Source organism: Mustela nivalis, assembly GCF_964662115.1.
Source record: "Mustela nivalis genome assembly, chromosome: 17".
Lineage (NCBI taxonomy): Eukaryota > Metazoa > Chordata > Mammalia > Carnivora > Mustelidae > Mustela > Mustela nivalis.
In genome coordinates, this window is record NC_139036.1 from 57858305 (window position 1) to 57998628 (window position 140324).

The 140324-nt window shown below is 54.7% G+C and overlaps 1 protein-coding gene across 3 annotated transcripts; it reads left to right on the forward strand.

Moving 5' to 3' along the window:
- Positions 1 to 35982: 35982 nt before the first annotated feature.
- Positions 35983 to 101062, forward strand: MGAT5B (alpha-1,6-mannosylglycoprotein 6-beta-N-acetylglucosaminyltransferase B). 3 transcript variants are annotated; one of them, XM_082705315.1, is made up of 17 exons: positions 36258 to 36426; positions 40107 to 40219; positions 48424 to 48565; positions 60663 to 60778; positions 61259 to 61332; positions 62247 to 62417; positions 63183 to 63347; positions 64066 to 64235; positions 78540 to 78671; positions 80040 to 80173; positions 83496 to 83626; positions 91067 to 91222; positions 92243 to 92389; positions 92536 to 92652; positions 97635 to 97709; positions 98903 to 99159; positions 99598 to 101062. In XM_082705315.1, exons 1-17 carry the CDS (start codon positions 36359 to 36361, stop codon positions 99794 to 99796), a joined length of 2367 nt encoding a protein of 788 aa, XP_082561441.1. In that variant the 5' UTR covers positions 36258 to 36358; the 3' UTR covers positions 99797 to 101062. The 3 variants fall into 3 exon arrangements, with proteins under 3 accessions (XP_082561442.1, XP_082561441.1, XP_082561443.1); XM_082705316.1 differs by lacking the exon at positions 40107 to 40219 and having other exon boundaries at positions 35983 to 36426; XM_082705317.1 differs by lacking the exons at positions 62247 to 62417; positions 63183 to 63347.
- Positions 101063 to 140324: the final 39262 nt, after the last annotated feature.

Consider the following 140324-nt stretch of genomic DNA (forward strand, 5'->3'; position numbering starts at 1 on the left):
ATATGAACAAACTGAATCTGAATAAAACAAACATATAAGGAAGATTATACACCACCACCCAGTGGAACTTATCTCAGGAATGCGAGATTAGTTTAGTATCAAAAAAATCAATGTAATTGTGTCATTTTCCAAACGCTAATAATTTTCCAGCAGCAACTGGATGTCGTACAAGTCAATTCAGTTCCGACCCTAAGTACCCAGAGTTAGCACAGACCCCATAAGTTGAAGCCTCAGTCCCAGACAGTCCCCACTTCAGGTCCCAGCCACAAGTCCCCAAGGCTGCCACACTTCTGCCTCCCTAAGCACAAATTCAGGGGTTCCTACAACCTTTCCCTCAGATTTGATAATTCACAAGAGCTACTCATAAAGTCAGGAAAATGCTATACTTAATATTGCAATGGTCTTATAAGGGACCCATCTCAGGAAGAGGCACATGGAAGAGACCCACCAGGGCGAGGTGGGACAGAAGGCATGGACCTTCCATGCCCTGTCTGGGCATGCTACCCTCCTGGGGTATCCTGTGAGTTCACCGGCCTGGAAGTTCCCGGAACTTTGTTCAAGAGTTTTTAATCAAGATTTTATTATGTTAGCATGACTGATTAAGTCACTGCTGTTGGTGGTTAATGCAACTTCCAGCTGGTCTCCCCTTGTTGGAGGTGGAGGAGATAGGACTGAAATTCCATTGTCTAATCACGTGGTTGGTTCTTCTGGCAACCAGCCCCAATCTCGAAGCTATACAAGGGCCCGCCCAGAGTCACCTCATTAGCTAAACTCAGGTACGATCTGAAGAGGCCCATTGTGGTGGTGATAGACACTCTTAGCGCTCAGGAAATTTCAACGGTTTTAGGAGCTCTGTGCCAGGAATGAGGGACAAAGACTATATACGTGTGTGTGTGTGTGTGTGTGTGTGTGTGTGTGTGTATACATATTATTTTGGTAAGATTTTATTTACTTATTTGAGAGAATGAGCAAGACAGAGAGCATGAACAGGGGCAGAGGGAGAGGGAAAAGCAGAGTTCCCACTGAGCAGGGAGCCCAATGTGGGGCTCCAACCCAAGACCCTGGGATCATGGCCTGAGCTGAAGGCAGACGCTTAACCAACTGAGCCGGTGTATGTATGTATGCATATATATTTTTTAAAAGATTTTATTTTATTTTTTTTTTATTTTTATTTTTTATTTATTTATTTTTTTTAAAAATTTTATTTATTTATTTGACAGAGAGAAATCACAAGTAGATGGAGACGGAGGCAGAGAGAGAGAGAGGGAAGCAGGCTCCCTGCTGAGCAGAGAGCCCAATGTGGGACTCGATCCCAGGACCCTGAGATCATGACCCGAGCCGAAGGCAGCGGCTTAACCCACTGAGCCACCCAGGCGCCCAAAAGATTTTATTTTTTAATAAGCTGTCGCACCTGTTGTGCGACTTGAACTCACAACCCCAAGGTCAAGGGTCGCATGCTCCACCAAAAGAGCCAGCCAGGTGCCCCCCGCCATGTATTTTTTATTATACCTCAGTAATACACCATATAAATAAAATAAAGGACAAAAACTTCATGGTCATTCACATTGCAGAAAAGGCACTTGACAAAATCCAATATCATGCTTAAACAAAAACTAAGCACCTTTCATTAAAGTAGGAATAGAGAGTTTCTTCAACCAAATAGAGTCATCAATGGAAAAATCCACAGCTAACATCCTGCTTAATGCTGAAAAATTGAATGCTCTTTTCCTAAGATTGGGTTCACAGCAAAACGTACATTTTTGCCATTTCTGCAATAAGACAAAAAAAAAAAAAAAAAAAAAAGACATCCAGTTTGTCAAAGAAAACTGTCAATCACAGATAACATAATCTTATATGTTAATAATCCCAAGGATGCACACATAGACGAATAAACCTCCTAAAACTAATGTATTTAGTAAGATTGGGATACAAAATCATTATACAGAAACCAATTGTATTTTATATACTAATATTGGACTATTTGCTGATGAAACTTTTATAATTTGATTCACAATAGTATCAAAAAGAATAAAATAGTAATAAATTCCACAAAAACGTAATTTTTATTTACTGAAAACTACTAAGCATTTCTTAAAGGAATTAAAAATATAAATAAATGGAGAAAATCTCCATGTTCATGGGTTGGGAAATTTAGTCTCATTGAAGAATTGCCACGTTGATGTATAAAGAAATTCAATGCAGTCACTCTCAAAAATCCCAGCTGGACCTTTGTAATAGAAATCAACACGCTGACTTTAAGACTTGTAAGGAAATACAAAGACCCTGGAATTGGCAAAGCAATTTTGAAAAAGAACAAAGTAGGAGGTATTTTCGCTTTTTTATTGCAGACTTACTCGTGAAGAAAGTGTTATCAAGACAGTACGGTGTTGGTGTTAAGGATGGAGTCATATAAAATAAATAACTGAGAGTCCAAAAATCCTTACATTTCTGGTCAACTGACAAAGATATCAATACAATTCACGTCGGGGAAAGATAGTCTTTTTCACAAGTGGCGCTGGGACAGTGGGACAGCCAGGAGCAAAAGAGATGAACTCAGATACTGACAGACTCTGTCTTCCAAGGTAGAATGTTCATGGGAAACGGAATTCAGGACACCAGGAGAAGATCTGTTCCCTGGAGCACAGTGGGGAGCAAATGAATACGGAATTTATTGATGGAATTCACGCCGGGCCATTAAGTATTTATCTATGAATAAGGATGGGACTTGTTTTCAAGGTAGTAAAAGCCTCTCCAGCCTTTGTCCTAGCCTCAGGTTTCTTTTTTTCTGTGGCTGGTTTGAACCCGGACCTGTAAACATGCATCACTTCCTGATCCCAACCAAGAGTAACCTGGGGAAAATATGGGTGTCCACTGACTCACGTAGATATTAGTAATGAAGGGACCCTAAGGCTTTCCTGCATTCGCAGTGTAAGCACCACACACCCACAGGGTAGTGTAGCAGAACTTGGGTTTTGACTGTGTTCGATGTAAGGGACATTCCTGCTAACGACATTCAGCTTTATCTTTGCTCAAACACACGTGCTTTGGCCCAACTGCAAGTGATGGAGGAAAGGCATTAGGGTTCAAAGCCTTTGGCCATGAAAAACTCTTGAGACGTCTTTGGTGCAAAAAGGTGGTTTTATTAAAGCACGGGGACAGGCGCCTTGGGCAGAAAGAGCTGCCCTGGGGTCCTGAGCAGTGGCCCATGATATACTTTCAAGTTGGGAAGGGTTAGGGATCGACTATGCCTTCCAGGTATTTTGACAAGGTTTCCAGGATCCTGAGGGGGCTAGCTATTGTTTTTTGTTTTAATATTTTTTTATTTATTTGAAGGAGAGAGAGACATAGTGAGAGAGGGAACACAAGCAGGGGGGGGGGTGGGAGAGGAAGAGGGAGAAGCAGGCTTTCAGCTGAGCAGAGAGCCCTATGTGGGGCTTGATCCCATGACCCTGAGATCCACCTGAGCCGAAAGCAGAGGCTTAACACCGGAGCCACCCGGGCTAGCTGTTGCTAGGAGAAGATCCTAGAACTCAAGTCATGAGACTCTTGAGATGTCTATCAGTGGGTCATCTTCTTTGGGGATGATCAGTAACACATATCTTGGGGGTAGAGATAAAGGAAGTTTCCAAAGGAATTTTTATATGTTAAAGTAGACTTACAGGCTCCTGGAGGGTCAGGCTAAGATTGCCTTTTGCCCTTAGCAAAGTATTAACTTTGAGGCAGCTGCGTTCCTAGAGGAAGGTCTCTCGGCCTGTTTCAAGGACTTATAAAGGAGCTGTAAGGAGTAAGCAAATTTAACCATTTCTCTTCTGCCTTTGTTTCCCTCATCACCAGGAGCAAAGGTTATTCCTTTATCATGTTACTCCTCTGTCATGTGAAAATGCAAAGCAGTGAGGGTAAGTTGTATACCAGGTCAAGAGCAAGTCACAGCATTGCGTTCACAACTCGCCAGCTCCACCGTCAAGTTCAGGTTTGGGCTGTATTTTCTCCCAAGAATTCTGTGTGGGTCAGGCCCAAGGCCCTTTCTGTTGCCTGTGCGCCTGTGCCTTATCCGTGGAATAAGGCTTCCCATCTACACACCCTGACTTTGCAGAATGCTTTCAAGTACATTCTGACGTGAGCCTCCCAAGAACTTAGCACAGGAGTTCAGAGAGAGGGCTGGGTATTCCTATAGCAGGGCTCAGAACTGGGCGCAGAGAGATAGGGGCTGGCCTAGGAGGGCAGGTAGGTGGCCTCCACTAGGCTTGGCCCGGCTGCCTCTCGACACAGCCTTTGCCTGGGTGCCCACTCCATTGTTGGGCTAACTGGAATTCTAGAAGCTGAATCTCGAGGCTACGGCACCTGTTTTCTTCAATCCAACCCAAGAGGATTTAGTTATTTGGCATCTCAGAGAAGCCTGCGGAAACATTGCCTTATCAGGATGTGGGGAGCACAGCCGCACACACCCCCCTCCCATGAAGCCTGGTTTTTTGGAAGGTCCCGTGGAGTCTGGGATTCATGTTAACCATCAGATGAGGGGAGTGGGCTAGGGGGATTTCAGATGCCTCGGGGAAGGAGTACGTTGTTTCAAGTTCCCAGGTGCCTCTGAAAGTAAGCGTAGGGCTGAGGCGTGAGCAGGGGCAGAGGGCCCTCGGGTCCCGCATTTGCTGACTCAGTCTTGCTCAGCTTCAGCTCCCAAATTATGCTCTCCTGTGCAGATTTTTTACCACTTGTCTCTCTGCATTATTGGAAACTGCAAGCTATCCCCGGTAAACAGTAAAGCCAATTTAAACCCAGTCAAGCCTGCAAGTATTAAAACTCAGGCTTGGAAATGGGGGGGGGGGTGGATATGACAGAGGCTCCTGAAGGAAGATCTCACTACCTCTTTGCCAATGTCCCCAGGGGGAAGGGGGCGGTGAGGATGACAAATGACCCCCCTGGGGCTCCAGGGAGGGAGCTGGGGCTGCCTGCAGAGGCAGAGTGGATTTCATTTCATGCCAAGAAGAATGAGATTACAAATATCTTCAAGGGTCTTCTGCACGGGCAGGGGACATAGCGGTCCCAGGAGTGGGGAGGGAAATGAGAAGGCAGAGCAGGGTCTGTGCTGTGTGGCGTTCAGTGCCCAGGATGCTGGTGAGGTGGGAGTCACAGAGAGACGCCATGTGCCTTTCGGGTAGGGGAGTGCTGGGCGCCGGGTCTAGGCTATGCCTGACCCTGCATCTTCAGTCTGCTGGCAGATCTGAGGGCGCATCTCTTCCAGAGAGAGCCGTGGCATGCCTCTTGCCCTCTCGTGGCCGAGAGCTTGGCCCCAAGCAGGGTTTCTCAGCCCTGGCCCCTTTGACACCTGGGCTGTATCATTCTGTGTTCTGGAACCGTCCAACCCGTGTAATGCAGGACGGAGAGCCTCCCTGGGCTCTTCCTGCTGGGTCCCAGTAGCATCGCCAACCACCCCACCCCAGCCAAGCTGTGACAACCAAAAATATCTCCAGACATCACCAAATGTCCCTATGGGGCAAAATGGTCCCTGTTCTAGGAGGTGGCAAAAATGAGCCAAGCTGAAGGCTTGTGAGGCATTTTGGCATTGAGAGGGGCTGCCTTGCTGAGAATGGGTCAAACTCATCTCTTTGAGTAAAATCACCTCCACATAATTGGTCACTTAACAGGTTGGTGGGTGTGGTGCGCACTCGTCCGCGGCCCTAATGCCCAGAGCTTGGGAACGCGTCACTTTGTCCAGCAAAAGGGATTCCGTAGCTGTGGTGAAGTTCAGGATCTTGAGATGGGAAGATCGTCCCAGGTGATCCAGGGGGAGCCTCTGTAATCACACGGTCCTTGGAAGAGGGAGGCAGGAGGCTCAGAGACAGGGAAGGAGAGGGTGTTTGAAGCAGCGGCCGGAGAGGAAGGGGCGGTTCCTCACTGCCCATCCTGAAGATGCAGGAATGGACCACGGGCCAAGAAATGCCTCTAGAAGCTGGAAAAGGCAAGGGAACACACCCTCTCCTCCACGCCTCCAGGAGGAACGCAGCGTGGCCGACACCTTGATGGGGGCCCAGGGAGACCCAGTGCAGACCGCTGACCACCAGAGCTCTGAGAGAATAAACGTGTGTTGTTAGAAGCTGCTGAGTTTGCCAGCGAAGCCACTGAATTTGTCGCAGCCGCCCTCGAAATGAACCTAGTGGGTAGTCCTTGCTCTTTCTCAGCTGGGCTGTGGCTTCTTTTTCTTTTCTTTTCTTTTTTTAAAAAAAATATTTTATTTATTTATTTTTCAGAGAGAGAAGAGAGAGCGCACAAGCAGGGGGAGCAGGAGGCAAGGGGGGAAGCAGACTTCCCGCCAAGCAGGGACCCTGTGATCACGACCCGAGCCGAAGGCAGACACCTAATGCCTGAGCCACCCAGGCATCCCATGGGCTGTGGGCTCTGAGGGTGGGAGCGCGCCCTGGTTTTCTGTACCCTTCGCATTTGTTTGTTTGCAAGGGTACTTACGTCCTGAGGAGCCAGAGTCTTCCATAAACTCTTTCCTCTGAGGGGCTCATGCAAAGCTGATGGCCTGGGTTTTGATGGAACCTCTAATCCGTTGGCTGATAGGATTGTGGTACCAGAAGTCAGGCTGCAGAGTAATGCAAGCCTTGCGTGGCCCTACGGGTCTGCCTTGGACCCGCATCCTCTCCCTGATGCCTTGGCCACAAGTGTCCATCAGCTAGCATCTTTCTTGGAGCTTCTTGGGCTTCTCCGTCCCGGAATTGGCACTACAGGGCTCTACCTAATGCAGGCTGGACAGCACACATTGGGGGTCCTTCTCCCAGCTACCATAGGAACCAGGCTGTGCAAAAATTCACTGATTTCATAAATTCCTTAAGTTTTACTTTAAAATGAGAAAAATGTTTTAATGGATGTAATTATTTAGAGCAGTTTGAGGTTGACAGAAAAATTGAGCGGGAAGTACAGAGTTCTTAGATATCCCTTGCCCTGCCCTCGCCCCGCACCACCTGTCCCACTATCACCATCCCCACCAGGGGTGCATTTGCTGCGATCAAAGAACGAGCACTGACTGGTCATCGCCGCCGCGAGCCCACAGCTAACATGAGGGTTCACTGGGTGCTGCAGGATTTGCGGGTCTGGACAAATCACGCTGGCACGTGTCCATCACTAGGGCATGGTACAGTTCCTCTGCAACGCGGACTGCAGAATGGACATGCTGCCCGGTGGATATCCGGTGTCATTCCCATATAGCCCCACACGACACCTGTAACTCTGGACAGTTGCCTGCTAAGTGTATGTTGTTTGTTATAAGGGGGGATCAGGTGAGGGAGTGCAACCAGGTCAGCGGAAGATCCTCTCAGCTTTATGAATATATGCTTGAGGCGAGCTCACTTATTGCGATGAATTCAGCAAGTACCAATCGGCCACCATAGGTTAGGGAGCAAAGGTGACAGGGAAGGATCTGCCCTCCCGGAACTTCAGGGAGCTTGGCAAATGTTGGATACAAACAAGGTCTGCTCAGCGGGAATAAGAGGGCATCTGCCTAAAAGCCCAGCAGGATGTAGGAGAGGACAGAGTTGGGATGCCGGTGCTACGGAGCAGGTCCTCCATCACCCAAGGCCAGGCAAAGCTCCGATGCTGGAGTACCCACCAGGGACTCTCTTCCCAAGTCATTCTTTCCTCCTGGGGTTTTTGCTGACTCTTCCAGGCAGATGAAGAACCAGGATTCTGGTCCCTGCCGGGGGGCTGGAAGCAGCTCATGGACTCCGTGAAGCCGAATTTCTTCATCTGAAAATAGGGTGTGAATGAACACAATGGCGTGGAGGATTTCTGTGAGCCGGGAACCCCTCTGATAGGTATGCAGGTGGAGGCCCCCATGGGACCGGGTCCGCCTCTGGTCACCAAACCCCACCAGCCCTTAACTAGTAGCTCCGGATTAGATCCCAATGCATAGGCAGAAGTTTCAGCAGAGGCCCCCCAGCCCTCAAATCCTGCAGTCCTTGCAGAATTAACAAGAGCTGGGTGGAGGGTGGACCGCGTCCCTTGCCAGACAGGGGGTGTGGAGGGATTACTGTGCCAGCTGGCGATACTGCAGGAAAGAAATGTGCAGGTGCAGCAGTGGGGCTCCTGTCCTTTGGTGCCCTGGGTTGGATGGTCCTCTCTTGCCTTTGGCTGGCGTGCTTCTGGAGGCAGGTGTCCCCTTTGGTGTGGCGAATGCCGAGGGCCGGGAAAGAAGAGGAATAAGCTGGTGTGGGAGATGCAAACACACTTCGAGTTTCCACTCGGCCCTCACAGGAAGCTTCTGCTTCACAGGAAGCTTCTGGCCTGCTCTGCACGATCTCCTCTGGGTTGGTAGGAGGCATCCCTCACTAGCCTGTGGCTTCCGGCTGTTTTCTGCTGTTCCTGTTTAAGTCCCCAAGTTCACAGATTGTCCATATCTTTCATTCCCTCCTTGGAAGGCTCTGGTAACTCAATTTGTGGAAAATTGAAACCCTTTCCAGATATTACTCTTTCGAAAGTGGTTTTGCCTAAGAACATAACAACGTACAAGCTCCAGCAGGGGTGATTCATTTAGCTCTTGTTGCCCTTGACCTGAGAAGAAAACATAAACGGGAGGGCTGGAAAGTAACAGTTGAAACCAATGTATGAGCTCATTTTAAACAAAGCGTCTGTGTTTTTCCTCCAGCTCCACAGTTCCTAGAAAGTACTAGAGAACAGGAATGTGTGTATTTTGCCCCTGAATGTTTCATACTGCTGCACGTCGCCACGAGGGGGCTGCAGGGCTAAATGCAGGCTCACGGGAGGGGTTCTGATCCACGGTCACTGCCCTTATCCTTACGGCGGAGGAGGAATTCAGTGGCTTTTCCTGGCCCTCAGTGTTCTCCGAGGGCCCCTGGGCTTTCTTTCCATGAGCACAGCACGGGAACCCACAGTCTGACTTCGGGGTCCTTCGTCCCTCCCCACATCTGCCGCGACGGCATCCTTCAACACTTGGCCACGGGAGGACTTAGCCGCCAACCAGCTTGAGCTGCCCTTATTGGGACTTAAGTGAATTTCCCTGTTGTTTTTGGGATGAGCCAGTGATTCTTCTGTAGTGGGTTGAATAGTACTTCCACCCTCCCCAAGATATTCCACATCCAAGCCCCTGGAAGCTGTGAATGTGACCTTATCTGGAAATAGGGTCTTGGCCGATGAACTTGAGGATCTCAGGGTGAGGTCACTGGGGATTTAGGGCTCTGTGTCTGATGGTTGGTTTCTTCTATGAGAAAGGAGGGAAACAGCGGGAAAGGTGTGTGAAAACAGAGGCAGGGACAGGAGTGATGTAGCTACAAGCCACAGAATGCCAAGGATTGCCAGTTCATTCTAGGAACCAGGCGAGAGGCCTGGAACAGATTCTCTCTCACAGCTTTCAAAGGAACCAAGTCCTGGCGACACTTCGATCTCAGACTTCTGGCTTCCAGAACTGTGTGAGAACACATTTCTGTTGTTTTAAATTCCCTGGTTTGTGACATTTTGTTGTGGTAGACCTGGAAAAATGAATACAGCTCTCCCTGAGCCCTACAGTGGGTCACTCCGCCCGGCTTTGCCCTGGTGACTGTCCCTGGGGCCCACTGTGCACCTTTCTTCCTGCCTTCACTGCGGTGGGCTGTTTACGCCCAGATGGCTGATGGCGTATGTCATTAGCTGCAAAGTCTCAGAGGGTCTGTGTTGTTTTCTACCGCTTTGTCCTCAGTTCTCTGTTGATTTCCTGAGAATAGACTCTATCTTTTGATAACTTCTCATCTTGGCATAATTGCATAACTGCTTGGTTCCAGACTGTTCAGGAGAGAGGCTGGGAGATCCTAGTTCCTCCTGTGGGAGAGGGTGACTACTGCAGCTTTATCCCAGAGGGTGCTGGCTTCTGGCGGGGGTCCTCTGGCACAGATGAGCTCCACTCTGAAGGAGAGACTTCCGTGCTTCTGTTCTGACCCGGGGCTGAGCTCTGAGCTAACAGGGATCCCTTCTGCTCTGAGTTGCCTCCTCTGGGTGGAAAATGCCAGGTCTGAATGGAGGGGATTGAAAAGCCCGAGGCAGGGGTCTTGGGAGGCTCACAGCCCCCCTTGTCTCCCAAGCTTCTTCTGGGAGCTCCACATGGGAAAGATGAAGGTGCCCCAAAGTCTCTCTCTTCCTCTTTTTTTAAAAAATTAATTTATTTATTTGACAGAGCAAGAGAGCACAAGCAGGGGAACAGCAGAGGGAGAGGGAGAAGCAGGCTCCCTGCTGAGCAGGGAACCCAATGTGGGGCTCGATCCCTGGATCCTGGGATCATGACCCAACCTGAAGGCAGATGCTTAACCGACTGAGCCACCCAGGCGCCCCTCTCTTCCTCTCTTTGCAGTGAGAGAAAACCACTTACTTCCTGAACAAAATCCAGTGTCTGCCCTTAGGTGGGTGAGTGGGTATGACAGGGCACTGACCCTGCAGTGGACTCTTCTTACCCAAGGTTGTAAGATTAACTCTCCCCTTGGATACGGTCTCTCTCTAATCTCTCACCTGGTAGGACTGGGATTGGTTTCATTAAGGTGGAGGGCAGGCTCCTGCTACCTGGGTAGCCGTGGGGTGCCGGGAAGGATATGAGATATGAGCCCAGAACGCAAACAGCAGTAAGCTGAGCGGGTCGGCTTGCTCACCTCCGTCTGCAATCACTCCAGGCCTGCTTCTCCAGCAGAAACCATTCTGCCTTTAGTCCTGGGTGCACCAGCGGACCACCTTTCCTGGGGCATCTGCTGCTGGGAGCAGCTGTGTGGAGGGCCCCTCCTTCAGGAATAGGGCAGGAACATACGTGCTGTGGCCTATTGAGGCTGCTGAAGGGATGATCCTTACCCGTGCCCCTATAGCAGGGCGCACATGCAGAAGCACCTGGCTCCGGGGGTCCCGAACAGACCAGGCTCGGCCTCTCGGCGCTCACAAAATCCAGAGGCAGAGAGATGAGTGGTGGGGAACGAGAAGGGAATTTATTTCAGTAAGGCCAGGGGAAGACAGCTTCTCAAAGACTGTCTCCAAAGTGCTGGAAACTCTTCAAGGTTTATATGAGGACAGTGTGGGACAAGGGTGGGTGGGTATGGGCAGTGGGCAGTGAAGGTCAAGTTGACCGTTGTCTTGGGGTCAGTTATGCAGGGTTTTGCTGGCTCAGGGCTGTCCCTCTGGCTAGAGTTTTGGTTCCCACCACTGGATACTTTGCTGGTAGGGTCTTTTGCCTGATTTAGGAGATAAGCTAGAAAGGAGAACTTAAAAAAAAAAATACAGGATCCTGGAATTGAGTCCCATCGGGGTCCCTTCAGCGGGACGTCTGCCCCTCCACTGGCTTGTGCTCCTATGCTTTCTCTCTCTCAAATAAATAAATAAATAAATAAAATCTTTTTTAAAAAGTACGGACTGGGAGTGCCTGGGTAGCTCAGTGGGTTGAAGCCCCTGCCTTCCGCTTGGGTCATGATCCCAGGGTCCTGGGATCTCTGGGTCCTGGCTCTATGCTCAGCGGGGAGCTGCTTCCTCCTCTCTCTGCCTGCTTCTCTGCCTACTTGTGATCTCTGTCTGTCAAGTAAATAAATAAAAACTTAAAAAAAAAAGTACAGGCTGAAGTCAGAATGGAGGTTGACTTCCACTTGGCTGAAGAGACTCAGGGACAAGCAAACCTGTCTTCAAATTATATTCTGGTGCTTCCTAAATGATATCCTGGGCAAATGGTTTAACTTTTGGGGGACTCAGTTTTATCTGTAACTCAATGGAACAAGGATAATGGGTTTTCCAGAGAGGAAGAGGGAAGGATCAGGGCACCGTGCTGTCTGCATTCTGGGACTGAGCTTCTGAGGGCTCCAGGCGCTGCTGGTCAGAGTGATTTCAGGGTCTAATACTCTGCCCTTGAGGCTCCTTGCATACATTGTATTTTTAAATGAGTTCGTAGTAATTTCACGATGGAAAAAAACCCTCTATTAAAATTTTTTTATTTTATTTTATTTTATTTAAAAATAATTTATTTTATTTTATTTAAACAGTCAAATGATTGCACAGCATTGTAAATGTAATAAATGCTACTGGATGGAACATTGTTAATGCCGTGTGAATCTCGTATCAACAGGAACACTTTTTTTAAACATGGGGGTGTTATTACAGACTAAAGAAAATGAAAGAGTCATCAAATGAAATTCATAAACCCGAAACAGACGCCAGTTTGAAAATAGGTAGTTAGTCATTCTCAGGGAATTTTAAACAGTCGGCTATGGACTAGATATTAGATGATTAGGTAGATCATTGGACAATCACGAAATTATTGTTAACTCTCTAATGCATGATTCCAATTTTTTGATTATATACAAAGTTGCCTTTAGAATTGGTTACACATATATGAAATTGTTCTATTTTGAAGACTTAAGCTGTTCTATTTAGGGGTGAAAGGTCATAATGTTTCCCGAGACTGAAATTTTACAGCAAAAATGTATGAAAAAAGTAAAGTACGTATGGCAAAGTGCCAGAAAGAAAAAGGTCTAATCATTCCTTCGGTAACTTTCCCCTAATAGGTTTGATATTCTGTACCCCGCCCTCCCTGGGTATGCACGCACGCACGCGGATGCGCGCACGTACGTAGCCGCATGGACGCACGCGTGCACGCACGCACGCATGCGCACATCTTCCTGTCTCCGGTGTTCTTAGAAGATCAAGCATGGCTGCCGCCGCTCCTGAAATAGAGCTGATTTGCTGCAGCCCTTTCTACGTCTTACCCAGCTTCCCTGGCTTTCCATTGCACCGTCTCACCATGGGTTCCTGTCGGTTCCCTGCAGCATTGCCTCCAGCCTCCTGACACCCCCTCCAAGGGGTCCCCCCCGTCTTGTGTCCCGAGCTCAGCACCAGCCTGCCGTGCCTTCGTGGGCTCCTCTCTCTCGGTGCTGGCCAGTGGAGGCGGGCCCCTTCTCCGGCCATTGATGGCCCTCGGTCCAGCAGTTCCTGGCCTCTCGCGTGCCTGAGCCTGGGCGACGCACTGGTGTCCTCGAAGTACTCCAGACTGCGTGGCCTGAAGAACAGCAGTTTGTTTTCTCAGCGTTCTGGAAGGCAGCCCTCAAAGTCGGCATGCCCGTGAGCCGCGCTCCACCCGAAGCCTTCAGTGGGGCATCTTTCCTGCCTCTTCCAGCCCCCGGGGGCTCCAGGCGGTCCTCGGACTGCGGCTGAGTCCCTCCAGTCTCTGCCTCCATCTTCACGTGGCTTCTTCCTCCCAAATCACCCTGGGCCTTGCTCTTCTAAGGACACCTGTCATTGGATCTAAGCCCAACGGGGTAATTTAGGATTATCTTGAGTCCCTGACTTAATGACATCTGCAAAGACTCTTTCCAGGTAAGGACGGACGCACGGGTTCCAGGAAGTGAACAAATTAGTGGGAGGTCACCTTTCCGGACGCGAGTGTGCTCCGTGAGCAACCGCTGATGTTTCTGGGCTGCCCTTCCCTCTGTTGATCTGAAACCCTCCAGGGAGCTTGCTGGGTATAATCAGATTGTCCCAGAGGCAGAGGGCAGGGAGAGCCTGAAGAAGGAGACAAGCCACTCCTGCTTGGTAGGTGGCAGTTTCAGTAAGCAAAGAGAACTTCCTAAGAGGCTTGTCTTAAGCAGCAGCAAGATGAATGGGTCCCTGGACCCACCTGCCATACGTACCTGGGTTCAGTCATATATAGTGTGCAGGTGTTCTCAACACCACATCACGATCGCAAGACTGTGTCCTTGGAGCAGCCTCTGGGAACAAGAAAGGCAAGCAGAACCCACATTTTAAGGACAGGAGTAGGGATAAGGAGCTTTTGAGTGCCTGAGTTCACTTCAAACGTGCCTGGCAGTCATGTTTTTTTTGATGACCTTGCCCAGCGCTTTCCCAGTGATATAGGGAAGAGATGTTAGGGTTCAAAGCCAATGGCCAAGAAAGAATTCTTGAGATGCCTTTGGTACGAAAGGGTGTTTTTATTAAAGCACAGGGACAGGGCCTGTAGGCAGAAAGAGCTGCCCTGGGGTCATGAGGAGTGGCCCATTATATACTTTCAAGTTGGGCAGTGGTTAGGGATAGCCTAAGTCTCTAAGGAATTTTGGAAGCAAGGTTGCAGGACCATGAGGATGTAGTTGTTATTGGGAAAATGTCATTTATTACCATCTAACAACACTTTAGTTACGGGACTTTTCAGATGTATATCAGTGGGTCATATGGTTGGGGGACGATTGCCAACATGTATCTCGGTTGGGGGGGTGGGGAGAGATAAAGTTTCCGAAGGAATTTTTATTTTTTATTTTATTTTATTTTTTTGTTTTAAAGATTTTATTTATTTATTCGACAGACAGAGATCACAAGTAGGCAGAGAAACAGGCAGAGGGAGAGGAGGAAGGAGGCTCCCCGCTGAGCAGAGAACCCGATGCGGGCGGGGCTCGATCCCAGGACCCTGGGATCATGACCCAAGCCGAAGGCAGAGGCTTTAACCCACTGAGCCACCCAGGCGCCCCCCGAAGGAATTTTTAACTGTTCAAGTAGATTTACAGGATCTTGGGGGTTGGAGTAAGAATCCGTTTTTCCCCTTAACAAAGTATCAACATCAAGGCAGCTGAATCCCTAGAGAAAGTTCACTCTGCCTGTTTCAAGGACTTGTCAGTGAGCTGTAGGTAGTAAGGAAATACAGTTATTTCTCTTCTGCCTTTGTTTCTCCTATCACCAGGACTCCCTAAAAGGTGGCCTGTCTGAGGGCCTGGCATCCTTTCTCACATCTGCGATCATAAACAGACCTGGTGGGTCTCAGCTCTGCTCCTCGCCAGCTGCCTAACGACGCCGAGTGAGGCATGTCTTCTCTGGGCCTTGGCAGGCTCAGCTGCACCACGATCACAGACTGGGGGCGTGGAATGGGACGATGGACCGGCAGGGGCACTGTGTGTCTCTTCCGCAGGCGGGGTGTCCTCCAACGGAAGGTGAGCAGGACTTTCCTTCTCTCCCCACTCTGCTCTGGGGGTGAGACAGTGGCGGGGGGCCGGGGCAGGGCAGAAACGAGGCCCAGTGTTTCTGAAGCCCCCACATCTGCTCAGGGCAGCCTCATCCTTCCAGTGCATTCGAGGGTTTCTTCCTGTGAAGTCTCTATTTGCAGCCCTGGCATCAGGCACTGGGTAATGAGGCGCGGCACCTGCTGTTTCCTGGCCGGGGTGGATGTGCGTGTCTGCTGATGGAATTCTGTGTGGATTAATTAAAATGGGAGAAAGCATTTCTCCTGAATTATTTACCAGCTTCCAGGGGAGCAAACAATCATTGCGGCATCTTATTATTGATGTGCCGGAGCCTCTCTTTTGGGGGTGCTGCTCCAAGCCTGGGGTTTGGGGTCGGGCAGAGGCGGGAGCTGGTCCTTTCTGTGGCTTTGAACAACTTCATTTCAGGAAGCTCAGGGCCGCTCAGGAGCATGGTCACAGGCGTGCTTCATTCTTAACGCCGGAAGGGAAATGCCCTTTATGGGGACAGACTGTGGGGGAGCTCTGTAGAAAGTCCCTCCCACGGAGCCTCATCTTGCTTTCTTTTTTATTCTGAGAGGGCCCTCCTGCCCAGGCCCAGCTGTCACCCCAGCCATGCTCTGGGGCAGTGACTTACCTGGGCCTGGCTCAGGTCTGGGTACGAGTGCGGGCCACACGGGCTTCTGTATAGTGTGTGGGCGCTCGGGGGTATTTGTGGACTGTTCCGTTGTCTGGCTGGGGAGGGTTGGCGTGAGTTTACGCAACTGTTGCCTAAGTGCACGTTCCCAGAGTGCTGCTCTGCTGTGTAGGCCCCTCCCCAACAATGTTGTCTACCTTCAAGGGCCAGGGGCACCATTCTGAGTCTCTGGGATGGCCCTTAAGTACCAAAACTAGTCCCGATTCTCGAGATGAGCTGGGCTGCCCTCCCCTATGTGGGTGGCTCCTGACCAGGCCCCTCCATTCACCCCTTTGGCTTCTCCCAGGGTTTGCAGACCCTTAGGCCTGCCGAGACCAGTTTCTCTTTTGAGGCTGCCTGTCTTCCCTTCAGCGGTCTCCTGTTTTCTTGCTCGCTTTCCCATCCCCTTGGGCCCATTTCCAGGCTGCATCTGAGATCCACACTTAGCCAAGATGAGCCCAGGTACATATGTGTGAACAAGCACCCCTCTGGGCTTTTTCCTTGGATGGTGGAGCTCTTTTTAAGACAGACTGTAGTTATGTTAATGCTCTTCGCGCGCTCTCTCTCTCTCTAAGATTTAATTAATTTATTTGACAGGGAGACAGTGAGAGCGGAAGCACAAGCAGGGGGAGCGGCAGGCAGAGGGAGAAGCAGGCTCCCCACAGAGCAAGGGGAGCCCAATGTGGGACTCGATTCCAGAACCCCAGGATCATGACCTGAGCTGAAGGCAGTCGCCTAACGAACTGAGCCCCCCAGGCCTCCAGTGCTCTTCTTTTCTTTAAAAGAAAAATTATTGCTTTCAGGATGATGAAAACTCACACGTAACAGCAGAAGTAAGGAGTTAACCCTAAAGCTGGTGGGACCTGATGCAGGGTGATCGCTCCGGGTCCGGGCACAACAGGTGAGGCCAGCCCTCCCCACCCCACGTTGACGCCTGCAACTGCCAAGCCAAGGGGAGACCAGTGTTGTCCAGGGTCATTGGGCTTGGATCTGAGTTAATGAGGTATTGAGGACTGTGTTTTGTGGGCTGATTCTTCTCATGCATTTAAGATAGTCAAATTCAGATTATCCTTAAAAGCTGAAATTAGAAATAGAAATAGCATGTCCTACAGTAAAGCAGGGTAGAGACCTCTTCGGCTGCCACTTAAAGTTCTCTCAGAGGGGCTGCATTTTAGGGAGGCGAGGGAGAGTCTTCGGAGGTGAGTCGGACAAGCCAAGCTTCCTGGTTTCAGAAATCTGCAAGAGTGAAGGCTGTCTGCCTTAAATTCTTCCTTTCCTCTTGCCTCAGGCCAAGTGATTCCTCTGACTTTGGATGAATTTGGAAAGTTTTAACATTAACAGCAACAGCTAACCCTGCAGATTTGCTGTAGACATCTGTACTCAGACGTGGGTGTTTTGGGATGTATGTCTTGCTTGTCACTCCGTACTTACCCCTGAATCACGTGCATGTGCGTGGATCTGTGTCTTAGCTGTTGCTGTGTAACAGACTACTCCAAAACGTAGAGGTCTACAGCGACAAGTGGTGTCTTGTAGTTTCCGTGGGTCAGAAATCTGGGCACAGCTTTTAGCTCCCAAAGCCTGCAGTCAGGGTGCTGGCTGGGGCTGGGTTCTCGGCAGACAGCTAGACCCGGGGGAGGATCCACTTCCAGCCTCACTCACAAGGTTGTCTGCAAGTTCCACTCCTTACTGGTCTGAAGTTGCCCTCAGTTTTCTGACATGAGGGCCTCTTCAGAGAGCGGGTCTCCACACGGCAGCTGGCTTCCCTCAGAGAGCAAGAAAGGATCAAGCAAGACAGAAGCCACAGATTTCTTGTAACCCACCATATCTGTAAATTCGAGATGTTAGAAGCAGGTCACCAGGTCCAACCTATACTGAGCAGAAGGGATTCCACAAACACACAGAGGTGAAGATTGCTGGGCCACCTTGGAGGCCTCCTATAGTCTGCACTGCCTATGGGAATCAGCGTGTGTTGGGAGAGCTAGTAACAGCCCCACATTTGTAGATCGGGAACACTCTCTGGCTGTCTGGAAGGGATAGGCCCCCACTGCCGTCTATTAATTTATTTGAGTTTATCAAGTTTTGCCCTTTGCCAACAACTTGCTTCTGTCCACGATAGAGCACCCAGTTAAAATCCACAGAGCACAGCCGTATGTTACAGTGGGTCGCTGTGTGTATGAAAATGCCAGCTATCATGTGTCAGCAAGGAAAGGTGTTTTGCCAAGGGTTGTAGTTTCAAGACGGGGCCTCTGGCCGAGAGGTAAGCTGCGTGAGACCACCTCCGTGGCGGCAGGGCCAGACCAGCATGAGTGCATCCTCATGATCATGCTTACCCGACAGGGATCAAGGTCCTTGGACATAGCGTGCCCTCCACCAAGGGGAAGATGACGTGGCAAGCCCTGGTCAGCTCTGGTTAAAGGGGGCACCCTCACTGAGCAGAGCACGCCAGTCCCTTAGGCCACTGAGTCAGGGTGAGCAGGAATCGGGCCACTCTCTTCTCTTTCCTAAGTACCCATTGTAAAGCAACTCAGAATCCAGGGGACTTCACAGGGCATGCTACATCCCAGTTAGCTGAAGCGGACCTCCCAAGCATGACCAAGCATGCTGCATTGATGGAACCCCTTTCCCAGGGACAGCACTCATCCGTTTCTCTGCAGTGAGTTTTAGGGCAGAGCAGCCCCCTGGTCTCTCGTGGGGGGATAGCAGAGAAGGAGCCTTACAGAGTGAAATGGACTGTTTGTGTTCCCCAAATTCTCAGGGAAGCGCTAATCCCCAGTGCGGTAGCATTTGGAGATGGGGTTTTGGGAGGTAATAGGTTAGATGAAGTCATGATGATGGAGCCCTCTGTGATGGGGTTAATGTCCTTGTAATGGAGATCCTGGAGTGCTTGCTTTCTCTCTGTATGGGGCGGGGGGGTAGACAGGGAGAAGCCAGGACGACGACTTTCATCAACCTGACCATGCTGGTGCCCTGACCCCAGACTTCCGCCTCTAGAGCTATGAGACCACACATTTCTGTTTCAGCCACGCAGTGTGCGGTATTTTGTTGATAGCTGAGCAGACTGCCTTCCTCTCTGTCCCTCTGGAAGCTTCTGCCTTGCACAGGGGGAGCTACCATTCATTGTAGTTATAGGACGTCCCTTTATGCTGGAGGCTGGGGCCCAGAACCCTTGGATGGAAGAGAAACACCCTTCTTTTTGTTGTTGTTTTTTAAAAATTTTAAAGATCATATTTGACAGAGAGTGCGTGAGAGAGCGCACAAGTGGGGGAGGGGCGGGCAGAGGGAGAAGCAGGCTCCCTGCTGAGCAGAGCCCAATGCGGGGATCCATCCGAGGACCCTGACCCGAAGGCAGACCTGACCGACTCAGCCACCCAGGTGCCCTGAGAAGCACCCTCCTTAAGAGGAAGTTGTGTGTCGTTCAGCAGAGGTTGGAGGTGGTGGTCAGTAACTGATTGGTATTTGGTGGCCTCTTATGATCAAGAGCAAGGCACGGGGTCCATTCTGAGTTAGGGCAAGTCTGAGTGTCTTTGGGCAGTGATTGGATTCTGCTCCTCCAATAGCCAGTTGCAAATTCTGTTCCTGCAGAGACCCTGAGAGACCTCTTGGAGTCTTAGGGAGGAGGAGAGTCACCCATCCTTGGCCAGAAAAGGGGTCTTTTCTAGTCTGGAGGGGGCACCCACCAATCCCGGCAGCTTCAGCAAGGACATCCCCACCCCACCCCCAGAGTGGGTGGATTCCCCTTGGTTGCCTTCAGGTCCACCCCTCCCCCCCCCAAATCTGGCCCCTGTCATCCCATGGCCTCTGTGGACTCGGGGGCCAGATGGCCCCCCAGCATGCTGGTCCCTGGGGGGAGTTGTTCCCCACCCCCAGGTGTCTGAGTGTCTCCCGAAAAGGTGTTCTCTTTGTTGTTCAACTTTTGTCTTGTCTTTGCTGAATTATGCTTATTTTTTTCCCTCACTGGCCTCTGAACAGAGACAGGGAGGGGGACAAAGAAAGGGAAGAGGATTCTTTCTCACTGTGTCCGCGGAGTGCGCATTTTCTCTGTGTGTGTGAGATGTCTGGGAGTCGGAGCTTTGAAAGCTTGGCTTACGTGGTCTGATTGCGCCATCTCAGTCCTGGCTTGGTGCCTCGCATTTGGGTTTTGTGGATTTGAAGGGGGAGGGGTAGTAGCGGGGGTTGGGGCAGCTGCCTAACTGATGGATATTTTTAGCAAATCAAAGTTTGCTTTTCTGGGTTTATTCTGTCCTCTCTCATCAGTCTCCCGACTTGTTGTCTCTCATCTCTTCTCTTCCCAGTATCTCTGGGACCTGGTTAAAGGCCATCCCTGTGCTCCTCACAGTGTCCCTGGGGGGCCCCAACCCAGCGCACCCACCCACCCGCCCGATTCACAGCTCCCGTCGCGCCGGACCCTGGGTTTCAGAGCGAGCACATGCACTAGTGCTTCTCAGCTGGGGGCCCCACGTGGGGGCCCCACGAGGATCCAGGAGTTCTTCCCACGCTTCTCTCGAAACTGGCCAAATGCAGAGACACCAGAATCCAGCTGGATTCGATGAAGCCTCTCACTAATGTAGCACAATACCTTTCTTTTCCCTAAAATTGTGTGGTTTTAGAAACTAGAGTTTCCCCCCTAAAAAAATGAGACTTATGGTAACGTGCGATAGTTTTTTGCATTGCGTTTAATATTGTGAAGTGAGCTGAACAAAAATGTACAATTTCTGCATTTTATTTTCTAATACAGTTAATACATACAAACTGTAAAAAAAATGGAAAAGGAAAAAATTGATCCTATTTATAAGTCTGTCATTTGGAATACTTCCTTTGTCCCCAAACTTAATTTACATTGTTTCGATCATTATGGTGGGTGGAGGATTGAACCCAGAGCTGGGTCACAGCGACAGGCTGAGGTTGTGTCTCCTGGTGGCGGCGGAGGGCGGTTCCTTGTGAGGAAGGGGCGTGCCTCCCCCTGTCTCCAGAGTGTCCAGGAACAGGACCCGCTGACTGTGTTACAGGCAGAGCTCTGTCCCTCCAAGATTCATATGCGGAAGCCCCAGTGCCCAGGGCCTCAGACTGTGGCTGGAGACGGGGTCTTGAGGAGGTGACCCCGCTAAAACAAAGCCCTTGGGGAGGGTTGGGGGCGGTTCCTGCCTTCTGACTGGGGTCCCTGCAGGAGGGGAGTCTGGGAGACACCAGGGGTGCATATGCTCACAGGAAAGCCCCAGAGAACACGGTGACAAGGTGTCACTGGGACACCAGGGACAGAGGCCTCCGGAGAGAGCCACCCTGCCCTCGCCAGGACCTTGGACTTGGGGCTTCCAGGAGTGTGAGAGAATAAATGTCTGGTTGGGCCCTGGGTCCACCGTACCTTGTGCGGCAGCCCCAGCAAACGGACACCCTGGGTCTGATCCCCTCTGTGGGAACAGGGGTCTGAGTGGGGCGGGACCCTGGGCTGACCTGGGCTGTTCTCCTGTGGGGGATCTGTGGGGTGGTGGCTATGACGTCACAAGACGCAGCAGGGGCAGGCCTTAGACCCCCTGCCAGTGCCTGCTCCTGGGCTCTGCTCCACCTGCTTGGGGCTGGGGCCGCTGCCTTAGCCCTGAGCTCAAGGTGCCAGGAAGGAGCTCAGCCTTCCAGGCATGGGGCCTGGGAGCGGGTCCTCCCCAGCGAGAAAGCTCTGACCCTGTGGAAATGGCCCTGCTGGCCCAGACCCCTGAGAGCACCAGTGAAGAGTTCAGCTGGCCTTGGCAGTGGGCCAGCGCCAGTAAGACCTGGATCTGGAATCCGTGGAGAGCAGTGTGGCTCTCACTCTGTCCAGGCAGCCGGCTGGGGCAGGGAGGGACAGGGTACCCCCTCCCCTTGCTGACTCAAGGACGCTGGGGGAAAAGGCGCAGGCAGGCCGCCCGCTAAGTGGCTGCTGGGCATTGTCCCTGGCTCCTGGTCCTGCCTCCTTAATGACCACATTGACCTGAGTGTCCTTCCTGCCTTCTGGTTATTGCTTTGAGCTACTGCCTGTTTCTTCCCTCTTACGGTCTACACTTCGTGCCTCCCGTTCCCTCAACCCGCTCCTGTGGGCTTCAGCCTTCAGCCGCTGGTCCTCACAGTGCCGTCTCACGCTTGGACTCTAGAGCACCACGTTTTCTGGGTTTCCTTGCTGGCCACACCCTCCTTCTGTGGTCCCCAGTGCTGGCTGCCCCAGACTCTTGGCCCCTGGCTGTCCCCTCTGCCCCCCAGCACTACCCCATAGAACTTTCTATGATGGGGCTCGGGGGGAGATGTCTTCCCTTTCCACTGTGTATGTGGGAGCCACGAGCCATGTGTAGGCTCGCGAGCGGCCGCAACTGAGGTTTCCTTCCCAGGTCATTTGCGCTGACGTCATGTAACCAGCCGCAGTGGCTGTGGCTCCCCTCGGTATGGACAGCGCTACCCCAGGGGTCTTGTACCGTCTGCTGCCGTCTTCCAGATCTCGACTCCCTGCACTGACGCCTGCCCTGGGCTCCAGAACCATCTCAGGCTGCCTGGCAGGCACACTGGGTTTACCGTGCCAGAACCCTTGACCTCACCGCCCCCTTCTCAGATAAGCCGCCCCGAGCCCCACACTGCTTACCCCCACGCTCAGGAGGCCTATTCGCCTCCTTCTTTCTCTTGCTCTTAACATCTCAGCCCTGAGATGGGCTCTTCCCTCCAGACATATCCCCGACCAACACTTCTGCACACCCAGTTGGCCTCCCTGTGTCCCCGCCTCCGCTGGGTCCCTCTCTGCCCAGCAGCCCGAGCCATCCGTCTAGGGCAGGAACCCTAGCACCCGGCTCCCACAACTACAAAGGCCCCAGAAAAGTCCACACCTTCGGACCATGGCTTACAAGCCCCCCGGAGTCTGGCCTGCCTGCTTCTCAACCCACCCCCACCTCCTTTTACTACCCCTGTGGGTGCTGTGCCCTTTCTTTGTGCCGGGACTCCTGCTGCTCAGGACCCTCTCCCCACCCGTGTGCGGTCTCCCCCCGAAGGTCGTCTGAGGTCCCGTGCTCAGGGAGGTCTTCTCTCCCAAAGGCATTCTGCGGCCTCCTTTAGAGAGCACACAGGCTCCGAGCTGGGACAAGCGCCTGGCTGCCCTCGGGGAAACAGCCTGCTCTGTCTGGCTCATCTTTGGGCTCCCAGTAAGCATACTTGTGCGGCCCTGGGTCCAGTTCCCACTCTGTCCCCCTCTCTGCCCCCCTGCTGGCTGGGCCCCCGCTCTCACTGCCCTGGCACCCTGCCCCCATTTCTCCCTGGTTTCCCTCCTTCGGGCAGGGGGTGGAAGGAAGCAGGGAGACTGAGATTCCTGAGTGAGAGAAGTCCGTATCACGTCATCGGTCCCAAGCTGAAGTTGGGACTTGCTGGCCATGCTGGCTCCTGCAAGGGGGTCCCCCTCAGCTCCATTACTTAGCCCCACCCCTGCTGGGCTCGTGACTGGGAGGATTTCCTCTTAGATCCAGTGGGTCCAGGGTGCCTGGATCAGTCCTTGGTCTCTCTGGGTTTCAGACACCCCTGTAGCTCGGGGAGCAAATCCAGCTGTTCTTGGGGGGCAGGGCTGACTTGCCCTCGCCAGGCTGGGGCTGGCAGCCAGATCTCCTCTGTTAGACAGCCGAGCGGGTGTGGCCGTGTGGCCTGGTCAGAGGTCATCCAGGCCTTCAACCCAGGTCTGTCCTGAGCCAGATCTGAGCACTTTGGGAGGAGTCTGCCTACTTCCACGGCCCCTCCCCTCATTGTGGAGCCCCTCAGCGGCGAACCCAAACTTCGCTGCGAGCACGGCCCCACCCTAATTATAAGGCAGGAGAGCGCTGCTCTTGTCAGCTCTGACTTTAATTTTCTCTAATTATAGCTGAGCCTCTGAGCACGATTACCCCTCTAATCTGCTTAATGCAGGCACACACTCCCCTCTCCCCCGCCCCCATCCTGGGCTTCTAACGTCAGCCCCTTTGCAGCTGGGGGGCAGTTTCCCGAGGGGGCACCTGCCGAGGGCTGAAGGGTGCCCCCGTCCCTGGACTCACACATCGAAGCCCTGACCCGCAGCATCTCGCGGTGTGACTATGTTCGGAGATGCGTTATTAAAGAGGAGGTTAAGTGAAGATGAGGTAGTCAGGATGGGCCTTAATGCGATATGACTGATATCCTAGTAAGCAGAGAAACTGGGACAAAGACGGACGTGGACCCTGTGAAGATCCCACAGACTTGAGGACTGAGGCCTCAGGAGAAACCACCCACACCTTGATTTCAGACTTCTGGCCTCCAGAACTGTGAGAAAATAGACTTCTGTTTTTTAAGCCGCCCCGTCTGCTGTCCTTTTTACGGCAGCCCCGGGGGACCTATTCGGCAACCGAGCCCACTGCCTGAGAAGCTTCCTCCTCCTGGGAGAGGTCGCCCAGGACGGGCCGGGCTTCAGGACCCACCTGTGGCCAGTTGGTCAGAGGGAGCCGGGCCTTCTCCTCTGGCCTGGCCTCGAAGTGCCATTTGGGGGGGAGATTCAGCTAGGGGTGAAAGCACCGGACAAGCTTAGCCTTAAACGACCACATTCCCCGCTACCACACCACAGACCACGCAGGGTGCCCCTGCTTGCTTCCTTAAAAACAAATAAACACCTTTATTGAATTATAACTTTCAAAATGGAAATGCTCAGGGGCTCCTGGGTGGCTCACTGGGTGGCTCTGCCTTCGGCTAAGGTCATGATCTCAGGTTCCTGGGATCGAGCCCCACATCCGGCTCTCTGCTCAGTGGGGAGCCTGCTTCCTCCCTCTCTGCCTGCTGCTCTGTCTACTTGTGATCTCTCTCTCTCTGTCAAATTTTTAAAAAATCTTAAAAAAGAAAAGAAAAGAAAAGAAAATGCTCAGACTTGGGGCCTCCAGGAGTACGAGAGAATAAAAGTCTGGTTAGGCCCCCAGTCCCCCGTACCTTGTGTGGCAGCCCCAGCAAACGAACACCCTGGGTCTGATCCCCTTTGTGGGAACAGGGGTGTGAGTGTGGTGGGCCCTGGGCTGACCTGAGGCGTGTCAACCAATGTATTCACCTTGTCACCAGCAGCATAATTGAGATAGATTTTTTTTCCAGCCTCATTGAGGTAAAATTGGCAAATAAAATTATATTTTTTAAGTGTGTGGTATAGTGATTTGATGTACTTGTACATCGTGAAAGACTTCCCAGTCTGTTAATTCACAAATTCATCCCCTCGCATGTTTACCATTTTTTTAAAGATTTTATTCAGAAATTAAATAACAGCAAATTTAACAAAATTGGTTGTGTTTTATTCTAGGCATGTAAAAATAATAAAATCACAAACTCTCTTAGAGCTGTTCAGGTTAAAAAAGAACAACTCTCGGGTGCCTGGGTGGCTCCGTAGCTTAAGCCTCTGCCTTCGGTTCAGGTCATGATCCCAGGGTCCTGGGATTGAGCCCTGCATGGGCTCTCTGCTCAGTGGGGAGCCTGCTTCCCCCTTCTCTCTCTGCCTGCCTCTCTGCCTACTTGTGATCTCTCTCTCTCTCTCTGTCAAATAAATAAATAAAATATTAAAAAAAAAACAAAACTCTAGCCATCTTAATGGTCCCAGAAAAAAACACCCAGTAGAAATCACAGTCTCTCTCTCTCTCTCTTTTTTTTTTTTTTTTAAAGATTTTATTTAAAGAGACACAGCGAGAGAGGGAACACAAGCAGGAAGAGTGGGAGAGGGAGAAGCAGGCCCCGGGATCATGGCCTGAGCCGAAGGCAGACACTTAATGACTGAGCCGCCCCGGCGCCCCACGTGCTTCCCATTTCTGCGTAAGAACATGTAAGTTCTTACACTGTCATAGCCAATTTCAACTACAGGAGACGACATCGTCGACTGGCATCGCCATGGTATCCTCAGACCTTACGACTTACTCACCTGCTAACTGCAGGTTTGTACCTTTGGCCAACTTCTCCTGATCTCCCCCAGTCCCAGGCTCCGGTACCCACCGGTCTGCTCTACGTGTCTGTGCATTCGACTTCTTCCGTCTTCTCTTCCAGACGCTACATGTAAATGAGCCCATGCAGTGCGTGTCTTTCTCTGTTTATGTCACGTCGCGTCGCGTCCTGCAGGTGCCTCGGTATCATTGCGAATGGCTGGCTTTCCTACTTTTTTAAAGCCCGGACAGTACTCCACTGTATGTGTGTTTGTAGATACGCCATTATCTTCCCATTCGTCCCTTGGCCTAACTTGGCTGTTGTGATTAGCGCCGCAGCGAGCATGGGAGTTTAGCTCCAGGGAGCCGTTCCCGTGGATATACACCCGGAAGTGGAATTGCGGGATCGCAGGACAAATGTTTAATTTCTTGGGGACTTCCCGTACCGTTCTCCACCATCTGCATTCCCGCCAGCAGGGCACGAGGGATCCCTTTCTCCACAGTCCAGCCAGGGTTGGTGGTCTCTTGTCTCCTTGATGATGGCCATCCTGATAGGCCTGAGGTGATGTCTCCTTGCGGTTTTGATCGTCATTTCCCTGACGGTGAGGGATGCGAAGCCCCTTCTCATGTGTCTGTTGGCCATTTGTGTCTTCTTTGGAAAAATGTCTGTTTGGGGCCTTGGCCCCTTTTAGAATTGTGTTATTTTAAAATTGGATGGAAAGATTTTCTCCTTTGCTGTCGAGGTGTAGGAGTCCCTCGTGTATCTTGGATATGAACCCCTTATCGGATATGTGGTTTGCAAACACTCTCTTCCATTTTGTAGGTTGCGTTTCCCCAGGGCTGGCAGTTTCCTTGGCCGAGCAGAAGCTGTTTCGATTGCTCTGGTCACCCCTGCTTATTTTTGCTTCTGCTGCCTTCGCTCTCACAGCACGCCTTTCAGCAAGGATGTCAGAAAATCAATCGGTGTCTGGTCAGGCAGGAGCAGCCGAGCTTGGCTGGTGTTCCCTGCGTTTCCTTGAATGTGACTGTCCCAGACCATCTGTCCTGTGATGAGAAAATGAGGAGCAGAGATTGCGTGGAGCTGGGGGACGAGTCCCAGCACTGGGGCGACCAGGTGCCCTCTGGGACTTGGAGTCATATTGTTGTCACCATTCCCCACAGTTACAGTCATGCCTGCTGGGTACTGTCTTTCTTGGAGACCTTCTGGAGGTCACTGCCAAACTGTGATGCTCCTGTGTGCATTGTGGTTCAAGAGGAGAGGGAGGGAGTCTCGCCCTTGACAGTGGACTCCCTGGCGCAGTCGCCCTCAAGAGGAATCACAGGCAACGGAGTGTGTGACAGAGGAGGGAGGGGGTGTGGACGCGTGGACAGTTCACCAGGAAGACCCGGAAGAGGGTCTGGAGGAGGGTGATGGTGTGAACAGGGAAGGGCTACAGAGAATGGGTGTGTCCAGGCCCCACGGGATTACCATGCATGAGGAGTACGATTTTTGCCCCAGTGCCCCGATTCCTGTCCTGACAATGGAGATTGGTTGGGTGGCCCCCAAAGAGTGGGCTGTCTACCCCCTGACCAACTGGTCACTGGCGTGTTGAGCAGTTCTGCAAGGGCTTGGTTCCCTACTAGGCCTCCCTGAGGTGCTCTTCTGCCTTCTGTCCCTGCAGCCCTCACCTGGACAGCCCCTTCTAGTCTCCCATGACTGTTCTGCTAAAGGGGGTCTTAAGTTTTCAGACCACTGGCAGCCAAGTCAGCCCATAACTACAGCACAGACCGATTCCTGGTTTGAATCTGGACAATTTGTATTGGATTCCCATTTAGTCTCTTCCTTTCTCCTGGGCTCCTCTGGGGTTGGGGTCCCTGAGACCACCCTCACATTTGGCATCTCCCTGGAAGGACTTGGCCTGTAGTTGTACCCATGGCTAAGGTTTATTAGCCGATGCAGAAGCATCGGCAGAGGGAAAAACGGCCCAGGCAGAGCCCGAAGAGACGTGAGCCCAGGCTTCTGATGCTCCCGTGCTCCTGAGAGAGGGCGCAGGGCAGCAAAAGACCCAAGAATGGATGTGACAGGTCTGCCCAGGGATTCCCACTGGGGACTCAGCTCCCGGGATTTTGAGTGGGGGCTGGTCATGTAGGCATCTCTGCTCAGCAGCTGCCCCAATTCCTGACTCCTTTAAACCAAGCAGGTGTTTATGCTAACCACGTTGTTCGTACAGTGTAGGCGCCGTAAGCCGTCCTTACCGGTCAGGGAAGGGCAGGAAAGGTTCCAGGGCTCAGTGCCCAGACACCGGCTCTACACCAGCTTTGCCAGCAGCGTCTTCTACAGACAGCAGCCGGGACCAGGTCAGGTCTCTCCGGCGGCGGATCCCCTGACCAGTCTTCTTTCCCTAACAGCAGCCGACCGAGCCTCAGCTCCCTCTCTTCCTCCTCCAGCCGTGCCCCCGGCTGCCCCGCTCTCTGCCGGGAGACTTCATCGTTCTGTAGACACAGCTGTCGAGTGGGGATGGCAGACTCTGCCTCAGAAAGTTCCCTTCTCCTAGTCATTCTTGGGTCTTCACTGCCGGCTGTTGATTTACAGTGGTTTTTTTTTTTTTTTTAAAGATTTTATTTATTTATTTGACAGAGAGAAATCACAAGTAGATGGAGAGGCAGGCAGAGAGAGAGAGGGAAGCAGGCTCCCTGCTGAGCAGAGAGCCCGATGCGGGACTCGATCCCAGGACCCTGAGATCATGACCTGAGCCGAAGGCAGCGGCTTAACCCACTGAGCCACCCAGGCGCCCCTACAGTGGTTTTCATACCATTTCTACCACACTGGACACATGTTCCTAACTAGTACCTCCGTAACAGGGTCTTTGCTTTGGAGGCTTGGAGTCTTTCTTTCTTTCTTTCTTTCTTTTTTTTTTTAAGATTTTATTTATTCATTAGAGAGAGAGAGTGAGCGAGTGCTCATAAGCAGGGGGAGGGGCAGGCAGAGGGAGAAGCAGACTCCCCGCTGAGCAAGGGACCTGATGTGGGACTTGATCCCAGGACCCTGAGATCATGATCTGAGCCAAAAGGAGATGCTTAACTGACTGAGCCACGCAGGTGCCCCATTGGAGTCTTTCTTGAGGGAGGTTCTAGCCTGTGAGAGAATGACTCCTTTCTGGCTGGGTACCTTTTCCAGACGCCTTCCTCAAGCCTTCAGGTGACGCGGTTGTAGGTGCCTGTAGCACTTCTCTGTTGCTGTGTGTTACAAACAGTGCGCAGGAGGAGACACAAGAAACTAGGGCTGCACGTTGTCTCCACGGAAGGTACAGGATGGCTGGGGGGCAGGGGTGGAAAGAAGACAATGTACTGTACACCCTTTGAGATCCTTCTAAATTTTATGCCATATGCAAATGCACTTTTCCAAACACAAAAGAGGACCAGGAGGAGGGAAAAGCAAAGAATGAGTGGGAGAGGGAGACGGGGAAGCGGAAGAGGGAGAAGAGGTGGAGGTGGAGGGGAAGGAGAAGAGGAAGATGAGGAAGGAGGAGGAGGAGGAGGAGGGGCGGAGATGGGACCCTTGGCCGCCTCGGTCAGGCAAGTGTGTCTGCCTTTGGCTCAGGTCATAATCCAAAGGTCACGGGATCGAGTCCAGCGTGGGACTCCCTGCTCAGCGAGGAGCCCGCTTCTCCCTCTGCCTGCCACTCTCCTTGCTTGTGCGCTTTCTGACAAATAAATAAATAAATAAATAAATTAAAAAAAGAGGAGGAGGAGGAACCACACTGTTCCCACGCATGCGTCAGCAAAGGAGGGACAAGCGAGCGTGGTCCATCCGCACAATGTACAATGGAATCTTATCTGGCCATCAAAAGGAATGGAATTTTGACACATGTTACAATATGGATGAACCTTGAAAACCTGCTAAGTGTAAGACTGCAGTCACAAAAGGCCATATCTTGTAGGATTCTGCACATATAAAATATCCAGAAGAGGCAAATCCACGGAGACAGAAAGCAGGCGAGGGGGTCCCAAGGGCTGGGGGAGGAGAGCATGGAAAGTGACTGCTGGGTGGATACGGGCTGTCCTCTTGGGGTGATGCAGTGTTTAGGAGCAAGACAGAGGTGGTGTCTATACCACAAAGTACATGTACCAAATGCCACTGGGTTGTATATTGGATACAGCTATAAGTGGCTCATTTAATATTATGTTATTGTGACTTTGATTTCAAAGAGAAGAGAACATAAGCCAGAAAGACCCAGCTCAGCAGGAAGGGCTCTGTCCATATACCGTGGATTCCGGAGGGACAGGAGCCCTAGGTGCCCTGGCCAAGCAGACACTCGTCTGGTGTTTCTGCTCCTTGCCCCTTGGGCATCTGGCTCTCTTGGGTTCCATAGGCAAAGTGGGTTATGTCCACAGGACGCCTCTACAGAGCGAGTTAAATGTAGTGGTTACACCACAGTCAACCAAAGTAGCTCTGAGGGGGAAACTCTAAACAATGCCCTACAAATAACTATTTCCCCAAATGGACAAGGAAATGACAAGGTCATTAACGTCAGGCTTGCAACATCTTCAGGCTGGGTGGCTTGCAGATGCATGGTGTGTGTTGGGAGGATGCCAGCATTGCTCAGGGAGCCCACTGCAAGTCTGAGCCTACCTCAGGTCCCTCAGCAACGTGCCTGCTTTCTCTAAGAGACAAGAGGAAAGAGTATATTCGTCTCCATTGGTGAGGTTTGAGGATGACATTGAACCTGGTTGACAAACTCAGGAGAACAGGGCATCAGGGCCAGGTGGACAGACCCTGCTGGCCGCAGGCGGGCTTCCTACCATCCAGGGTTAGGTTCTAGCTGTTCAAGGGAGAGCCCTGGGTCCCACAATTGTGTTGACTCCTCCCTTGGTCAAGGACAGCAGTACCCTGAGGACACCCTGGGACAGGGCAGCCTCTTCTGTGAAGGCTCTAGGGGGAGTCCATTTCCTTTTTTTCAGCTTCAAGAAGCCGTCCTTGGCTCATGGTCCCTCCTCCAGCTTCAAAACCAGCCATGGCCGGTGCAGTGTTTATCTTGTCTCACCCCTCTGACACTGACTCTGACTTCCATGTTTAGGGACCCTTTTGGTCACATTAGGTCCATGCAGATGATCCAGAAGGATCTCCCTATTTTATGGTCTGTTGATTAGCAATCTTTTTTTTTTTTTAAAGATTTTATTTATTTGAGAGAGAGAACACTTAAACAGGGGGAGCCACAGGCAAAAGGAGAAACGGGCTCCTTGCTCCCTGCTGAGCAACGAGCCCCTGCTGATCGCTGGGAGACTCGATCCCAGGACCCTGGGATCGTGACCTGAGCCAGAGGCAGACGCTTAACCGACAGAGCTACCCAGGCGCCCTTAACAACCTCAGTCCTGTGTGCAACTTGAATCCCCTTTTGCCATGCTGTATGACATAACACAGATTCCAGGGATCAGGACGGGACTGTGTTTGGAAGACCCTGATTCTGTTAACCCCGCTTGTCGGCTCCGCTGCTCTGTGGAGCCAGAACAACTATCCAGAGAGAAAGGGGCCATTTTTTTTCAAGCTGCCCTTGGAACAAATTTAAGTAAAATAGTGACATAAACATGGTAACGTATTTAAAATCCCCAAGTCATTTCAGGCACCCAGTAGGTGTTCAGTACATGAGATCTCATGATTATGTTCAGTGAAGGGCTCGCCTCTGTCCCCAGTGCTGGGATGGGGCTGATGGGGGAGGGTCCCTTCTCATCCGTCCCCAGCTTCTCGCCTCCCAGCCCCCATGGGCACGCACACATGTACGCGCGCGCACGCACACACAGACACACACACATACAGAAACACAGACGTGGACACAGACGTAGCAACTAACTTCCCTGCAGAACAAGGAAAGTCCTCTAGCTCTGCTTCCAGCTCCCACAAGCTGTGTGGCAGAATGGCCTTCTGGCATAAATAAAAATAAACCCCAGACGCTGCTTTTCAATCAGAGGATTAGCCTAAATGTTGTGAAACAGAAAGCATGAAATATGCATTGGAGAAACCGCTCTCCCCACTCCTCGGCCTCCTTGCGTGGCTCCAGGCGGCTGGCGTCTGCGTGGGGCTGCTTGTTCCCACCCGGTGAGGCCGTGGATGATTTGTGCACAGTGTCAGTAAATGCTGTTATGACATTATTAATGTTCCGCACTCTGGCGAAGGACAATGGCCTGTTGCCTCTTAATGTGCTGTCTGCGGCTGCGGTCACAGAGCATTAAGTGAGGATTTTAAACACCGTCAACTGTTGGTTTCCTTCTTTCTTCTTCCCGCCCAGGCCCTGTCTGTGAGCTTCAGAAGCAACCTTGAAGCCTGGAGAAGGTGGCGGTGGCAATCTAGGCTCTGATCCCCAAGAGGCTTCCGGGGAATAATCGGGCGGGGGCTTGCGGGGGCCTGCGGGGAACCCTTGAGTGCACCCAGGAGTGTTGACCTCTTTTCGGGGACAGTGGGGTGTTTGCTGTGGGGGCTGGTCCCAGAGAAGCTAGGCCTGCTGGGCGGGCAGGGCTGGTGGGCTCCCTGCTTTGCCCTCGGCTGACACCCCAGAGGACCCGGATGCCAGACCTCTAGTGAATTTTATTGGTCTTGCATAATGTTCTAAAAATATTGAGTCCACATTTTACAATTATGCGACTGCACGTGGGAAGTCCAGATTTCTGACTCTTGAAATAACTGGGCCCACACAAAACAACAGTGCATGTCCCCTTTGGGGACCTCTGGTCCTTGGCACTGCCTAACCGCCGTGGCCACTTCCCACTAGGTCCCTGCAGTAGGCTGAACAGTGTGCCCCCCCAAATTCAGGTTCATCTGGAACCTTGGAACATAATCTTGTTTGGAAAGAGGATCTGTGCAGAATATAATTTATTAAGATGAGGTCAGACTGGAGTAGGGTGGGCCCCAATCCAATGACTGGTGTCCTAAGAAGAGGAGGGGACATGGAGAGACACAGACAGAGAGAAGCCCTTGTGGTGCTGGGGGAGAGACTGGGGAATGCACTTGGCAGCCAAGGAGTGCTGGGGGTCGCAGGCCCCCACCGATGCCAGCAGAGAGGCCTGGGTCAGACTCTCCCTCAGGGCCTCCACAAGGGACCACCTCGGCCAAACCCTTGATTTAGGACTTCTGGCTGCCAGAACTGTGGGAGAATCACTTGCTCTTGTTTCAAGCCCCCCGACATACTAGTTTGTTATCAAGGGCCTAGGAGACAACTTCGAGCACCTTCCCTTCTTTGCCTGGCTCACCCCCAGGGGTCTTGAGTATGGTAGTCCTGGACAGTATACATCACCTGCTTCCTCCAAATCCCTTCCCCAGAGTCCTGCTTCCCTTCTCTGGACAGAGGCCTTCCAGCCTGCCCAGGGCCTCCTGCTGCTTTGGGGTGCATGGGGAGGGCAGTGGGGGAGAGCCAGGAAGTACCATAGTTGAGCTGCCCAGGCTGTAGCAGTCTATGCCCTGATGCCCACGATGGGCTAGCCTGTGGTTCTGTTTGTAGCCTCAAGAGAGAAAGAGTGAAAAGGGGATGTTTTTGGAATCTGGTGTGACCTGCTGTGTCAGTCCTTGGATGTGCCCCCAATTCCTGCTCCACTAATCTCTTCTAGCTTGCTTAGGGTGGCTCTGGTTCCTTCTCAGAAGGCCATGGCTATTTAATTAGAACCATGGTTCCCCATCTTGGCCAGTTATGTCAGCATAATCCATGGCATTAAAAAAACCAATGTGCCCAGGTCCCAACTTTGGTCCGGAATCGAGGTAGGGAGCTTCTGTTCCGTTAGGTTCCACAGGGGACTGCTGGATCTGGGCTGGGAACTCTGGCCTAGAGGGTAGGGGCTTGGCTTGGGTTCCCTGGAAGTAGGTTCTCAGACAAGGATGCTAGTGCCCGTAGTTTATTTCGGAGGTGACCCCGGGAGCATGAGGCAAGGAGGAGAAGAAAGCGAGCTCGGGGTGTCATTGGAGCCGCCGCCGCCACGGGCAGCTAGAGCGCGCTCTCTCTGCGGGAACTCTGAGATGGGAGCCAGTGTGCAATGTGCTGGAGCATCCCGCCTGAGGAAGGGTATCTGTCTATTCCTCGATGGCTGCTTCCAGGGCGTCAGTGCCCTGGAGCTGCTGTCCTGCCCTTGCACGTTCGAGCACATTCCCACAGCCAGAAATAAAGCCTCAGGCAGTGTGTCGCATGTGTCATCAGTAGTCTGCCCTTTGGCCTGTGGAGGCGGACGCCAGGGGAAAGGGTAGGGGCACCGACAGCGTCCATGCAGGTAGACAGGAGCGGGAAAAATCATAACGGCCACACTGCGAGGGCTCATAGGCACTAGCTGCCACATTTTCATGTCCCCCTGGGAGGCAGACTCTAAAGAGCTCAATCAACGGCCAGGGAAACTGAGGCACCAAGAGAGTGTCCACAAGGTTGCATCACTAAGGGTGCACAGACTTCCTCCTGATGTGTACAGCAGACAGCAGGCAGGACCATTTACACTGATCTTTACCATAGACTGGGGGGGGGGGGTTTGCGGCAAGAGGGGAACAGTCTGAAAAGAGGCGGCTGGGTGGTCTGGCTCGGACCGTGTCTGCCCCATGCCTCCCTCCCTGGCTGCAGGAAAGCACCTTCCCTGCCTACCTCAGAGGCCACGTGCTAGAGGGCAAGGCCCAGAGGGGATGGGGAAGACCCACTCCCACCTTCTGAGCCAAACCAGACACGGCTGTGCCTTTCTTCCCCTTTGGCCTGAAGTGCCAAAAGCATGAACGCCCCCCTCCCACCACGCCCCCCACCCTGAGCTTACGCAAGACAATTGGAAGGTCCATTTCATTCCTAAGTGTAGATGTGGAGTTCACCTTGACATCCGGGGTGTAAATCGGTGCCTGGGCGTGTGGCAGGTGTGGGCCGGGCAGAGACCCCTTCCCTTAGCTAGCGCTTGGGCCGGCCTGCCGTGAGGCCCGCTTCCCGCTGCTGTTTGTCGCTCCCCTGCACAGAGGCACGGTCAGCATGTCCTTGTTCAATGCAAATTTGCTACCTAGCTGGAGTAACACGTTAATCCGCCAACACCAATTCATCATCAGTTTTCACATTAGCAGAGAGCAAGGCGAGATAATGGAATGCGGGACAGGTGAATTTTGATGAAGAAGGAGCAGGAAAAGCTGGAGCATGAGTCATCGCTGGTGAGAAACGGCTCAGAAGTGGGGCTGGGAGGGGGGCTAGCAGAGGGGATGGAGGCGAGGGCCCCTGCTGGATGGGCCCCAGGCTGGGGAGATGGAAGTGAAGGTTTTCTCCTCTTCAAAGCCAGGCTTTAGAATCACCGCTGGGATGGCAAGACCCTCAGGGTCATCCACGTCCTGTAACACGTGGTCTGAGGCCTTGGGCTCTTCTTAGCAAGGTGCCTCCCTGTCTGTGCTTGGTCGAGGTCTGGTCGGGCAAAGTGCAGTTTCTGCCTGAGTGCTTTCTCAAATGTGAATGCGGGTCTGGCTTTGGCAGCTGCCCTGCGGGTCTGGCTTTGGCAGCTGCCCCGCTTGCTTGCGCTCGGAGAAGCCGCCGACCCCCCTCCGTTGTGGCAGACGCATCTCCAAAGTCAAGAGGTGGAGGAGGTTGGGGGAGAGGGCACGCACATGCTTCCTAGAGCTGGAAAGAGCCTTAGCTGACTTCGGTCACTCTCATTTCATCGTGGAGAAACCGAGGCTTTGGAGTCTCTCTGACTTGCAGGCATCAGCCACTGGGTAGTGGAGGATCTGAGACCAGAACCCAGGTCCGCCCCGTGCTCTGGCTGCTGGGCTCCGTGGAAGAACCCTACCAGTGCAAGAGGCAGAGTTTGAACCCAGCGCAGTGAGTAAAGGGGAGCCAAGGGCAGTGTCTTCCAGAGAGGGCCAGAGAATGGGTGAGGGCTGCGAAGTGACCTCACAGCTGCTGGGACCAGGGCAGAAGCCCCGGGGTAGGGTGTAGGGGTGGGGGTGGGAGTGAGTGGTGTGGAGGGGGGTACAGAAGCAGCAGGAGGGGGGGCTTCTCTCAGCACCAACCTTTTCAAAGCGGCCCTCGACCCTTGGGGCTGCTGGCATGCGGGTTGCTCTCGAAAGCGGGGCTGAGGACGGTTCACAGCTGGAGGGTGGTGTAGGCACCCCCCGCCCCCCTCCCCCGTACCGGGCCCGGGAGGGCGCGCTGCCGGACGGCGGCCACGAGGTGGCGCCGGCGCGCCGAGGAAGCGCGGCGGCCGCTTCTGGGCCGCCCCAGCAGCGGCTCCGCCGGCTCCTCGGAGGAAACAATGCGGCGCCTCCCCGCGTAGCGCGGCGCGGGGCCGGACGCCGGACACCCGACACCCGAGCGCGGGCCACCGAGCGAGCGGGCGGCAGAGCGGGCGTGGGGCGCTCTCGTTGAGAGCCATGGGCGCGGCGCGGTGCCGGGCGGGGGTGCGGCGCGGCCCGGAGGCGCGGGGGCCCGGAGCGCGGGGCCGGGGCCGCCTCTAGCCGGCACCGAGGGCGCGGGCCCGGGCATGAGGGCGCCCGCGGCGGGGAGCCCGTCTGCGCGCCGCGGCGCCGTCCCGCCCAGCGAGCGAGCCCGAGCAGGCAGACGCGCGGCCGGCGGTCGGGGGGCGCGCCGCCTCCCGGCCCCAAAAATGTGAAGCGGGGAGGGCGGAGACGCAGAGACGGCCGGGCTGGGCGCCCTCGCCGCCCTCCGGCAGCCGCGCCGTTCCGCTTCCCCGCCCGCCGAGGCCGCGCCGACTCCGCCGGCCGCCACCGGAGCAGCGAAGCCGCCGAGCTCCTGCGCCCCCACCCCCCCGACCCCCGCCTCCCTCGGACCCGGCTTCGGCCCGCAGCGGGTTCGCGGCCCGGACGCGGCGGGAGCAGGGCCCGGGACGGTGCGTCCGGCCTCGCCCGCGGCTCCTCGCCCAGACAAGTTTGAACAATGATCACAGTCAACCCCGATGGGAAGATAATGGTCAGAAGATGCCTGGTCACCCTGAGACCCTTTCGGTAAAGTTCTCTCCCGGATGGAGCGGGGAGGTCTTTTTCTCCGAGGGGGCGCTGGGTAGGGGTGGGCGAGGTCGTTCCCCGAGAGGGTGCCTGTCCCAGTGGCAGAGGGGGCTGTTCGTGTTTCTACCCTTGTGATGGCCAGGGGGGCTGTGACAGGGATGGAGCCGAGGTTCGGGTTCGGGTGGGGAGGGGTGGGCAATCTGAGACGTGTCTCGAGTTGGTCTAGGTTGGAGAGGACTCGGGATGCGAGGGTGGGCATGAGGGCAGAAAGCACCCAGGTTGTGGTCCTGGGCCTCGGCCCCCGGTGCCTCTTTCCTGCTCCTTGGGGTCCTTCCCACTTTGCAGATGGCCCCACCCGGCGGCGAAGTTAGTGCGCTGTGCAGGGCGGCACCCCCCCCCCCCCACCGCCCGCCTGCGCTTGGAGCCCTGGGTTGAGTCCTCCACCTGTGCCACTCCTCTGCCCCGGCCTTCTGCTCACACTCCCCTTCTCACGGCGGGGTGTGGGTCTGTCTCCAACGGGAAGGTTCCCGAGATTGGAGCAAGGACCTCTCCCGACCGGCTGTTCAGCTGGGAATTCGACCCTGGATCGGCAGCAGCCGAGAGTTGGTGTCAGGGGAGGCGCTGCAGAGCCCCAGGGCAGGACCTCCGAAGGCAGGAGAAGGGGAAGACCAATGCCCCCACCCCAATCTTCCACGGCCAAGGCTAGGCAGGGCTGGGGCCACGTGGGGCTGGCTGGTCCCTGTTGAACCCATCCCAGGGGCCTCCAGAGCCTGTCAGGGAAGGGGCAGCTCCTTCCTCTCTCTGGAGCCTGTGGAGCCTGCCTGCTGCCCAGGTCTGGGAGGAGATGCTAAGTGATGGGTGCCCAGCGGGATGGGAGAACTACCTTGCTCAGGGGAGGCTGGGCAGCAGAGGGCGCCAAGGGAGGGGTGGGGGTCGAACTCCAGAGGCCACAGGTGGGGTGTGGGTACCATCCACCCTGCAGGGGCAGGAACTGGGCAGGTGGATTTGGGTCGTGGGGGGGGGGTTGAATCCCCGCCCCTGCCAGGGCCCCGGTTGGTCTCCTTCTCAGCCCCTGACAGGAAGATCATGGCTGAGGTGTCTGTGGCCTCCCCAGCTCCTCCTGGGTGGGCCGGCCCTGTTTTGTGGAGCTGAGGAGACTGCTTTGGGGATGGCAAGGATCATGATGGACCACCCCTGTCTGGAGGATACAGGAGGGGAGGATCGTAGAGCTGGTGATGCTGAGGGTATGGTCTTGGGCAGCAGACAGGGAGGCAGCTGGAGCTCTGACAGAAGGTTCCCATGAGAAGCAGGGCGAAGCAGGGCGGGAAGCGGCTGTCTCTGGAAAGGGCCTTACTCCTCCAGGGAAATCCTCAAATCCCTGGCTGACGCTGACTGTTTAGAGGGTCCTCTTCCCAAGTCTGCCGCCCCATGTCGACCCCGCCCTACAAGTCATGGGAGGGCCAGCCAACTGGGGTGTCAAGCTCTGGCTGGGTAATTTCTGGTGCAATTGGAGGCGGCTGCAGGAGCCAGCACCACGGACAGCGCCCACTCCCGGGAGCTGCTTCCTTCTGGGGTCTTGGCTCTTTCCGGTTCTTATCTAATGGCAGGATTCAGAGGTGGGATTGCATAGGTTCTCATCCCTTCAAGTTGTGTGTCTTCGCCTAGGGTCTGTCTAGACTGCCCAGAGACCACAGCCACCCATGGAGTCTTTGTGTCCCCTTCAGATGGAGGGTGGCTGCCTCCCACCACGTCACTCCTACTTGTTTTTAAGGACAGACTGGAGGCCCTGTCTCCTCTGTCTCCTTCTGTAGTTGCTCCTGGCATGTTGCTTGAATAGATACATGAGTGGACGGAACCATTTGAACTTGAGTCTACTGTGAATGGCCCTAGGATTGAGGTCTGGCAGAGAGAGAGGCAGATGAGGTGTGCTGGGGACTTCAGATTCTGGGCGAAAAGTTGAGACTCCTTTTTCACAGCAGGACCTGCAGCCCAGGTCCCTAGCTCTAAATACAGTCCCACAGCTGTGGAGGGGGTTTGGGGAGGGAAGGGCCCATAAACTCGAGGAGCCTGTCCTGGTCCTCAGGCTGGGAGGACGAACAGCTGATTCCCTCGGGATCTTCCTGGGTGTGCAACCACCGACCTCCTCCACTCTTTCTCTGGCTGCTGTCTTGAGAGCAGCCTGGCTTCATCTTGGGTTCGCAGAGCCCCATCCCCAAGCGTGGTGGAATTCAGTGAGGGGGGCCCTCAGAGGTGAGGGGCAGTGTCCATTATGCTGTCTGCTTGTCCTTGTCCTCTTCCAGGTGAAGCCCTCAACGCTTTCTCTGCCGTGGGGGTTCTGCACCCTCTCTGGTTTAACCTCTAACAGCTTCATTTAAATATGGGGTGGGAATTTTGTTGCGCTTTTATTTTCTTCTGCAATTGTGTGTTTTCTTTAATGGGCTAAGTTTTAATTAAATACCGCTCTGCCAGCTTCGAATAATGAAGATTAAAATGCATAAACCAAGTCTTGCATGGAGATACAAACGAACGTGGGGTTGAGGCTGGCTGGTGGAGGGGAGAGGGCTGGAGGCCTCTAGCATGACTTGCGGGGCCTCCCCGGCATGAGCCTGGCTTCACATGAGATGGGCTTCTTCATCCTGACTGGGGGGGGGGCTCCCCTTTCATCTCTATCAGCGTTACAAGTCCCTCTGATCCATTCAAGGTCCCAGAACACCTCCATCTCTGGCCTCCCCAGTGCTGGTTAGTTCAGTTCTCCCGTTTGGGACCCAGCACCTGGTGTGGAAGCAGCAGGAGACAGGTGTTCCCTGCTTTCCCCCTGGCCCCCCCCCCCCAGTGCCCCACACCTGAGAAACAATCAGATATGTGTTGAAGGAATGAACAATTGTCCTGTTTTGGGTGGCTCTCCTGACCTGCGCCCTTTGAATTTGTGCACAGGTGTCTACTCGCTCTGACCGGTCCAGTGCACACAACTACCATGTGCCTGCCTGTTAAAGATGTGGGTTAGGGAGAATCTGGGCCCTGCCCTTGTAGATCTTCCCCTCTGGTAGGGATGGGGGCACACGCCATCCCCCTTGAATGCGATAAGGAGATGTTCAAGCCAGCTCATGACTGATGGCTGTGGCAAGACCCATGTACATAGTGCAGAGCCGGGCCCGGGTGACTGATGGGATCCAGGTGGGTTTCATCTGGACCGATAACTTGCCCTCTGGCTGGCATCAGCACCTGCTGTTTGCATCTGTACCAGCGGTTCTCAAACTTGAGCAAGGATCAGGACTGCCCAGAGAGCTTGTTCAAACACGTTGCTTGCATCACCCCCAGAGTGTGATTTGGTAAGCCCAGGAGTGGAGCCCCAGATTTTGCATTTCTAACAATCCCAAGGTGATGCCGGTGCTGCTGGTCTGGGGGTCACGCACCGAGGCCACGCTAATGAGCCAGGCTCTATCTGGAGGCTGGAACTTGCCCGAACTCTGCCTGTATCATTGTCCCTTGGGGTTTCATGCGAGGTTCTCGGCCATCTCCCTGTCGTGGAGCGCTCTTCATTCTGAGCTCAGCCCTGGATCTTCTGTTCCCCATCCATCGTTCCATCCTCGCTCCCTCACCCACTCATTCGTGCAGAGCCCTTGCTGGGTGGGGGTGCTTCCCACTGGCCTGTTTCCGACCTGTCCTCTTGCTCTCTGCAGGCTCTTTGTCCTGGGCATCGGCTTCTTCTCACTCTGCTTCCTGATGACGTCTCTGGGAGGCCAGCTCTCGGCCCGGCGCCCGGGGGACTCCCCCTTCACCATCCGCACAGAAGGTATCTTGGTGGCGAAAGGGGAGTCAGCAGTGGGTGCCGGTGTTTGTGGGTGGAGGGGAAGGAGGCCTTTGAACCAAGCAACTCAAGGGACTCTCTGGGGCTCCGTCCCAGGGATCCAGGCCACCTCCTCTAGGGACGTGGGAATGGATCGGGACCTTGGCCTAGGCTCTCTGACCCCGCACACGGCTTTGGCTTTGGTCCTGGCTGTGATCATCGGGCTTCTTCTGACCCAGACTCTCCGGCCAGGGAAGGGCCTTTGAGTCACGGCTTCCCAGGCATCAGAAGACGCTGCTGGAGTTGCTTCCTTAGTGTGTGTGTGGAGGGGCGTGTTCTGAATATGATCCCTGTCCCTTTGAGACGCATACACTCTGTGCTTTTGACCCAGGCTGTGGCCACAGCTGAGGGGGCCGGGGCTGGGATGGGGGTGGGGGTGGGGAGAGGCGGAGGGCAGGCCAGGCCCTGAGCTCAGGTGTCTTATCTCTGAGATGTGCCACATTGTCCAGACCTTTGTGGCTCCTTGCCCATGTGACACTTGTGAGGCAGCGGAGCAGAGGTTCAGAGCACGGGCTTTGGGGATCCGATGCACCTGGTATGTACCCTGGCGCGTTATTTCCCAGCTGTGTGCCATTGGCCAAGTCACTTAACTCGCCTGTGGGATTGAATGAGCCCATGGCATGGGGGTGTGATGGGCTCCAGACCTGGGAGACCTCCTGAAGACGGGCCCTCCCCCTTTCTCGTTCTACTCAGTGAAGAATGGCGAACAGTGCAGAGTCCAGCTTCATGGGTCCCAGGGGCTCTTCTGGTCACTGCAGGAGGGAAGAGCACAGGTGTTGGGGCAGCCGGGGCAAGTAGGTTTTCTGGAACTCTTCAGCGGGTTGGCTCAGTGGGCTCTGGGCTTGTCTCTGTCTGCAGCCCGCTTTCGCAAAGCCCCAGGGCCCACCTGTGTGGCTGCCCTATTCCCAACGGCAAGTATCTCCAGGAGCGTGGCTGTTGTCTCGGGGGGCGCTCTGAGGGGCACTTGGTATGCCATCTGGTGTCTCATCATTAGATTTGTTCCTTTGGTATAACACGTACTTCTTTAAACTTGCACAGCTCCTGGCAGGAGTTCCACCTTTATTAGTCATTCAAGCCTGAATGTAAATGAGTGTATCAGAGTTGCGCCAGTCTCTTCTGAGCCCCCGTTTTCTCCTCCGATAAATGGGGACGAGCCCTGTGTGCCCAGGGTTGACGTGAGTCGTGCTGAGATAGCACGTGGCAAGGGGCTCGAGCAGCATCTGGCAAATAGTCCAAGCGCCGTCAGTACTTATTGTGTTCGGTCCGAGACGGGGACACTGCAGAAAAGGTTGTTGAGGGGAACGGGTAGGGGTGAGGGGATGCTGGGGTTTCCGCCCAGGAGACGGGTGTGAAGGAGATTGAGGCTGGAAAAGGGGGCAGGGGCTGGTTGTGAAGGCGCACTTGAGGGGCGGCTTGGAGAGAGGTACTGGAGGTCTCGGGTCGATCGTGGGGGCCGTGGAGTGTGAGGAGACAGTGTCTAGGGAGAGGTGCTCAAGCCACTCCTGGAGAGGGTCACGCCTGCCTGGGGGGCTGCTACGGGGGCTTGAGGAAGCGGGACCGCCAGGAAGGTGAGGGTCCAGGAGTGGGGATCAGGGGCTGGGGGAGGAGGGGCGTGTGGCTGGGCTCCAGTCCTTCTGCTCGTTTCTCTGGCAGGGGATGGAACCAGTGGCCCAGAGTACAGAGAGGGCCTGTGGGAGCCCTGCCGAGCCGTGTACTGTGCAGCTTTGCCTGGTAGGGGAGGTGAGAGGCCAACCCCGCCCAGGTCTGTGTCTGAGGGGCGGGCAGAGCCCTGGAGGGGAGAGCACTTGCCCAAGGTCACCCAGTTAGATGAGAGGCATGTGTGTGTGTATGTGCACACGCGTGTGCCCGCGTACATGCTCAGGCTTTCCATCGGAGCGTAATACCCACAAGATGGACGCATCGCGCAGCCAGCAGCCGGCAACCACGACCAGGAAACGGCGCGTGAGCAGCCCCCGGGGTGCCCTCCCAGCTCCGCGCACCCAGTGCTTCCCTATGGGTGTCAGGACTCCGACGTCTCACAGCACAGGGCTTCGCCTGTTCTTCAGACGCCGTGAGGAAGGAATCGCATGGTGGCTGTTCTTTCGTGTGTGCTGTTTGCTCTCCGTACTGCACCTGAGAGGGCCGTCCCCGCTGTGTGGCCGTGGACGTCTGTCCCCGCTGCTGTCGTGTGAACTCCGTTGTGTGAAGGGCCCGCATGGTGTTTACCCACTCGACTGGCAGTGGACGTTGCTCCCAGTTTGGGGCATGTGGCTGGTGATGCTAGGAACATCCTGGTCCCTGTCTTCCGGGGCACACACACATTTCTCTTGCGTACGCAGAAGGCTGAAGTTGCCGGGTCTCCTCTCTCGTGACATCAGTTCTCAGAGCAGGTTCAGCCGACTCAAAGGCTTTTCACATTTCCTGGGTCCCTGGGCTGGAGGCTAAGTGCCTAGAATGTGGAACTAAAGGTGGGGAGGGGGAGACAGATGGGGAGGGAGGCCTCACCCTTCTGGAGACCTGACCCTGGCTCGGTCCCTTTCCCGATTATCTTTGTCCCCCTGGTTTCTTTCATGCCATGGGATGAAGTGGATTTTTTTGGAGAGACCCAAAAGCAGGGACTTGGAAGAGCCCCAAGTTTACATTGTGGGTTTAAAATCCTGATCATGCAAAACACACCTCCTCTAAGGACACCCTCACGCTGTGCCTGGAGCGGCCCTGCAGGAACCCCGCCTGGGAGGTGTGAGCTTTTCTGCCGAGGAGCCACACGAGCGGAGGCCTGGGGCTGGAGGGTGGTCAGGTGGAAGGGGAGACTGGAGGTCAAGGGTGGCGGTTGGGTTGTGGTATTGCATTGGTTCCCCTGTCTGTGCAGCCCCAGGACAGAATTGGGAGAGGGAACCTCTGGAAGGCACTGCTGTTTAGGGGGGGAGAAATCCTTGCACAAATCAGCAAACCGTCTGAGCACAAATGGGGGAAACAATCTGTCGTGTCCTGGCCCGTCAAGCCTGGCAGGGAAGTGGGCCCCCAGGACGAGGCTGGGGAGCGCTGGGAGAAGCAGGGTGTTCTCTAAAAGGAGGGGGGCCTGCCATAGCCTCCGTGGACGGTGGTCTCCCAGCGGAGGCTCCGGATTCCCTTCTAAGCCGGGTTGTGTTTTGTGATAAAGTTCTCTAGTTTGGGGATAAAAATGTAAGAGGCATCTTCTATATTCTGCATCCTCGTCTTAAGATTCAGGAGGGGGAGGGAGGCTAGCAGGAAGCGTGACTCCAAGTCTGACCTGATTCCCTCTTGCTGTAGGTGGGCCTGCCTCGGGCCCTGGGGGCTTTCTCTCCCAGAGAAGGAGGGGGTTTTGCCTGTGCAAAACAGACCCCGGTGCCTTCTCCCTGCCTCCTGGCTGCACTTCCCCTCTCTTGTCCTGAGGAGGAACTTGCTCTCCTCTCAGGGGCAGGCGGTGGGATGTGAGCTTGTGTCTCAGGCCTCTCTCCTGATGTTGCCGCGGATTCCCCGAGCATGTGTGGCTGGCTCTTCCCGGTCTCTGTCTTGTCTGGAAGAGGTAGTGGCTAGAGGCCGTCGCTGGGGAGAGGCCTGCAGGCGGGTGGGGGTGGGGGGGAGCTTGGCTCAGCTGTATGTGGCTGCCCTGAGGTTCCCCGGGGGCATGGCCCTGCCAGACCTTCCTACCCCCAGCTGGGATTCGAATCTGGGGAATAGCAGAAAAATATTTCCTTGCTCTGCAGCTGTCTCTGGCCTTGGACCTTGTTGTTAGGGAGCGCATCCCCTCAGAGGCTGGTGATGGGCGGGTGGGCCAGGGCGCAGGGCCTGCCCTTGTCTCCTGTGCTGCCCAGAGCCCCAAGCCTCAGTGACCTCAGCTGGCATCCGTGGTGGCTGTGTGCTGAGGGACACATGTGCTCATTTCTCCAGCTGGGCAAACACTTAAGTCGCAGCCCCTATCTCAAGGGCCAGGGAGGTCTCTCTCATCTGGTGAGTGGGGGCTCCTTCAGTTTCTAGGAACCAGCAAGAAAGGGTTGGGGTAAGGACAAAAAAGGAGGACAAGGCAGGGGACAAGGGAGGTTTGGAGGGACAGAGGAGCTTGTCTGTGTCTGGAGGGGTGGGGAGGGGCTGGGCCTGGATGGGTCATAAAACACCTCAGTCTGTAACCAGAAGGAGCCGTCTGTATCTCTCGGTGCCGGCTTTCCTTATTTATATGGAAATATGGAGGGAGTGCGTGTGAGTCCCGAGATGTGTTCCTAGGGCTTCACATTAAATACATTTCAATTTAGCTGACACCGGGAGCGGTAAGGTGACTCAGGGCCAGCCGGGGCTCAGGCCCCACTGACAGTTGGGGATGGGCGGTGGCCTCCAGGGAGCCAGCCAGGGAACAGATCCCACAGGAAGCTCCCCGGAAGCGGTGGGCAGCTTCCAGTCTGCGCCATCCAAGCCCCAGCGGTGGGGGAGGGTCTCGTGGTCTTGGTCCAGTCTGATGGAGGTGTCCTTACAGACCCATCTGAGAGCTGCAGTGTGTCTCCTTAGAGGCGTCCCTAAGCCCTTGGGTCTTCTGGGGTCATTCTTTCTGTTGACGTGTTTAAAGAATTGGCTTAATCTCTCCTATTTGGGGCCATACAGAGCCCCACAGATCTCCAAGGACTCCCCGGGGGGACTTATGTGTCCCTGCTCACCTCCTCTCTGAGCTTCTGCTGCTGTGAGTTATCCTGCTCACTTTGTCCCCTCCTGTGTCGTCTGTGTCCCTGACATTGACCTACTGGGAAGGGCATCTTTCCCCCCTATTCCTGGCACAGAGTAGGGATGATGGCTTGGGGGCTGGGACCACTGGGACGCACAGCAAGCCGATGACAGGTCCCTCCTGCGTCCCCGCAGCTGGAACCCCCCACCCGACCCCACATTGCCCTCTGGCCACCCTGCCTCCCCCGCCTCTGAGCCCCTGTGCCTTTTCTTGCTCCTCTTCACCCAGGCTGAACCAGAAATCTCCAGTCTTCTGACTCGATATGCCATCATTTCGCTTTCTCTCTGTCTCACTGCTCTGGACATTTAGACTCCTAGACTCTGCTCTGGCCCACCCAGGGGTTAGTAAAACAAAACTGAGTTTTCTCCCTAAGGGGATTCTGCTGGCTTTTATAGGAACAGTCTTTCCTTTTCTGTTACCCTAATCTCGAGAGGGGCAGATAAGGCAAGAGCCAAAACAGGAGTCCCGGCCCATAGAAACTCAGGGTTCTGTAGTCCAGTACCTCATTTATAGGAGGAGAAACTGAGGCCCAGAGAAGGAAAGTGGCATGTCCATCCATCCTGCACCCATGTGGCGGGTGACAGAGCAGGTGGCGTGCAGGCATTGTCACTCCCACCCCAGCCTGTCCCCCGCCGTGGTGCTGCCCCGGCTCTGCTTGGCTTCTGGGGAAGCTCTGGGCCAGATGAGGCCGCTCTTCTGCTGCCTGTGCTGTGGGGCTGGGTGCATGTGGGGGGGAGGGGGGCAGTGTCACTGAGGTTCCAGGGAGGAGCTCAGTCAGTGAGGAGGAGCCAGGGTAGCTAGGAGATGAGCTAGGACAGAGGGACAGCAGTGTGACAGGGCAGAGTGCCATGCCTGAGACATTCTGGGGAGCTTAGCACTGCTCCAGAAGCAGTGATGTGGGCTCGGCATTGTCAAGGGGCCGTACCTGCAGGAGCGAGCTGCTGCCCAGGCTCTGTGGTCCCGCTGGGCCTGTGTGCTCTGACCAGGTCATGGTCGGGGGGCCTTGGTTAACAAGCTCTGACTTAGGGTGTCCCCAGCTGCAGTCTTGCTCTTGTTTTCTCATGCCATACCTTTGAGGAAAGGACCACCCCAGCCTGTGCTGTAGCATTGGCTCATCAGGGCTGCCCAGGGAGGGTGGGCAGGCTGTGCACTGCATAGCTCCAGGAGTGGTACCAAGCAGTGGCCCGGTCAGATCATCTGATGTTCCCTATTTTTCTAGCTGAGACGATAGGAACCCCCACCCCCACCTTGTTTTACTCTGTGCTCCAAGCACCAGTTGAAAGCCACATACTACGTTTGGATGGATGATGGACTTGGGTGGGGGTCCCAGGGGTGAGAATGGTTTGAAAGACTAACCATCACCCCTAGCTCTGTGGAGTTGAAAGAGAGGGGGAGCTATTTATATCTTCTTGGACTGTGACTAACTGGCTGAGGACTGAGCGAGTGTGCTGGGACGGAGGGGTGGAGAAGCTTGCTTCACTTAGCACAGTGGTGACATTGCCCAATCCCGACCGGTTCGTTAAAAATCCACCCAGGTTTCTGAGAAGTGAAAGTGGGAAGATTGCTAGTTATTTCAGCTGCCGGTGCAGAGATGGGCTGGAGACTGTGTTTCTTTCCTTTCTTCCTCTAGATATGCATTTTTTTTTTATCAACACCCGAACTCACCCATTTTCATTCTTGGGCAGTTGTGTGTGTGTGTGTGTGTGTGTGTGTGTGTGTGTGTGTGTGTGGTGCTGGAGTCAGGGACCCTAGCTTTCGTAAGGAAACCAGCTCCCTGATGCTCCAGATTGCATGGCATGCGAGTGATGGCTCCCCGGCTGCTGGTGGCCTTCTTTCTGAACTCAGGTGGACCCAGTCCTCTGGGGAACACAGGAGGTGACTTAGTCAAGAGAGAAAGCCGCGAACACCACTAGACCCGGCCGGCCCCATAGCCAGGGGGTATGGGGGACAAGCAAAGTGGAAATGTCACAGGTAGCCTTGGTAGCTGAAGCGTGCCTTAGCCCCCTGCTCTCAGTTCAGTCCTAAACTTGGAGCAGGGCAGACCAGCCCCTCTGGCCTCTTCTCTTTTCCCCACCTCTGCCCCCGGGTCCCTGTGGCCTGCCATGCTCTCTCCTGCCCCCTCCTGGCACTGTGACAGCAGACAGCAGATAGGACTTGGTAGTACTGACTTGAGTTGGGGCCCCAGAGGCTGATAATATTACTATGAATGTCCCTTGGCCACAGAGCCCCACTGTGTGGGGGCAGGGGGTGTGTGATGGCAGAGACAGGCGAGAGCCTCTCTGAGCTCACCAGGCCTGGCCCCTTCTTTCTGGAGCAGCGTATGCTGCGGGTGCCCCAGCCCTTGGCTCCTGCTGTCTCCGAGCGCTCAGGCTGACTCATGGCTGCTGGTGACGGCCAGTCTTTGCCCAGGGCTTCTTGTAGCCACTGCTGCTGGCTGGCTACCCTCCAGCAGGTTGGGAGTAGCAGGAGTTGGCTGTCTCTGCAAGCCACCCTCAAGCAGTGAACGGCAGGAGACGGGCTGCACATGGCCCAGGTCCCTCACCGCTGGGCAGAGGACTCTGGGGCAGACTTGGCATCTGCTGGTCTCCCCAGGCTGGTGACTCGCCCTCTCTGGGCTGTCTCCCCTTCCCTGTGTGACCTCTTCACTCCCTCACTGGGGTTTCCTTTGCTTCCCAAATGCATGACTTGTCCTTACATCCTTGTCTCAGGGTTTGCTTTTGGGGTACCCAACCGCAGGCCCTCCCAACCCCCCCGGAAGCCCCTGGAAGCACTCAGGTCACCATGACTTGGCTCATCTGGAGTGGGAGGTTCAGAGCTGGCTCTTGGGCTTTGCAGGGAGCCAAACTGGGGATTGTGGTGCCTGGACCTGAGCATCCATGGACCGTTAGGAGGGGGTTAAAACCTTCACATGAGGGTGCCTGGGTGGCTCAGTCAGTTAAGCATCTGCCTTAGGCTCAGGTCATGATCCCAGGGTCCTGAGATGGAGCCCTACGTGGGCCTCCCTGCTCAGTGGAGAGTCTGCTTCTCCCCCAGCCCCCTGCCTCGTGCTCTCTCTCTCTCGCAAAAATAAATAAATAAAATCTTGAAGAGAAAACAAAAAACCTTCACATGATTTGACTGCGAGTAGGTGTACCACTCCGTTCTGCAGGTGCTGAAACAGAAGCCCAGAGACGTTAAGATGATCTCAGTGCCACCCAGCTGGTAGAGAGCAGGGTTGGCCTGGGGCTCTGTTCCCCAACACAACGCAGTGGGGGAGCCCCTGTCCTGCAGGGGTGAGGGGTGGGGTGGACTCACTCTCCTGAAGCCTCCTTAGCCTGCAAAAGCGGGAGTGGGGTTGGAGTCATAGAGCCACCAGGTGGCTTCAGGTGGCCCGCAGGCCGCAGCCGAGCCTGACCGTGTGCCCGCGCTCTGTCCGCAGTGCTGGGAGGGCCGGAGTCGCGCGGCGTCCTGCGCAAGATGAGCGAGCTGCTGGAGCTCATGGCGAAGCGCATGGACGCGCTGGCCCGGCTGGAGAACGGCAGCCAGCCGCACCGGGCTGCCGGGCGCTTGGCCGTGGACAGGTAAGGGGGACGCGGACGGGGAGGGGCCGTCAGGGTGGAGGAGGGGTCACCCCGGGTGCTGGTGGGCACCGTATCAAAATGTGCTCCCAGAGCAGGGGTGGGGGGGCCCTGTCGGGCAGCCGCCTTTCGGCTAGCCGTGTGGAAACGGTTAAGAACGCAGAAGCAACCGGTGTTACAACCCCGAGCACACGCCCGCCGCCATACTTAACAGCTGTTACCCTTTTGTCATGTTAGTGGCCTGACGTCCTTTTTTCCTTTTTCCTAAAAATCGCAGACAAAAGCTCGAGGGCCCTTTGGGGGGGGGTGGGGGGGGACAAGGGACTTCCTGAGTTAGGCGTCCGTTCTTCGAGTCCGCGGTAACCATTGGCATATGCCTCCTTTATACGCACACGCCACACACACACACACACACACACACACACACACCACAAACACGGGGTGTGGGGTGTTTGCTGGCCCCATGTGAGTGGATCCCACAGCACGTTTCCTGCACCTGTGTTTTCAACATGATAGCCTGGGGCTCTGTCCACGTTGACGGTCACGTGTGGGATGGGCGTATGAGTAACGTGGCCCCGCGGTTGTCCTCTACCAATGGGCCTGGGCCATTTTTGCCAGAAAGAATTTCTTGCTTTTTTCATTCTAAATATTCCCCTACTGAGTCTGGAACATCCAGAGGTCTCTGAGAGTTGGTGCTGTGATCCCTGTGCCTCAGCAGTGGCCCCAGAGCCCCTGTGTGAAACCAAATCATGTGTCTTGGGTGTGTGAGTGATCTGGGACGCCCGAGAAGGAGGACGTGTGAGGTCAGGGCCATCCTGATGGGGCGCCTTGGCCCTCAGGCTCGGCTGTGGAGGGCGGGGCTTGCCGCCCACACCGCAGGGAGATGACCTGCACTTGACCTCTTTTCAACACTGGGGTTCCTCGTGGGGTGGATTTGCTCCATGTGTTCTAAATGCTAAAAAGTAAGTTTGAAACCCACACTTTACACGATTTAGCAAAAGCTGTACTTTGGCCAGTGTGACTTGCTAAAATTGTTCTACTGCTGAAAAATATCGTTGAAATCCACACTTCCAGACAATTTGTAGGAAAGCTGTGGCCCAGCCAGTATGTGTGATGGAAAAGCCAAGGCTCCAGGCATTTCCTGTTTGGAGTTTGGCTCAGTCTGTTAAAGTGTCGATGGGCCAGTCCTGGTCATGGCAGGACCCTGGCTGGCCTGAGGCAGGGGGTGTGGGTGGCGGACCCCTCCTGTGGACTGGGGTTCCTCTGCCCCGTAGTCTGCCTAGGTTGGGCTCTTGGCCATGACACCATCTCACAAAGGCCCTGCCGATGGAATGTTCTGGAGGCCCATTTGGGTCACTGGATGTCGGCGTGACTGCTTTCATATGAGGTGGCATTTACAAGAAGCTCACCCAGGGCCTGGCGTCACCCTTACTGTGTCGTACCTCAGCCATTGGTCCCAGGTCCGCTTTACGGGTGCTTCCTTTTCTGCCACAGCGAGGGGGGAACTGAGGTCCAGAGAAGGTCAGGATCTCGCCCAGAGCTGCACAGCTGCTAAGGGGCTGACCTGGCTCTGGGCCTGGGCCAGCAACCCCAGACCCTGTGTTTCCCCCACTGAGCTCTTGATAGCCATTCACGAAACATGCGGCTGTGTGGGGTTAGTTTTTATTCCTTTGCAAGACGTTTCAGATCAAAGAATTCACAGCCCAGGGACAAGATACCCTTTGTTAGCTCTTTGCCTTAATTTGTTTTGGTTTGGAAAACGTAGGCACTGCAATGACAGTCCGGGGGCCACGTGGTGATAGCGTTGGGTGCCTCTCCCAGGGCGTGCGTGGCTCCTGAGCGGGCTGCGTGACCGGTGCCGGGCGGGTGCGCTCTCAGCATCCTGGACGAGGACCTGACAGCAAACTGAACTGATCGGCTCATGAAGTATGTCTTGGACCTACTAAGTGCCAGGCTTGGACAGCGGTGTTGGGGCCCAGAGATGAGCCTTGTCCTTACTTCTGTGGAGAAGACTGGCAGGAACCAAGAAACAGAAATAAGGAAGACAAGTTTAGTCACTGTGCCTGCTCTGAAGGGTTAGGGACAGAAGGCACTAGTCACACGGGGAGGTCTGGGAAGCCCTTTCCGAGCTGGTGGTACTTAAGCTTGATTCTGTGAGAATCAAGCAGCCAGCTGTGGGAAGGAGCCAGCTATGGGAGGAGCTGGGAGAATTTGAAGTAGAGTGGGCAACAGGTACAAAGGCCCTGGGGTAGGCACAAGCTTGGTATGTTGGAGGAAAAGAGCCAACGTGAAAGCCAATATGGCAGAGCCGCATGCGGGACAGGAGAGGCCCACAGGGCATGGGGCAGTGGCTTTGTCAGCTGTGGTGAGACCCTGGGACACTATTCTGAGAGGTGTGGGAATTTGCCAGAGGGCTTACCACCAGGAAGTGCTGGGACCTGACTTCTTTTTAAAAAAGAGCTCCAACCAGTGTGAAGAAGGGAAGCCCGGGAGCTGGTGGCAGAAATGGGGAGGAGGCGAAAGGATTGGGCTCCCCTGGAGCTCCTTCTGGGGCACGAGATCATTTTCTCCTCTGTGCAGAGAGGCCACTTTCCTCTCGCTGCCTGTGCCGCTCTAATCCAGCCCCTCACCCGCATGGCATCTTTTGCCCTCTCCTGCCTGCCCCCAGCTGGGCTGCCACCTCTCTGGGCTGCTGGCTCAGCCTCTGCCCACAGGGCTGCTCACCAGGCTGAGGGCAGAACACCAGGCCGCTCTGCCTCCACGAGCATCCTGCTGTGGGGGGCAGAGACCAGGGTCAGGCGGCCTGTCTTTTTGGGCGGGGGACCTACTGTCAGCTGGTTCAGCGCCGTCTCTGGTTTCTTCCAGTCCCGGCCTCTGCCTCCCTCCTCCCGCCCCTGCCCTGCCCTTCATCCCCTTCAGAGCGGAGCCCGCGCCACCTCCTAGCTCCGTCCCGGAAAATAGCAACCATCCATCAAGACCAGCGGAGCCCATCAAACCCCACAGGCACAGCCATAAATTGCAGGGACATTGTTGCTTCTGGTTGCAGGGAGAGAAATGGTGGGTGTGTTCAGGGCATGGTCGGGGGTGGGTTGCTGCTTGCTCATGCCTCGCCTGTGCACAGACACTCCAGCTCCTGCCCCATCTAAAGCCCCTGGACTGACCTATCCGGGCTAGGCAGGAGGGAGTCTGGCAGACGCGTGCTGCTGTGTTTCCAGCAAACTGTTCACCTGCACTTGGAGTTCTCACTTCGAAATGATCCGTGGCCTGAACAACCCCCACGGTCCTCCCCCGGCCCTGCTGGAAGCTTCTGGACTGTTGCCTCCTACCCATGGTTGGTATGTCCTCGGGGAAAGCAAATTTGCTTTTTTAGCCTAGGAAAACCTAATTAGGGGTTATTTGCAGATTTGCTGCGAGTGGCATCATATTATGTATCCTAAAGCCAAACAGTAATGATCTCCGAATTTCCCATAAGGCTTCTCTGCAGTAGCAGAGACGACCAGCATCTTAGGCTGTTGTTATTCGAGTCAAATAGGAGTCCGTATCTGCTGGACGCTTCTGTATGTGGAATCTGGGCTGGGGTTTCTAGACTCTGTTCTCAGAGGGACCCTGCTGGGGAGGGGCAGCCGCACCCGGCCGTGTGCACAGCGAGAGGCTCAGCAGGGCTGTGTTGGAGAGCCCGAAGCTCACTGCAGTGAGGGGCAGACTCGGGGCTGCATCCTGGCTGCTGCCTGGCTGGGGGGGCCCGGGCCGGCAGCAGGTCATGTGACTGCTCTGAGCCCTCCTCGTCCCTGTCCTCATCTGTCCGTGAGAGAGAATGCTGGGCGGGCGGGGGGCAGGGGGGAGACCCTGCCTCCCCCTCCAGCCCCCTCCTCCTCCCCAGCCCTGTGGTTTCTCTCCCTTCCCCGCTGGGTGAGCAGAGAGAGAAGGGGCGAGCTGATCACATTTGGGAGGGCCTAGAATCCCCAAGGAGGAGAGGGGGTTTGGGGTGAGTCTGCTGGAAGTGGGGGCGGGCGTTTCAACAAAGTAGCAGGAGCCAGGTGCTCCAGACGGAGGCAGTGAGCAAAACCACCCGGAAGGCTCCCATGTGGGAGGAGGGCCTAGAGGACCTGGTGGCGGGGTGGGGGAGCAAACCCTGAGATTGAGGGCTGCGAAAACTGTCTACAGACTCTATACTCCCCGGTTTATGTCTTCGGTCTCAAATATCCGCATGCCCGCCCAGCTGGGTGTCGCGGGAACAGCTCAGATGCGGCGTGTTCTGGACACACCTGAACCCCACTTCTGCCCAGCCCTCTCCCTCGGGCCATGCCAGGCCCAGCCTTTCCATCGTCTGGACCCCCAGCCTTGGCGTCAGCCTCGACCCTTCTCTCTGTCACTTGTGTCCCGTTCGTCAGCAAACTGTCCCCACCTTCAGAAGGTGCCCAGAATCCCCCCTCTCTCCACTGCCCACCACCCTGCCCTCCTCCCACTGACTCCCAACTCAGCAGCCAGAGAGATGATTTTAAAATACCAATTCGGTCAGGAGCCTCCTCTGTTCCCCACCTCCCCCGTAGCTCCCTGTCCCACCCAGTGGCCCATGACCCCCATGCCCCCAGCCCCCTTGTCTATCTGGCTCCTCCCCTGCTGTCTTCCCACTTGCTCCCTGGGCTGCAGCCCACCAGCCTCGGCACTGTTCCTGCAGCACAGCCATCTCCCTCTGGGCCTTTGCACAGGCTGTGCCTCTGCCTGGAATGCTCTTGTCTCCGATCTGGCCGGGTGAAAGAATCCAATTTCTTCCTCCCGCGGATTTCTCCCCTGACTTCCTTCAGTTTTGGCTCACGTACCGCCAGCGGGCCCTTCCCCGAGGACCTGTTTCGAACCGTGCCCCGCCTCCCACATTCCCATCTCACCCCATGTATTTCCATGCTTTGCTTGTCCACTGTCTCCAGAGCTGGAACAGATGCCTGTGAGGGCAGAGTTTCCTCCGTGTGTCACTTCTGGATCCCAGAGGTCAGTCAGCAACCGTCGGGGGAAGGGAGGGAGACGGGGAGGCAGAGAAGAGCGGCAGCGCGCGCCCTCGGGTGCCCTGGGGGCTTGTGCCTGTGCCACTGGGCGTGGCGGGACAGCAAGACAGAAGCCAGGGGCGCTGTGGCCACCACCAGCCACCCCGGACGAGTTCCCGTTCTGGAAGCCGAGGAGGTCGGCCCATCTGGGAGGGCCTGGTTACTGCCGCGTGGCCTGTAACGACCTGCTCATACCCCACTGGGAATCTGTCTTAGGAAGAGAATCCTAACTTAGGAACAGGCGTATGAGCAGCTTGGTCCTTGATGCCTTTTTTACGCTGTCAAAAAGTGTGAGCAGTGGGGCACCTGGCTGGCTTCGTCGGTGGCGTGTGCAACTCTTGATCCCGGGGCTGTGAGTTCAAACCCCGTGTTGGGTGTAGAGATGACTTAAAATAAAATCTTAAATTTTAAAAAACCTCACAGAGTTGGAGCAACAATTGGAACGTCCCCCAGCGAGGAGGCAGCACGCGGACCGTGGCGGCTCTGCTGGGCGCTGCTTGTGCCGTCATCAGATGGGATGTGGACAGGGACCGGCAGGGATTCTGGGGGTAGGGGACGGCGTGAAGGGCAGGTTTTACAGTTACGAACAGAGTTGGACTGCGAGTACGCAGAGTTCAGCAAGAGCCCAAGTACCGATACTCAGTGCAGCACGTCACGATCCCTGTCCCTGGGTAAGGGGATGAGGGTTTTTCCAATTTCCTTATGAAAAAAAAAAACCTCAAAAAATGCTTCTAGACATTCTTGGCCACCTGTGGCCCAAGCCAAGAGCCTCTGGGGTCTGCGTGGGAATGTGGGTGGGGGGGCAGGGCAGAGAACAAGTGACCCAGGAAGGCATCTCTGGGGGCTGCTTTCAAAGGCTTGCCTCAATGTTGTCACACCGCATGCAGGGCCCTCCCTCCCAGAACAGCCTCTGGCTGGAGGTCGGGGCACTGCTCTGGCCCCATTGCTGGAAAGAGGCCAGACTGGTGGCGAGGGACTGGGTTAGCTGGGTGACGGGGTCAGGATCAGTCAGCCCTGCAGGGTGGAAACCTAGCCACTGTGACGGGTGTGAATGGGTTATGCGTCCTAACAAAGACAGAGACTCTCAACATCCCAAGTATTTGCCGTTCGAAAGACAGGGTGCACCTGCTCTTAGGCTCTCGGTGTGTCTTTAATAAAATATACATAGGAGATATTTTAGAAAATCCTCCAGGGGAAAGCCAGGCCCTGAGATGTGGGGGCTGGCTTCCAGCTCTTGTGTCCCCCTGCCCAGCCTCAGCACCCTGGCTCTGTCCCACTCAGGGGCACTGATCCCTCCCCCAAGTGCTGAAACCACACATGGCTCAGCTCTGGCTGTGTTCCTGCCGACAGCAGGAGACGATCCATCCTTCTGTCTGTCTGTCTATTTATCTAATATAAACGTAGATGTAGGGATGTGTGTGTGCATTTCTCGGTGCAAGAGAGAGAAGTGCTCTCTGTTCTTGCTCGGGGAGGGGCTGGCAGATCCTCTGGGGCGTTCAGAGCCCCCCACAGCCTCCGGCAACCCGGATGGGGGCAGAGGGAGCCGAAGAAGCTGCGGAGGGGCACCGAGAAATTGGGGGGAAGGCTGGACGCTGGGGCTGGAGCTCCTTATGTCCCGTATGGTGTGTGTGAGAGGGGACAGACAGACAGTCACGGAGAACAGGTCTCCCTGTCCACAACACTCGTGTCTGTGTTTCCTGATAAGTGTGGCTGTGGGCACCTGGGTGCAGAGTCTCCGGGTATTAAAAGGAAACTGACTGGTTTCATGATAAAATAACAACTCCCAGCAAGCATGCTGGCCAGCTGCCGGAAATCGATACTCTGTTAATTGAATGCAACCTTCATAAATCATGGGAGGAACACGAAATTAAACCTCCTTCCCCAGGCGTCCAGGAGAGCCTGTTCAAGGGGCCTGGGAATGAGGGCCAAGTGGGTGATGGTCTCAGGGGCTGAGAGGAGGGAATGGGGCATCTGGGGGGCCTCTTGGGGGCCTGACACGAGGGGGTGACTGGAGCTGGGCCCCAGGGGAAGGAGCCACTGTGCCCCAGCCCTGGGTGGCGGAAGGAGCAGAGCATCTCGGGGGGCCGTGGCTGGCTGCAGCCGGGGTGGCCGTGGGGGGCCGTCTGGCTCCAGGAGGCCGCCCGTGCTAGGCAGGAGGGGCTGGCGGTCTGTGGGCATGAGGTGAGGGATGCTTGGGCCAGAGAACGTGGAGTACTGTGGATACTGGAGAATTCTCCAGGAGCCTCCCCAGGGCCTGCACAGCCCTATGGCCCCGAGAGCCGCGGCAGCCACGGGACCACCACATTTGTCGGAGGTGGCGTGTGAAAAGGTCCCAGGATTCTTGGTGGAGTATCTGCCCAGCTGCGGGGGGACGGTGGGACCCATCGGAGCCGATGCCCCAGTGGTCCTAAGAGCTTCCTGATAATGCAGAAGCCCCTTCTTCTCTGCCCCTACCTGGCACCCACAGCTTGCAGGCTGGGGCTGAGAACCTCACTCTCCTCTTGCTGACCGTGCCGCAGGGAGCCGCCGCCTCGGGGATTATCTGCTGCTCCAGGGTGAACAGCAAAGGCGCCTCCTTCGGGGCCCTCTCTTTAACCTCCAGCCTGCCCTCTGCCCACCTCTCCCTGACGTGGCCCTGGGTCTCCGCTACTCACGCTCAGGCCACCCTCTCAGTAGACCCCTTCAAGTTCGTCTGGTTTACCCACCAAAGCGTGCACCAACGATAAAACAGGGGAGGAATAAAAATAAGCATCAAGTAGGAAGGATTAAAGGGCCCCCGGTCACCTGCACCAGCAGGGGCGAGGCTGGGTGCCTCGTCCCCGCGAACTCCCTGCCTTGTAGACACAATTCCAGCTCTCTACCCCGGGAGCAGGCCCTACAGGGTTAGGAGTGGTGTTGACGGGGAGATGCCTTCTGCTAGAGCTCTTCTAGCCTTTACCACCTGCCGGGGGTACTGAGGGCTCTGCCCCCACGATGTCAGTCCCTAGCTCAGGGCCTTGGTCCTGCTCTCCTGCCTCTGTGCCCACCCTTAGGCACAGACCCCTTGCAGGTGAACTGGTACCTGATTTTTCCACATTAAAGCTGTGGACCTGAGTGAGTGACTCAGCTTGGCTGTGCCTTGGTTTCCTCCTCTGCACAATGGGGCCCTTAGAAGGAACCATGACGTTGTCGGGACAACTATCGGGGGCCCCGTCGGCTGGAGGCCGCCCAGCCCCGACTTCCCAGTTTATTCCCCTTCTTTGTGCGTCCCAGGCTGCTGCCCTGCTGTGGTCTGTGGTCTCAGGGCATCTGCTTTCGCTGTCCATTTTATAAAAGAGCATCCCAGGGAGAGAGGACGGATCGTAGATTATTTGACAATAGGCAGCGCTGCCCAAATGCTAAGCCCGGTTGAATAACAGAGACGCCAAGTCATTCCGATTTAAACAAGCTGAGCTCGTGAAATCAGACAGATGCCACCTGCGCTATTTAGAGCCCTCACGGGTGATGCTCCCGGGAAACGCTTATCGGGTGAAAATCCTCCAAAAAGGGATGTGCTTTGTTCTGCGGTCGGACATTTGAAAGTTCTTTTTGGGGACAGTGGACTGCTGTAGGTAGGGAACGTACGCGACCCGAGCGTTTGCTGAGCCTCTGCTCCACGCTGAGCCGGGCTCTTCAGCCTTACATCGAATCCTGGGAGTCCCTCTGAGTTAGTCAAGATTATCCAGCTGTTATAGGAGCTGACCGGAGTTCAGAGAGGTCAGGTAACTTGCTCAAGGTCACACAGCTGCCCGTTGGAGTCAGGATTTGAAGCCTGGACCTCTGACTCTGAGGCCCTCCATCTTCCCAGTCTCTGCCTAATGTGGAGAATCAGCTGCTCCGGACTGGAGAGGTCAAGGGCGTGTCTGGCTGTTCTTGTCTCCGCTGAAAGTAGCAGCAGGGGACGCTTGGGCTTCAGCAGGCAGAGCCGTTAGAGGGGTTTCTGACAGCGGGGGCCCACGAGAACCTGGACTCTCCTTTTATTTTTTTGAATTTCTTTTGTTAGTTTTTTTTGTTTTGTTTTTTTTTCCAAAGCATTTTATTTATTTACTTGAGAGAGAGAAAGAGAGAACACGAGGCAGAGGGAGAAGCAGACCCCCGCTGAGCAGGGAGCCCAGCATGGGGCTCCGTCCCAGGACCCCAAGATGACGGCCTGAGCCAAAGGCAGACGGTTCACTGACGGAGCCACCACCCAGGCACCCCGCAGACTCTCTTTTTGTGATGGACTAAAAACCATTTTCCCTCAGTTTTGCAGACGGTGATGCATTTGTTTCCTTGGGCTGCCATAAAAAATGACTGCAAACCGGATGGTTTAAAACAATAAAAATGATTTGCTCTCTCGGTTCTGGGGGCTGAAGTCTGAAATCCAGGCATCAGCAAGGCCTCATTCCTTCCTAAACCCCGCGGATCCTTCTCTTCCCTCCGTCTCTTGGTTCCTGGTGGCCCAGGCTTCCCCTGGCTCGTGGCGGTCTTCGCATGGCCTCCTCCACAGGACACCGAGGCCCAACCTGATTCAGCATGACCTCATCTCAACTAATTACATTTGTAAAGACCCTATTCCAAATAAGGTGACATTTTTTGTGGTTCTGGGTAGATGTGAATCTACCACAGGGAGGGGGGACGTTACTCGGCCCCGCGCGGGGATGGAGCTCTGGGCACATGTCCCATGCTGGGCAATAGTGCCAGGCTCCGTTCAAAAGCCCGTTCCTGTCCTTGAGGGCTCAGGACTCCACTGGGACTTCTTCTTTTTTCCTTTATTTCCTTTTTTTTTTTTTTTAAGGTTTTATTTTTGGGGCGCCTGAGTGGCTCAGTCAGTTAAGTGTCTGCCTTCAGCTCAGGTCATGATCCTGGGATCCTGGGATCGAGCCTCCCCATTAGGCTTCTTGCTCAGCAGGGAATCTGCTTCTCCATCTCCCTCTATCCCTGCTTGTGTACTTTCTCTCTCTCACTCACTCTCAAATAAATATATAAAATATTTTTTAAAAAAGATTTTTTTAAGTCATCTGTACACCCAACCAGAGGTGTAGGGCTCACACCTACAACCCCAAGATAGAGAGTGCCATGCTCCACCGACTCAGCCAGCCGCCCCCCACCCCCGACCTCCACTGGGGGGTTTCAAGCCGGCCACTCACAACCATGTCCCAGCACATGGGGGACTCAGAGGAGTGACCTCGCTCCCAAAGGGTGGCCAGAGCAGACCCTCGAGGGAGAGACCCCTTCAGGAAGGCTTGAAGCAGGGTCCCTTCCCAAGTCTCCAGGGACCGGGCAGGACCTCCCACTTGTCCCTGACAAGGGTTGTTTGTGCTCTGGGGTCTCTGACTAGAAGTTGGGAGGAGTACGCGCTCCTTCCCCGCCTGGGAGCTCCCCCGGTGTTCCTCAGCCACCCGAAGACCAAGGAGAATTACCCCTACTTCCTCCTGTCTGAGGATGTTTTGAGCAAAAGCAGCATCATCTCTGAGTGCTCTCCTTCTTTGTAATCTCGTAGAAGGCTGCTGCAGCTGAGCTCTCCCTCCAAAAAGACATGTCACCGTCTGAATCCCCAGTGCCCATGAACCTGGTCTTCCCCGGAAGTGGGTCTTGGCAGGTGAGGTCAGATTAAAATGCAGTCACACTGGATCAGGGGCCCTCATCCAGTGACGGCGTCCCTGTAGAAAGAGGGAATGTGGACACACAGAAGGCCAAGGGACAGCAGGGGCAGAGGCTGGGGGATGTGTCCCACCAGCCACCGCCGGCCCCTCCCGAAGCTGGGGAGAGGCTTCTTCCCTTCTTCCCAGCAGGAATGCACCCTGCGACATCTTGGGTTCGGACTCCCGGCCTCCAGGACTGAGAGGGAATAAATTTGTGGTCATGGCATACCGGCTTCTGCTGGTTTTCATTTCTTTTTGAGACGGTTATGGGATTGTGTGTGTGTGTGTGTGTGTGTGTGTGTGTGTGGACACGCAAGTGTGTCTCGAGGGCTTGTATGCCCCTTCCTACCACTTCCTTCTGTTGCCACCTCACCCCATGACTGCCTCGCCCCCCGACCTCCTGTCTCCCGCACCCTCTGTGGACGGGGCCACTGCCTGACCTCTCCGCGCGGAAGGCAGCGGTGGGAGGGGAGGGCGGCCTGAGGGGACAGGCAACCGTCACCATTGTGCCTCCTCTAGACGACAGGCCACTCAAGAGGTGTCCTCCCTTCTGTGCTTCCCACTTTGTGCAACAGTGAAGTCCCCGTCCTCGTACGGGGATAGACGGAGCTCAGACAAGGTGCGCAGAACCAGACGGTGAAGTGCGAATCAAAGGAACGGAGTTCGTGTGTCGGGAAGGGCAGGCCGCTTAGACATCCCCACCCCCGGGGGAGCGGGGTCCGGCTCGACACAGGCCCTCACGATGAGATAAATCCTGCATGTGATGTCTCAGAAACGTCTCTGAGAGCTGAGTAGTAATCAACGCCAGGAAGTAAATTCTCCAAAAATAAAAGCAACGCGAGTCTTGGTGGTGGGCGGAGGGCTGTGATGTTTGTGGCGGTAAATGTGTTTAAGATCCTGGGGAGAATTCAGACTCGGGAGCGCAACAGTAATTTACTAGAGGCTTAATAGTTGGCACGTCCCCAGGCTGCTTTGGGTGGAATTTATTTTGGCACGACGGAGCCCCTCTGGGAGGAAATGGAGCTGCAGGCTCAGGGCAGCTGGCCGTGCCCGGGAAAGGGCCTCTGTTGCCTGGGTGTCCCGGGCCGGTCCCCCAGGCTCTCCCAGAGAGTTCCTCCGCCCGCTTTAGCTTCAGTCGCTGCCCCCAGCACGTGGGGCACACGCACGTGGGGGTGAGTGTGCACACACGCCTGGGACACGTGCACGTGTGTGTGCAGCGGGTGCTAGAGAGCCCCCTCCAGCCGGGCAGGGGTGGGGGGCACACGCCTCCACCTCCAGGCCCAGCATCGGCCGTCGCTGCGCTCTGGTTGGGGCGTGGGGGTGCCAGGAGCGCTCACACCGGCTGCCCTCGCTCGTCCCTCATCCCAGGAAGGCGCCCGTGGAGGGCTGTGTGCGCTCACCCCTGGCTTCTCTTACTAGGTTTCCCCCTGGGGCTGGCCTCATGGAGCGGATCCAGGCCATCGCCCAGAACGTGTCGGACATCGCCGCGAAGGTGGACCAGATCCTGCGTCACAGCCTGGTCCTGCACAGCAAGGGTGCGGCCCAGGGCACTCCTTTGGCCCCAGGAGGCCAGTGTGTTGGGCGGCCCTGACCCTCCCCCCGCCATAGCTCTCCCGCCTCCGGCCTCAGGCTCTGGGTGGGGTGACTTGGGGTTCACCCGACTGGGACTGGTGTGAGAACAGAGGTCCTGGAGTCCCTGGGGGCCCCCTCCATTTTTCTTGATGTGGGGAGCAGCAGGCGGGGGCCCCCCAAGAGGGTTACATTTGGCTGGGTGCGTGAGGTCTGCCTATCCAGACACTGGGCCATTCAAGCTGGCTCCTCACTGGTTCCAAAGCCCGTATGGGAGGTAGGGGCCTGTGGCAGAGGGGGAAACCCGGGCGTGGGCACCCCCTGGCAGGTGGCCTCAGGTGAGAAACCCAGGGGAGGGAGGGCAGTGTGGGCTCCTGGGCTAACCCCTTCCCCCCAGACCTGGGCTCCCCCGAGGCCCCCAGCATGCTGACCTTCTCCCCACACAGTGTCTGAAGGCCGGCGGGACCAGTGTGAGGCACCCAGTGACCCCAAGTTCCCTGACTGCTCAGGGAAGGTGGAGGTGAGGCTTGGGCTGAGGATGGGGTAGAGGGGACCGGGGGGCGCTGGCCCCAGACCAGCTCTGAGATCCTGCTCCTGGCAGCGATGTCTGCCCAGCCCCCAGCCCCTGACCCTGGCGGAGGCCAGCCTTAGGGCTTCTCTGCACGGGCTGTCTGCGGGGCCCACCAACCCGCACTGCCCACCACGATCACGTTTCAGGGTTCCCGGTATTTTGTCACAGCAAACAGACTGTTAGTAACACCTCCAGCGGCCCGCGTCCCCGCCAGTTCAGACCCAGACTGGATCTCTTGAGTGGCCCTGTCTCCCCGTCCCTCCCCATCCTTGCGACCGGCTGGACTGAGAAAGGCCCCCGGCCCCTCCCCCAGGGGCTCACTTCCAGGGGCCCATGGCTGCGTGAAGTCTGTCCATCTGGGAATGCAGTCCGTGGCATGAAAGCCAGCTCCTCTCCCGTTCCGAACTCCCCAAGAGGGTGGGGCAGCGGCCCTGGGCCCCCCTTCCTCGCTGACATGTGGGGATCCCCGTGGGTGGGCTCCTGACCTTGGCCTCAACCGGATCCTACTCTCTGGAGACCAGCCAGGCCCCGAGCTGCTGCATCTCCCACTGTTTGCCCTGGAGCTTTCCCTGAGTCTGTCACCACCTGGCCTTATACTTCCGGGGCCCTCCTCTTTCTGGGCCTGGGGGACAGTGGTCCTGCTCAGGCTTTCTCGGGGTTCTCAGTGGCCAGGACTCAGGGCCGGGTCGTGGGGCTCTGGTCTTTCTCTCCTCTCTGCAAGGGCCTTCCTGCATTCTTAATGTGTGTCCCAGAGGCCCTGTCCTGAGGGACCGTGGGTCCCCAAGGACACGCCCGCAAAGAGCCTGCCAAGGGCATGGGTGGGGCTGTGCCAGCACCCTCGCCTAGGCTGGCCCTCTCCACAGTGGATGCGTGCCCGCTGGACCTCTGACCCCTGCTATGCCTTCTTTGGGGTGGACGGCACCGAGTGCTCCTTCCTCATCTACCTCAGTGAGGTTGAGTGGTTCTGCCCCCCGCTGCCCTGGAGGAACCAGACGGCTGCCCAGATGGCCCCCAAGCCCCTCCCCAAAGTCCAGGTAGGCCTGGGAAGTGGGTAGGCCTGTGAAGGCTGGTGGACAGGTCAACAGGCCTGCTTGGGTGGGACATCCTTAAGGGACAACAGGAGGAGCTCTTAGACCCCGGTAAAATGAGGCCGGCCAGCCGTGCCTGGTGGGGGGGTGCGTCCCAGCCTGCCAGCCTTCTGGGGATGCTGCAAAGCTTGGCCAGCTTAAGGGCCAAGCTGGGGCCCTGGAGGCACCGCTAAACAGGCTAGGATAATAGTAACAATAGTGTCGCTCCTGGAAGGCTTCCAGATGCTTTATCTGTACTGAAAGTGCCCAGCAGTCCCTTATGCAACCACACTGAACAGGTGGCAGGTCTGAGGTCTGAGGTCTGGGGAGTGCAGTTAGTTCAAGGCGTCCTGTTACTCCAGCTCCACTGAAAGGTGGCCCGGCCTCCCTGCTGTCCGAGGGCCAGCTCTGACCACCACCCTTGCTGTCTCTATGTAGCAGCTGAGATGCCTGGGGACTGTCATTACTGGCCACCCCCAAAGGGCTCGGGACAGGAGGATGACCAGAGCTGGACTGGGACAGACCGGCTTGGCCGGGCGGCTAGTGTTGGGTGGTGAGAGCAGGGCTCCCCAACTGTGGGGGTCTGTGGGCCTTTATAAATGGCAGGAGAAGCTAGAGTAGGCCGCACCCTCCCGGGAGCGTGCCAGCCCCTGTTCCCAGAGCAGCAGGTGATGGGGGTGTTGTGGCTTTGGGTCTGAGGGCTGAAGAACCCAGGTCTGGGCCCCCCTCCAGGCAGTTTTCCGGAGCAACCTGTCCCACCTCCTGGAGCTGATGGGCAGTGGGAAGGAGTCTCTAATCTTCATGAAGAAACGGACCAAGCGGCTCACGGCCCAGTGGGCGCTGGCTGCCCAGCGGCTGGCACGGAAGCTGGGAAGCGTCTGGAGGGACCAGAAGCAGGTACTGCTTCTCTGTGCATTCAGGGAGCCTCACTCAGAGAGCTTAGAGTGAGTTCAGGGCCCCAGGCCTTCAAGCGAGCACCAGGTCTGCCCTTGAAAAGGTTTTATTGAGTTTGAGTTTCAGCTGGGGTGAGGGAGGCAGAGTCAGGATAGATGCATGTGGTGGCCCCTGGCCCTTTTTAGGTTTGGGGTAGAATGACAAACCCTCCCCTCCACCACGTAGGAGTTCTGCATTCTGTAGACATCTTGTTCTTTTCAGGCAGAAAAGTCATGTCATTTGCCTGGGATATTGGGAATAACAGAGCCTGTTTGGGGGGGTTTGCAGGTCCGTCCATCCACCTGTCCAGCCACCCAACCCTCCATCTACCCATGTATTCCTCCACATTCATCCATCCGATAAATGTTCACCTGACTCTCACATCACCCTGTTTATTTCTTTCAGAGTCCCTATCATTTCATGAAACTATCTCTTGTCTGTGTTTACTGTTGTCTACCTCTTCCATCTGGAACGTAAGCGCCTTGAGGGCGGGATGTGACCATCTTGTTCACTTTGACCCCCATCGCCCAGTATGGTCACTCTGCCTCTTGGTTCCCCTGCTGGTGCCAGGAAGCGTCTGCCCAGGCACAGCCTGGAGACAGTGACCACTGCTGGCTGGGTCCCCCTGGGGGTGGCAGGGCAATGCTGCTGCTCCTTCACGCTGACCCTGTGTTTTCCCCAGATCCTTGTTCACATCGGCTTCCTGACGGAGGAGTCTGGTGATGTGTTCAGCCCAAGGGTGCTAAAGGGCGGGCCACTGGGAGAGATGGTGCAGTGGGCAGACATCTTGGCCACTCTCTACGTCCTGGGCCATGGCCTGCGGATCACAGTGTCCCTGAAGGAGCTGCAGAGGTGAGTGCCGGGGGAGGGAAGGAAAGGAAGGGGGACCTGTCCTCCGGGAGCCCCTGTTCCACCCGCAGGTCCCTGGGAGGCTTCCTAGTGTACTGGGGATAGTGACATTCCTCTTTCCCTTCTCCTCCATGTTGATGCCTCGTCGTGTTTGGGAGGCACCAAGGAAGCATGTTTGCCCAGCGCTGTTCAAAGGTCCTTTTCTCCACTTGGGCGAATAGGTGCCCCAGTGTTTGCACTCAGGGGCTGACAAATACTGGTTTGTGGAATGGAGCCATGTCATGTAGAAGGCGTCCTCTCTGTCATCTCGGTGGGCGTGGTACAGCCTCGGGGTTTCCCTCTTAAAATCGGCTCCTTCCTGGACCTATTTTGGGAGCTGATAAGACTTGGGGGGTGGTGAAGTGGGCTGTAATGCCTGTCCCATCCCCGAAACTTGCCTTTCCAGAGTCCCCCTGATGTTCTTGGGGGTAGGAGATGGTGATGAGGGGGGTAGGATTGTGTGTGGGGTGTGGGTGTGGGTGTGGGTGTGTTTTACATACTCAGGTATCCATAAACAGTATATGGTTTTGTTTCATTTTGGTTTGCTTTGAGCTTTGTATAAATGGCACCTGCTGTATGTGATGTTTGAGACATGCTTTCTTCACCCATTCCTACATTTCAGAGTTTCATTCTTGTTGTTCATGTAATTCTTTTATTCATTTTCACTGCTGTTTGAGATTTCATTATTTGGATGGTCCATCATTATTTTTCAGTTTTTCCTGACTGTGTATATTTCCCCCGTGCTTTTTGTAAGTTATTTTGAGTGATGCTGTGGTAGACACGCCTGTACATGGGGTTACCTGTGTTATAATTTCTCTTGGGTAGAGACTGAGTTGCTCTTCAGTATAGACTAAGTTACCAAATTCTGGGACTAATGGTGTGTGAAAATCCAGCTTTATAAGATAATGCTAATTGTTTGCCAGAGTCACAGCACCAATTTAGCCTCACCACTTGGAGGTTCCCAGTGGCTATGTTGTCTCCCACATGTAGGATCATTATACTTCTTAACTGAAGGTGTCAAGTCATGTCATGATCTGTTATATTCTGAACTTGCATTTCCCTGACAGCTAGTGAGGCCGAGCAGTCTGCCATATACTTGTCCTTTACTCTTGATGAAATGCCCATTCATGTCCTTTGCCCACCTTTCTGCTGGGTGGTTTGTTTTTCTTGTTGAGTTGTAGGTGTTCTTTATATACAAATGGTTATAAGCCCCATGCAACTTTTACCTGTTTAAGAATCTTCTCCTAATTTGTGGCTTGTCTTTGTTTTCCAGCCCCCGCCAACCAAGGAATAGAAGGCCTTAATTTAATGTAATCAAAGTTATTGATCTTTTTCTTTTTCTTTTTCTTCATGGTTAGGGGTTTGTGCTTTGTGTTTTACCGCCTCTTTCTCATTGGGCATGACTAAGGAAGGCCCCAGAATTGTCACCTACAAGTTGACTTTTCTTCATCAGTCCATTAACTTACTCTAAGGGTGGATTTCAAGCTAAAATGTGATTCTTGTCCAGAGCCCACCCATCATCTTGATGGTCTATTGGTTCTAGATGTCTCTCTCTGATCAGCATTTTGTCCTGGCCACAAATGCTAATGCTCTGTAGCATAGGAATGTTGGAGAGAAGAGGATGTTGGTGGGGACAAAGCCATTGACAACTTGGTCTTGGGCAGCTACTCAGCCTCTGCAGTTTCCCCCTGCGAGTTGGAGTCTGCCAGTAACTCGAGTGGTGCTTCTCATGACCTCCATCAGAAGGCAGTACTAGGACCCACTGTATTGCATTAGGGGAGGCCGCTAAATGACCTTATGGTTTGAAGATTTTTATTCCTGTGGCTTGCAATTCACACCACTGGAGCCCTTCTTTTAGGTTGATGCACTTCTCCAGTAGAACTAGGAAAGTTGCAAAGTGTCTTCAGAGAGGAACAGTGTATATAGAGGATCCACTTTGAAGGGGGCAAAGGCGACAGGGACTAACAAGGGGGCTGCTCCATTGCAGCAGTGTTGGGAAGCACAATCCCAGGTTGGGGGCAGCAGGTTCTGGGGGACGAGGTGATACCTGGGAATAGCAACTGCCCGTGGCGGGTCCTGCAAAATCTGGCTGAAAGGCCCCTCCCTGAGTGGGAAGGAACTGGGCAGGGCGCTGTCCCCATGTGCTGGTGCTGAACCTGTAGATGAGCAGCTCAGCGTTGGGAGAGGGAACCTGCATGTCCCTTGCTCTGGGTCTTACCCTGGTGGCATTTTGTCCTCAGACCAAGCTTTTCACATTGTGCAGGCCACATCAGAGCTGAGTGTGCCCACTCGTCACCCGCCAGCACACACTGCTGCTCTCCCCCAGCTCCCTCTGAACAGAGGATGCAGATGCACCAACACTGTGGAGCAGAATGCTGCCAGTGTTTGCAAATGATGAAAAGAAGCATCTTTGCCTGGCCTTGAAGCTTCCTACAGGAAAGTCAGATAGGGTGGGGGTGAGGAGGAGGAAAGAGAAGAGGGACCAGTGTCGGGGAAGTCAAAGAAGTCTTGGGCAGTTTGTGGATGGCACAGTCAGGGGCTGTGGGTAGCCATGAACCAGACCTGCCTAGGGCAGAGCAGCAAGCAAGGGTCCAGGGGCACATGTCCTCTAGGTCACCAGAGCCCCCAGGATGCAGTGGGAAGACTCCTGGGGGGTTAGGGCTGTCTGGACTCCTCATCCCAGGCTCTGCCATACACAAAGACCCCCATGAGTGTGGAGCATCTTATCGGCACTGCTGACACCTTGACCTGCCTTAAGGTTAGAGGAAATCATGCTTGTCCATCAGCGTTCAGCTTGATTGCTCCCTGCTGGCCATGCATCTTCTGGGCCCAGAGACGTGAGAACTTCCTTCCTTCACTGCTCCCTGAGGGAAGGCCTCTCCCACGCATTTGTGACAGCCCAACAACCACACGGACAGAACCGTCCCTCTGTGAGAGCAGGTTTTCGACAAGTCTCCTGAAGAGATGGGAATTAACTCAGTTTCCCAGCTTCCCAACCCATGCTGGGGTGTCTCCTGTTTCGGCTTTCACTGCAGGTCCTTCCCTGCCAAGGGCACTTCCTCCTCTGGCCATTTCTGGGGTGTGGCCCCGAGCTTGTGTTTACTGAGGCAGCCATTGCTCATAACGGGGCCAGAGCAGTGAGGATGGGGGTCACTGCACCCACGAGGTCTCAAGAGCGAGGCCCTTGTGGAAAGGACCAAGATCTGAAATCCCTCTTGCTGCTTTTCTTTTACTGAACACACGGGTACCCACATATACACATGTGTGCATGCCCCCATGTATGACCACACATGCACACCCACGCACCTGTGCACAGCTCATGCACGCACACACACGTGCATCCCTGTGCACAGGCCTACACCACCACACAAAGGCCAGCACACACTCACACACTCACACACCCACAGAGACTCCATATCTTCCCGCCAACATGTCACTTCATGCCAGGCTCACACAGATCTGAAATGCCCAGAAGCAGGGGCTCCGGGGAGACGTTACCTCATCTCTGACTTGCGCTCTCACATGGGCAGGCCCCGGGCTGTGTCCGGACAGCTCCATCCTTGGTCCCCGGTGGGGTGTAAGTGCGGGCAAATTGCTCTTGCTCAGACAGGGCAGGGGTGTTGTAAACAGCCCACAGACCTCAGGGAACAGCCTCCTGAAGGGGCTTTCTAAATCTCTTATCAGAAACAATTTCAAGACAACTAAAAAATAAAAACAAAAGAGAAACCACCTTCCCCAGGAGACATAATACAGTTGTGTCTACAAAATTAACAGCATCTGCTGTGGTTGGGATACATTTCAGGTGGGGATTCTTACCCCTTCCCCTCATCCCTCCAGCTGCAGAGCAGCCTTAGAAAACTTACTGACACTGGGGCCCACCCTTGGTGTCTCTGTTTAACTGGTCTGCAGTGGGGGCCCAAGTATCCAATTCTCAAAGCTCCCCATGTGATCTAATGAGCAGTGAAGGTTGACAAGTGGAAAAGTTGGGGCTGTGGCCTTTCTAAGTCTCCCCTGGGATCCCCCACCCCCAGCGTCTGGGCTGCTGTGGGGTCGGGACATCGGCCTTCTTGGCTTGTTTACAAGAGCTGTCGTCTGTGTCTCTAGTGCAGGTCCTGAGTGCAGGATTGGGGCCTGGGGTTAAGGCTCAGGTCCCTAGAAGACTCGTAGAAAGCGTGTGTAGATTCCTCCCAAGCGTGCATTTGCATACCTGAAAGCCCCCACGATCCCCTCGGTTGCAGGGGTGGGCTGAGGAGGCACCCCGTGCAAGTGGCCCAGATAGTGGGCCTCTCATGCCTCACCCAGGGCATCAGGTGGGAACCTGCTGACCCGGAATGCACTGTGTCCCATGCCCTTTCTCGGATGTCCTTCTCCCCTGTGACAGATGGAGGCCAGGGCTGTGAGCTCCTCAGGCTCCTTCTGCCAGGACCAGCCCAACGCTGTCTAAATGCAGCTGAGATTTCGACACAGTTGTGTATCAGTTAGCTAGGGCCGCTGCGATGAAGCACCGCACACAGGTCTGACACACTCTGGTCTCACAGTCTGGGGGCTGGAGGTTCAAGGTCAAGGTGTCAGCAGGGTTGTCCTCCCGAGGCGGTGAGGGAGGGTCTGTCACAGACTCTTCCATGGCTTCTGGTGGTTTGCTGGTGACCTTTGGCGCTCACTGGCTTGTGAAGCGTCATCCCTATCTCTGCCTTCGTCTTCACGTGGCCTTTTCTCCGTGTACGTGTGTAGCCAACTCTCCTCTTACGCGCATGTGGGTCGTAATGGATCAGGTCATTAGACCTTATTTCAATCTGATTGCCTCTTTAACAGCCCTGTCTCCAGATAAAGACACTCCTGAGACACTAGGCGTTAGGACTCTTGACATGAATTCTGGGGGACACAAAGCACCTTACAAAAAGAGAGTGACCTTCTGAGCTTGCAAAGGGGTCACGGGCAGAAATCCCGCTGAGCACTCATCGCGTTGCTGTGGGCTCTGCAGGAAGAAGAGAATCATCCCGGAGCCCCCATCCCAGCCTTAGGAAGCCGTTTCCTGCGGGCAGCACCAGGTTAACTGGAAAATAGGTCAATGAGACATGAAGGCGAGCCCAGTTCCGAGTCGCAGCGTGGCTTCCGTGACAAGCCTCTCCCTGGTCTGGCTAAATGACCTGTACAGGGGAAGGCAGCGGGACGGAGATGCTGCCGCTCGGACGTGTGCTGTCGTTTGTCACAGATGTTCACGGCAGATGTCTCTGCCACTGACTAAGCAACAAGGCTGGACGCATGAGCCGCTTTTCTCTGTTCCTCGTGTTCTGGTGTTTTAATTAACCAGCTCACTGGAGTGATGTTTGGGACAATGCACAGAGCCCCCATCTGGCTTTGCTGCTGCTGCAAGGTGTTTCGGCGAGAGCAATGCGCTCAGTGACGGGACTGCAGGGGCGGGGCTGCAGGGGGCGGGGCTGGGGGGCGGGCAGTCACAGCCCTGCCCCGCCCACCGCACTCGCTGGGGGAAGGGGAGGCTCGGCAGGAGCCCCTGTCGGCTGCTCCCCTACTGGGTCCTCTGAATGCCCATCCACAGTGGGCATTTTAAATGAAGCCTTTCCCTTCCTGCCTGGCCAGAACCAGCGGTGCTCATTAATTTTATTTGCATAATTTCAAGCATCATTACTAGTACATGGCATGAGGAAAAAATTACTGAGTTCTTCCTCCATCCATGAGTGAAATTGGGTTTAGTAGAAAATTAGTTGACTTAACTGGCAATGATGAAAGCTTGAGAGGAGGATGTTTAAATAAGAGGACGAGGAGGGAAAACTCGTGCCTGTCAGCATGGGGACCGGGTAGAAATCGGTCCTCTGGCCTTTTGATGCGATCAGTGTTGTTTGTCCGAGGGAAATACTGGGGAGGGTCCCTGGGGAATGAGGGAGGCGGGGATCGCATCCCTGTCTTCTGTGCAGCCCAGCCCTCTGAGAGCCAGGCCGGGGGCCCTCAGGGTGCCACTGGCTGGGACTGGCTTAGACCGGCCTGAACCAGGCTCCAAGCCCTCCTGGCTACTCCCCAGTCTCCTCTTCCAGGACCTTTTTCTCCAGGAGGGCTTGGAGCCATGGGCACCAATGGAGACGACGCTTCTAGAAGGCGAGTGTGGTTGTGATGTCAGTTGCTGACCAGAAGCAAGAAGGGGACTGAAAACTGCCCAGCGAATTAGGCCACGTGGAAGTCATTGTTGACCCTAGAAAGACCCATCTTGGCTGAGTTGTAGGGACACACACCAGAGATGGGTGGGTTGTGGGCTGAGGGGGAGGCCAGCTCCATCGGTAGTAGCAGGGCCTCTGAGGTAGGAGCAAAGCTGATGAGAGGCCTCTGCCTCGGCCTCGGGGGAACCTGGCTGTGAGGGGAGCAGAGGCCTGGAGGCAGGTGACAGGAGAAGCACAGGGCAAAGTTGTGTGATTTATCGTCTCAGGGTTGTGGACCCCAGATGCCTGCCTTGGCTTGCTGCTCTGGCTGCAGCGGTTCGGAGAGCCTGCGGGCGCCACACCTCTCCTAGCTTCTCACGGGGGGGGGGGGGGGGGGCTTGAGGAGGGGGCCACCGTCCCCCCTGTGTGTCTGTCTCGGTGTCTAATCCCTCCCACGTGGGGACACCCCCATGCTGGATTAGAACCCGCCCTAAATGACCTCATCCTAACTTCATCATCTGCAAAGACCTTCTTTCCAAGTAAGGTCACACTCCCAGGTGCTGTGGTCAGGACTTGGGGGTGGGGGACTCAGTTCTTGTTTACCTTTCAAGGTGGGAGAGTGCGGGGGCATGTTTACATGCTCGCGGGAAGGAGCCGGAGAAGGGAGCTGCTGAGGTTTCAGAACTGGGGTAGCGTGATGCCTGGCAGCCGCAGAGGACAAGGAACAGAGCCCTGTGCGGGTGTGGCAGGTGCCCAGCATCTGCAGGGAGTGAGGCGGAGGGCGGAGACAAGACAGACACAGCCCCGGGCTTCCACCCGGATTTGTAGTGTGTCACCCATTGGGCGGGGGGAGAATTGAACCAGGTATGGCAAAACGGTAAGATTTGACAAGGCTGGGAAGTGGACTACGAGGTATTCATTTATCATTATATTATTTTCCGTAATTTTCTGGGTGCTCTTAACATTTTATAACATATGAAGTACACGGATGAGGAGAAGGGAGGATGAGCCCATCCAGCATGTTTTGGTGCTTTGCTGACTCTGCAAACAGTGGGTTGGTGTCCCTGCCACACATCCCAGCCACCCATTCCAAGCAGCAGCAGGAGAGGCAAATGCTTAATTTATGCTAAAAAAAAATCTCTCTGCCCCCTCACCCGACTCCTTTTTTCCTCTTCTTCCTTGGAATCCAAGGAGGTGCTTTAATCTCCTGTGTAGTGGCATCAGGGTCTGCATTGCTGAACGCCACGGAAGGTGGGGGACCTCTGCGGTGGGCCCCCCCGCACCGTGCTGGCCTCTCCCCCATGCTGCGCTGAGCCACAGGGAGCAGGAATCTGTTTGTGACAAGTCTGACCAAAGCTTGACATTGGCCAGCAGATGGGACTGTACTGATGCCGCGGCCCGGGCACCATTCCCAGCTCCGGCCTGGTCCACACCGGGGCCAGAAGGCTGCAGAGGAAAAGATGTTTAAAGGAGACCCAGGTGGGGTGGGCAGGACCGTGGGGAGTGAGGGAAGAAACGAGGCACAAGCAGCCTTCTGAGGCCCTTGAAGGTAACAAGGTGGGATTTGTCCTGGGAGGAAGCAAGAACCTGTCTCCAAGGCCTGGGGGCGATGGGTTCCCACGATGGGGGTGGGGTCCAGTGTTCGTCAGTCTTTGCTGACAAGGGGAGATCGTGTCAGGCGGCGGCTCGTGGGTGGACAGTGGGATGGGCTTCCTGGAGCCTGAAGCCCCAGCAGAATGGGCAAAGCCCGGCCGCTTGGCCCCAGATGGACTGGCCTGGGGCTTATTTATTTCGGGGAAGTTGGCAGAGGCACAGGGTGGTACCCGTGAGCCCCCAGGGCTCCTTCCATCCCTCTCTGAACTCCTAAAGGGGCTTTGGTGAAAGGAAGGTCTTTTCCTGGGAGCCAGACCCCTCTTTCCTAAGCTTTCCCCCAGAGGCCCCTGGGCCCCCCGAAGTAGGTGTCCAGCACCCCAGCTCTGTGTCTCTCAGCCCACATCTCCCACGGGCCGTGTTCTAGTGGCATCGAGAGCAGCACCTTCCCCTTCTTGGGCCCTCCAGGAGGAAGGTTTGTGTGAAACTGGATAGAATCGGGAGAGCCGCTGGGGCTGAGAATCACCTGAGGACCTGGAAATTAATATCTCCATGCCCAGGCCCCAGCGGAGTGACGAGGCAGCCCCTCCGGGCCGGCCTGGGCATCGGAAGCCATCAGCTCTCTGGATGGTAACCTGCGCCGGCCAGCTACCTTTAAGGCGTAGCTTAGATGACAGAAGCTTGCTTTGCGCTCAGGCTTCCCTTCCCTGGATATTCGTTATGTAAATTGGGGCCAGTCTGCAAGGAAGGAGGCCGGGAACAGCCAAAGGGATGTGTTCCTGTTTCTCTGACCACATCCTCGCTGTGCCGCTGTGCCGGCAGCTGGAGGGAATCTGGGGTTTCATCCAGCTCTCCTGGGAGCGGCGGCCCTATTCTTAGACCTGAGTTTGCTTTGTAGGAAGGAATGCTGGGGAAGAAAGTGTCAGCTTTGGACACTGGTCCCAGTGTAGGCTGGGAGGGAGGCTGCTCCTTGTGTTTCTCTCTTAGAAACCTCCGGCCCTTGCTCCTTTGTGGCATTTGACCATGGAGCACATTCTGGCTGCTGGAGAGCAAGAGTGCATCGAGGGGAGGCAAGAAACCGCTGCAGGACAGCGGGGTTCCTCTCTCTCTGGTGATCCCGGCTGCTCTTCCGGAGCATTTCCTGAGATGCCCAGTTAGCTCTCTGGGCCTCTTTCTTTCTGTGCCCTTTGCTCTTGGGCAGAGGCAGGGTCTGCTCCAGAAACAGGCCATGGGAGAGAGATGGGCGCAATTTCCGTGCTCAGGAGATGCGTGCTGGACAGGGTCGGAGGGATAACGGGCGCCCGCGGAGGCCGAAACGTCCTGGGCTGCTGCAGCCAGTGTGCTCCCAGCAATGAGATGGGCCGAGGAAAGCAGAGGACCCCAGTATGCCCTTAGCACCTGGAGCCAAGGATCTCTGAGCACTTGGTGAGAATTCTTTTTAATTAGGTCCTTCCCACACAGAGTGGAGAGGGAGGGAGAGAGAGAATAATTTGTTCCAGAATTTGAGCACTACCTGGAGAGATTATTTCCAGCCACAGACCAAAGGTACAGGGAGAAATAGAATCAGAGCATTTTTAGCCTGGAAGGGACCATGGAGATGCGTCCGAGCGTCATGTTATGGGAGTGGAGGCGGACACCAGAACAGTCTGACGTCTGGCCAAGGCCACCCAGCAAGTTCGTGCTGGAGCCCAGGAGTGATTTCCGTTGTGCCAAAACCCAGCATTTTGATTCCCTGCTTAGGATTCTTTTTCTTTTTTCTTTGACAATTTATTTATTTATGTTAGAGCCAGCGAGCAGGGGGAAGAGCAGAGGGAGAGAGAGAATCCCAAGCAGGCTCCCTGCTGAGCATAGAGCCCAATGCGGCGTTTGATCTCACAACCCTGAGATCATGACCTGAGCCGAAATCAAGAGTCGGACATTCGTTCAACTGACTGAGCAGCCCAGGGGGCTCTGAAGAATTTTTTTTTTCTTTCAATTGATCACAGACTGTGGTTTTCCCTCCTCGTCCCATCTACCCATCCTACCTTTTGATCTTTTAGCAAAGAGTATCTGAGTTTCCCCGTCTCTGGCTATGTGCTGGGCCCCCTACATTCTGGCCAGCTGGGAGTCCAGGGGCTCCTTAGGGACACGGCATGTCCTGTGGGACGGGGCACGGGCCCCTGCGTGTGAACAGTTTGGCTTTTTAAAATATATATAGTCAAAATACACATAACAAAATTTACTCTCCTAACCACGTTTACGTGTACGGTTCAGTGGTATCAAGTACATTCACGAGGCTGTGCAGCCAGCGCGATCATCCCTCTCCCGGACTTTCTCCTCCTCCTACACTGGAACTCTGTCCCCCTTAAACATGAACCCCCCAATGCCCCTCACCCCAGGGTGCTTGCTGTGGGTGCATTTTGGGGTTGGGTGTGGCGGACCCATGATAACCAGGTGTGTTGTAGAAAAGCCCGGTTTCCCGAGGTCACCCCCCTCCCCTACCCCTTTCATCCTATATTCAGGCTCCCGCGCAGGTGGCCTGGGGACATTTAGAGATACATTCCAGCCACTCAGTTTGGCAATTCCACGTAGACCCCCATCCTTCCCAAGCACGGTGTAGGGTAGTGGGCGGCGCCAGGTGGATGCGTGTGAGGTCCCCGCCTGGCGAGCCGCTGGTTCTCCCTGCCACACTCACCCACCCGGTGGCCCTGTGGTGTGCTGGGGCTGGGGAGGCCCCCCGATGTCCCCTCTGCCCCCAACCCAGCCCTGGGCGAAGAGTCCAAAGGGGAATGAGGAACTTGGCATTGGAAAGAAGGAACCATCCAGAGGGGACCTCTTGAGACGTCCGCACAGAAGGCGGACATGTCCAGCCGAGCCTTCCATGGGCACCCTTGGCTGAAGGCTGTCGGGAGACGGCGTTTTTTAGCTCATGTTGCGGCTGCAGCCAACCACTCAGCATAAAATGGCCCGTAAATGCGAGCTGAAATCACCAGTGAGGAAACCACATTCCCCTCCTCGCGGCCGACCCTGTCCGCCACCCTCCCAGCAGGCTCCGCGTCCCTGTGACCAGAGGGATGCGGCGGCTGCGGGTGCTTCTCCCCACTGACGTCGCCTTAAATGGAAAACCCTAGTTTTCTAGAGCTGGGTACCCCAGGCGCCCCCTCCCTAACTCTCCCTGGGAAGGGTGCTGTGTTCTGTCTCCTCTCCTTCCTGCGGGATGGCTTTGCAGGGCAAGCGGGAGCACTGGTGTCCCTGTCCCGAGGTGTCCCAGGAGACTGCCCCCCACCCCCGAAGAGCCAAGAGCTGAGACAGCCATCAGCCTTGAGCATCCCTTACCCGCTGTCTCTCTCTGGATATGCTGCCCTTGGCCACATCGTCCGCCTTTAACCAGTCCTTCCTAAGGGGGTTCATCTGCTTTGTTGGTTTGTTCATTCATTTCTGAACACAGCAGGTGTTTGTTGGGACAAGTCGTGTCCCAACCCTGGCCTTTCAAAGATGCCCTGGCCCTGTCCTCATGGGCCCCCAGTGGTAAGGGGGTGACTCTGGACGGTGCAGGGTGGGGGCTGAAGCAAGCGGTGGGTGAGCGCAGGGGCTGCATGTCTCTCTGCCCAGGAGACCAAGGAAGGCTTCCCAGAGGAGGAAGCAAGATCCAGGAGGTGCGGAGTCATCTGAGAGGGATTAAAACCACGTTTACGTTGTGGAAAGGTCTCTCTAGGAAAGAGACAAAACTGGAGGGACACAGAGCAGAGAGGAAATTATCTCAAGATTCGAGGTGACAGATGACAGGACCTTACGTGAGGGGGATGTGTGCGCAGGTGGCGTGGGGGGAGGGGGTCAGGAAGGAGTGGCCGGGCCCAGAGGGTCAGGAGGCAGAACGGATGACAAGAGGAAATGATATTTAGTGGGACTTTCACTCACCTTGCCTCAGTCGATCCTACCGGGAACCCTTTGCAGGAGCCGTTTTTATTGGTCTGTGGCTGAGGAGGAAGATGAAACTCCAGGAAGCTTGTGAGCCCTCAGGGGTTAGCCACAGATCTGGGACCGCAGCCCAGGCTCTGCTGGCAGCTGGGGCTCGGATTCCGGGGATGGCACTAAGGTCCCACCACCCACCGTCCCACTGTCTGCCGCCTGGCCAGCCCAGGGAAGCAGGAGAGCCTAGCGGACGGGAGTGCGGGCTCCGGAGCCCGGCTGCCTGGTTTCCAGTCCCCGCTCCGCGGCTTCCTGGCTGTGCAATCCTGGTAAATTACCAACTCTCTGTTCCCTCGTCTGGAAAGAGTGGAACAGGATAAGAATGGGTCTCATCTTATAGGGTGGTCGCTCAGATGGAAGGATTGAACGAGTTACTAAACCGAAAGCCTGTAGCCTGGCTCCCGGGTTCAACATTTTAGCCCCCAGGGTGGCGAAGATGATGGCAGATACTTTAGAACATCTGGGCAGACTCTGTCCCAGGCGAGAGCTGCTCGTCTGGCCTCTCAGTGGTCCTGGGGTTTGGGGCAGAGGCCAGGGCTGTGGGCAGTAACGGAGCAGCAGGAGGAAGCCTGCACGATATTGTCGGCACCACACCAGGACACGTGGCCTGACATGTAACGTGGGAAAGTAGGCCTGTTTCCGTGCAGGTGGCAGCAAGCGGACCCACCTAATGGCTGGTGCTTTCGGAATTGTTGGCCAGTTTTCCCAGGCCCCAGTTCCCCGTGGGAGGGGCAGCCACCGCCCTCCTGGTTCCTGCAAGGAAGGGACAGCGAATCATTTGTCCTTCTGCCCATGGCTCTCCGTTGAGTGGGGAGAAGGGGATAGTGTCTGTCTATAACCGGAGCTTTTGTAGCTCAGAGCAAAAATGTGGCTTCTTTGTAGGGCATCAGCCTTACCAGAGGAGTTTGTGGGGGCGAGAGAAAGCCCAGGCTCGAATACGGATGTAGGGCTGTCCTACAGAGTAGAAGGCAAAGTCTGTTCCACTTGAAAATGCCACCACATATTTCATGAGTCTCCAGGCTGTGGGAGCGGTTTCCTGTGGTGGCTCCAGACCCCTGCGGTCTGCTCATTCTCCTTTGCTTTCTGGGTATTTCCACAGGGAAAAAAAAAAAAAAAAAAAATTCTCACGAAGCCTGCCCTGCCTTCGAAGTCCTGGTTTTGAGCCTCCCGTGGGGTGGTCTGGTTGGAGAGAGGGGATGTATGAGAGCTGGACGGGCTGGGAGGGCGCCCTTGGCCAGTGTTCTCTACACAGATGAGAAATGGGAGACTCTGGTTATTAGGATTTTTCATTCTCCTCTAGGTACTTAGCAGCCAAGGTTCTAACATGGCGGGGGGAGCTGGGTTGAGTCTGGGGTACGCTGGCTGGTGGGGAACAGGCACAGGGACAGCCCCTGCCCCCTGTACCCTTCAAGGGCACAGACCCTTGATACCTCAGTCCCCATCACACATCACATGCAGCCTCCCCTGCCGTCTTTCCATCATAGCCTTGCCATCCGGTTCCCATAAACTTCGCTGTGCTCGGGGGACAGTGTGTGCAGCGCCCCCCGCCCCAGCCCCTGGTCATGACCTGCAGAGCGTGAGCAAACAGAGCACATAGACGTCCAGGCTGGTAGTTTTCCACCTGGCTTGAACGGGCTCCAGGAGCCCAAGATGTGACCCAGGCAGCTTACCCATCGTGGCCCTTTGCTGTTGATGAGCCCATGATTTTGTCCGAGCTCCTCACCTACCCGGCCTGAGTCTGCTCTTCACATGGATCCTGAAGGGGCTCACTGGGAGGTCTCTGGGACGCCGTCCAGCGCAGGCATCTGGACCACGAATCCAAGGGAGATAAGAACTCAGGGGAGGTGGGTGGCTGCTGTGGGGTCCCGAAAGAAAGGCGGGCTTTTCTACTCCCTGCCCGGCTCAGGGGCTCAGGCAGTCTGAATGCCTCCATCCCCTCAGAAGGGTTGGTTGCTCCGAGCCTGAGTTCCTGGATGGGGGTTATGGCACTGGGTCACCAGAGGAAAACCTTTGCGTACATGGTCTGGCCAGCAGGGTGACCCTGTGGGGCAGGACTGGGCATCTCCCTGGGCCACAAGCCAGTCAGCAGAGCAGAATTTTGTCTTCTGATGCAGGGCTTTCTGCTCCAGACACTGAACCGGCTCTAAGCACCATAGCGAGCATTTATGGCAACTTGGGAACCCTAGATACAGGTGCCCCCACTGGGCGGACCCAGCCCTGCAGGGAGCACGTTTGTGCAAATTTACAGAAGGTGCTCCTTCCACCTGGCAGGTAGCCCAGGCCAGGGGTACAGCTTGGGAAACTAGCCCAGGCTGGATCTCAGTCCTACTTGCTCTTATTGGAGTTTGTTGTGCAGTGAGAAACCTAGGCAACTGGACATGGCCACCCCATTCACTTCCTTTCCAAGTTTGCCAACACTCATGTGTTATCCTCACGTTCCTTTACAGTGCCCCCTCCCCCATGTTTATCCTGGGCTATAAGAACTGGGGTGGCTCCAGGAGCCCCAGACTCAGGGATGGTTGGGGAAGGTGGGTTTCTGCTGTCCTCCTGGGGCTCAGATTCTGAAGGGCTCTTCTCTCAGTAACTTAGGGGTGCCGCCAGGCCGGGGGAACTGCCCGCTCACCATGCCCCTGCCTTTCGACCTCATCTACACCGACTACCATGGCCTCCAGCAGATGAAGCAGCACATGGGACTGTCCTTCAAGAAGTACCGGTAGGAGGGCGTAGGCGGGTGGTGCCCTGCCCCATGTCCATAGGAGGCCTTCCTTCACACCCTGCTGGCTAGCCCCCCGGGATGGGGGAACTGCTTTATCCTAGGTTCTGCGGTGGGGGGGGGGGCAGGAGGCTCTCCCTGCCTCTGTCCCCCCCCCCCCATTAGTGTCCTTCCCCCAAGGAGCTCTGCCTCCTGGCTGGCTCAGAGTGCGAGTCTCTTCAGTGCCCCTCGGTTACAGGGCAGGCTGGGGCGGGGCTCAGAGGTTACCTGGTTGGGCAGGGGTGCAGGGGAACGGCAGGGAAGAGTGGAAGGAATGGGACACTCGACTGGTGTGACCTTGGCTCCTGGGGTCTCAGCACCCCTCCTTTTTCCCCCCTCCCCCCTCCCCGGGTCTGCAGGAAGGCCGGTGCCATCTCTCCCGGTCTCTGCAGTCAGCAGGATGTGGGGTTTAATGTAGCAAAGAGAGCCCTGCTCTTTCCTACATTCGCTCCAGCCCGTGACTACCCTGCACGATTTCATTAGGTAAAAAAATGACCGGCGGTATTCTTGGTTTTATTATTAATGCGTGTTCCTCACGCACGCGGGGCCGCCGCCTCCCATTCCCACCCCTTCTCCAGGGGAATAGTGCTGACCTCAGCAGTCTGTGGACAATTCTGGGTCACCGGGAAGGACGTGAGGCTGCTTGGGGCTGCTTGGGGCGGGGTCTCTTCGAGTCTCCGCCATTCCCTTCGGGCCCCTGCACCCGGGGGTGAGATGGATAGAGGGAGAGGTTTGGGGGCAGAGACAGAGCCTCTGTGCAGCTGGCAAGTGCCTCTGAGGTGGCGGAGCTTTCATCCCAGAGGACACGTCAAAGCACTGCCTGCCCAGAGATGGCAGTGGCTGGTCCCCCAGGGCCCTGCCCTTCTGCGTCGCAGCCCAGATAGGCCAGGGGCATCCTGGAGGTGCCAAGTTCTTGGGCAGGGGGGCTGTGACCTTGAATTACTGCTGCAGCGTGCTCAGGAAAGTGCAAATCCTGAGGTGGCGGGGGACCCCCGCTCCAGGCACTGCCCCCTCCTAGGCACTCTTGGGGCAGCCATAATAATAAGTCTCTGAGTGAGGAGTCCATGGTTCAGGCATCGCCACCCAACCCCAAGACAGCTGAGCTGTTGTCGTCCTCACGTGACAGACGCTGAAGCTGACTCAGAGAGGTTAAGGCACTTGCCTGTGGTCACACAGCTAGGTAGTCTGGGCCCTGGCTCTGACCACACACTGCAGTACCGGGCCTGTGGCTGGCAACCGCGCCCTCGCTGGGGCAACCCAGCCCAGAGACACACGAGAGGTTACTGACCCTGGTTCCTCATGCACCGCCCACCCCCGGGCGGGGAGCAGGTGCCGAATCCGGGTCATTGACACCTTCGGGACAGAGCCCGCATACAACCACGAGGAGTACGCCACGCTGCACGGCTACCGGACCAACTGGGGCTACTGGAACCTCAACCCCAAGCAGTTCATGACCATGTTCCGTGAGTCCTGGCCACAGGGCATGGGTGGGGTCAGAGGCAGACGGTGTGTCCTCGTGGTTCTCAGGTTCTCCCTCAAGCCTGGGAGGAGGCGGAGTCTCCTTGCTTTCCTTCCTGGGCTGGCCCAGGCATCTACCCACTCCAGGAAAGTCTGGCTTGCCCTTCGGCAAGTGTGTGAGCCAGAAAGGAAGTCTCTTGCGGTGTCTGGGGAGCAGCTGGGGTGGTGGGGCTTCCAGCCCGGCTTAGGAGGAACGTGGCGACCTTTCCGCCAATGGAAGGACGTGGCCTTGGCCTCCAGCATCTCACACTGCTCAGAGAGCTCCTGAGTGCACCTTCCAGGACAAAAAGGTTTCGGTGACCTTATAGCAAGAGAGGCCAGAGGTACACTGGAGAGCTCGAGGGAGCAGCAAAGGGGCAGGACGGCCAGGCTCTTCTAAGTGGAGGGAACAGATAAGTGGAGATAGATGCAGAAAGAACTGGAAGGTTCTGGAAATGCACGAGCTCCAGCAGGCACCAACACTGGGGTTGCTGAGGAGTGAGGCTGGGGGCTGGGGCCCCTGCGGAAACCCTCTGACCATGGGCGTCAGGCAAGGAATGCCATTTAGAGCTGAGCTTTAGCTGTTTTTCACGAGTCTCTAAAACGCACACGTGCGCTGACTTGACCCGCACGTGCAGTGCGCTGCAAATGGTTTAATCCTTTCTTGGCAGCCAAGGGTCAGTTCTCGCTCTCTCCGTGGTGCGCGAGCCTGGCCTTTGGGGACAGCAGAGGTGTGCGGAGCCAGGTGCCCTTGCTAAGTGGCCCCTTCTCCTGTCACTGTTTGATGTGGTGCTTTTTCTCCTCGTCAGGAGGCTGTCAGCTGTCACATTTAATTGCCGACAGTATATCTGCCTCCAGCAGCGTCCTGCACATCTAATTTGTGGCTCTTTGAAGGCTCTGGGTCAGAAAGCCAGATAAGCACCTTTTGTTAGGATGTGTCTAAATGAAGCCAACAAAGCAGGGTCCTGAGGAACTTGCTCAGAAGTAAAGAATCTGGTCTTTATTTAGCCTGTCAAATTAATGTGCCTCTGCGGGACGCTTAGGGTCCTGCTTTGTCTTACTCCGCAGGTTCTAGGACCTCTTAGAGGCAGATACCATTTCTGGACCCATAAGTAATGACTTGATTGGATTCCAGAAGGTTGGGGAGGTGGGCAGGTTCTTTGGAGCCCAGGGAAGGCACTGAGTCCCAGAGGACGGAGGTCACATGGCTCTCTGGGGGACCCGACTCTGGAGGGAAGGAGGTGCGGTCAGTTGGGGGGGCGATGCTCCAGGCTATGGAAGCAGCTTATGTGACAGCAGAGAGCAGAGGTGGGCACAGAGCTTGGCAGTTATCCGACTTGCAAGGCGAGCATCGAGCTATGAGGCTGGCAAGAGGGACATGGAGGACCCGGGGCAGAGGGTAGGGGTCTTCGAGCACCAGTTCCTCAATTTATGCCAAATACCATAATTCAAGAATCACTGTAGGTTCTTGAGCTGGGGAATGTCATGGAGGAAAATGGGTTTTTTTGTTTGTTTATTTTTAAGATTTTATTTATCAATTTAAGAGGCAATGGGGGGCGGGGAGGAGCAGAGGAGCAGAGGGAAAGGGACAAGCAGACTCCATGCTGAGCGTGGAACCCGATGCAGGGCTCGATCTCATGACCCTGAGATCACAACCTGAGCTGAAATCTAGAGTCGGATGCTCAACCGACTGAGCCAGCCAAGTGCCCCGAGAGAAAGGTTTTTGAGGCACATTATTCTGGGAGATTACAGATGGCCAAAGGGGCAGTGGTAGAGGTGGGGGACGCAGGAAAAGGGGTAAGAGACTTCTGCAGTAATCTACACTGAGAAAATGAGCACTTACGTGGAGTAGGGCCCACTGGATGTGGAGTTCCAAACTGGCAAACTCCTACTCATCCTCCAAAACCCCAGTCCAAAGATCTCCTTCATTTCCTGCCACTTCCACGGATTCCTTCATTTGCTGTTGCTCCTTCGCCTCTATTTTTATACCTTTTAAATCTAATTCTATAAAGATGTATGTTGAAGTGTGTTAAAGTTATTTGCTTATACGTTAATTCCACCCTGAGATATTATGAACCACTCAAAAGGGGGCACTGATTGATTTACCCTTATCTCCCTGGAACCTATCAGGGTGCTCAGAAAATTTTAATTGATTGAATAAAGTAAAGAAACAGAACAAAAAAGGAAGAGAGAGGCTTGCCAGTTTTAACGATACACAAGTCCAGGAAGGAAGCCATGAGCAGACCTGCTTCCCCGTCTACCCAGTGTGGGCTCTCCTGCGGCCGAGACAGAAGCTCGGGAGCGGAGCCACAGAGGGAGGGCACAGACCCCGTGCAGGGCATTTTCTCATCTAGGGAAAGGGAGGAGAGCCCTCCAGGCAGAGGGAACAGCAGGGGCAAAAACTTGGAGGTAGGGAAGGAAGAATGTGTCCACCCATTCATGAGCTGGTGCACCAGGCTCTCCCCGGTGCTGGGGACACAGAAGTGAGCGAATCAGGGGCCCTGCCCTCCTGGGGCTTATATTCCGACACCAGTGAATGATCAATTAGATATGTGAGACCATGTCTGGCCGGTGAATGGCAGGTGAGGGACAGAGGGTGACAGACCCAGGGAGGACCTCTTGGCAGGACCCTGAAAGCAAGCAATCTGCAGAGGGAGTGCACCCAGCAAGGTCTCAGGAGGGAGGAAGAGAGGCTGTCAGAGGGGCGGTGGGGGCAGATCCTGTAGACTTGCGGGGACCTTAGCTTCTGGGGACCACGGCAGGGTTTTGTGCAGAAGGACCTGGTCTGACCTCAATCTGAAAGCCTTGCCCAGGAGAAAAGGCAAGGCCAAGAGAATGGCAGAAATGGGGGCAGGCGGCAGATCATGGGGGCCAGGACAGAGCGGGTGGTCCCCGGGCCGGGACATCATGATGGGAGAATTCCCACCTGGGTAACACAGGCTCTGCTGATGGGTGTCGGCAGTGAGAGAAGAGGGGAGAAGCCAAAGGCCTGAGCCAGTCTCAGAGGATTCTGATGGAGGCAGGGCCCTGACTGTGCCTGTCTGCTTACAAGCAAGGGGGCCTGATGACCTCCAGGCTTTCCCTCGGCTTGAGGCTTTGTGACAGTCTCTGGGAGCAGGAGATGCCCGGGCTGGGGACACTGAGATGTGAGTTTCCCCCTCCTGTGCCAGCCCCCTGTCCCCATCCCTGCCAAATGGGGCCCCCTCTGACGGGGCCGGTCCAGGGAGACCCGGGGCATGGCCTTGGCTGTGCGGCAGCCCCCTTCCTGACCCCGTGGTCTGGCTGTAGCTCACACCCCGGACAACTCCTTCATGGGTTTCGTGTCGGAGGAGCTCAACGAGACGGAGAAGCAGCTCATCAAAGGCAGCAAGGCCAGCAACATGGCCGTGGTGTACGGCAAGGAAGCGAGTATCTGGAAGGTAAGCACGGGCCCCAGGAGCCCCCACCTCCAAGACCTGGCTCTGTCCACCACCCCCGGCTCCCGATTCCGAAATGTGCCCACTGACGGGTCAGAAAAGAGAGGTCCCTAATTGCCACTGAAGAGACCCAGCCAGGGGGCTGCTAACCTGCCCCCCCCCACCTCTCTGCAACAAGCCCAGATGTCCTTTAGCAAGGACTGTGACCTAATGTGCCACCCTCCCTAGGGCCGCATCGATAAACACTGAGAGCCCGGCAAGGGGGTTGGGCTAGACTTGGGGCCTCTGAGGGCTGAGAGGTAGTGCAGGAGGCAGAACCCCACTTTCGGGGCGGGCTCCCTGGAGAAGCGGTGCCCGTGTGGGAGGTTGTGTGCTCACTGCTCACTGACCTGTTCTCTCTCCTCTTTCCTCTGTGCCTTCCCGGGAACGAGGCAGCTCCAGGTAAGGTGCCTGCTGGCCACGCGCTCCTCCTGCTCCCCTCTGCTCTCGGTAGGCTGTCCCCTGACCCCACGGGCTGCAGGGTGAGGGATGAGAGGTCATTCTCCTGTGAAGCGAAAGGAGCAGGCTGCCGCGGGAGCCCAGGGCACTGGGGAAGGTGTGGCACGGACTGTGTCTGCTTTTACTAGAAGGCTAAGGCACTGCCCCGAGAGAGCGAGAGGTTACAAAGTCTGGGAAGAGAAAGGCTTTATCTCTAGCTCAGGCGTCTCTGTGACAGCCGGGAGCAACACTGTTCTGTAAGAGACCTGAAAGAAAGTCCTTCCAAAAAAAGACATCTTTGCTCTGGTCTTGGCAACTGGAGGAAGTCGGAGGTGGCCGGATGAAAAGGATGAGGGGAACCTCCTGGGACCGAGCACCCCAGTGTTCAGGGGACCAGGTGGCAGAGAAACAGAGGAGGCAGGATGGTGGGGGTCTTCCTGGGAGCAGGAGCTGGGATGAGAGCGAGCATTTGGGTGAACTTTGTGCCAATGGAGGCCTGTCTTATTCTGGGTCCCCAGAACGGAGGCCTCGAAGCTCAGGCCTGGGTGCTATTTTGTGAGAGCATGTGGCCCAGGGGGCAGGAGTGAGGGACGGGAGAGAGGCAGACCCACCCTTGCTGCTGGAGGAAATAGGCCAGACATCAGAAGGGCCACGGGGGGGGGGGGGGTCATGTGGGACTTCTCAGTTGGCGCGTCGCAGCCTGTGGATAAATCATGAGATGAGCTCAGAGCTCTGGGGTTTTCTTCCTAACCTTGCTGAGGTATAGTTGACAGGGAAAGTGGTGTATTCTTAGGGTATGCAGCATGGTGGCCCAAGACACACATATATTGTGAAATGACTATCGTGATCAAGCTGTCTTAACACACCATCACCTCACGCAGTCACCCCTGCATGTGCGGGCAAACATGCACACGTGTGTGTGCAGAGAACACTGAAGACCTATTATTCTCTCAGCAAGTTTCAAGTATACAGTACAGTACTGCTGACCACAATCACTGTGCCATTCATGGTATCCCTGAACTTAATCTTCATACGACTGAAAGTTTGTCCTTTTGACCAACCTCTCCCCATTTCCACACTCTGAGCCCCGTTCTGCTGTTTCTACAAGTTCCAATCTTTCAGATCCCACCTAGAAGTGGGATCATGCCATATTTGTCTTTTTCTAACTTAGGGAGTCTCGGTAAGCCTTTTAAAAGGAAGCAAAATATCAGAGGGAACATCACATGTATTAAGAGTAAATATTGTTCTAAGATTTTATTTTTCTTAAATAATCTCTACACCCAACATGGGGCTTGAACTCACAACCCCAAGATCAAGAGTTGCGTGCTCCACCGACTGAGCCCATCGGACGCCCCAAGAGTAAATATTGTTTTGCGAAATTTGAAGTTTACATATATGCATACATGCACACACACTTTACATGCATACGTACACACATACATGTGCATACACGCATACCTACATGCATGGATTCTCGTGTGTATGGGTAAGAAAGGTTGCTGAACAGTATATCTAACATGAACCTATTTGTGTATGTGTTTTAAGGAAAATGTAAATATGCTTTGAATGCATTAAAGTTCTGAGAAGGTACACAAGGGGATAAGGAAGCTGATGTTGATGGGGTATGGAGCCATTCTCCCCACACTTCACTTTCTTGGTTTGATTTTTCTTCTGGGAGTCTGTTTAGTTTTACACGATGTAGTCCTTTTACATTTAGTGTGATTTCTAATATATTTGGCTTAGAATCTACCATTTCCATTTCCCTAGCTGATCTCTATAACTTTTTCTTGCCTCGTTCCATGTTCTTTTCCCTCTCAGGCATTCTTTTATACTGATCTGTATTTTGAAATTCACCCCCTTTTTAGCGGACTCATTATATTCTCTCCCAGTCTTGTGGTTGCTTCAATAAAGATGACAACATGCATCCTTGACTTACCAAGTCTCATGTAAATAATACCTTTCCCTTTTATCGGATAATAAAAGAACCTTAAAATGCTTTAAATACATTCCCCCAGCTTGTGTACTCTCCTTTTATTTTGATTTCCTGAGAACACCCTTACTCCATCCTTATTCTTAGTGGATATGTTCGCTGTGTACGAAATTCTAGCTTGATGGTTACTTTCTTTCAGCGTTATGACAATACTCTGTTGTCTTTTGGCTTCTGTGAGCCTCGTTGTTCCTTTAAAGGTAATTTGTCTTCTTTCTCTGCTTGCTTTTAGGACCTCTGTGTGTTTGGTTTTCAGTAGACTTATGGCGGTGTGCCTCCATGTGGTTTTCTCTGGATTTACCCTACGTGGGTGGCATTTGTAGATCTTTTTGAACCTTGGTCTGATCTGTCATGAGTCTTAGAAAATTTTCAGTTTGTCTCTAAATATTGCTTCTGCTCCAGTCTCTCTCCTGTGCTTCTGGACTCTGTTTCTGCATACATTAGACTCCAACACTTCCCATTGTCTCTTACATTCTTTTCTGTGATTTCCACCCTTCCTCTATGCTTCATTCTGGATGTTTTCTTTCATTCCTTCACTAAATGAATTCTGTCCTCAGCGGGGTCCAACCTGCTGTGGAATCTGTCTGTTCAATTCTTCATTTCAGCCACTGGGTTTCTCACTTCTAGCTCTTCCATTTGGTTTCAGCCCTTATCCTCTATTTCCTTGACTACATTCAGCAGATTTTTCTTGAAACCTGTATCTGGTAACTCCAGTTTCTAAGTCTTCTACGAGTCTGTTTTTATTGTCTATCTCTTCCGTTTTTTTTTTTAAAAGATTTATGTATTTATTTGAGAGAGAGGGAGAGACAGAGAGTATAAACTGGGTGAAGAGCAGTGGGAGAGGAAGAGAGAGAATCCACAAGCGTAGAGCCTGATGGAGGGGTTGATCTCCTGACCCAAGATCATGACCTGAGCAGAAACCAAGAGTTGGCTGCTCAGCCAATGGAGTGACCCAGGTGCCCCTTTGTCTCTTGGGTTTTAATCACATTGCCATGTATCTGATTTGTCTAAAAATCAAGGTGTTTAAATTTTTCTTTAAAAATCTATTTTTAGTGGTGCCTGGATGGCTCAGTGGGCTAAAGCCTCTGCCTTCGGCTCAGGTCATGATCCCGGGGTCCTGGGATCGAGCCCCGCATCTGCTTCTCTGCTCGGTGGGAGCCTGCTACTTCTTCTCTTTTTGCCTGCCTTGCTGCCTGCTTGTGATCTCCGTCTTTCAAATTAAAAATAAAAAAATCTTAAAAAAAATCTATTTTTAATAGGCTTTCCTGAGGTATAACTGACATACATTGTACCGCACATGATTCAAATAGATGACTTAGAAGTTGCGATCTACACGTATACCTGGGAAACCGTCGCCCCGGTCCGGAGGGTGCGTCCCCTGCTCCCAGGTTCCCTCTTCCCACTTCTCCCCTCCTCCCTGCCAGGCAGCCCGCGATCTGCTTTCTGTTAACACAGTCTCTGTTTTCTACAATTTTATATAAATGGACTCATATAGTATGGACTCCTTTTTTGGTCCGAATTTTCTCAGAGTATAATTATTTCCAGATTCACCCGTGTCGTCGCGCGGATCAGTCGCTGATTTCTGTGTGTGGCTGAATAGTTGTCCCGTCGCACGGACTTCCATCGTATCCTACCGTGCCTTTTTTAATCTGTTCTCCTATTAGTGGACGCTGGGGTTGTTTCCAGTGTTTGTCCGCTACAAATAAAGCTGTTATGAACATTCATGTACAAGCGTTTGTACAGACATATGCTTTCATTTCTCCCGGGTAAACACCTAGGCGTGGAATGGCTGGAGCATATGGTAGAACTAGGCTTAACATCCCAGGCAAACTGGTTGCACCATTTTACGATTCTGCCAGCAACGCGTGAGAGTTCCAGTTTGTTACAGAGTCATCAATACTTGGTCGGTCTTTCCAGTTTGAGCCGTCCTACAGACGTGCGGTGACATCTTCGGGTTTCAACTGGTAGTTCCCTCTGACTAATGATGGCGAAGGTATTTGTGTGTGCTTATTTGTCTTCCTTATATCTTTTTTGGGGTAAAGTGTCTTTTCAGAATGTTGGCCCATTTGAAGAATGGGGGTTGTTTTCTTAGTATTGAGTTGTTAGAGTTTTGTACATATTCTATCAGTTTTTTATCAAATATATGCTTGGCAAATATATTCTGTCTGTGGCTTGTCTTTCTCTCTCTCTCTTTTTTTTAAAAGATTTTTTTCATTTATTTGGCACAGAGAGAGAGAGATCACAAGTAGGCAGAGCGGCAGGCAGAGAGAGAGGGGGAAGCAGGCTCCCCACCGAGCAGGGAGCCTGAAGCGGGGCTCGATCCCAGGACTCTGGGATCATGACCTGAGCTGAAGGCAGCCACTTAACTGACTGAGCCACCCAAGGCGCCCCTTGTCTTTTTCTTAATAGCTTCGTTCAAAGAGCAAAGTTCATTTTAATGAAGTCCACTGTCTTAAGGTCTTAAGGATTATGCTTCTGGTGTTGCATCTAAGAAATCTTTGTGTAACCCAAGCTCACTAAGGATTTTTCCCCTGTGCTTTCTTCTGTAATTTTTATGGTTTTACATTTCACATTTAAGTCTATGGTCCATTTTGAATTAACTTTTATGTATGATATGGTAGAGATTGAAGTTCTAATTCTTTTCCCTTTTTTGCACATGGGTACGCAATGTTCTGTGACCGTCGGTTGAAAAAACTACCCTTTCTCCACTGAAATGTCTTTGCACCTTTGTCAAAAATCAATTGACCGTGCGCGTGTGGGTCTATTTCTGGACTCTGTTCTTCTGCATTGATCTCTCTGCCTGTCTTGATGCCAGTCGCACACCGGCTTGATTCCTGTAGTTTTAAAATAAGTCTTGAAATCAGGTAATATAAATCTGCCTGCTTTCTTCTTTTTCAAAGTTGTTTCTTCCAAGCCTGCTGGGGTTTTGATTGGGATTTCATTGTTTTTTTGTTGTGTTTTGGAGTTCTGGAAAATGAATATAAGAAGGTGTAAAATAGGGGCACTTGAGTGGCTCAGTGGGTTAAAGCCTCTGCCTTTGGCTCAGGTCATGATTTCAGGCTCCTTGGATCGAGCCCCACATCCGGCTCTCTGTTCAGCGGGGAGCCTGCTACCTCCCCCTACCCTCTCTGCCTGCCTCTCTGCCTACTTGTGATCTCTCTGTCAAATAAATAAATAAAATCTTAAAAAAAAAAAAAAAGTGTAAAATAGTTTGGGGCCGATGCCTTCTTCCTCTGGCGAGGATTTCACTTTCTTAGCCTGTGTTTGGGGCTACAGCAGTCTTGGATCACAGAGTCAGTGATAGGGATTAAGACTACTTAAAACCGATGAAAAAGCTTATTAAAAAGCCCCTGGGGCGACTGGATGGCTCCGTCAAGCCTCTGTCTCTTAGTTTCGGCTCAAGTCCTGTTCTCAGGGTCCTGGGATCTAGCTCCGTGTCAGGCTCTGCACTCAGTGCGGAGTCTGCCGGAGTCTCTCTCTCCCTCTGCCCCTCCTGCTTGTGCTGCCGCTCACTCTCCAAAATGAACAGATAAAAACAAGACACCCCCCCCCCACACACACACACAAACACACAGATTCAGCCTCTGTCTGGGCTTCTCTAGGTCTGGCACAGCCTTTTTCTTCCAGCGTGGGTTTCCTCAGAGTTCCAACCCACAGCGTGTGGTTTTCATCAGGGTCCCCCCTCGGCAGACCTCCCCGAACCCTCACTTGTCCTCCAGCTCTACGAGGCGACCAGAAGCTCAGTCTCCGTGATGCTGACCCAGGACCCAGCAGGTGCCTCGCAGGGGGGAAGCGCTGACCCCAGCCCCGGCCTCCGCGATCTCTCGGCCTTGTAATTCTTCCAGCTTTGTTAGATGTGCACTACCTTCACAGAAATTGTGCTGTTTCCCCATCGCTCCTGGTGGTTCTCAGAGGCAGGACCCATCTGCAGTACCCAGTACACCCTTACCCACAGAGGAAGGCCTCCTTGTGAAAAACGTATACAGTTGGAATTTCAGCATGGGAATTGGTCCTTACTTTCATGTCCATGGATAAGGTTCTTCAAAAGCTGTGATTTATAGACTGAACCTGGGCCGAAGCTCCTTGTTATCCAACCTCATGGCTAGCCAGCAGAACGGGGAGAACCTGGCTGCTTTTTTCCTGACCTGTTGGTCTGCTCCGGACTAGCCCTGAGAAAACCGCTCCCTGCCCCAGCCTCCTCTGGGATCTTGAAGTTCCTTTCTTGTCCGTGTATCCCTTCCTCTCTCCTGTGAGTCTCAAAAGGCCCCAAAAAGTAGAACCCAGTGGCAGACCCCATGCTTACCCCTAATGAGGACCTACACTGCCCACAGCTCCTGGCTCAGGGCTCTGGCCATGGGGTCAGACGGGTGCCCCAGGCGGAGCTGTCTCTTCGTCTACGCTCTGCCTCCCATTGTCTGGATGTGGGACTAGAGTCTGGAGGGGCTGAGCCTTTTCTACTTTGGGGGGTTTTCGCTCACGGGTGTCCTTCTTAAAGACCAGGACTCCGTCTTGTCCCAGCTCTGCTCCCAGCCGTGAGCTCAGTGCCAGCACCTGGCAAGTGGTTAATAAAAATGAGCTACATGGATGGGGGGAGGGGGAGAAGGGACGGTGGACGGAGGGACGGAGGCATGGACGAGATGATCTCGCCCCACAGCTCCTCGGGTGGCCTTGGAGATCACCAGCGCTTCAGCGGGTGGAACAGCCCCGATTGGAGGCATTTGCATATGGGTCCCCCTAGGGTTTCTTTACAAAGAAGACATTTCCATGGCTAAAAATTGTCTAGTCCGACCTCTGCAACTCGCAGATGAAGAGAATGAGGACCAGAGAGGGGAGGGGCCTGGCCCGGGGTCACGCAGCTGGCTGAAGGCCGACCGAAGGGCCGCCCCACGTTTTCCGACTTCCAGACCGGGGTGTTTCCGCGGGCAGCTCTGCCTCCCACGGTTGGGGCGAGGCTCCCACCGCTCCCCGTCCTCTTGCAGGGGAAGGAGAAGTTCCTGGGCATCCTGAACAAATACATGGAGATCCACGGCACCGTGTACTATGAGAGCCAGCGGCCCCCCGAGGTCCCGGCCTTCGTGAAGAACCACGGCCTCTTGCCACAGCCCGAGTTCCAGCAGCTGCTGCGCAAGGCCAAAGTGAGCCCCGCGCCCTCACCGTCCTCCCCCAAGCCTGGCGCCAGACGCCAAGGAGGTCGCCCTACGTGCCCCACCCCTCCCCCCCGCCAATGCCTGCCACTGAGGCTCGTGGCCCCTTCCACGGGCAGACCTGCTCCAGCATGTTCTCCTACCCTGAGCCTCACTCCCAGCCCTCCTGGGGCTGGAGCAGAGCTGGAGTTGCTCACCCAGGAGGGACCTGGGCAGGGCCAGCAGAGCCGAGGCTCAGCAGGAGGGAAGAGGAAGCGGGCTGCCCGGTGGACTCCTGGGCCCGGCCCAGCTTTCAGAACCGCTGAAGGGCTGGCAGGGCCGGCTGAGGGCGTGTCTCACCTGGAGTTGCACGGGGCTGCTAGTTCTGCTTCTGGAAGTCCTCCGCGGTGTTCCTGGAGCTGCAGCTCCGGGCATGGTGGGGCGTGACTCTGCTGCGGGGCCCCGAGGGGTCAGCTGAGGCTGGAGAGGCCTGCGGCCAGCGTTCAGGTCCGCTCCTGATCCAGCCCTAGCCCTTTCCTCCGGCTTCCTGGGTGCGTGCGTATGGGTGTTGGGGCAGGGGGAGAGGCTTTGTGCAGTGAGCGATCTGAACCACCTGACGCAGCAGCCCGGCATTCGGAGTCGTTTCCTGACTGCTTTCCAGGCGCCAGCCCTGCGAGCACTTCTGGCAGGAGTTTGGTGCTGAATAACCGCTTTTAGGATGAGTAAAGTCCTCTGAGTTCAGCGGTAGGTGTGGGTCTGAAGCCTTCTGAGCTTGAGACCTTCACTCTTCTCCCTTCCGCTCCAGAATCACAGTCGGCTGGAGCAGGCAGAGGCCCCTGATATTACTTAATCAGACCTTTTCGTTTCACAAATGGGGAAACTGAGGCCCGAGAGAGGAGGGGCCTGCCATGGCACCCTGCCGGTCTGGGCAGTCTTTCCTGCCCTGGCTGCCTCTTGTGAATGTCCCAGGCCTGGCTTCCTGGGGCTCTGGCGCCAGCCTTCCCCGACCGTCGCGCCATTTTCCTTCCTCAGCTCTTCATAGGCTTCGGCTTCCCTTACGAGGGCCCCGCGCCCCTGGAGGCCATCGCCAACGGCTGTGTCTTCCTCCAGTCCCGCTTCAGCCCACCCCACAGCTCCCTCAACCACGAGTTCTTCCGAGGCAAGCCCACCTCCAGAGAGGTGAGTGGGGAGGGTCTGAGTCCATGGAAGGGGGAGACAGGCAGGGGGGAAGGGATGGGGGGACGAGGTGGGTGGGGGCGCCTGCCCTGAGCGCGGGCCGGCCTGGCAGGCGCAGGGAGAAGCTGCTGCTCTCTCCGCCCGGCCAGGTGTTCTCCCAGCACCCGTATGCAGAGAACTTCATTGGCAAGCCCCACGTGTGGACTGTCGACTACAATAACTCAGAGGAGTTCGAAGCAGCCATCAAGGCCATCATGAGAACGCAGGTGAGGCTCAGATCCAGTCAGGAGTCGTATAAGCCACTGCTGGGGATCTTCGCTATAATTCGAAAAAGAGGCCTCTCTCGGTGAATTCAGATTCTCAGGCCTGGGTTGGCATACTTGACAGGGGGGCCCCACTTACCAGCTTGCGTGTGGGGGTCGGGGGAGGGAGAGGCAGGGAAATACCTTTGTGCCGTGAGCGACCTGCACAACCTTACGTGGCAGCCCTGGATCCAGAATCATTTATTAAGCACCTTTGGAGGCTAAGCCCCATGGGCACTCCTTAGCACAAGTTAGATGCTGAGTAAATGTATCCAGAGTTAGTGCGTGGAGGTTCTTGGGACTCTGCTGCTGGTGTGCGTCTGTGGCCTTTTGGCTGCGTATCTCAAACCATGTGTGTGCGTACAGGTCATCTGGCGATCTTGTTAAAATGAAGGCTCAGAATTCAGCAGGTCTGGGGTGCGGCTGAAATCCTGCGTTTCTCTGTAGCTCTGGGGTGGTACCAGGCCTAGGACCACCCTTTAAGTAGCAAGGGGAAGAACTTCCTGGGTTTCCTTAAGCAGGTATGTGAGCGTCGGCAGGTGCAGGTGTGTGGGTGGGGAGAGGGTGAGGAGGGGCTGGTGCGGCTTGTCTCCTCGGCAGGCCCTTCTGTGGCTTCTGATGGCCCCTTGTGCTCTTCCGGCTCCTTCATTTGGGAAAGGGAACAGACCATGCAGACGGCGCTCTGCTTGCCACAATCCCTCTGGAGCTGCCTCTTGCTGTAGCTCGGACATGAGGCTGAACAAAAATAACCAGCCCTGCGGGTGCCCCCTTTCTTGCCCAAGCCCATGTTCAGGGAGTGTGTCCTCCCGGGGAGGGGGGTATGCACCGCTCAGGGTGAACTTCTGGGTCTGGGGCAGACCTGGAGAGCCTTGGTCTCGGCTGGGCTGCCACACGTGAGTGACCTGATAGGCTCCTTCTGCAAGGGAGAGCCCACGCCCTGGGGGAGGCCACAGCTAGCCAGCGTGTCTGCTGCCCCAGGGGAGCTGGGGGCACTGTCAGGCTCACAGGCAGAGACTAGCAGGGATAGACACCCTGCAGGGGGACTTATGGGCTTTACTTTGAGCCCAGAGCCCCTGCCTGGTTGTCCTGACCCTGAGGCAGGCTTGCATTTGTTCCTAACAGCTCCCCTGCATTCTCTATCACTCAGTCCCACTCGGAACCCCCAGCCTGGGCCCCCACCCCTGCAGATGTCCCCAGAAAATCCGGACCTACCTCGTCTGCTCCCTTCCTGCCCTGACCACACCCTCATCCTTCCGTCCTTCTGTCCGGGCTGAGGGTTTGTCTAGCTAAGTGCCCAGAAGAACATTGCTGTGTCAGAGCCTCCCCCCGTCTTTAGCTGTGATGGACAGGGACATGGCCAGGTTGGCCTGCGGAGTGGCTGAGCCCCCTGGACACCCCCCCCCCCGAGTGGTGGGGGGTGCCCTCCACTCCTTCAGCATCAGCTTGAGCAAATCTCTACTGTGAGTTCCTCCAGGTCACCGACTGTCTTAGACTGGGTTTCTGCCGGCGGTGACCCCGAGTCACAAGCCATTTATTTGGGAAGTGATCCCAGCTAGGAGGGTCCTGGAGTGACAAAGTGAGATGCTGTGTTACAGAGCAGGTCACCCTCGCCAGTGGCACCTGGCGCTCAGGGCTGGCGGGGACGGATGGGGCCGGTCACATCCCAGATTGTCCTACCTGAGGATTGAATAAACCCAGGCATTTATCCTCAGCTCCATCCATCACTGGCAGAGGGCTGCACCTGGGGTCCCTTGCTGAGCTGAACAAGGGGCTCTCCGGGTGGCCTTGGTCCAGGAGAAAGAAGTCACCATCCCCAGCTTGGGGACCCTTGCTGAGCCCCAAGCACACAGCACTGAACGTCCCAGGTGGACACTGCATCGGAAGGCCCCCAGCAAGGCAGATGGCTACCGGGAGGGACCCCCCCCCACCCCATATGCTGCTCTGGCTCCTTCTGCCCCCCACTGAAGAGCAAACATCCGAAGCTTCTGTCCCAGGGGACCAGGATGGGGTGGAGGGTTGGGGGGTGGATGGGAGACTAGCAAGGCTTCTGCCCACCCCCAAAGCTCAGGTCTGGCCCAACAGATCTCAGCAAGATCTGTCCCTGAGCTGAAGGAGCAAGATACCTGGTCCCATGGGGAGCATGTTCCAGCCTCAGAACACAACGGGGCTGCGGAGGGGCTGCAAGGGAGAGTGCGTGTGCCTTCGCTCATTCTTTCTGGTCTGATGCACGAGAAGTTACTGACAGTGGCTGCCCTGGGGACAGGCCTGGGTGTCTGGGTGGGAGGAAACGTACTTTTCATTGATTTTCATTCTGATGTTTTTTCTCCATGAACATCTGTTTAATTTTGTTCATTAGTTACTCTAAAAATGACAGTAATGAAAGGGTCAAGGAACCAAGGTTTTGCAAGTCTGCCAGGCTGAGACGTGTAGATGGGCCCAGCCCGCCCGCCCGCTGCCTTCAGCCCCTTCAGGGCTCCCGCGCTTCCTCCTGGGCAGTTTACCCCGTTACCCAAGAGTCACCTAGGAGGTCATTAAAATGCGGGTTCTGGGCCTGTCTTCTGATTTTTAAAGATTTTTTTCTGAAAGAGAGAGCACGAGGGTGGGGGGGTAGAAGCAGTTTCCCCGCTGAGCAAGGAGCCCCATGCGGGACTCGATTCCAGGACCCCGGGATTATGACCTGAACCGAAGGCAGGTGCTTAACCCACTGAGCCACGCAAGCGCCGGCCCTTCCTGTCTTCTGATCTTAAAGGACGGGTGTGGCCTTGGCGTCTGCATTTTCAACAAGCAGCCTAGGCTGCTCTCTTAATCCTATTTTAGAGAACTGATTGAGGGCCCCCGTCAGGGGTCACGGCTAGCTCTGCAAGTCCTGGGGCCTTTCAGTGGGGAGAGGGAGGAGAAGGACGGGGCACAGAGAGGAGCTGGGAGAGACCCGCTGTCCCCCGCTCAGGGGTAGGTGGCTTTGCCGCGTCTCTGCTGGAGAGGGGTTAGGCCAGCCCACGCACCCCCCCCCCGCCCCGACTCATGACAGCGCGGGGCCGGCACCTGCCAGCCCAGCACCTGCCACCCGGCAAGACTGATTACTGTGCACACCTGTAACTGGGCCTAATGAGGCTAATTTCCAGGCAGGCTGGCTCCTCCGGCGGGGATTCGTGGCAGGTGGGACGCGGCTGGCTGATGGGATGTGGGCTTCAAAGCCCGGAGGGGGACATGGGGGAGGCAGTCAGTGGGGTGGGGAGGTGCCGTGGAGCAGGCAGAGTGACATTTGGAGGGACACTCTCTCCTCTGAGGGGTTATCTATAACCAGGCCTGGAAGTCGTGTACCCCAGAGGTGTTCAAGGGTCAAGGGCACCGAGGTCGGGAGCCAGCGGTGCACAGTGCAGGGCTGGAAAGGCCACCCACGGGCTGGGCTGAGCAGTGGTGGCCGGATGCAGGACCTGGGGTTCTCTGGGAAGGGGGACCCGCCCTCGGGTTAAGAATGGCCGCTCACAGTGGGAACTGGGGACAAAGCCACGGGGCTAGGCTCTCATCCTAAGAATCTTCTGGTGGCCGGAACCCATTTCAAGGGGAGCCTCTCCCCAGCCTGAGGGTCAGGGATGCCCCAAGGCATAGGATGGGCCTAGGATGGGCCTAGGATGGGCCTCCAGCCCTTCAAAGTGGGGTCTGCAAGAAGCAGGACCTGCCTGGCACACCTGGCTGGGCCTCTGATGCTGCGGGCTCTGCAGAGGGGGAGGGCGGCCACGCCCACTTGGGCACAAGTGTTAGTCACACCCCCTGGGCTGCTGGTAGGAAAAGGACATGAGTCGGGATTGGGCTGGACCGGGGCGGGGTGGGGGGGCGCCCCCACGCATAGCACGTGCATACAGATACGTACACACAGCACATCCGTACACACAGACATAGATACAGGGTATAAAGGCACATGCATGCACAACACGTTCGCACATGTACACACGTGCACACGTGTATACACACACACACGCCCGTGCTCTGGGGAGAAGGGAGGGCAAAGGCCCAGTCCGAGTCGGGCGGGTCACCCCTGCGTCCCTGTCCAGCTGCGGGTTTCCTCCCCGGTGGCTGTGTGCCGGGCAGGGTAAACGGGGAGGGGTTGGTCGGGTAAGAAGAGTGCAGAGGAGGTAGGGTAGCCGCTCACAGCAGGTGGACGCCCCCTTTCACACGTCTCCCCCCAGCTCCTCCAGCCACCGGCTCCACGAGGCGGCCTGTGGCTCCCAGCCATTCCCAGCGCCGGCGGCCGTGTAACTGTCTGTGGCCTCTGCTGGGGGCACATGTCTCGGGTCCTGCCAGGTGCCTGGCCTGGGCAGGAAGACTTACAGATTCATCTCATTCAATCCGCGGGGAGATGCCCATGTGTTCCTTTTCATGAAGAGTCTACGTTCTGGGCAGCTCATGGGCAGAGCTGGAGATGCTGCTTCCTGAGCACCTACTCTAGCAGACTCTATGCCTGGCAGTGGGCTCAATGGTAGATGAGCCAAAGTCCAGTTCTCAAGGGACCTGTAACCCGGGAGACACGAGGGTTAAATCAGAAACAGTGACACAGGTGCTGGAGGAGTTCTCGGGTATCCAGTAACAGGGGTGTGGCTGCAGGGACGGCTTCCTGGAGGAGGTGTCACCTAAGTGGGGGACAGGGGGCATCCATCTGGTTGGCTGTGGGAAGAGCAGGCATCATAGCCCCGGGGAGGGGGGAGGTGGGAGCTGAGCTTTAGGGGAAGCAGAGGGTGGCTAGGAAGGGGGCAGGAGGGAGTGGGATGACCCCTAGGGCCACTGGAGGGTGTACCAGGGGTCCAAGTGGAGGGGCCGGGTAGGGGTGACAGACTCCCTAGGCACACCAGATTTCTGCCTCCAATGCTGAGCATGACCGGCCCCCAACAGCCCGGCCGAGGGGGACCCGGGGCGCCTCCCGCCCCATGTGTTGCCCATCTCTCCTACAGGTAGACCCCTACCTGCCCTACGAGTACACCTGTGAGGGGATGCTGGAACGAATCCATGCCTACATACAGCACCAAGTAGGTGGGCCCTCTGCTCTCTGCTCCAGGAATGACGGGCGATACCCCCAACCCCATCAGACCAGAGGAGGGGGCCTAGCCAACTCCACTGTCCGAGGAAGCACTCTCCCCCGGGGCTCTGTGCCCCATAAACTCCCGCTCCCCTCCACCTGTTTCCATTCCCGTGGAGACGCCTGGCCTGGCGGTGGGGCTGGAGGTGGAGGGCGGTCCTGCTCTGCTCCTGCTTGCAGACCAGGCCTAGGGGGCGGGGAGGGCGCTGGGTCACTAATCTAGGAGCAGCCCCAACCACAGCACGGAAACGACAAGACTTATTTTGATAAAGAAGTTGCTTAGAAGTTTGGTAGGTATGGGAGGCCCCTGTTCCTTCCACCTCCAGGGATGAGCAGTGAGACTGGGGTGGGGTGAGGGCTCCGCTGGGAACCCAGGGGGAGGGGTCGCCGGAGAAGCCCCACCTGCCCCTCCCTGCCAGCGGATCTCAGGCTCTTCCAGGCCTGGGGCTTCAGGGGCCGATGGCTGGGCCGCGGGGCTCCGTGTGGGCTGTTTCCTAACTACTTGATATTCAGCCTGTGGCCTGTGTCTGTACCTTGTCCCCAACCTCAAGGGCTGGAGAGCGGTTCTAGACCATTGCTTTACAGTCAGGAAAACTGAAAACCCCCGGCAGGGAGGTCTGGGTGGGATCAGAGCCAGAACCCGGGATCTGAGCCCCCCGCCAGCCGCAGGGATGCCATCGTGAAGCCCCCGGATACACTTGCCGGGCCCCGCAGGTGCTTCCTGGAGCTGACCCCTGCAAGGAGAGCCCCTCCGGCCGGCCCCGGCGCCCCTCTGCAGCTAGGGCATGGGGGCCTCAGTGTAGAAACTCTGCGCCTGACTTAGCGGGGTCCGCAGCGAGGCCGCGCAGGGCAGGTGGCTCTTGGGCTGGCCTGAGTCCAAGTCCTGCCTCTGCCCTCCAGCGGTGAGGCCCTGCGCAGGTGGCCTCTCTGAGCCTCCGCTTCCTCCCAGCCCCTCGCCCCGTAAGGTAGCTGGAGATACGCTAGTGCACTCCCGGGGGGCTGCTTCGAGGAACAGACGGCATCACGCGCGCAGGCTTCCCGGCTTTCGGTCGGCTCCCAGCGCGTCCTGACTGCTCTCGGGGGCCCCGTCAGCCAGCGGCGTCCGGGCCCCTTTCCCGGCTGACCTGGCTTTCCTCCTGCCAGGACTTCTGTGCGGCCTCAGGGCCTGCCCCAGCAGCGGCCCAAGCCCCACCCAGCCCCTTCGTTCTGGCCCCCAACGCCACCCATCTGGAGTGGGCCCAGAATGCCAGCTCGGCCCCCGGGGCCTGGCCCCCCGCACACTCCCTCCGGGCCTGGCTGGCCGCTGCTGGGAGGGCGTGCACGGACGCGTGCCTGGACCGCGGGCTGATTTGCGAGCCGACCTTCTTCCCCTTCCTCAACAGCCAGGACGCCTTCCAGAAGTAAGTGAGACCCCCCTGGCCCCCCGCCCGCCTACCTGGGCCGGCCCAGCCTTACCCACCCGCAGCCTCTCACCCTGCTGCGGCCCTGCCTACAGCCCTGCCGGCGGTGGGGGCTTCACGCTCCCCCAGGAGTCAGGAAGAACCCAGAAGGGACCCTGTGGGCAGGAGTCCGTGTCACGGACTCAGCCCTCGCTGGTCCCTCCCTGAGCCTCTGCCTAGCCTGTCCCGGCATCTTCTCGGCCCAGGGCTCCTCCCAGCGGGTCAGCCTGCAGCCCCGGCCAGGCCTCCTCCCTCACAGCCGGGAGAAGGAGCTGCAGTCCAGAGTTCGCCCTGGTGCCCCCTAGAAGCTTCTTCCCTGCTTGGGGATGGGATGGGCCAGGGAGGGCAGGGGGCGGCCCCAGGCTGCGGCCATGACCGATGCCCACGGCGCCCGTCCAGGCTGCAGGTGCCCTGTGACAGCACCGAGTCGGAGATGAACCACCTGTACCCAGCCTTCGCCCAGCCCGGCCGCGAGTGCTTCCTGCAGAAGGAGCCCCTGCTCTTCAGCTGCGCGGGCTCCAGCACCAAGTACCACCGGCTGTGTCCCTGCCGAGACTTCCGCAAGGGCCAGGTGGCCTTGTGCCGGGACTGTCTGTGAGGCCGCCCGGCCGCCTGGCTCCCGGCCGCAGGAGGAAGCACCAGCAGATTCTGAGCTCCAGCGACGGGCCCTCCCCGCGACACCCCGGCACTGGGGCTTCGTTCCTTGGCCGAGAAGCGGGCAGAGCGGACTCGTGCACGGGGCTAGGGGCGGGCCACGTGCCCACCCCAGGCAGGCTCCTCGACGTCGCCCCGGGACTCACGGCAGCATCGTGGCCAGGCAGCTGTGGGATTGGTCAGAGAGCCCTGGGGCAGGAGCAGGTGGTTGGAGGCCCCTTGCTTTGTGCAAGGCCAATTCTGGACCAGACTGAGGGCCCTGGGGATGGGGACTCAGAATGTCTGTAGAGGGAGCAGGGCAAGGTGCCTGATGGCTCACCGAAGGGTCCAGGGGGTGGGGAGTGATGCGTGGGGGTCAGTCTTGTCCCTCTGTGGTTGTTCGGGTATGGACAAAAGGGACAGGGACTGGAGGACCCTCTCAGCCCCACCCCTCCTGCCTTCGCAGTCTCCCCCCTCCCTTCCATACTTAGGGGGGCACAGTGGGAGTGGGGGGCCACCTAGCCCCTGGGTTGAACTCTTTCCTCCCCTGCTCGGTCCAGCTCTCTCCACTCGGGCTGCTCCCGAAACTCATCTTGGCATGACTGCGATTCCAGGATTTGTCCCCGGAACCTGCGTCCCCGCCCCAGCAGGCTCTGGACGCTGCCCCCATCCCCCCAGGCATCCCGTGTAGGCAAAGGCTTGGGATGGAGCTTCGGCCCCATGGCCTGCCCAGCCCAGGTCCTGGCGTCCCAGACCCACTAGCCCCCAGGTAGCCCCCACCCCCCCGATGCTGCCCGTCCCCACCTCCAGCTTCCTCCAGCCTCAAACCATCATCTCTCTGTGGCGTGTCTGCCCCGGCCCCAGGAGGCCCCCCTCCCCTGCTCCTCATGCCCAGAGCCCCGCCTGACTCAGCGGGTCAGGCCTTCAGAGACACTGCCACCCCATCCTGTCTTATAATCCCACCGCCCTCCCCAGGCAACCCCCTCCCCCAGGCCTGCCCCTCCGCCCTGCCAGGGAGACAGCGCAGGCCCTGAGAGCTGGGCGAGGGGAGGGCTGAGGCAGGGACCCTCCCACCAAGACCCCTCTCTGGGCCTGGGTGGCCCCTTCGGCCGCAGAAACTCAGTGGTCACCAAGGACCTGACCTGTTGGGGGAAAGCAATAGAGACACTCTTTTCTCTCTCTCTTTTTTTAAAGATTTATTTCTTGAAATAATAAATATTTTATTGGGATGTGAGGTGCAGAGGACATGTGTGCTGTTTTCTATCTTTTCCTGGGCCGCCGCGGGTTGGGGGGGCGGCTATCTTGGGGACCCCGGTCCCTGCTGCATATTGTCCCTTGGCATGCACGGGATGCCTGGGTCAGGCTGCCCAAGGGCTGTGCCTGCGAGCCACCAGCCACCCCTGGCGCCATGGTTCCAGGGACCCTGCTGGACGAGCTGGGCTGTCCCCCCGTTCTGTTCCCCTCGGGCTGGCCTCTGTGAGGTCAGAGAGCACAAATGCATTTTGATAAGAGCCTGAGCTAGGTCAGGGTGAATCCTCGCCAACGCTTACCGGGCGCTGACTGTCCTTCGGACACCGGGCTGAGAGCTGGACACACAATGTGTCATTTTATGCGTTCGGCCGTCCTATCAGGTAGGCACCGTTGTATCCCCTCTACAGTGGAGAAAACGGAGGCACAGAGAATTTAAGCAACTTACCCAAAGACACACAGCTTATAAGCAGTGAGGTGGGGTAGGGGGTCATTTCGGAGTTGCCGTGAGGATCAAATGACCCGACAGGGTGACAGCCCAGCCTGGGGTCCCATCTGCAGCCTCACAGACAGTGCTCTGGGACCCTCTGTGAGCCGGGACTTCCTTCAGTCTGGGCTCCTGCGCGCGAAGCCCCTGCAGCCCGGGGTCTGGAGCACGTGGCACCACTCAGTGTTGCATCTATTTTTAATTGATTTTTCATCTGCAGCTCCCTGACGGCATCCGACGCCGAGCATCTTGTCACAGGCTTACTTGCCATCTGCAAGTCCCCTGTGAGGGGTCTCTGCCGGTCTTCCCCGCAGCTCTTAATCAGCTGCTGGTTTCTTATTGTTGGGTTTTCAGTGTTCTTGGCATAGGGGCCTACTTCTGAATCCTGGCGGGCTTTGAACTCAGCTGGGGTGGGGGCTGGTAGGGGGAGAAGCAGAAGCAGACCCCAGATGCCTGGGGGAGGCTGAGGGTTCTCTGTCCTGACCTCCTGCACCGGCGCCAGTCCCCGCTTCTTCAGCGCGCTGCCCCCCACCCACCGCGGAACAGCGGAGGAGAGAACAGGGCCAGGCCGGCCTCTCGCCCACCTTGCAAGGTGACGTCACCCTCCCCCACCCCTCCCGGCTTACAGGGGACATAACAGGTCCCATGAAGCCCCTCACCAGCCTGCGGTTGGGGTTAGCCTCTGGAATCATCTGGGGAGCTCTGGCACCCCCACATCCAGGCTGCCCCCAGCCCCGTGAAACTGACAGCTCAGAGCAAGGCCCGGCTGCTGAGGTTTTAAAAAGCTCTCCTCCAGGTGTTTCTACTGAGCATCCCATATGAGCCACTGGGCTGACATCCAGACGGGGTAGCTGCTCTCTGCTCCCCAACCTCCCGGCTCAGCTCTCAGAGGGTCTGATCAGGGTGAGGACCTGCTAAGCATTTGAAACCCTGCCCCTCCCTTCGCCTCTGTGGCCCAGGACCCACCAGCCGGGAATGAGAAGGGAGGAGGCCGGGTCTAGCCTAGGGCAAAGCAGGCACAGAGGCCTCAGCGGACTCCAAGACAGTCCCCAGTTCAAGGGGAGGAGACAGCACTGGGGCTGGGAGGCTGTTGACTATCACCCTTCCCCGGAACTGGGGAGGCTGGAGGGCGGCGGAGGAGGCAGGTGTTAGGAGTGAGTCAGACAGTTAGGGAGTCAGGGCCAGGGTCCCAATAGGAAATGCGGAGTCAGGACAGCTAGGAAGGAACAGCACAGGCGTCCTGCTTTACAGCTTAGTGGGGACCGCACTGACGTTCTGCTTTGCAGCCTTTGCAGAAATGACTTCTGCAAAACGTCCTAAAATAAGACCATTAAGCACAAAACCATTTTTCAATATCACAGGCAAGGAGCAGGTAAGACCTAAGCCCCCAGATGTTAGCAAAAAAAAAGACCATTAGCACGTGGACGCGAACCTAATACATAGAGAAATAACGTGACCAGAGCCCTGGCTGGCACGACTCAGCCAATTGCTTAAGAAAGTTCTGCAAAAGAGTTCATAAAAACCCCTAAACTTAGAAACTGGGGGGGCAACCCACTCGGGTCCCCCTCCCTCTCTGGGAGCTTTGTCCTCTCCGCTCGATAAACCCTGCTTAGCCGCCCACCGCTCTTCGTCCGGTCTGCCTCTTCGTTCTTGGAGCAGTGTGACCAAGAACCATGAGCACTCGGGGGGCAGAAATCCTGTAACCCCGGGTCCCCTCTGGTCTCTGCGGAGACCTGGGAGGCATTGCCAATTTGGTTTCTTCTCTTGGTCACCAAGATACCCTCTTAGCTGGGGCTGTGCCGGGCAGGGCTGGAGCAGAGGGGCCAGAACTGGTGGATTCGCGCCCCCTGTGTCCTGGCACCGCCGCTGCCCTGCTTCTCTTTGGCTACCTCCAGCCCCCGCCTGCTGCTGCGGGGCCGCCCAACTGCAGCTGCGGTTCTGCTGTGTGAAATGAGGGAACCGACCCTGGGCCCCCGTGGAGTTGAGGAGGAAACCGGGCGAGGCAGGTCCTGGCCCGAGTGCACGGAGGGAGATGAAGCAGGCGTGAGGGGCTGGGGGAGGCTGGGCTGTGCGGTTGGGGCCCCCTCCAGGTTCCAGGAGCTCCTCACCCCTTCCCGGCAGGTGGGCAACAGGCTCCCGGCCGCTGCCCAGACCCAACGCCAGATATTCTGACCCCCCAGGCCTGGAACCAATACGGAAGGGGTCAGATTTCTGCTGCCTTTAAGAATCATCAGAAGAAGGAGGGAACCACCAGCCCAGAGGCCTGAGCTGAGCGTCCCCAGGGTCGTGAGCTGAATGCCTCCCCTGCCCCCTGCTCCCCGCCCCTGCCAGGCTGTTGGCCCCCCCGGGGATGGGCCCGGAGCCCAACTTCCCAGGTGGATTCTGGGACTGTCACCCTCCCGTTGATTCAGCCTTAGATCACCTCCCTCTGACTCGGCTAAAAATAGCCCAGCCCCGATTTTTGCACAGATCTGAATATTGGGCTCAAGAGGCTCGTGATGCTGGAGAAACAGTGCGGCTGGTTCTTCCCATGTTGAGGATGAAGTGAGCAGAACAGAGGCCACGTGCTTCCCCGGTCAACTCTCTGCTGCCAGCACCGGCTCTGGCCGCCCAGGCCTGGCCACCAGCCACTTCCTCCTTGCAGACTCTCTGTCGGGGTCCCCAGGGCTGGCGTGGGCTTGGGCATTTATTTGGCTTTGGGAGTTTCAGGCTGGGGCAAGGTGGTGACAGCTCCCCGGGAGTACACAGGACACCCAGGATACCCCCTACCCTTGCCTGAGGTCCCCCTCGATCCCTTAGGATGCCTCACCTGTGCCCACCCCATTCTGGGATCCTCGGAAGATAGGAGAGGAGGGGCAGGTAGAGGTTGTGACTTCCCAAGCTTATCTACAGCCGGATCTGGGTCTCATTTCCCATCTTGTTCTTTCTCCCCATCAGTCATTCAGTCATTCAGTCATTCAGCAAACATTCCCCCAGCACAAGGGTTTGCTGTGACGCTAGACCCAGGGGGTGCAAAGTCTCCCATCCAGAGCCTCTGTTTTGAGCGCCAGTGGCCAGCCTGGGCCTGCTGGGGTTCACTGGGCCTCCTGAATCTGAGAACCTTTCTTATTTACCAATTCTGGAAACACCTCGGCCTGCACATCTGCACATCTCCGTATTTCTCCTCTTCCACCAAAATGGAGCAGCCTCCTCGCCTCACTGTTCAGGAACTCAGTATGTCTTCTGCTTTCCGGTTCCACAAGGCTGTAGTCCGCAAGGGTCTTGGTTCTCTGTCCCCATTTTCAAGGCCACACCCCTCATCCCCATGGAAGAATCAACATCCAAACCCCTGTTCCCAGGGCCTCCACGGCCGGGTTCACATGCTCACCACCTGGCTTTCAAGTGTCTGGTTTCGGTCGGGCCTCTGGGGGTGCCCCTCCTTCCTGTAAGCCCAGCTCTGCCTTCCCCTGGACACTACCATTTGTGGTGTTTATTTTCCGGTGTTTTGTAAAGAAGAACTTTCCGTGGGGCACGTGGCTGGCTCGGTTGGTAGAGTATACGACTCTCGATCTCAGGGTTGTGAGTTCAAGCCCCATGTTGGGGGTAGGGATTACTTAAAAATAAAATCTTAAAAAAAAAAAAGAAAGAAAGAAAGAAAGCAAGAAAGCTTTCCAGTTACCTAGGCTGAGCGGGGATTAAGCTGGCAACCTTCCACGGAGGGGGGGTGGCGCTTACATTTAAAAAGTGGCTTCTCTCGTGGAAAAAAGGCAAGCACATGCACACACACACACACTAACTTGGGCCTTGGAATTAGCCAGCCCTGGGGTCAAACCCTGTTTTTGGCACTGGTCACTAGCTGCGACCCTGAGCAGTCAACCGGTCTGGGTTTTAGCCCATCAGGTAGGTAAGTGCAGAAAATACGTATGAGTACTAACTTCCTATCGCTGTATAACAAGTGGACACAAACTCAGTGTCATAAAACAACACGAATATATTATTTCATTAGGATTATATATTAATTTTCAGTCCAAGTCCAAAACAGGCCTCAGGTATAAAACAAGATGTCAGGGACGCCTGGGTGGCTCAGTTGGTTAAGCGGCTGCCTTCGGCTCAGGTCATGATCCCAGCGTCCTGGGATCGAGTCCCACATCGGGCTCCTTGCTGAGCAAGGAGCCTGCTTCTCCCTCTGCCTCTGCCTGCCATTCTGTCTGCCTGTGCTCGCTCTTTCCCCCTCTCTCTCTCTGATAAATAAATAAAATCTTTAAAAAAAAAAATTGTTAAAAATAAATAAATAAATAAATAAATAAAACAAGATGTCAGCAGCGACCCTTCTGGAAACTCTGGGGGAGACTCCATGTCCTGCCTATTCCACCCGCTAGGGGCCACCTGCTTGCCTTGGCTTATGGCCCCTTCCTCCATCTTCAAAGCTGACAGTGGCGGGTCGACTCTTTCTCACATCTCGTCACTCTGACGCTGACCCTCCTGCCTCCTCCTTCTATGTACAAGACCCCCGTGGTTACATCATACCACCAGGTAATCCTGGATGACCTCCCTACTTTCAGGTCAGCTGATGAACAACTTAAATTCTGCAACCCCAATTCTTCCCTACCATGTGTATCAGTCTGGGTTCTCCAGAGAAACAGGTGTGTATACATATAGATGACTACACATACATAGAAAGAGAAAGATTTATTTTAAGAAATTGGCTCACGTGCTTACAGAGAACGTACAAAAATCTACAGCTGGAGACCCAGGGAAGAGCTGATGTTGTAGTTCAAGTCTGAAGGCCATCCGCTGGCAGGATTTCTTGTCTCAGGGGAGAATAGTCTTTTGCTCTACTCAAGTCTTCAACTGATTGGACTAGGCCCACCCACACCCTGGAGGGCAATCAGCTTTACTCAAAGTCTACCTGTTGAAATGTTAATCTCATCCAAAAACAGCCTCATAGAAACATCCAGATTAAAGTTTGACTGCCTGTCTGGACACTGTGGCCCAGTAAAATTGACCCACAAAATTAACCATTGCATAATCTAACATAACATATTCACAGGTTCCAGGAATTAGGATATGGACATCTTTGGGCGTGGGGGGGGGGCACTATTCTGATGACCATAACTACCCCTGTACTAGGTTCTCTAGAGAAACAGAACTAATAAAATAGGAAAAAATATATACGTAATTTATTATACGTAGAATATATGTATTTATTGTAACTGACTCCCGTGATTGAGGGGACTGCCAGGAGGGCCAATGGTATAGTGTCTGAGTCCAAAGGCCTGACAACCATGTGAGTGTAAGTTTGATTCAAAACCCAATAGACTCAAGACCCAAGAAGAGGCAACATTTCGGTTCAAGTCTAAAGGCAGAAAAAGACCAGTCTCCCAGCTCAAGGCAGTCAATCAGGAGGGGTTCCCCACTAACTCACAGAAGGCTCAGCCTTTCTGTTCTTTTCGGGTCCTCAACCGATTAGATGAGGCCCCCCTGCATTGGGAGAGAGCCATTTGCTTTACTCCATCTACCAATTCAAATGTCAAATGTCTCCTCCACGAAGGGGCAGGACAAAGCCCCTGGTGCCAAGTTCAGACACGTGGTCCCTGTGTGCGTGCTGAGGACAAAGGGATGTTTTCCCATCTTAGAGCCAACGCCCTGTGCTCCTTCTCTAGCCAGTGACGGTGATTCCTTCACTCATTGAGCAAATGTTTATTGAGAACCTACTAGGCGTTGAGCACTGTTCTGGGAATACGACTGTGCACAGAACAAGGTGCCTGATGGTAGAACACAGACAATAAACTGATAGTTAAGATCTGTTACAGGGAAAATCTCTAGCAAGGAGGAGAGGGGCATGGGTATAGGGTTATGAGAAGACCTCCCCCTGGGATGACATTTGGGCCAGAAGCTCAAGGAAGTGAGCCAAAAAGAAGAGCATCCCAAGTAGAAGGAACAGCCTGTGCAAAGGCCCTGAGGCAGTTAATTGCAAGATGGTGGAAAGAAACTAGCGTGTTTGCAGCAGAGCCAGAGAGAGGGAGAAGAGTGATCAGACCCCGTTGTCTCTACAGACCACCTGAAATCCCAGCTGCGTGCTGGCCCTGGACTAGACCCTTGAGATACAGAGATGGAGTCCTATATGGAGAGGCATTTGAATGGCAGGGAGAAATGCTGTGATAGAACCCTCGCCAAGGCTTCTGACGACCGGTCAGTTGGGGGGCCGCGCCCTACGATCCTGGGCATCCGAGGCTTGAACAAGGACAGGTGGGGCCTGGAGAACCCTCCCTCTACATCTCCTACCTCTCCAGCAGCCCCCACGGTCCGTCTGGGACGCACCGCCCCCTGGGGATTGCCTCCATCTCTCTCCAGCCGGGTCCTCGGCCCGCTTTCCTGGCTACGTCCGTCTTATTCTTCTCCTGTCGAGGCCTCTGGGGAAAACCTGCTACAGGAGGCCGTGAGTCACTCGGGATGATGTCTGCACCCCTTCCCTTCTCTCAGGGGAAAGGATGGAATTCGCAGGAGACGTGGGGATACCAGGGCCCCTCCCTGGTATCAGCCACGAGACTGTGGACATCCGCAGCTGCCCTGCTCACTCGCTCGCTCACTCTCTAAAGTCAGGAGATGCTTATCCCTCTGAGCCCCATATAAAGCTAACGAAAGCTTGTTGGGATGACTCCGAGGACCCCCAAGTTCTGCCAGGAGCAGGAGAAGTGGTAAAAGGGATTAGAAGGGTGTCCACACCTGCTAGAGTGGTCCCTTGGCTGTCCCCAAAGGGGGCTGGGTAGAGGGCTGCAGACCCAACCTCGGTGCTTCCCCCGCTCATCAGTAAGCACACTGCTGCGCCCAGGACAGAGCTGTTGTTTTAAGAATCCTACCTCGGGGGGGGGGGGGGTTGCAGCTCAGTCAGTTAAGTGTCTTACTCTTGGTTTCTGCTCAGGTCATGACCCGAGGGCCCTGAGATGAGCCGCACAGAGGGCTCCTTGCTCAGTGCAGCCTACTTGTCCCTCTCCTTCTGCTCCCCCACCTTCACCTCCCACTTCCCACTCTCTCTCTTTGAAAAAACAAAACCTACCTCCAGGGGAAGGCTGGCAGCAGGACAGGCGGCATCTAGCTGGGAGGTGGCGTGGCATTGGATGGGAAATAAAGAAAAAGCAAATCCTTTTTGGCTGGGTTCTCAGCCTCTTGGTGTCCTACAATTTCAATTAGCTTTTGATAAAAGAAATGAAGTTGGCTCTAGCCCAGAAAGTGGTAAGGGTCATCTCTAGTTTTGGAAGCTTCCAAACAGCTGGCTTGGCCTTTGGGGTCCTTGCTTCCACCCACCCATCCACCCGTTCATCCTTTCATTATTTAAAAAGCAAAGCCGGAGTGCACAGCCGGAGCTGACCACTATGTGTTAAGCCCTCAAGACGTGGTTTTGTCCCCTCTGTCTCTGGAGAAGGGGAGCTCAGTCGAATGTTTAAGGCTCCAGCAGAATTACAATTATGAAAAGTGCACACTGCAATTCAGGTTTAGGCTGAAAGTATTAATTTCCTGGTTTTAATTATTCAATAGAAATTAATGAAAATGTGAGCGAAATCTCCAAGGAGCCTCTAACCCGCGGGCGTGGGCCGAGGGAGAGAGACAAGTTGTACAAAGTGGAGTCTAGGGAATTGGGTGAACTCAAAAGCCAAGGGCGCCATCACCTATCTGCTACCCAGCCAGGCTGTGAGCTTCCCAAGAGTGGGGACCCTCCTGCACCAACCTGAGTTGGCATTTGCCCATTCCTTTGGGGGTGAGTGACAGGGAATGCACTGTGCCCCCACCCGGGCCAGGTGCTCTGCCAGGAGTTGGGGAGATGAGACCCAGCCCTGCCCTCAGGGAGGAACAGATGAGTAGCTTTCCCATTCACCATAAGAGCTACAGCCCTGGTGTGAGGACAACATAGAGCAGGGGTATTTGTTGAGTCCAGAAGACTGAATTATCGAGGGGTGGGCAGCCCAGGGTGAGGGAAAATTAGGAGAGTAGCTACCGAGGATGATTCTGAGGATGGAGAAACTGGGTGGCAGACATAGGACGGGCTCCCAGAAGGGACGGCACACAGATGTGAGGATGGAACCCCAGAGCCCTGGCCTTGGGAGCCCTGGCAAAGGAGTGCCCACACCCGAGCTTAGCTCCGGGCATACCGCTGCCTGTCTCTGAATGGACCATGAGGATCTTGGATGATGAGCATCTCCATGGGAACCACGTGGGGATAGGGGCTTTCCCATTCTCATGTGACCCCTGAGAAGGGGAGGGGGCACAAAAAAGAGATCAAGTCCAAACCTCACGCTCAGAAGCAGGGTTGGGAGCAAACTTGAACTTGATGTAGCAAAACGCTGTCTATATCAAAAAGCAGCCAAGTCATAGGTTGGAAGAAAATATTTGCAAAAGGCACGTGTGAAAAAAGACTGTGATCCAAAATATACAAAGAACTCTTAACATTCAACAATAAGAATATGAACAACCCTAGGAACTGGCTCCACACACCTTCCTCCTTTGTCCTTTGCTCTCTGCAGTGACTGTAAGTAGCAGTTCCTTGCTCACAGGATATTGGATTTCAAGATTGCCTTTTTAAGGGTTTTTGTTTTGTTTTGTTTTGTTTCGTTTTAAATCAGCATTTTTAGATGCAAATAACAAATGTCCCGCCCTAGAATTATTACCATCAAGGCCCATCAGTGGTCCTTCTTCTTCCCAAGAAGGGCATCTCTTCTCGGATTGGTGGAGCCTTCAGGGACTCTCTTCTCCGGTTGGTGGATCCTCAGAGGAGTCTCCTCTCTGATTGGTGGAAAGGCATCAGGAGCCCGAGTTCCAGCTACAAGGATGGCGGGGAAATCTACCAGGGCACCGCCCACTTCTGCCCTCGGTGGGACGTTCCCAGACTAAGGATGGGGTCAGACGCTGGGCAGCCAAAAACGATGACGAATGTCTACAACACTTCACATGAAAACTTCGGAAAATCTAGACCAGTACAGACAAACGAGTGAAAACCACCTACATTCCCTCTACTGCTCATTTTAGCATATTTCCTCCCAAATAGTCTGTGCGGATGTGGATACGTTTGTGTAGCCGGTAACCTGCCGTCTGCGGTTTGGGTTCTGGTCCTTCTTCCCGATGCGTGGCAAAGCATGGCATTCCGAAATAGCCACTCTGGCGCAAGGAGTATTGTGAGCTGAGGCCACCGAGCGGCAGCACAGGCAAGAAGACCTCTCTGCTCCCTCCCTCTCTGCCTGAAAGCAGGACCCGAATGTGCAAAGTTGTCCCCTCACCCCCCAGAAAGGGGACGGAAGTGAATCACCAGAGACACTCTAGATCGCAACCAGTCCAGAGAGGCACCAGAGGGTCCAGCTAATGTCGCTGAAGCCAGGCCCTGTCTTCCTCTGGTTCCCACAATTTACTGCCCTTAGAAGCCTGGACTCCTTGGTCTTGTCATTTCTCTTCGATTCCTTGTTTTGTTAAAATGCTGTATAAGCCTGAGTTCCAACCCCTTTGAGCTACTCCTCACTGGGTACTTGCACAAGCTAATAAACTCTGGTTTGTTCTCCCTGTGAATCTGCCTTCTATCATCAGCCTAACATACAGACCCCAGCTGGAGACGGAGGCAGTTTTTCTCCCCTGCGTTCTTCAATAGCCTATTACAAGCATTTTGTTTTGTCCTTAGAAAGTGTTGGTTGATGTTATTTTCTTTTGTAAAGATTTTATTTATTTGAGAGAGAGAGCATGAGTGGGGGTGGGAGCGGGAGGGGCAGGGGGAGAGGGACAAGCAGACTCCCCACCGAGCAGGAAGCCCAACGTGGGACTGGATCCCAGGACCCCAAGTCCATGACCCTAGCCAAACTCAGATGCTTCGCCAACTGACCCAGCCAGGCGTCCCGATGGCTGATATTATTTTCAATAGTTATAGAATGTCCCACTCTCCAGGGAAGTCAGTTACGATAAAATTCCCCATTTTCACCCCCTCTGGGGGGTTTACAGGAAGGTGACCTCCAAGAGCTGGTCCCGGCTCCAGGAGGCCACGCACGAGGTGGAGAGGGACATGGATGGGTCAAAGGGCGCCGAGGCAGAGACCCCTGAGTCTGGAGGCAGGAGAGAGCTCTGCGGGCTGTGCTGGGCAGGGCAGCTGGGTCCCATGCTGCACCCGAGGAGAGGGCCGCCCCGTTCCGTGCACACCGATGCTCGGTGCCATGGGGGGAAGAAGCCGGGCTCTGAGGACGGGCAGACCTGACCCGGACTCCCACCTTCCGAGCGCCTCGATGCTCGGGCCGGAAATATGGGCATTTCCGTGGTGCCCATGTGCAGGGTTGCTGAGTGGACACCAGGTCTTCCCGGGGGGCCCAGGGTCTAAGTTTTGTTTCTGTGGCAACAGCATCCCTGTTTCCCTTGGGAAGACACCGCTCTCCCTTGCTGGGCCTTCTTGGCGACCCATGACCCAAAGCAGATGAGAAGTTCCTGCCCTGCCCCTCCCAGGCCCCCGTCGGCTTCCCTGATTTTTGTGCCCTCTCCCAACTTAGGACCAGGCAGAGAAGGACCTCTAACGTGTCTCATGGGAAGCCCAGGCCTGGTTTGCCCACCGCCAGCCTCCGCCAGCCTCCGCCAGCCTCCGCCAGGTGCGCCGGACACCTTCCTTCTGTTCCACCAGGAAGCTCTCCAACCCCCCCACCCCCTACCCCCACCCCCGCCACGCCTGCCTCAAGTTTCTGCCAAGACCAAAGCGATGGGGCTCCGGCGAACGGACCCCGCAGCAGTTGCCGGCTCTCGTGTGGCTGGTCTCCATCTCGCTCCGCGTTATTTTCTACGAACACTTAGATAACATTTACCTGATACACAGTCACTCTGTGTAGATGAACTCCTTCCCCCAGAGAAAGGTCTTGGAATGAGCGACAAAGGCCACCCCCGAACCCGCAAACCCCGCTAGAACTAAGTGTCCTGTCCAGCGCGGCTGTGGGCTCATCTCGGCTTTTTGTTATCTTTGAGCTATGTCACAACTCTGTGTATTGGAGAAAACGGATAAGAATCCAAATCATCCTTGTCGGTAAAAATGCACATGACTGAGTTTGGTGGCCCGAAGTGGATTATTTCTCTGTGGCTGGTTTTGCTGCGTCGGTCCGTTCGCTGCGGCCTCCCTGACCGTCCGCGTACCTACGCTTTTTAAGAAGGTGTCACAGTTGGCCAGATCACCTATTTTTTTTTTAAAGATTTTATTTATTTATTTGACAGAGAAATCACAAGTAGATGGAGAGGCAGGCAGAGAGAGAGAGGAAAGCAGGCTCTCTGCTGAGCAGAGAGCCCGATGCGGGACTCCATCCCAGGACTCTGAGATCATGACCTGAGCCTAAGGCAGCGGCTTAATCCACTGAGCCACCCAGGCGCCCCCCTACGCTTTTTAAATTCTCTTTTGAAACGGTTGTAACATCTTGGTTCCCTTGTGAATGAATGAGCTCAAGAAATTCTTGCACACACATTCGTTTTCTAATTGATGGAGCTGTGATTTTGCTTTTCTAAGACACGGTCCTTAACCGTGTCTCACAGTTTTTGAGGTGGGTACTGTTATAATCCCTCAGGTTAAAGGGGAAGTGCCTGAGGCACAGAGAGTTTAAGGAGTTTGCAGAAGGGCACACAGCTGGGACCAGGATTTGGCCGTAGGAATCTGGCTTGAAATCTGTGTGCCTCTAAGAACACTGGAGCTCTGTTCTTTATTAGCCGACCCCACAAAATGGGTACAAGATTTACAGATGAGAACAGGGAAGCACAGAGTGGTTAAGTAATTCATCCCAGACCTTGTGGTTACTAAGTAGCTGATTCTACAACAGAACAGCTGTCCCCAGGGATGCTGAGGTGAGGGTCCTGGGGGAAGCACTGGCCGCATATTAGTACAGAGGGGGGCTCATATTTTGGGAGTGCTTTCTAAGTGCCAGATCCTGAACCAAGAGCTGTGCCCAGATCATGCCATTTACCCTTCACAACAGCCCTACAAGGAAGATAATTTTTTTAAAAACATTTTATTTATTTATTTGACAGACAGAGATCACAGGTAGGCAGAGAGGCAGGCAGAGAGAGAGGGGGAAGCAGGCTCCCCACTGAGCAGAGAGCCCGATGCGGGACTCGATCCCAGGACCCTGAGATCATGACCTGAACCAAAGGAAGAGACCTCAACCCACTGGGCCACCCAGGTGCCCCAAGGCAGATAATTTTTTAAAAAAATACTTACTTTAGGGGCACTTGTGTGGCTCAGTCATTAAGCGTCTGCCTTCTACTCAGATCATGATCTTGGGGTCCTGGGATCAAGCCCCACATGGGGCTCCCTGCTCAGCGGGGAGTCTGCTTCTCCTTCTCCCTCTGCTCCTCCCCCTGCTCCTGCTCTCTGGCTCTCTCAAATAAATAAAATCTTTAAAAAATTTTTTAAATTAAATTAAATTAAATTTTATTTTTTGAGTCATCTCTATACCCAACATGGGGCTTGAACACACGACCCCAAGATCAAGAGTTGCAAAGGCAGATAATTTCATTATCCCATTTTACAGATCAGGACACTTGGAGGGAGTAAACTGGGTCTGTCTTCATCTCTGGGTTTCCTTGGGGCCGAGATCTGCAGGCTGAGATGCCTCTGCCAGGGCCTCACTGGGGTCTGCCTTCAGACCTGGTGTGTGTGTCCCTGGACTCCCTGATGCCCACCCTCCAGGCCAGGCCTCCCCACCTCCACCACAAAGACTTGATAAAGGCTGGAGACCTCGCCCAGCCTGACCTCCCCAGCTCGGCTGAGCTTTGGGCACCCCGCCCCCCGCCAAGCCTTGAAAATCAGCTAATTATCCTGAGGGGGCAGGAGTCCAGTCTCCTGGGCCCCGTGAGGGGAGGCGCAGGGTCAGGGATCCGAGGGGCTTCTGGCTTCCTTGTTTATGGGGGACTCTGGAGCTAATTGACACGAGCCGACCAGCTGCAGAGGTGGGGGCCAGGGCGGGCTGATCAGCCAGGCTCCCCCGCAGGCGGCGGTGTTACGAGGTATTAACGAGGGAAAAACACCGGAGCGGCTTCGTTTGCAAGGGAAATGGCTTGACAGGGGCCCTTCATTTGCAATCTCTGGGCTCTGAGGTTTTGATTAGCGGCTGAGGAAAAGGTCCCTCCTGTTTTATGCATGAGGCGCTGTGCTGGGCGCCCGGGGGGCCCCAGGCCCTCTCCCACCCTCCAACCCTCCTACCCGCTTCTTCTCTCCCTCCCAGGAGGGGGCGTGGGGTGGTAAGGAGCAGAGCGGTCAGGGCTGGAGGCTTCCCCGAGGAGCGTCCCTTGGTGAGGATGGAAATTTCCCAGAGCAAGGCTTCCCCCTGCTTGTCTGTGAAGCGGGAACTACAAGATCTCCGTCCTGAGGCTTTGCGGGAATTTAATGAGCTCAGCGTGGAGGTGCCTGGCTTGGAGCAGGGGATGATTTCTGGTGCTGGGCACCTGCCCAGCGACTCCATGGAAGTCCCAAACCCCCCTGGCCCTTCCACGGCCCCCAGGCCCTCCGTGTGCTCCCTCTGACCCAGACCACCCCCTTGGAGCATGGGGGACGCATCTCTGCTGGGAAAGCGAGGGAGATGGAGGCACTGAGCTCGGTGCTTGTCAAAAGTGACCTCTCGGGGCGCCTGGGCGGCTCAGTCGTTGAGCGTCGAAGCCTGCGTCTCCCTCTCCCACTCCCCCTGCTTGTGTTCCCTCTCTCACTGTGTCTCTGACAAATCAATAAATAAAACCTTAAACAAAACAAAACAAAAAGAGTGATCTCTGGGACCACTTGGAGGGACGATGTCCCTTTAAAAGTTGAAAATTACTTTTTGGTCCTTTTCTTTCACATGCCTCCCCCACCTTCCTCGGGTTTTTTCCACCTTCTGCAGGGCTGCGCTAGACCCCCTGCTCTGCAAATGTGATAAAATGCTGCGGGGAAGCTCTGCTCTGTGCTGGCTGGGGCAGCAGCCCAGGGGGAGGCCAGTTGGGGGAGGGAGGACTGATCCAGAAGCTTGACAGACAGCGGTGTGGCTGTGGCTGTGGCTGTGGCTGTGGCTGTGGCTGTGTCTCTGTGTCTCGGGACTACGGGTATGGGCAGGGTGGGGGTGGGCTGTGTGTGCCCAGGATTCACCCTCCGAAATTCCTGAGGATCACAACATTGGCCTTGGGAATGCCCAGGCTGAGGGGTCTCATGAGCTCAGCCTCTGGGGCTCAGCTGCCCCTCAGCTGGTGGAGGTGGGAATCCCGTCTCTGTGTGCAGGACACCCTGCCGTGAGCCCCTCTCAGACCTGGGTGACAGTCCGGCTCTGTCACTTACCAGCTGGTGGTCTCGGACAAGTTCCCTAACCTCTGAGACAGTTTTCTCATCAGAAGATTGGGGATGGGGCCATCTGGGTGGCTCAGTCGTTGAGCGTCTGCCTTTGGCTCAGGTCATGATCTCAAGGTCCTGGGATTGAGTCCTGCATTGGGCTCCCTGCTCAGCGGGGAGCCTGCTTCTCTCTCTCTCTCTCTCTCTCCCTCTGTCCCTCCCCACTGTTCATGCACTGTCTCTGTCTCTCAAATAAATTAAAAATTTTTTTTCTTTAAAGATTTTATTTATTTGTTTGACAGAGAGAGAGAAAGAGAGAGACAGCGAGAGCAGGAACAGAAGCAGGGGGCGTGGGAGAGGGAGAAGCAGGCTTCCTGAGGAGCAGGGAGCCCAATGTGGTGCTTGATCCCAGGATCATGACCTGAGCTGAAGACAGACACTTAACGACGGAGCCACTCAGGCGCCCCTAAAAGAATCTTAAAAAAAAAGGGGGGGGGCAAGATCCACCCTACCTGAGAGGGTTATTGGGAAAGTAGAGATGACGTACCAGGTGCAGGTGACCACCAGGGGTCTTCCGGACACAGTAGCTACCGCTCTGACGCCAGCAGATGGGGTTTCCTGTGGACCGGGTGGGGAATGGGGTGGGGGGTGGGGGACAGCTCTGCCTTAGGCTCACCCACACCTGCGGGAGATCTCATCTCCTTCCCCCTCCAGCCCCAAGTGAGGCTTTGATGGTGTATCCATGACCAGGGAAGATAGGAATGAGGTGGCCGCAGCCACAAACGTTGGTGGGGATTGAGGACACGGAGCCTGGGTGCTGCATCCGCCCAGCTGCCTGGTGTGGACGTGGCTGGTTTCTGAAGGCCGGGCCGCGCTGCCCAAAATTGACGGTCCTGCAGGGCCCCCGGGAACGCTGCAGAGCCGTTACATCCGAAGCCTCCAGTTGAAAGGACGGGAAGTTGGAATTCTGGTTCCGCCTTTCCCTAGCCACACGAATGGGAGCAAGTCACTTAATTTTTCTAGGTCTCAGTTTTAAACTATAAGGTGGGGATATGAGAAATAACAAAAAATAAATAGATAAGGCATACGGATAACAGGGCCTGGTGTTGCAAGCATCAGTAAAGGTTCAGTTTGGGGCCCCTGGGTGGCTCAGTGGGTTAAAGCCTCTGCCTTAAGCTCAGGTCATGATCCCAGGGTCCTGGGATCAAGCCCTGCATGGGGCTCTCTGCTCGGCGGGGAGCCTGCTTCCTCCTCTCTCTCCCTGCCGGCCTCTCTGCCTGCTTGTGATCTCTGTCAAATAAATAAATAAAATCTTTTTAAAAAAAGGTTCAGTTTCATTTGTGTTATGAGAGCTCATTTCCTGCCAATCCTGGGGTGAGGTTTCCATTTTGAGGGCTGCGCCTGTGAGCATCCTCCAAGTCCTCACTGAAATGCAAATATACCCACAGCAGCAAAGAGCCTTGGGGGCTGGGGGTCACATGTCTGTGACAGAGATGACGTAGCTGGGCCACGCTGGTGGAAGGCCCCGCAGCCCGGACTACACGGTTTTGGAGCTACAGAGCGAGGGGGGAGCAGCTGGCCTCAGACAGAGCCCCCCAGAGACTGTGGGCCCAGGCGGACAGATGTTGTAAAACACAAGAGAACTTGGTTGCTAAAGACAGGAGTTGCAGAAGGTCCCTTTAAAAAGAGATTCTGCCCCAGTGATAGCTGACCCTCCCACCTCCTCTACCTTACACCCAACCCAAACCTAGAAGCCTCCTCAATGAGGAAGTTGAAACACGGGGCGCCTGAATGGCTCGGTCGTTAGGCATCTGCTTTCCACTCAGGTCAGGATCCCGGGGTCCTGGGATGGAGCCCCTCATTGGGCTCCCGGTTCGGCAGGAAGCCTGCTTCTCCCTCTCCCACCACCCCCTGCTTGTGTTCCCTCTCTTGCTGTGTCTCTCTCTGTCAAAGAAATTAATAAAATCTTAAAAAAAAAAAAAGTTGTTGAAACAACTGTTGGAGAATATAAGGCCACTGAGCCGCAAGGCCACCAGTGGCTGGTGGCACCCGGGGGGATACTGCAAAACTCTCCCATCCAATACGGGGAGGTGGTGATGGGGCTTTAATTAATAAAACCTGTCCGTACCCTGGCCTGTACAGAATTCTCACTCCAGAGGGGATAGGGAGGCCCAGTGACCCAATAGCCGAAGAAACACCAATTTGCTACCCAGTCCTCTTCTGTTACACACGATGAACCACAGAAGATCACCAGGCCATTTGAGGAAGGCCACTAGGTTGGAGGGAGACTCAGGAAAACAGCAAAGACACTGGCTGGAGGAAGCGGAGATGATTCTTGCGAGGGCAGATAGCATTCAAAACCTCTGCTGAATATATTCAGAGGGATTAGAGAAGATGTTCTATTTATATAACAAGGACTCAATTTGGTTAGGGAGAAAAAGACCAGAGAACAACTGAAGAGCTCTTGAGATTAAAATATATACATATGCTTGCTAAAATTTAAAGTCTAATAGAAGTGCTAGAAAATAAATTATTTCAAAATGCGGAACTAGCAGAAGCAGGTGGGGAATATAAAAGCAAAGAGAAACAGCCTGGAGAAAGTAAGGTGAGTCAGACTAGCACCTCACTACCTGTCCATGGAACCAGACGCTTGGAGAAAATGGAATACTCCTTCCAAGTTATAAGGGAAAATCATCCCCAACCTAGAATTCTATACCTAGCTAAACTGTCTGTCAATAAACCTTAGAGCAAAATAAAGACATTTCATACGTGGAAGGACACAGTCGATCTTCAACATATCCTTTCTTCGAAAGTTGCTGGATGATATAATTCAGAGAAATCAGGAAATGAATAAAGAAGAACGAGGCGTGTGGGTGGCTCAGTCATTAAGCGTCTGCCTTTGGCTCAGGTCATGATCTCAGGGTCTTGGGATGGAGCCCCGCATTGGGCTTCCTGCTCAGCGGGAAGTCTGCTTCTCCGTCCCCCACTCCCCCTGCATGTGTTCCCTCTCTCACTATGTCTCTCTCTGTCAAAGAAATAGATAAAACCCTTTAAAAATAAATAAATAAATAAATAAATAAATAAATAAATAAGAACATACAGGATCCAGAACACTGGATCCAATCAAGAAGGAGTCAAGGTTTGGGCGCCTGGGTGGCTCAGTGGGTTAAGCCGCTGCCTTAGGCTCAGGTCATGATCTCAGGGTCCTGGGATCGAGTCCCACATCGGGCTCTCTGCTCAGCAGGGAGCCTGCTTCCTCCTCTCTCTCTCTCTCTGCCTGCCTCTCTGCCTACTTGTGATCTCTCTCTATCAAATAAATAAATAAAATCTTTAAAAAAAAAAAAAAAGAAGAGGAGTCAAGGGAAGTTTCAAGGTTAGGGTGACCAACTCACTCCAGGTAGCTTTCTTGTTTTCAACACTTAAAGGCTTATGACTTTTAAGCCTGGAAACTAGGATGACTGGTCACCCTAGACCCAGAGAAAGTCAGTCAAGATTGTCACTCAAGGAACAAAGATTCTGAGATGGAGGTCTCCTGGGAGAAGGGGTGTTCTGTAGAATTTATAGTATGATACAGACATGATTAAAGTCAAACTATTGATAAAGCAGACAACACTCAACTGCAGTTCAGAGACAGATTATACATGTTAAGACCTTTGTAAAAATTAAAATGTGGCTGTCAGAAGGAGTGGGAAAGATTATGGGGAGGAGGGGGGTGGTGTGCACATAGCCTTATGATAAAGTAGGGTCGAGAGATACTGTTGACAACATGAAACAGGTCCACATGTCAGAGCTAGAAGGTGCTCAACAGAACCAAAGTAACGACGATGATAGCAATATAATAGCAACAACGATCACTTTCAGACTCTGAGAGGCAGAGGAGGATGAGAAGGAGGTGAGCCAGATTCCTCCTGCTCATTGCAGAAATGAAGTCTTCAAAGAAGTCATGAAATAGAAAATCTCCATGAAGCTCATATCTGATAAAGAACTTGTATCTAGGATATATACAAAGAGCTCTTGTAACTCATTATAAGCAATGAATTGGGACAATAAAAAATCGCAAAGGTTTTGAACAGACACTTCACCAAAGAAGAGAGGCAGACAACCAACAAGCACATGAAGACACTCATCACAGGCATTCAGATGAAGACGACAAGGACGTACACTTACACGCCTATTAGAACGGCTGAAGTGAACAGTAATGACAAGACCAGGTTTTCATGAGGACACAGCAGTGGGAACTCTCATGTGGGGCTGGCAGGAGGGTGGGAAGATACCGCGGCTCTGGAAACCATCCGTCCGGACATTTCTTACGGAGCTAAGTGCGTGTTTAGCAGAAACCCGGCATCCCACCCTGAGGTGTCTATTCAAGAAAAATGAAAATCTACGTTGGCTTAGATGCTTGTATGGGAATGTTTACAAGCACCTTTCATTCATAATCACCAAAAAAAGGAAACAATGCCAAAGCCCATCACGTGGAGAACAGGCAACGCAGTGTGGCAGAGTCACGCAAGGGAGTCGTCCGCAGCAACGGAAAGGCAGACACGCCTGTCTGCACAGTAACGTGGGTGAGCCCCGGACGCTCTCTGCTCTCTGTCGCGGTGGTGATGGTAGCTACGTGACTGCATATCCTTGTCAGAACTCACAGAACAGGACAAGTACACAGCGTGAATTTTACCATATTTCGTTACGCTTCAAGAACCTGTCTTAGGAAAAAAGCTGTTGTAGACTTGGCCCCACATCTAGAGAAATCTGGTCCTCAAGGACTCTGGGCTCTAGCTCTTCGCCCTGTCCTAGTACATGTAGACTGCTGTGTTCTGTTCTGAGCAGCCTTCCCCCTCGCCACCCAGGTGCCTCAAAGTTTAATTTTTGAAAAGGGAAAAGCGTGATGCTTATACCAGTATAAAGTGATTATGTGTTGGCGCACCTGGGCGGCTCAGTCAGTTAAGCATCTGCCCTCCGCTCGGGTCATGATTCCCGAGTCCTGGGATTGAGTTCTCGGCCGGCCTCCTTGCTCACTGGGGAGTCTGCTTCTCTCTCTGCCCCTCACCCCACTTGTGCTCTTTCACTCTCTTTTACTCTCAAATAAATAAATAAAATATTTTTTTTAAGTGATTAAATATCTAAGACTTACTGAATTCATTAACGAAGGAACCAGCCGGCTGGTACAGTCGGTTCAAAGAGAGTTCAAGAGCCTGGATACATATAGGCCCGGAGAGAAATCTGGAATAAGACAGCTGTGTTAAGTACAAAGCTGGCTAACATCCTTTGGAGCAATGAAACGGTAACCTTTGGGATTAGCTTTTCTATGGGACAGAAATCATTTGCATCTCTTCCAGACAAAATTCATTTGAATGGTTATTAGACAAGAATCATTTGCACAGCTAACAGTTTTCTACAAACTGACATCTGCCCTTCAGAGTTGCAAAATAGCCTCATCAGTAGTAAAAAGTAGGTCAAATCAAGGTGCAAACATTCTGTGTAACTAGACGGTCCCCGCGTGGTGTGGGTGTGGTACAGAGCATCCCAGCGGGAACTGAAAGGACCCTTCCCAGTGGCGGATTACTTTTCTTAATGTAGGACAGCCATGGGACACATTGCCAGGGGCCTCGCTAGGGCCCCGGGCGCGTGCGTTTATGATTTCCATAGATACCGCCTGGAGCTTGTACCAGACAGGCTGTCCCTGCAATCTGGATCTTGTGGCTTCCCTAGGGTGATAGCATCCAAGGGGATCCCTCTGTCATTTTGGGGAGGGTGGAGATGCGGAGCGGAGGGTGGGGTCCCACCGCCAGCCCTGGCTCACTGAGAAGTCACCACCGCACTCTGTGGTGACTCCGATGTCCTCTTACCGGCACCTTCCTCCCACTCTGGGAAACTGTGTGTCTTCCGGGCCCTGATGTGGATCACGCTCCCCTGGTGGGTTTCTGTCCTTACTGGGTGTTATCTCCTCGAACACACCCACGTCCCTGGCCTTTTAACCTGTCCTTCCCTTGTCTGCGTGGAATCCTGGCATTTCTAGCTCGCTAAAATCTAGCTAGACATCACCTTCCCGCGTTTCCAGGGCTGTCCCAGTAGTGTCTACCTCTCCTGGACTCCTTGTTGTGGGGCTGATCTCCAAGTCCTGGAGGAGGGCTCCCTCCCCAGCTGTGCCGCCCCCCAACCCCCACCCCCGGCTTGGTCAGACTCCTGCAGCACACCATTCCCTGTGCTCCTGCCTGGCTCCCACAGGGACAGCTATGCTGCACCCCCTACTTCCTCTGGGGTGGGATCCTTTGCTTCTGTGTCCTTAGCTGGGCAGTACCGCTACTTGACCGTGCCTGCTGGTGGCCAGAAGGGGCGGTGGGGGCAGCTTCCGAAAGCAATCCGTGTTGTTTCACCGGGGAGAAGCCTCTCCATGGTCTGTCCTGTGTATCAGGGCTCCATTCTTCCCAACCAGGGCCCTGAGCTTGGCATGGTAGATCCTTCTGGGTTGAGAGTTGAGCTTTCTATGGAGTTCTGCTGCTCTTAGGGTTAAGTCTTGGGTTTTCTGAGGTCTTAATCCAAGAGATAAGAGCCTCTTAGGGTCTCCCCAAGAAGGCCCTCCACTGTTTACCCTTGGATTTTCTCTGCTTTTTTTCCCCCCAAAGCATCACCGTCTGTGTTTGACAAGCGTCTCCTCCACGTTTATCCAGTGGCAGATCTAGGACACCAGTGGCGCATTCTCTGCCCCCCGCTATGCCGTTTACCATGGGTAAAATTTTAACAAGTTTTGTTACCTGTGCCAAGATCTGTCTGTGCTCCAGACGCTACCACCATGGGGGTCCATGTTGCCAACCAGATGGTAGGGGACCAAGCTCCAAAATCCAATCAAGCACGGGCATTTTTTGGACCACTCCTGGTGCCCGTTGTTACACGTTGGCTTCCCCAGGGGGCAGACTTTGAGTCAGAGATTAGCATTGCATGGGGCATCTGGGGTGCTCTTAGGATCTCGCCCAAGGCGATGGTATTTGGAGGCGGGGTCTTTGGGAAGTCATCAGGTCACGAAGGTGGGGCCTCGTGTGTGGGATTAGCAGCCTCCTAAGAGGAAGGCCAAAGATCTCCCTCTCTTTCTGCATTGTGAGGACACAAGAAAGAGGCCTTTTGCCATCTGCAAAAGGGTCCTCACCAGAGCCCCGCCCAGCTGGAGCCCTGATCTCTCACCTCCAGCCTCCAGAGCCCTGAGAATAAATTTTGTGGCTAAGCCACCCAGGCTCTGGAAATTTGTTACAGCAGCTGGAACAGACTACAGGGGTCAACCCAGAGGACTCAGCGTGGGGCCCCTCTCAGGATGGAGGAGGGCGCAAGGAAACCAGGCTCTGGGGAGGAGGCGTTGGCATTGATTGTTGGCAAAGAACCGCAGCTGAGAGCACACCCAGGGGCTGTGGGATAGCACACAGCAGGTGGGGGCTTCCTGCAAACAGTCTGTCCCGGTCCCCAAAACACTCGTCGCATGGTGTACACTGGTGTGTGCGCTCAGGGCAAGGCCTGTGTGAGCAGGGAGAGCGTGTGCCTGGTGTTCCCGCACCCAGGCTGGGTGGGGTGCACGGGTGGGAGGCCAACCCCCACCCACAACCACGCAGGAGACCCCAGCCCAAGCTCAGGGAGACATCACGGCTCTGCCCTCAGCACTTCATGCCCTGAGGGTCCGCCGGAAGACTGGACGCCCGAGTGGCGCAGGGAACGCCCCTTGCGTGCGCTAAACTTTGACATGTGCTCACAACCGAGTGGTCCGAAAAGCTCTTCTCTGAAGCACCAGACTTCTGCAAAAAGCACAGACTTTGGCAAACGGCTTTCCTGAGAAGGCAGGAAAAAAGACCCCCTGGCCACCTGGCCGTACAAGGACGCGGGACACCCGCAGTGACCAGGTCACTAAGGGACACTCAGCCATCAGGGGCAACAGCAGGTCGGATCCCAGATGTGTGGGACCAATTTGATGCCGGCTGTAAAGAGAAGTCAAGACAAGTCCATCTTGAGGAAGGCAGAGAACAGACAGGAAAAACAAACCCTCAAATCCCTGTACTTTCTGAACCAAAAATTATGGCCCTGGATTCCCCCTTCTACTTGAGAATGCATTTAAATGAAAAAGATGAAAGGAGTCTGGATCCCAGGGCCCAGCCCTGCCAACTCTCCCCAGCCTGGGGGCTCTGCTCTTCCTGGGTCCTTGGTCCAGGGTCCTTCTACTAGCCACGCCCCCCCGTCCTTCTACTAGCCACGCCCCCAGCCCCGTCCTTCTACTAGCCACGCCCCCCGTCCTACTAGCCACGCCCCCAGCCCCGTCCTTCTACTAGCCACGCCCCCGTGACTTTCCTCAACCACAGCGCATCTCTGGAGCATTGCCGAGAGGGCTGTAAACGTTAAGTCACATTCTGTTACGCATTTAACACCTCTCCTCTATTGAATAGAATAAAAGCTCATGAGCACAAATAGAAAGTGCTGCAAAAATATATATCCGTTAATATAATAGTTGAAATTGCAAGGGTTTCAAAAACCTAGGCAGAACGATGTCATCCTGGGAACCGTGCGTCAGGGCTGCGGTCTGATGGGTCAGACACACACAGCTCCCCTCCCCACTCCCCCCAAAATAACTTCGAGTCCAGGTCGACTGCACCAGGGCAGAAGGGGGGGTGGTCCCTGAAATCCAGGAGTGAGTCAGGATTTTGTGAATTGAATTCAATTTCCAATGCCCCAGGGTGCTTGCTATTTAACAGGGAAAACTTAGGCATGGTAAAAAGAAATTATAATGCAAATAAGCCCTCTCCAGGCTATCTTTTTTTTTTTTTAATCTGATTTTTGCTTTTCTGTGTGTTGAGAGCTGGGAAGAGTGTCCCTGAGGGAAAGCAGGGGCCTGGGCCGGCCACCATCCAGCTGAATGCGGGGGTGGGGTGGGGGGTGGGGGGGTGTGGGGGGTGTGTGTGTGACAGGCAGCACCTTCTATGCACTTCTGTGGGGGAAGATACTGTGGTGGGGATTTTCAGATCTGGAAGCCCTCAGGTCAAGGGAACCAGATGGTCACTCAGAATGATGAGGGAGCAGGAGGCTGGCTGAGGACAAAGCAAAAGCTGGCGCCTTGCACCCCCTCTTCACCCGCTCCCCTCCATATGTGTAGCATTCCTCAGGCACCCCTGATCGCCATAAAACGATAAATAGTTAACTTGCAGGGATCGCAATCCTGCAGAACAGGAATCTCCCTTGCTCTACAAGATGTCGTAGAGACCTAAACAGGGAGGTTACCTTATCAATAGCACAAATTTCCAGAGGCAAATAACTCTTGGTTCCTGAAGCCCTAATGTCCCCCTCCCACCATAAACTGGAGGAGACTGGGGTAGAAGGGAAGGTAAATGATAGCCGGATCATAATACCCCACCAAGAATCCCCCAATTATCTTGATGTTAGTGCCTGACCTAAAGATGACATTGATCAAGCCATAAGGGCAAAGACTCCCCCCGGCACCTTGTAGGCTCTCCCTAGCATGTGAGAACTCTGTTGAAATCTCCCATTCCTTCACCACCTCCCCCCAACCGTGGGGTATATAACGTGCCCACCTTCACAACCCGGGGCAGCAGCTCTTCCTGCCCACGGGTCCTGTCCCCGTGCCTTAATAAACCACCATTTTGCACCAACGACGTCTTAAGAATTCTTTCTTTAGTTGTCGGCTCCGAACCTCCTCACCCCACCGAACCTGACTTAGGTTCTGGGACTTCATCAAGAAGATGGCGTGGCCTTTGCCCCATGACCCCTGAGGGATGGTTTAGCAGAGCCTCCGTGTTCCCTCAGCGTTCCTCCTGCCTACCGTGACTGTCCTTGTCCAGAGCCCTCCTGGCCTTGGGGACCAGCTTGCTCCCTCCCAGTTCCACCTGTGCACTGTCCCACTGGGCGTTACCCCAAACAAGCAATCCCCTGCAACTCAGGACCACACTTAGTCTTGGCAAGAGGGACCCCTTCCCTGGGTCCCCATTTTAGCAGGCCCCATTCTGATCCCCCTGCGGGCAAACCCTTCCCGTAGGGCAGGGAGTCCACCCAGAGTTGTGCCAAATTTTACAGGTTAGGGACCCGTCTTCCACAAGTCTCCCTCCCTTCAGACACCAGTGGCAGCTTTGAGGGTCACCAGGCCACCCTCACTTCATCCTTTTTTTTTTAAAGAGTTTATTTATGTATTTGTGGGGGAGGGGCAGAGGGAGAGGGAGAAGCAGACTCCCTGCTGAGCAGGGAGCCCCATGCGGGGCTCCATCCCAGGACCCCGAGATCATGACCTGAGCCGAAAGCAGAGGCTTAACCCACTGAGCCCCCCAGACGCCCCCCCTTTTTTCGAGACTTATGTAAGAGAGAGTAAGCGAGGGTGTGGGGTGCGGGGCAGAGGCAGAGGGAGAGTCTCCAGCACAATCTCACACCCTGAGATCACGACCCGAGTGGAAACCGAGAGTTGGCGCTCAACCAGCGGAGGTCCCCCCAAACCCCATGCCCACCTTCACTTCTAATTAGCTGGCTGCCGGCTTGGGGGCTCCAATACCCTAATGTTTAATAATTCACTAGAATGGCTTACAGAACTCAGGAAAGCGCCCAACTGCTGTGTATCGTCTAATCACAGCCCAAGGACGCCAATTGGAACAGGCCACAGGGAGAAACACTTAGGGCAAAGTCTGTGAGGTCCCAAATGTGAAGCTCCCATGCCCTCCCCGCGCAGGGACATGCGACAGCCATTTGGAGAACACTGCCAGCTGGGGAAAGCTCACTTGTGCCTCAGGGTCCAAAATTCTATCACAATTCCACTACGGAGGGAGAGCTCAGTCTCCAGCCCCTCCTCCCCTCCCCAGAAGCTGGGCTCTAGTCTTGTGGTGGGTCTCAGTAACATGACCAGCTTCAGCGGGAGGGACCAGCCACGAGTCACAGAGACATGTCCATCACTCAGAAAAGTCCAGGGTTTATGGGGCACCTGGGGGGCTCAGTGGGTTAAAACCTCTGCCTTCAGCACAGGTCATGATCTCAGGGTCCTGGGATCCCTGCATCGGGCTCCCTGCTCAGCAGCCTGCTGCCCCCTCCCCTCTCTCTGCCTGCCTCTCTGCCTACTTGTGATCTCTGTCTGTCAAATCAATCAATCAATAAATAAAATCTAAAAAGGAAAAAAAAGTCTTGAAAAAAAAAAGAAAAGTGCAGGGTTTTATAGGTGACCTCCCAAGAACCAGGGACAAAGGCCAGATAATACTTTTTCTTTTTTTTTTTTTTAAGATTTATTTATTTATTTGACAGAGATCACAAGTAGGCAGAGAGGGGTGGGGGGGAAGCAGGCTCCCCGCTGAGCAGAGAGCCCTGATGTGGGGCTCCATCCCAGAACCCTGGGATCACGACCTGAGCTGAAGGCAGACCCACTGAGCCACCCAGGTGCCCCAAGGCCAGATAATTCTTGATTACACTCAGTCCATGGGACCAAGAGGACAGGCCGCTGCCCCCCATCTAGACCATACTCTGGAACTCAGGGCTCCAGAAGGTCTGCCCACCCCCAGGTCTGTCCTTGTGCAGCTGGGCTGGGTGCACACAGCCCTAGTTGTGGGGGGGGGGGCGGGCTGCGGATGAGAAGGAAAAGGGGGAAGACCTGGCCGCCTCTCCTGATAAAGTTCTAGAACATAGGTGAGGTTTGGTGGGGTGAGGTCCGGAGCCCATGACCAAGAAAGAATTCTTGAGACGTCTTTGGTGCAAAATGGTGGTTTATTAAAGCACAGGGACAAGACCCCTGGGCAGGAAGAGCTGCTGCCCCAGGGATGTGAGGGGTAGTCTATTGTATACTTGTAAATTGAGGAGGGAATTAGGGATGGCGAAAGTCTCTAAGGAATTTTGGAAGCAAGGTTTCTAGGACCTTGAGGGTCCAGCTATTGTCTGGGGTAAAGGTTATTCATTACCAGTAATAAAACCTTCTCATGTGACCCTTTAGATGTCTATCAGTGGGCCACATGCTTGGGAATGATTGTCGACACTATCTTGGAGGTTTAGAGATAAAGTTTCCAAAGGAATTGTTCAAGTAGACTTACAGGATCCTGGTTGGAGGTTGGGGGTCGGTCAGGCTAGGATTGTCCTTTGTCCTTAGCAAAGCCTTAATGAGGGGATAGTTGAGTCCCTAGAGGAGAGTCACTCTGCCTGTTTTAAGGGCTTGTCAGTAAGTAAGGAAATTTAATAATTTTTCTCCTGCCTCTCTTTCCCACATCATGTTCCAGCACAGTCTGAAAATTCTGAACTTGAATCTGGCTTTTGAGGTGCTCTAAAGGCCTATCTGCAAGGTAAGAAAATAGAAAGACAGAGCCTATTTTATTGAGAGTTTATTGGCTTGACTTATAATTTGTAACTGCTCAGACCTGACACATAGTACGTGTACCTTCCTCTACGCTCTGGGCCTGGGTCCCCCCAAAGTTCGAGCTCAGCCTGGCAAACCCTGTGGTAGTTCCCTTTGCCCCAAGATTGAGTCTAAGCTCTGGGGGTGCACCGAGCTCCTGTGGAGGCCAAGAAAAACAAGGCTGTACCCACCTCAAGTCTAACCTTGACATAAGTGCAGACATGTTGGCCCCAGCAGCCATCTTAGGTCTCCATGGCCGGTAAATGACCCCTGGTTCCAGGAAGACCGACCGAAGGTTTCAAAAACAAAGATCAATCAGGAATAAGATAGCTTAATGTTGTAATAAATCATGTCAGAAAAACCAAAAAACCAGGAACATAGGGCCAGTAGTTGTGGCCCAATCACCTACTGCCAAGTCCACCCCTACTCTGCCTTTCAAAGCTCTGACTGTAATCTGGTTCGGGGTTCAAGTCCCTACTCCGCTGTGTCGGGTAGACTTGGGCCCAAGCTTAAACTTGTTGAATAAACCCTGGTGTGATTGCATCGGGTGTTGGCTCCTTGGTGGTCTCTCAGATGTGAAAGCTCGGGCACAACACTCCAGCGTTTCTTTCCTGTGTCTCGTCTCTTGCCTCCTCTGCCACCCCCAGCTCCTGCCCTGGGCTTCAGCCTTACCCCTCGTCTGGCAACTTCCACAAAGTACCAAGATACCAGAGCTTCCCAGCTTGCTCACGTCGCCCCCCAGCTCCCAGACCGGCTCTCCCAGGGTCAGGAGCCGCCTCCTCCCCCCGTGTGCGCCCCCCTGCCACGGGGTGCTGCGGGGAGGTGCTCCGGAAGGGGCAGGGTGGAAATTGGCGCGGACCTCTCTGCGGCCTCATCTACCCCCGACGCCCTGCGCCTGCCTTCCGGGCCTCTCCTGACCAGGACTCACGTTCTCCGTGCTCTGGGGATGGAGAGCACAGGCCGTGCACCCCATTTGGGCTGGAAGACTGAACCTCCAGCACCAGGTGCCGAGACGGGGGTGCCGGAGACCGCCAAGTGGGAGGGGAAGGCCGCTTTGGGGTCTGCGGCTACAGTCTTGCCTCGGGGCCCCACAGAGGCCGGCTCCCTCCCGCCTTTCCCCTGCAGCTTCGCTTTCCCTTTCTGCTTTGCATCTTCCTCAGATCAAAGGGAAATCACCATCCGTTTTGCATAACTGTGAAGGCTCCGCAGTTGCTAGAAAATCCCTCTGAGGCCTTCTATCCTCCTCCTCTCAGCCTTAGGGAGCTGCCCCCCTCCCCAGTTTGTTCTTCGGAGTCGGTGATGTTTATTTGTTTAAATGCACAGCCCACACGTGTACGCAGCCTCCCGGGAGCTGGAAACGGGGTGCACTGTGCAAACACGTCTGCAGAGAACCGGGAGCAGGGAACCCAAAGGTCCTGGGTAATTTTCTGCACAGTCTGCGCGCGCCCATCTCCCCCTCAGCCGGAAACAGGGGGCGGAGAACGGGAGAGACCACGGTCATTCCAACCGGAGACTTCCTGCCGAGGGTCAGCGACATCCACCATCCTTCCCTACAGATTAATAGTGTGGCCCCTCCCTGTCGCCGTAGCAACCACTCCCCCCCAAGCCAGTGTTTTTGTGATCTCTCGAAAAGGAATTTATGGATGTACCATTCAGTGAGCTCTTCTCCAGACAAACAGATCTTGGAAAGAAACTACTGGAAGCCCAGGGCCTCCAAACAGAGTCTTTGTTTCCAGGAGAACATTTCAACTGGCCGATGAGGGGCCCGGAAACCACGGCAGGAAAGGACAGATATTAATTAAGGAATGTTCCAGAAGTTGCCCTGGCCACAGCAGAGGAAGGGGCTTTGTAGATCCCACACACAGTTCCCGGCACCGCAATTAACCCAGAGACAATGAGGTTTTCTTCCTCTCCTACGCTCCCATAATCTGGGCCTTGACTTCAATATGTCCCACCTCGAATTGCCTTACTGGACTCCTGTCCTTGGGAGGGACCCCATGTGCTGAGCAAATGTAGCTCAAAAGGAGAAAAGGCAGGAGCCCGGAACCGGAGGCTGCCTGACGGGCCCGTGGAGACCCGTTCAAGCAGGCAGGACAGTAAACAAGCTTGGCAGGATTGGTCACAACACTCCAGGATCGGGCCGCAGAGACAACCTCCTGACTCCGCGTGCATACTTTTTCACAATTTAAAAAAGAGGAAGTATTTTTTTTGCAATTATGTAATTCAGATCACCAGTAGAAAAATGGCAAAATAGAGAAAAACACACAGAATAAAGCAAAGCCAATTATCAGACCTACCCCCACACGAATAAACACTGTTTGTGCTTCGGAGAATATCCCTGGTCTGGCTCCTAGACATAATGTCCTCGCTGACTCTTGTCAGTGCAGCCCGTCCCCTCTGTGCCTCTCTCTGCCCCTCAGCCACCTTCCCTCACCCCGGGAGAAAAAGGCTGGCAGATGCCATGGCTTCTCGGCAACCTCTCTCAGGTGACAGCTCCGCGACCACTTTGGGTCACTGACACAGCCCACCATGTTAGTGGCATGCCCCAACTGAACTTGGCTTCTTCCCCTCCCCCAGCTCAGACTTCGAGAGGCCTGCTATGGGGAAGGGTTTGGGTTTGGGGTGGGGGCTGGCCCACACAGTAGAAAGTTCCAGGGACCTCTCTGGAGTCTGTTCTCTGAGCGCATGAATCCCATTCACGGGGACTCCACTGTGATGACCTACTCAGCCCTCAGAGGCCCCACCCTCAAATGCCATCACCTTGCGGGGGCTGTCAAGAGATGAGTTTTGCAGAGACACAAGCATTCCGTTTATAGCAGTTCCCGCACAGCAAAAAACTGGGACGCGATGGTGGCCACGTCTACCGAGCGCTCACTACGTGTCAAGTACTGTGACAAACACTCTGGGGTTAGCTCGTTGCCTCCTCATGACCCAGGAATTAAACTGTGTAGAGAAGGGGTCTGGCCTCTGCCCTCAGCTCCGGAGAGGTGATCTCTAGGCCCCTCCAAGTCCCGCCTCATGGACCTACTTTTCCTAAAGATGGCCCCAGCAATATGTGTGGCCCCGTGTGCCCTTCCAGAATCCGGCCACCCCACATCAGGAGGCGAGATCTAGCTCCCCTCCCCTTGAGCCTGGGCAGGGCTGTGAACAGAATGAGTCCAAAATGATGCTGTGTGACTTCTGAGACCAGACGGTGCAAGGCTGCATGGAGCCCATTCGGCTTGGCGCACGCTTTGTCAGTCACGGTGGCCACCATGAAAACTTGAAATGTGGCTCATGTGACTCAGCGACGGAACTTCATTTATTTATTTATTTATTAAAGATTGTATTTATCTGTTTGAAAGACAGAGAGAACACCAGCAGGGAGAGGGGCAGGCAGAGGGCGAAGCAAGTTCCACACTGAGCCAGGAGCCAGATGCTGGTCTTGATCCCAGGACTCCGGGATCATGACCTGAGCTAAACATAGGTGCTTAGCTGACTGAGCCACCCAGGTGCCCCAGCAACTGAATTTTAAATTTTATTTTATTTTAATTGAGTTTCACTGAAATAGCCACATACGGTGCTTTCTTGAACTCTCTCTCCATTGGTCTATGGAGCCCTGAGCTGCCAGGTGAGAGAGACCATGCTGTGGAAACCATGTGGAGGGGGGCGCCTGGATGGCTCAGGCAGTTAAGCATTTGCCTTTAGCTCAGGTCATGATCCCATGGTCTGGGGATGGAGCCCCGCATGGGGATTCTTGCTCAGCAGGGAACCAGCTTCTCCCTCTCCCTCTGCCTGCCACTCCCCCTGCTTTGCTCTCTGTCAAGTTAATAAAATCTTAAAAGAAAGAAAGATAGAAAAAGAAAGGAAGGAAGGAACCAACCACGTGGAGAGACACAAAAAGATAAGGACACTGGGGAGCCCCAGCTGCCAGCGGCTAGTCTGGACATGTGCACACGAGTGAGCTTTCGGGTGCTTGCAACTCCAGCCACCGCCCGACAGCGACCATATGAAGGATCCCAAGAAGAGCCCCTCAACTGAGCCCAGTCAACCCCCAGGACTGTGCGAGACAACACTAACTATAGTTGTTGTTCTGAGCCACTGGGTTTTGGGGTGATTTGCTATGCAACAATAGATGACCAGAAGACGAGGTTAAAATCACTGAAGATTGTTTGCGAGACTATCCCATTACTCAGCAATATCCCCTGCCCCTTTCTTCGGCAGAATATGGCCCACTGTCTGGTCTTATAAATAAAGTTTTATTGGAGCGCACATTCATTTACATTCGTCCGTGCCTGTTTTCTCGCTAAGACGGCAGAGTTGAGTGTCTGTAACAGAGACCACGCAGCCCGCAGCATGAAATATTTACCACATGGCCCTATACAGAAGGTTGCCAAATTCTGAGGTAGGGGATTACATTTCCCTGCCTTTGGAAGCCAAAGGCATCCAGGCAACCTGCTCCAGCCAAATAAATGGGAGCAGAATGACTGGGGTCCCTTTGTGTGGGAACTTTGAGAAACGGCTCAAACTTTGTGCCTTGTTTTCTTTTCCTCTGATGAAACCCCCCAGTGGTCTGGGTAGAGGCAACTCCATCAGCCCGAGTCCTAGAGCGAAGGTCAATCTGTATTGGTTTCCCCGCGGCTGCCGTAAGGAAGTACCACAACTTAAAACAACAGAATTTATTTTCTCACAGTTCTGGAAGCCCGAAGTCAGCAATCAGGGTATCACAGGGCTGCGCCCCGCTCCGAAGCTCCCCCCTTCCCTGCCCCTTCCAGCTTCTGGTGTTCCCTGACGCTAGACTCTGCCTGGGTCACCTCCTGGGGCAGGGCTGGAGCGGACGCGACAGGCACTCAGCACGAGCTAAGGACACCGCGGCTCACAGCGAGTCCCCCAGAGTCAGGGGTGGTTTGCACTGTAACACAAGCCGGCCTTGTGGAGTGACGCTAAGCGTGAAGTGACAGCATGATGTGGGCTTCATGTCCCCACGCACATAGGCACTGGGTGTGGCCAGAGACCAGGCGACTTACACGGAGACCACGGAGGAGTGCCCTGGCTGTGGGAAGCTTTGCTTCGCAATATCTGAAACAATTTTGCAATATCTGATTTTCTTTCTCCAGCGTTCTTTGATTTCTTTTTTTTTTTCCAAGGGTCATTTACAATTTTAAGAGTCAAAAAGTGAGCTGTACATTGGGGCTCTCCAGGACAAAGCAGAGCCCGTTTGACGTGGCTTTGGGAAGAAACTGTGACCTCCTTCCCTCCCACCCCTTCCCACCCAAACAGAAACCCCTCGTCCTGACAGTTCCCGGCTCTGAACCGCAGTCTGCCGCCAGCTTAGTCTTACCGGAGCTCGAGCTCGGGACCTGGCTTGAGACCAAGCCGGAAGCGCCAAAGCCTGCAGATCTGCCTGAATTTGCATACAGATTTCCCAGGGCAGGTAGGTGCCCAGCGTTTTCCTGATGAGGCGAGTTTGTTTTTGATTTCCTGATTACCCACAGGTCAGGATGACGGTGCAGGTTTTTGCCGAGAGGCCTTCTGGGTTTGGGGGAGGGCGGCACCGGTGGGAATTTAAGGATGGAGGTCGGGAGATCTTGGGGGCGTGCTGGTCAGATGCACTGACTGGGGGGTTCCTTTTAGGCACCTGTGCAGCGGAGTCAGAACATTCTTTGTAAGGAGCAGGGAAGAAGACTAACTTCCCATTGCTTCCCTTCCATGTTCCAGAATCACCCCCCAGGAAGTCAAGCTGCTTCTACCCCAGCTCCCTCCATCGTTCTCTTACCTCATCCCTCCTCTGGCTGATTTCACCTCCCCCTTGGGAGGCTGCGCTGGTCAGCTTCACGAACCTCACAGATCTGCCACCAGGTGAAAGCTATACCGTGATCGGCCTGCTGAACCACCATATTTCTTGTCCTGATGAGAGCTCAATAGCTTGCCCATGAAATATTGCTTCAAGAGCCCCCATCCCGGACTTGAAGTACCCAACAATCACTCAGCAGTGATTCTGGGGCTGTGGCAGCTTGGGGACAGCCACCTCGACTGTCTCCTCTGTTTGACTGGGGATCGGCAGCGGGCAGCTTTCCATTTGAGGAGAGACTGATGCCTTCTCCCTAGGGCTTTTCCAGCTCTTTGTGAGGCTCTCCCTCCGGTCACCTCCTTCCAGCTGGAATTCTAGAACCGTGGGTCGCAGTGTGCTCTCTGGGGGCCAGGAGGGTCTGTAGGCTGGATTTCCTCCTGGCCAGACATGGGGCTGACCTAAGGTGAGCTCAATTCTGACTCCCATGATGTCGTGCTGTAGTTGAAAAGATAACAGAAACAGGGCGTCTGCTCTTTGCATAGGTCTCTCCAGTGTCTCTGCCTGAGTTGCCTGTGTCAGCAGGCCCTTCTCTGACCCCAGACTGGGCCTTCCCAAATCCACCCCTATAGACATGGCCCCTTTCGCCACTCAGCCCAGGAGTCGCTCCCTCATTACCCCCCCTCCTCCCCACTGGCTGGTCCTCGTCCCTCCCTCCAAGCTCCTCCATCTAAGGGCTCTTTGAAAAGTGTGTGCCTATGTTAAAACAGGTGGAGGACAGGTGAATGGGGGACAGAAGGGCTTCCAGCCACATGGCAGACTAATGCACTGGGGCTTTTCTCGCCTCTCTCCTAGTGCAAAGAGAAGTAGAGCAAAATATACCACCAGCACCAACTGGTTTTCATACTGACTATTCACACTCGAAAGAAACAAAGGAAGGTCCTGAGGATGGGGAATTGAGAATTAAAGGTTGGAGCCGGAAAGCAGAAGCCAGCAGCACCCTGACACTCCTCAGATCTGGCGATGGGGGCTGAGGTTCGAACACGAGGACCCCAGGTGACATCTGGAGCTCCCTCAAGGTGAAGCGGCTGGAACGGAGCCCCCGCTTAAAGCCTGGAGTCTTCCAGAGCTGCTGGCACAAAGGGGGCTAGCAAAACTCCACCTGCCGGGCCAGGGATTTGGGGATTTGGATAGAAAATAACTAGCTTGTCAGGAATCAAAACCCTGGGCCTGTCCCCAAAACAGGAACAACGTTCTTGATGTTACACTGAGAGGTGGATAAAACCCAAGTCACAAGAGCAACATAAAAACTGTTCCTGAGCCATTTAAACACCTGAGCCCTGGCAGAAGCAGATATGAAATTGCTCCACGGGGACAATTCTGCGACCTAAAGTGTATCAGCCTCCCACGGGCCTGGGGCAAACACTCTCTTATGAACCCACGGAGGAAAAATTATGGAATGCATATATAAACCACCCCGAAAAAGGAGACATTAGAAGTAACAAAACAAGAATTAGCTATCCAATACCTGGAATTCATAGAAAATCTTATGAACCTTAAAACATAAAACTGCCTGTCATTTTACCAGCAGAGATGGGTTTATTCTGAAATAGCAGAGAACTGCATTCCAGGACGTGGAAGTCACGGCAGAACCACCCGCAGGTCTGCAGAACGAAGAGGATGCTGGGAGGGATGCTGTAGACGAAGTCCTGGAGTACACTGGGAATTGGAAGTGTGGGGGCTTCTCATTGGCTGACCTATGACAGTCTCTCATTGGCTAGGCGGTGACTCTCTCATTGGCTGGGCTGTGACCACCCCCCCCCCCATTAGTTGAACTATGACAGTCTCTCATTGGCTGGACTGTGACTGTCTCTCATTGGCTGGGCTATTGCTAGGGCAAGAGAAAAACTTCTTGCTGGGATCTCAAAGTAGTAGCTCAGGTAGTAAGGGTTTGTGCACCTGGTCTTTTCCTGTTGGGACCCCAACGGACAAGAAAGATAGAAAGTGAGAGCTTTCCCCGTGGCGTCTGGGCTCCGTTCGAAATGAGGTTTCCTTTTATTAATTTTCCCAGTCCGAACATCTGAAGTATAATTAAAATGTATTTAAAAAGATACGGAAAATGAAAGAAGGAATTAAAATCTGACATTTTGAAAAGAATAAGTGGACAAAAAATAATCAAGCATGGGGCACCTGGGTGGTTCAGTCCTTAAGTGTCTGCCTTTGGCTCAGGTCATGATCTCAAGGTCCTATGCCCCACATCAGGCTCCCCACACAGTAGGAAGCCTGCTTCTCCCTCACCCACTCCCACTGCTTCTTTTCTCTTTCTTGACGTCTCTGTCGAATAAATAAATAAAATATTTTTAAAAAATCCCTTCTTTTACTTCCATATCTGGGAAGATATTGGCTCTCTCTCTCTCTGTCAAATAAGTAAAATCTTTTAAAAACCATGTATAAAATATGTATGCATAAAATATATACACATAAAATATATACAAAAGAAATAGCGATATTACTAACAAAGGAGTCATTAAGACAAGAATTGTTTACTCACTAATAAAAAAATTTTTTTTAAAGATTTTATTTATTTGACAGAGAGAGACACAGCAGGAGAAGGAACATAAGCAGCAGGAGTGGGAGTGGGAGAAGCAGGCTTCCAGGGAGCGGGAGGTGAGCTCCATCCCAGGACGCTGGGATCATGACGTTAGCAGAAGGCAGACACTTAACGACTGAGCCACCCAAGCACCCCCTTAAAAAAAAAAAAAGATTTTATTTATTAGTTTGACAGAGAGAGACACAGCAAGAGAAGGAACACAAGCAGGGGGAGCAGAGAGGGAGAAGCAGGCTCCCCACTGAGCAGGAAGCCGGATTCGAGCCTCCATCCCAGAACTCTGGGGATCACGACGTGAGTGAAAGGCAGATGCCTAACAACTGAGCCACCCAGGCACCCTCCCCCAAATAATTCTTTAAGAAAAATATGCCAGTTCTGAAACTCTGTGCCTCTAACTATTTGTTCTCAAATATAGAAAGTAAAACAGCCGAAGAAACCAAGGAGACATCCACAGGGAAAATCTGAGCATGTCTCCGTCAGAAAACCATAGCTTAATGTGAACCTCATAATTAACAAGCTTGATCTAGATGTACATTAAAGACATTAAGTCAGCAGTCATAAATCTACTTGCAAAAAAAAAAAAAAAAAATCAGACCAGACAATATTACAAGCAAGTTTTACTAAGCCTTCAAGGAACACAGAACCCCTATTTGATACAAATTGTTCCACAGAAATTTCCTTTGGGGAAATACTGGACAGAGACAGAGGAGGGGCTCCCCAGGTCCTTTTATAAGGGTTGCAGAATTTTGATGCCTAAAACAGGCAGAAACAGTACCTACAAGGAAAATAGGAACACAGATGTGCAAATCCTCTATCAAAATTAGCAAGCCAAATCCAGTAGTCTATATATAAATACTTTATCATGAGTGCACAGTCTTTAACTCAGGGATATAAGACAGTTTAACACCGAAATATCTGTTAAAGTAATTCACCACATTAAAAGATTAAAGGAGAAAGTCCATATATATAATCACCTTATTGGATGCAGAAAAGGCCTTTGATAAAATGCAATATCCACTCATGATTTCTTAAAGAACTGAGAATAGACAGCAATTTTCTTAAACTGATAAGAAACACCTACCAAAAAGCATCGTACTTAATGATGAACCATTAGAGTTATCTTCCTTAAAGCCAAGAACGAGATGAGGATTCCTGTCCTGCGATTTTGATTCCGTATTCTGCCAGGATCTTCAGCTAAGTTAACATGTAAGAAAAAAAAGAATTACAGGGCGCCTGGGTGGCTCAGTGGGTTGGGCCTCTGCCTTCAGCTCAGGTCATGATCTCAGGGTCCTGGAATGGAGACCCACCTCGGGTTCTCTGCTCCGCAGGGAGCCTACTTCCCTCCTCTCTCTGCCTGCCTCTCTGTCTACTGGTGATCTCTGTCTGTCAAATAAATAAAATCTTTAAAAAAAAAAAAAAAGGAAAAGAAAAAAATTACTTCGGGTAAATATTTGGTGGCATTTAATTGGTATCAATGCAAATTCATAGTGACTTCAACCAAATGGATGTTTCCTCCTCGTGTGACCTTCTGCAGGTGCTCCAGGGCCAACCCTGATGAGCCATGAGGTTGTCCTGAGACCGACTCCGGTCCCGTTGATCTTGGGGCTTCACTGTCCCTGGAGTGCAGTCCCACCCTGCCATGCTCCGTGTATGCAGATGAAGGTCCAAGACCTGCCAACACTATTTTGAAAAAGACCAATGAGACTCTGGCCCTTCCAGAAGTACATACTTGCTAAAAGGGATCCGTGATAATAAAGCAGTGCGATCTGGACCTAAGACACACAGACCCACAGGGCGGAACGGAAGCCAGGAGCAGGTGACCGGTTTGTGGGAACTGGGCAGATGGCAGTAGGAATGGGGGAGGGGAAGAATGGGCGGTACCTACAGTAAGGGGTGCGGTCAAGCATAACGTGAGAACTGACCTTATGCGACACATGAAATGAGATCCAGATGAATTAAAGACCTAAATGTGGGGGGAAAAAAGCAAAACTTTAAGTCTTTTTGGAGAAAATACAGAACAATCTTTATGATGCCCAGATAGAGAAGGACCTCCGATCCCCAAGGCACAAATTATACAGAATCAAGAGAAATGCATTTGACTACGTGGACATTTAAGGACCGTGGAACGGATTAAAAGGACAAGCTTCGATCTGGGAGGCGTTTTACAAGCCCCGTATTGCTCAATAAATTTTGGATAAAGACGTGCACGGATGGACCGTGGAAAAGAGTCATTTGTTTACTTCTCCTGCCTGTCCGCGCAGGGGGCGAGGAGCCTGAGTGTTTGTTACTGGTTTAAAACATCGTGTACTGATAGAAAATTTGAGTTATGGTAAGGAAACCGTTCTGATGACCCCCCGCTGAAAAGATAGTTCATTACTCACCGTTCCTGGGAGAGGAGAGACACGCCAGGGCAGGGAGGTCACAAGGCACAGGAGGAGGAGGGAACTGAGAGCAAGAACCTTTGTTGTGGTTACCCCGGGAAGGAATGGGCGCAGCAGGGTAAAAGCAGGTTTGGGACTGATCTTAGCAGGCTCGAGGGCCTAGGAGCTTTCTGGAGTTGTCTGATGGTTGGTCCTAGAATGATTAGGGCAAGGGCATAGTGGCCTGGAGCACGAGCCTGATAGAGAAGGAGCTTTGCAGGGGCGCCTGGGTGGCTCAGTGGGTTAAGCACCGGCCTTCGGCTCAGGTCGTGATCCCAGGGTCCCGGGATGGAGCCCTGTGTCGGGCTCCTTGTTCAGCAGTCAGTCTGCTTCTCCTTCTGCCCCTCCCCCTGCTTGTGCACCTGCTCTCTGTGTCTCTGTCAAATAAATAAATAAAATCTTAAAAGAGAGAGAAGGAGCTTTGGGGTGGGGGATTCTGGATTGATTGATGTGTATTAGAAAAGCGTGTCCCTCGGGAGGAGGCCTCCCCTCTGACCCGGGGGTGAGGTGTAAGGAAGGAAGGCAGAAGCGGGCAAGGGAGCAGGAGGCCAAGGCAAGGGCGCGCAGGTGGCCCAGAAGGAGGCGTGCCCGGCATATGCGCCTGGTGCCCACGTTGGGAGCCTCGAGCCTCCAGGAACTGCAAATGCGGCGGCTGCCGTTACACACCAGTTACCGCTCTCATCGTCCGACCTCTTTCATCACCTCGCTCTGAATTTCCTTTCCTGGTAAACAGCTGCTCAGCCTGGAGCTTCGGGAGAAAAGGATGAAATTAAAGTGTCAGAACCAAAAATGTATTCTTCTTTGTGCCTTATTTTTGGCGCCTGGCACACAGGGCCTGGCAGACGTGCCGAAGCGCTGGTTTCTTACCTTCACCGGCTTCGCCTGATGGCAAGGGGAGGCCTCGCTGCATCTGCCGGAGGAGGGACACGCGGCCGGCCCTTCTGGGACAGGCCCCGCTGTTTGGATCGGCTCGCTGTGTTGCCCACACGCCTCACGCACCCAGCCCACTCTGTTCCCCAAACGCTTTCTTGCTGAGCTCCCTAGAGGAGCAAAGCAATGTTTCATTTGCATGAGTGAAAATCAACCCTAGATGAATCTCATAGTATCGACTTAGGATATTTAAATGTGAACCCAGCTGTGGAACTCTCCCCCAGGGCTGGAGCCAGAACGAGATGCTCACTCTAGCTGCCCACGCAACTGGTCCCAGACTGGCTACCAGCTGGTCCTGTCCCCTCCCCCCGCCCGCATCCCCCGCTCCCCAGCAGTCACTGGGAGGGGCGCTGACTTGGAACCAGAAGAAGGGGTTCCCCTCAGGTCTGTTTGGGGTGGGAGGGCTCTGGCTTTGAATCTGCCGGAGACCTCCCCCGTC

Excerpts from the sequence above, each read along its gene's own strand:
- MGAT5B (XM_082705315.1), top strand. The coding sequence starts at position 36,359 with ATGATCACAGTCAACCCCGATGGGAAGATAATGGTCAGAAGATGCCTG. Across the intron at positions 60,779-61,258 it reads CCTGGTCCTGCACAGCAAGG|TGTCTGAAGGCCGGCGGGAC; the intron begins GTGCGGCCCAGG and ends CTCCCCACACAG. Across the intron at positions 92,653-97,634 it reads AGGCCATCATGAGAACGCAG|GTAGACCCCTACCTGCCCTA; the intron begins GTGAGGCTCAGA and ends TCTCTCCTACAG.